Below are 144,179 nucleotides of genomic sequence, written 5' to 3'. Positions count from 1 at the left end.
TATGTAGTTTTTCCCCTCTCTTAATACTGTTACGTACCCCGTAACTGGGTCACTTACCAGCAAAGATAGAGAGGTCCATTGAAGTCTGATGGTACTATTTTTAACAGTATTTATTGATAAAAATACACAAAAATAATATCAATGCAAACATACAGATAATATACGTCGTCAATACTAAATCTAAAAGCGCAGGTATAATAATAATTAATAAGAAATAGCTCTATCGTTGTCTAGGGGATAATGTATTGTCTGATGGAAATATAAAAGTCACTTTAGTTCATTCAGGCTGCAGCCTTTGGTTGGAGTCAAGAGAGACAGATTTTTGAACTTGCCAGTGTTTCCTTTTTATGATGTCGATCCTTCCAGAGTTGTTGGTGTCCTTTTCCTTTTAGCTCAGCCGTTCTTCCGTGGTCAGTCCCGCCAATCCCAGGCAACGGGAAAGGACGCACGCGGGCCCCACCGGCTGTCGCTATTAAACGCTGTCACGGGATTTCTAGCGTTTCTCCTGGTGCGTCTAAAGGGGTTGTTCCCCAGACCCTCTTTTATCCTTACTCACGGGGTCTCAGATGTCAATCAGGTTGGGATGATGCAATCCCTCACCCAGCCCACTCTGGTCATTCCCTGAGGGCTTCAATGAATAGTACAGTACTCAATACACAATTCCGTCTCCAAGAGACAATGGCCGGTATCCATGACTTTGTCTCGCTGAGGGCAGGACTACATTCCAAACCCTTGAGGATTCTCTCTCATTTCCTGGGTCCCCAGACCTGAATTAATAGCGATCTTGCGATTCTCAAAAAGGAGGGGGCTACTTTGTACCCTTCGGCCCCTCAGAGTTGTGGCACATTCGTAACAATACCCTGAACAGAATTAGAATCCCTAAGAGCAATAGCAAGTGGTTCTAAAACCAAATTAAATAATAAAGGACTGAGAGGACAACCCTGACTGGTTCCTCTGTATAATCTAAAATAAGGAGATTTTTGATTATTAGTTATAACCTCAGTCACCGGGGCTTGATAAGTCAGCTTGATCCAAGAAATAAATCCTGGACTGAAATTAAACCTCTTCAAAACTTGAAACAAATAAGGCCATTCTACCCTATCAAAAGCTTTCTCTGCATCCAGAGACACAATACATTCAGATTCTTTAACTGGGGGGGGGGGAATAAATAATATTGAACAATCTTTGAATATGAAAATGTGAATACCTATTTTTAATAAATCCAGTTTGATCATTTGAGATAACAGTAGGCAAAATATTCTCAAGTCTATTTGCTAAAATCTTAGAGAATTTTAAATTCCACTTTCAGTAAGGAGATAGGTCTATGGGATGCACATTCAGATAGATCTTTTCCTTTTTTAGGAATCAATGAATTTAATGCCTCATAAAAAGTTTTCAGAAGATTCTCAGAGGATATAGAATCAGTGAAAATTTGACAAAGATGTGGTATAAGCATTTCAGAGGGTCTTATAAAATTCCACTGTAAATCCATCTGGTCCCGGGGCTTTCCCTAGTTGCATAGAGGATATAGCTTTAGCTATTTCCTCTTGTTTAATAGGTGCATCTGGTGTATTAATATCTTGAGTTGAAATTTTAGGTATATTTAATTTTTGTAAAAATCTATTCATAATAAAAGTATTGTCAGAGAATTCAGATTTATAAAGATTGGAATAGAAATTCATAAATATCTTATTAATTTCATAAGGGTCTAATGTTTCAGTTCTATCTGTTCTGCGGATTTTCAAAATCTGTCTTCTAACCATGCTTCCCTTTAACTGACCAGCCAAGAGTTTACCTGACTTAACCCCATGTATATAAAATAAACTTTTAGATTTAAAAATTTGCTGTTCGATGGGAAATGTCAGAAGCAAATCATATTGTGTTTGAAGTTCAACCCTTTCCATATATAGATCTTCAGCAGGTTTAACTGAATACACTTTATCTATCTTTCTAATTTTATTAGTAAGCACTAACAGTTGCGCTTTAGTTTTCTTTCTTAAAGCTGCTGAATATGAAATTATCTGTCCCCTAAGAAAGGATTCCATTGTAGCGGTGTGCTGCACACAGCACTGGAATAACGACACGCAGACGGTGAGTTGCAGTTGCGTAAAAAATGTATTCAAACTTCGCGGCCTCGCTTTTAAGCCTTCCCGTTTCCACCCTCCCCGGGCGGGAATGCATATTCACAGTCCCTTCCCGGGCGCGGGCTTTTCCCCTTGCTAGTGAAGAAGGCCTGGCGCCCTTTTTGGGGCTGGCCTCTCTGCCGGCGCGTGCCATTTTGTGAGCCGGTTCGAGTGCGCTGGAAAGTGGGTCACCACATAACCCCCCTCCAGAACCGGCGATACACCCCCCCCCCCCAATGTCCACAATCTGAGTCAGCCTCTGTTTGGGAGGTTTGCCTCTGCACCGCGGTGCCTGAACTCCGACCGGCTGCGCCAAGTCCACATGGGCCTGTTTGAGTCGGTCCACTGTGAAAACCTCTTCTTTCCCCTCGATGTCCAGCATGAATGTGGACCCGTTGTTCCTGATCACCTTAAATGGCCCTCATAGGGCCGCTGTAGCGGTGCCCAATGTCCGCCCCGTCGTACAAAAACAAACTTACAGTGCTGCAGGTCTTTGGGTACGCAGGTCGGGCTCTGTCCATGCTGTGAAGTGGGTATGGGGGTCAGGTTACCGAGCCTCTCACATAGTCTGACCAGGACTGCTGTGGGTTCTTCCTCTTGCCTTCTTGGGGCTGGTATGAACTCCCCGGGACGACCAGGGGTGCACCGTACACCAACTCGGCTGACGAGGTGTGCAGATCCTCTTTGGGCACCGTGCGGATTCCGAGCAGAACCCAGGTAAGTTCGTCCGCCCAGTTAGGTCCTCTCAGGCGGGCCATGAGAGCGCCCAGGTGACGGTGGAAACGCTCCACTAGCCCGTTCGATTGTGGGTGGTAGGCAGTTGTGTGGTGCAGCTGTGTTCCCAAAAGGCTGGCCATAGCAGACCACAGGCTGGAGGTGAACTGGGCACCTCTGTTGGAGGTAATGTGGGCCAGTACACCAAAGTGAGATACCCAGGTTGCAATCAGTGCTCGGGCGCAGGATTCGGAGGTGGTGTCGGTGAGCTGGACTGCCTCTGGCCATCTTGTGAACGATAGTTAGGAGGTGCCGGGCTCCTTGCGACATTGGCAGGGTCCCCACAATATCCACATGAATGTGGTCGAAACGCCGGCGGGTGGGGTGGAACTGCTGTGGCCGGGCTTTGGTGTGCCACTACACCTTGGCTGTTTGGCACTGCATGCACGTTTTGGCCCATTCACTGACCTGCTTGTGGAGTCCGTGCCAAACGAACCTGTTGGAGACCATCCGGACGGTTGTCCTGATGGAGGGGTGCGCTAAGTTGTGAATGGAGTCGAAAACTCGCCGCCACCAGGGTCGAGGTTGGCTGGTAGCTATGTCACACAGTAGGGTCCTCTCACCTGGGCCTACAGGGAAGTCGTGGAGCTGCAAACCAGAGACTGCAGTTCTGTAACTAGGGATCTCATCGTCTGCCTGCTGCGCCTCCGCCAGCGCTGCATAGTCCACCCCCTGGGACAGGACCTGGATGGTAGGTCTGGATAGTGCGCCTGCCACGACGTTGTCCTTTCCCGAGACATGCCGGATGTCCATCGTGTATTCAGAGATGTAGGACAGATGTCGCTGCTGGCGGGACAATCAGGGATCGGATGCCTTCGTGAACGCAAAGGTAAGTAAGTGGTTTGTGGTCCGTGAACGCGGTGAAGGGCCTACCTTCTAAGAAATAACTGAAATGCCGGATTGCCAGGTATAGTGCCAACAGCTCCCGGTCGAAAGCACTGTATTTGAGTTTGGGTGGTCGTAGGTGTTTGCTGAAGAACACCAGGGTTGGCAGCAACCCTCGATGAGTTGTTCCAGCACTCCACCGACTGCTGTGTTGGATGCATCCACTGTGAGGGCGGTAGGGACGTCCATTCTGGGGTGCACTAGCATCATGGCATTTGCCAAGGCTTCTTTGGTTTTAACAAAAGCGGCTGTGGCCTCTTCGTCCCAGGTAATGTCCTTGCCCTTACCCGACATCAGGGTGAACAGGGGGCGCATGATTTGGGCTGCTGAAGGGAGGAAGCGGTGGTAGAAATTCACCATACTCACAAATTCCTGCAGGCCTTTGAGTGTGTTGGGTCGGGGGAAGTGGTGGACCGCATCTACCTTGGCGGGCAGAGGGGTTGCCACGGCAGCTAGTGTGAAGTCCCACGTGAACCGGCTGGAGCCGAACTGTAGCCGCACCATACTGGTGCCATAGGCCTGTATTGTGCTGCATTTGCATCCCTCAGGGTAGGTCCCAGTTCTCTGTTGCGGGTGTCGTAACTCGTCGGAGGTAAGACGCTGATCTCGGTTCCGGTGTCGACCGAAAAGTGGCGTCCTGACTGTTTGTCCCAGACATACAGGAGGATATCCTGATGGCCAGCCGCTGTAGCCATCAGTGGCAGCTGGCCCTGGCGTTTCCCGGGAAGTTGCAGGGTGGGCTACAGTGGCGGGCTTCTGTGCCCCACCGCTGGTGGTAGAAGCACCATTGTTCGTTGGCCTCCACACTCCTGCCTCTGGGTTTTGTGGGCTCTGCTGCTGGGCCTGGTCTGGTCTACTGTTGGGCGCATGGCTTGGTGATCTGGGTGACGGACGCGCCACTTTCCTTCTTGGCTTTCCTCAGCACATCTACCTGGGCCGCCACCTTCTGGGGGGGTCGCTGAAATCCACGTCAGACAGCAACAGGCGTATGTCCTCGGGCAGCTGCTCTAGGAACGCCTGCTCAAACATGAGGCAGGGCTTGTGTCCTTCAGCCAGGGCCAGCATCTCATTCATTAATGCCGATGGCGGCCTATCTCCCAAACCATCCAGGTGCAGTAAGCGGGCAGCTCGCTCACACTGTGAGAGTCCAAAAGTCCTTATGAGCAGGGCTTTGAATGCCGTCCTCTGGGAGCGGCTGTATGAACTCCTCAAGCTGGGCGGCTGTCTTCTGGTCAAGGGAGCTCACCACATGTAGTAATGTGTGGAATCCGAGGTTATCTGCTGAATGTGGAATTGGGCTTCTGCTTGTTGGAACCAAAGGTGAGGTTGCAGCGTCCAGAAGCTTGGCAGTTTTAATGAAACTGCATGAACAGATGCGACGTCGTTCATCTTCGGTCCAAATATCATTTGGGCTGTGGGGGTCACCAATTGTAGCAGTGTGCTACTCACAGCGCTGGAAAAACGACACGCAGACGGTGAGTTGCAGTTGCATAAAAGATTTATTCAAACTTCACGGCCTTGCTTTTAAGCCTTACTGTCTCCGCCCTCCCTGGGTGGGAATGCTGTAGGGGGCGCATATTCACAGTCCCTTCCCGGGCGCGGGCTTTTCCCCTTGCTGGTGAAGAAGGCCTGGCGCCCTTTTTGGGGCCGGCCTCTCTGCCAGCGCGCGCCATTTTGTGAGCCGGTTTGAGTGCGCTGGAAAGTGGGTCGCCACACCATCGTATCCCATATAACCAAATGTGACATTCTTTCAGTTGTATTAAGTTTAAAAAATATAGAACTTTGTTCCTGAATAAAACAAACAAAGGCTGGATTCAATCTCCACTGTGACATTTTCAAAAAACTATCAGAGAGCTTCAGGGTTAATTTCATAGACGCGTGATCTGACTGCGCAATGACGTCATACGCACACTCAACAACAGAGTGTAGCAAGCGTGTACCTAGAAAAAAGTAATCAATTCTTGAGTATTTATGATGAACGTGTGAAAAAAAAAGAAAAATCTTTGTCATTAGGGTGTTTATGTCTCCAGATATCAACCAGGCCATATTCTAATAGAAAAAAATTAATACAGGCCGCCGCTTTATTAGGAGGCGACAGATTGGTTGATGACCTGTCAATCACCGGATTCAGACAACAGTTAAAGTCACCGCCCATGATCAACTTACATTCATTTAGATTCGGTAGCTCAGAAAAAAGCTTCTTAAAAAAATTCAGGACTGTTGAATTAGGTGCGTTATGGATACAGCTTTAAGTGCTAAACAATGGCGATTTGACTCTACCTTATTGCAAGAGCCGGACTTTATTAAATTTATGAAGGAGCAGATCGATTTCTTCTTTTCAACTAATTCCATGGAAGATATTTCTTGCGGAATATTTTGGGACACCTTTAAAGCGTATATACGTGGACAGATTATCTCTTACTCTGTTGGTCTGAGAAAACGCATTAAGAAGGAAACTCTTTTATTGGTTGATAAAATTAAAGAGATTGACAAGAAATATTCGACTACTCCTAGTAGGGAGCTTTACAAACAGAGGGTTGAACTCCAAATGGAACATAGTTTATTACTTACATCTCCGATTGAAAATCAATTAATGAAAACCAGATCTGATTTTTATATACATAGTGATAAATCGGGAAAACTGTTAGCTAGTCAGCTGAAGAATGTTTGGGTTAAACATCAAATCACTAAGGTTCGTCAGCAGAATGGGGATTTGACAGTTAACCATGATGAGATAAATAAGTCTTTTCAAGACTTTTATACCTCCCTGTATCAATCTGAATTCCCTCAGGATCATAATACCATGTGTGATTTTCTTGGGAAATTGAATTTTCCAAAATTATCATCCGATGATCTTTCAGTATTAGATACTCCGTTCATGGATGCGGAAATTAAAGGGGTTATTTCCTCAATGAATTCTGGGAAAGCACCAGGTCCAGATGGGTATACAGTAGAATTTTTTAAATGTTTTTCTGCTACTCTCTCTCCTTGGCTATGCAAGGTTTTTGAAGAAGCAATTAGATTGGGGAATTTACCACAATCTTTTTATAGAGCTTCCATTTCCTTAATACTGAAGAAAGATAAAGACCCTACTGACTGTGCATCTTATAGACCAATATCTTTATTGAATGTGGATTCTAAGATCTTCTCCAAGTTACTGGCTTCCAGGTTGGAGAAGGTATTACCCCAAATTATTTCGGAAGACCAAACCGGTTTTATTAAAAATTGCTATTCTTTTTTCAATGTTAGGAGATTACTGAATATTGTTTATACTCCTTCACATAACACTTCAGAATGTGTTATTTCATTAGATGAGGAGAAAGCATTTGATAGAGTTGAATGGCCTTACTTATTTTATGTGCTGGAGAAGTTTAATTTCAGTCCGACCTTTATTTCTTGGATTAAACTGATTTATCAAACTCCAGTAGCCTCGGTGTTTACTAATAATCAAAGATCTCCATTTTTTCGTTTATTTCAGGGCACTAGACAAGGTTGTCCTCTTAGTCCATTACTATTTAACATCGCTTTAGAACCTTTGGCAATTGCCATCAGAGAATCACAGGATATTTTGGGTATTAATCATGGAACAGATATTCATAAGGTATCTTTGTACGCAGATGATTTATTATTATTCATCTCTAACCCTGAGAAATCTATTCCAGCAGTCTTATCATTGTTGGCTCAATTTAGTGAGTTTTCTGGGTATAAGTTAAATCTTAATAAGAGTGAATTGTTTCCTTTGAATAGACAGGTCCCAAGCTATGGTATTTTACCTTTTAAATTAGTCAATGATTCTTTTACTTACTTAGGGATTAAAATCACAAAAAACCATAAAGAATTATTTGGGTTTAATTTTCTACCCTTAATTGATCAGATTAAAGGCTTGTTTACTAAGTGGTCACCATTATCTTTATCTCTGATAGGTAGGATTAATGCTATTAAGATGGTTATTTTACCTAAATTTTTATATATTTTTCAAGCGGTACCAATTTTTATTCCGAAATCCTTTTTTACTAATGTTGATTCAAAAATTTCCTCATATATATGGCAGAATAAAAATCCCAGGTTAGGTAAAACATACTTACAGAAGACAAAGAAGGAAGGTGGGTTGGCATTACCCAATTTCAGATTTTATTATTGGGCAGTTAATATTAGATATTTGTTATGTTGGTTGAAAGAATGGGATGGTCCTTTTGGCCCTCATTGGGTGAGTTTGGAAACTAAATCGGTATCAGGTTATGCTCTGGGTTCTATTTTAGGGACATCTCTCCCTTTTGCTCTTTCTAAATTGCCAAAACGAATTGACAACCCGATAGTTAAATATACCTTACGTATATGGTTTCAATTTCGGAAATTTTTCGGGTTGACTCAATTCGTTTTAAATAGTCCTATTGTAGCTAATTGTTTTTTCCATCCCTCAATTATAGATCAAGCTTTTTCGGCTTGGAAAACTAAGGGTTTATTAAGATTTTCCGACTTATTTTTGGACAATTGCTTTATGTCTTTTGAGCAATTATCTAATAAATATAATTTGCCTAGATTTCATTTTTTTAGATACTTACAGGTTAGGCATTTTTTAAGTACGGTACTTCCTACGTTTCCAAATTTTGTGTCTTCAGATATTTTGGAGAGTTTGTTTGAATTAAACCCTTTTCAAAAAGGGCTTATATCAAAACTTTATAATATAATTATGAAGATACGTTCAGTGCCCTTTGATGAGACCAAAAATGATTGGGAAAGAGAGCTCAATCTTATTATTCCTATTGAGAATTGGGATAAAATTCTTCAATTAGTTAATACATCATCTATATGTGCCAAACATTCATTAATACAATTTAAGGTTGTACATAGGGCCCATATGTCCAAGGATAAATTAGCTCATTTTTATTCTTATATAAACCCTATTTGTGACAGATGTCAATTAGAAATCGCGTCTTTAACTCATATGTTTTGGTCATGTCCGCTTTTGAAAAAATATTGGAAAGATATTTTTGATATTATCTCTGCGGTACTGAACATCGATTTACAACCCCATCCTATTACCGCAATTTTTGGTTTACCGATGATGGACTCACTCCATTTATCTCCTTCCGCCTGTCGAATGATTGCTTTTCTCACTTTGATGGCTAGAAGATCTATTTTGTTGAATTGGAAGGAAATTAATCCTCCCACGGTATTTCATTGGCTTTCTCAAACTATGTTATGTCTAAATTTAGAAAAAATTAGAAGTGCTGTATTTGATACTTCTATTAAATTTGAAAAGATATGAATACCATTTATTCAATATTTTCATATGATGTAATATGGCCCTGTGCCAAGCTTATTGGTTTTTTCAGCTTTAATTGTATGTATGTTGAGAGGATCGGAGTTGACGACATTGATGTTTATGTATTCTTGTGAGATACTATAAACAGCCCTTTTTTTTCTCTTTTTCTTTAGTTTTTTCTCTTTTTTTGCTTTCTTTTTTTTCCTTAGATATTAGCTTAGTAGGTTAGTAACTTTGCATATATATTTTTTTCTTTTTCTTTTTTTTATAGATTATATATTATGAAATATCTAGATTTACCTTGTTCATATATATACTATATGGTTCATGTTTTGGGAAAACTTATTTATACTGTATTCATTGCTTATGTATTCCTTCATGTGTAATGGGAATTTGTATGTTTGTAATCCCTTTATTAATATATTAACTGTATTTTGTTCATAATATTTTTAATACTAATAAAAAGATTGAAAAAGAAAAGAATTAGGTGCGTATACGCACACCAAAGCTATAAAAAATAGATACCACTCTAACTTTACTAGTCGATAAAGAATGATATAAAGGGCCTTTCCAGAATTTGAAAAAGCGATCTTCATCCTGTCTCCATGCATGAGTTTCTTGCACAAAAATAATATCTGCATTAAGTGTTTTTAATTTCTTAAAAATCTTTTTATGCTTAATAGGATGATTCATGCTGTTCAAACTCCAAGAGATTATATTAATTTTATTAACATCTATATTTAAGATCTAATTTAAAGTTTTATAAAGAAAACTTTTGTGCAAGAGCACATTAATCCAAAAGGAACAGATTTGACCAGAAGTGACAACAGATTTGAGAGAAAATATCCATCAATGGAACTGCCCAATCGAGGGAAAAAAAGCCTATTCTAATAACCCCCCTTCCCCAAAGCCTGAAAAAAAGCAACCAATAGAATGATTGCATGCTAAACTAATGACCTTTAACCCTGTCCTCCATTATGCAGCTATATTAAAAAAAATGAGATATTCATCCCAATGAATCTAGCCATAATAAAAGAATAAACAAATTTCAAATACTGTAATGTTATGTCTAACAATAATAAAAACATAACTGGTGATGGCCATCTTAAATTCATCTGAAGTATATTAATCACATATTCAAAAAAGAATAAATCCAAGTAGATAATATTACAACTGAAGTCCTTTCTTTCAAAAAAAACTTACAAGTCATACCAAAAATAGGTGAATATATATATATATATATATATATCAAACCAAAAGCTATCTTAATATTGAGACAAGCGAAAGGATAGAAAAAAATCATTCAAACCATGTCCTATACGGACCTCTATAATAAAATACAGGTTTCCTTCAAAACAACTATGAATATATACTAATTATCAACAAATAAAGAGAAGAATTAAATCAGCTAAGTCCCATACGGACATCCAAAAAGCATGGAATAGACTTTCCTCAAGGCATATATAAACATCTCATAGATCAGAATTACCTATTCAGGTTACAGTCGGCTTAACTTTGAAATTCTTAATAAACTTCCATCCTTCGTCAGGGGAGTAAATCCTCTGTGGCTGAGAAACAGAAGGAAAGATTATCAGCCGCGCAGGGTAACGAAGCGATGGATGGAGATTTTTCTTATACATTTCACTCATCACTTCCCAGTATTTCCTTCTTTCAGCAAGAATCTCAGGAGGGAAGTCTTTGACTATACAAATTTCAATTGAGTTAAAGATTAGCTTCCGTTTCCTTCTGGCTTCTCGAAGTATGGCTTCTTTGGTTGTATAGTAATGCAAGCAAAGTACAATTGGCCGGGGGTATAATTCAGATGTGCGCCAAAACCCTGGAATTCTGTGGACTCTGTCGAGTAAAGGGCTCGCTTCAAGAGTCTCACTAAAAAGTGAGTACAGCATATCTGAGAAGAACTTTAACAGATCACCAGTTTCAGTATTTTCAGGCAAACCTAATATACGTAAGTTTCTCCAACGTGCTCTGCTGTCTAAATTAATCATTTTTTTCTTTGTTTTTGGTAGTTCCGAGGTAATTTCATTAATTTTCTTTTCCATAGATGAGATCTTCAATTGTTGTTCATTGATTGTTTGCCTGAATTGTTCGTGTTTGTTCTCAATTCGCTGAGTAGTCTGCTTGAGTGTCTGAAATTGAAAGTCCAGATTCTTCAGAGATTCTTGGATTTTAAAGATGGATTTTTCAAGCTTCCGATTAGTATCCATGAGCTTATCAGTTTCTAGTGTTAAGCGATCCAAATTCAGACTTCTTATCTTGTATTGAAGAGAAAATTCCTGCTAAAGTAACAGGTTCCTCCGATTTCTTGATTTGTTCAGTTTGTTCCGTTTTAGGAAAGGTCTTGCCGCTTCTCAATTTAATACCAGATCGACTTCCGGCCATCGTAGTTAAATCATAAATCCTTCAGCAAAAGTAATAAATCTTCAGACCTGACAGGAATCTGTCAGTGGGATGTAAAATATATAAAAAAGTGGAGCCGCTATAAAGCGCGATTCACTCCATGCGCTGCAAAATGGAATCTGTTTATCACCTGTGCCCTGAAACATGGCGTGAAATGCGTTATTTGTGTTAAAAACCTACACAACATAAGGATGTGCTGGGGAAAGCCTGCAGGTTTCACCAACTCTCCGGTCCCAGCATGGCATGCCCGCAATCTTCAGCAGAACAGCACAACATGCCAGCCGCTTTTCCACCCTCCCACCCACTCTCACAAACAGGTCTCCAACCTCGGGTCGGCCTCCGACCGGCAGTCCTTGGCCCCGGACTCTCAGACTTGCAGATATTAGGCCTCCACAACCTCTAGTCCCTTGTGTGGACTCGCTGATGTCAGACCTCTGAATACTGGAATAGCAACCCCGGACTGATTGCTGGATTTGACCTCCAACTTTGACCTCTGGGTATTGACCCCAGGATTTCCCATTTGCAGGACTTTGACCTCTAGGCTTCAAACTCTGAGCTTGCACAGTCCGTCAACCCCCCAGGACACGCTGAACTGGTGGGTAACCCACCCTCATCCTCAGGATCGTCAACCTCAGTCATTCACTGTGGAAGTCGCTAGTCTTCACCCTTAGTGCCTGCAGAAAGACTTGTCCCAGAGTGAATCACTGGGCAGTGTGGTTGAGGCCCGGAGCATTCGCTACAGTAGGGCTCAGGTCCTCATGCAAGAAAACCCACGGAGAACGTACAAACTCCTTATAGACAGTGGCAGGGTGTTTAAGATCCAGACCAATAGGTGATATATTTCTAATAAACCATGATATACATTCATCTATTGCGGTAGCATAATTGTTAGCATAGTGCTTCACAGCGTCAATAACCTAGGTTCAATTCCCGCTGCTGCCTGTAAGGAGTTTATACATTCTCCCTGTTACAGTGTGGTTTCCCTCTGAGTGCTCTGGTTTCCTCCCACATTCCAAACATGTAGAGTTTAGGGTTAGTGAGTTGTGGGCATGCTTAGTTGGCACCAGAAACATAGTGACACTTGTGAACACGTCCAAACAAGCTGGATGAACTCAGCAGGTCGGGCAGCATCCGTTGACTGCTCATTTCAACGAATGCTGCTCGACCTGCTGAGTTCATCCAGCTTGCTTGTACATGTTAATTTGACCACAGCATCTGCAGTGTACTTCGTGACACTTGCGGGCTGCCCCAGCACATCCTAGGACTGTGTTGACCACTGACACTAACAACGTATATTTCACTGTATGGTTCGATGTATGTATGACAAATGAAGCTAATTTAATCAAAGTTCAAAGTAAATTTATTATCAAAGTACATATCTGTCACCGTATACAACCCTGAGATCCATTTTCTTGTGGGCATACTGAACAAATCTATACAATAGTAACTATCACAGAATTTGAATCAGAATCAGATTTAGTATCACCAGCATATGTTGTGAAATTTGCTAACTTTATGGCAGCAGTACGTAGCAATACGTAATAAATAAATATGGATAACAAAGCTAAGTTACATTGTTATACATCTTTATTAAATAGTTAAGGCAAAATAACAAAAATAAAAGAGGTGGTGAGATAATGTTCATGGGTCCAAGGACAATTCAGAAATTGGATGGCAGAGGGGAAGAAGCTGTTGCTGAATCACTGAGTGTGTGCCTTCAGGTTACTGTACCTCCTCCCTGATGGTAACACTGTGAAGGGGGCATGCCCTGGGTGGTGGGGATCCTCAATGATGGAAGCCGCATTCCTCTGGCACCACTCCTTCAAGATGTCTTGGCTACTACGGAGACTGGTACCCATGATGGAGCTGACTAATCTTACTGGTTTCTGCAACTTATTTCGATCTTGCGCAGAGAGCCATTGAGATTGCATCTGTTGTAGACATATTCTGGCGATAGGCAGACTGCAGTGGTTCAAGGTCCTTTCTGAGACAGGTGTTGATTCTAGTTATGACCAACCTTTCAAATCATTTCATCACCGTGGATGTGAATGCTACTTCACGATAGTCATTGAGGCAGCTCATGCTATCCCTCTTGGGCTGGTATAATTGTTGCCCTCTTGAAGCAGGTGGGAACTTCTGGCTATAACAGTGAGGGATTAAAAATGTCATTGAATACTCCCACCAGTTGGTTGGCACTGATTTTCAGAACCTTACCAGGTAGTCCATAGTGCCCTGCTGCTTTGCACCCTCTTGGAAGACAGCCTGACGTCGCCCTCTGAGACCGAGGTCGCAGGGTCATCAGATGCTGCAGGGACCCTCATAGCTATGGTTTTATTCTCCCTCTCAAAGCAGACATAAACGGTGTTGAGCTCATCTGGTAGTGAAGCATCATTGCCATTCATGATGTTGGGTTTTGCTTTGTCGGAAGTAGTGGCCTGCAAACCCTGCCAGAGTTGACATGGATCTGATTTTGCCTCAAACTTCTCTTGAATTGTTTCTTGGCTCTTGAAATAACCCTCCACAAGTTATGCCTGGTTTCCTGGTTTCCTGGATTGCCAGACCTGAATCGGGATTGTCACAAATCTAGCCCTTAGCAGAACCTGAATCTCCTTGTTCATCCACAGCTTTTGTTTTGGGAATGTACAGTAAGTTTTTGTAGGCACACACTCATCTACATGGGTTTTAATGAAGTTGGTGACAACTGTGGCATACTCATCCAGGTTTGAAAGTAGCTCCCTGAACACAGTCCAGTCTACTGATTCAAAGCAGTCCTGTAAGCACTCCTGTGCCTCTCTGGTCCATACCTTCTTGGTTGTCCCTACTGGTGCTGCAGTCTTCAGTCTTTGCCTATACTCAGGGAGTAGAAGTATAGCCAGGTGATCACACAAAGTGATCAAAGTGTAAGATTAACAAAGTGTAGTCCCAGAATCAATGAAAGACCACCATATAAGGTGTTCAACCAGAGTGCAGAATAAAAATCGAGGCATGAAATGAAGAGTCCTTGAAAGTGAATCCATATATTGTGGGGAACATTTTAATGAGGGAACAAGTGAAGTTGAGTGAAGTTATTCCCTTTGGTTCAAGAGCCTGATGGTTGAAGGTCAATAACTATTCCTGAATCTAGGGTGTCAGTCCTGAGGTTCTTGTACCTCCTTCCCGATGGCAGCAGTAAGAAGAGAGCATGTCCTAATCATTAATCATTAAAACTCAATGACAACTCAATGGGGACTAGACCTCAAGCTGCATTGTTGCCTGTTCATAGTTGCCCATGAGAGAGGCATCGGATTTGGTGTGCTCCATTGGAGGCATCCACACTGCTGTTGCTGCCCCCAGTGTTCGCTCGGCAGAAGACGAGCTGGTATCGTGTTCGATTGCAGACTGCTGCAATGTTGATGGACTCAGGGACTTGGACCATTTTTTTTGTGTGATTGTACTTCACTGATTTCCAGCAACTGCAGATTTTCCCTTGTTTGTTCTTATTATATGTGCTTGCTATTTTACATGTGCTATATGTGGCTTTGCTGTGTGTGACTGTCAGTACTGTGTTTTGCACCTTGGCCCAGAGTAATGGGGTTTCATTTAGTGATATTCATGTATGGTTGAATGACATTTGAACTTGAAACAATGCTAACAGCACCATATGTTTAATAATAATGCAACCATAATTACACCAACTCTGCCTTGGATGATCCCAAAAGGAGGAGGGTGGGTATGGTGCTCATAACCCCATCTCATAAAAATTACAGAGCTACAGAAACTCCAAAGACCGCGTCACTGAGAGAGGAAGAAGATGGGCTATACCTGGGGATAACTTGAAAGACTGGCCCAGAACAGAGAACTCTGGTGGGATACTGTTGGGGGCCTTTGTTCCAGTAGGAGTGATGGGTTCAAGATGAAGATAATAATGCCACGATATGTTTTGATGTAAATGTGACAAAGCTAATTTCTTGCCTCTACCCTGCTTCTTTTACCTCTTCTTTTTCTTCCAAATGTGTTTCTTCCACTATTGGAGCCTGTGATCTACACTACGGTGTGTGTTTTTGGGCAAATTGAGCGCTCTGGCACTTTGCATTCTTGAGGCCAAGAAGCCTGGAGATGGGACGCGAGCCCATAATTGACTCAGTTTCTAACTGATCTCGCCATTTGAGGATTCAAGGAAGATTGAAATCATCGAGGCAAGAGCAGAAGATGGGCAGGTGTTCAGTGCCATCTAGCAGCCTCTCACTCGCAGCTGCCAGAGGAAGGTGTCTGTGTGTGATGGTCTCTCTCTCTCCCCCCCTACATTTCACTTGCTGCTCCCAAAGGAAGGTCCCTTCTTTTGAAAAGACTTTCTCTCACCTTCTTAGTTGATGCTGCCGGAGGATTGTGCTGGAGTCTTGGGTCTTGGATAAGGTTTAATCAATGCAGTTTGTGGATTGGATTGAATGAATTGAAATGAACTGACTTTATTTCTTACATCCTTCACATACATTGAGGAGTAAAAATCTTTACGTTACGTCTCCATCTAAATGTGCAATCATAGTAATTTATAATAATTTATAATAAATAGAACAACCAATGTAATATGGAGTACACTCAAGTCAGCGTGAGTTCATCAGTCTGATGACCCGGTGGAAGAAGCTGTCCCGGAGCCTGTTGGTCCTGGCTTTTATGTTGCAGTACTGCTTCCCGGATGGTAGCAGCTGAAATAGACTGTGGTTGTAATGGCTGGGAGTCCAGTCATCCTACGAGCCCTTTTTATACACCTGTCCTTGTAAATGTCCTGACTCATGGGAAGTACACAACTACAGATGTGTTGGGCTGTCCGCACCACTCTCTGCAGAGTCCTGTATTAACGGAAGTACAGTTCCCATACCAGGCAGTGATGCAGTCAGTCAGGATGCTCTCAATTGTGCCCATATAGAAAGTTCTTAGGATTTGGGGGGCCCATACCAAACTTCCTCAACCATCTGAGGTGAAAGAGGCGCTGTTGTGCCTTTTTCACCACACAGCTGGTGTGTACAGACCAGGTGAGGTCCTCAGTGATGTGGATGTCGAGGAACTGGAGGCTGTTTACCATCTCAACCCCAGATCCATTGATGTCAATAGGGGTTAGTCCGTCTCCATTCCTCCTGTAATTCACAACCAGCTCCTTTATTTATGTGATATTGAGGGAGAGGCTGTTTTCTTGACACATACTGCATCCATACTTCGATAATAAATATCCTCTGAACTTTGAACTTTTTCAACTGAGCACCATGTCAGTGAAAATGATGTGTTTGTGTTTGTTTCGCAGTTGTACAACACCTTTCCGAGGATCATGGATTTCCTGCCTGGACCTCACCGAAAAGTCTCCCAAAATATCACAAACTTGAGAAGTTTTCTGGCCAAAACTATTCAAAGTCACAAACAGACTGTCCAGAAAGACTCCCCCAGGGATTACATCGACTGCTTCCTCACGAAGATGGATGAAGTAATGGCAGCAAGTTTCCCACTATCCTACCAAGTACACTGAAGATAATAACTTTTTTATTTTATCTTAGAGATATGATGTAGAACAGGCCCTTCCGGCCCAAAGAGCTGCACCAACCAGCAGCCAGTCTATTTACTCAGTTTAGTTATTTACTGCCCATTACACCGATAGTGCTTAGGGCAGCAATGAAGGTCCTCCATTTCTCTCTGTCCTTGGCCATCTTCTCTATTGTGCCCCAGATGTGGTTAAGGGTCCTCATTTCTGCATCTACAGTACGGCAACAAATTGTTTTTCCTCCACCCTTCAGGGGTGCAATGAAGTGCTGTCTTGATGATGGCGTTGTCAAATCTTCTCATCACGTGTCCAACCCATGTCCAACATTTCCTCATGATGGTGACCATGTCCTCTTGGTGACACTGAAGGAGTAGAGTGTGGTTGGAGATCTTTCTTGGCCAGAAAATACAGAGGATCTTCCAGAAGGTCATGGTGTGGAATGACGAGGTCACTCTCTCTCAAACACCATCATTTTGACCCGCACAACACAGCTCTGGTACAACTTCACCTTGGTGTGGACACTGAACTTTGTTGATCCCCATATGTTGCTAAACCGTAACCTAATCAGAGAATGATTTTTATTGACCAATTGACCTTTGGGCTGTTGGGGGAAACCAGAGCACCCGGAGGAAACCCACACAGTCACGGGGAGAACGTACAAACTCCTTGCAGGCAACATTGGAATTGAACTCCGAACTCTGGAACGTCCTAAGCTGTAATAGCATCACAGTAACCACTACGCTACCATGGCACCCGATTTTTCTTAATTGGCAAATTAGATCAGAGTTGAAAAACACAGGAACAGGCCCTTCAGCCCACTACATCAATGTTGACCATCGTGCCTGTCTATACTAATCCCATTTACCTGCATTAATTCCATATCCCTCTTTGTTCTGCTCTGTTAATTTGGCAGAGAGGTCATATTTATTAATTTACATAGAACATAGACCATAGAATAGTACAGCACAGTATAGGCCCTTTGGCCCACAATGTTGTGCCAACCCTTAAACCCTACCTCCCATATTTATTTAATTATTGATTGTTTGAAATACAGCAACAGTAGGCACCACCCAACAATCCACCAGTTTAATCCTAGCCCAATTGGGACAATTTACAATGACCAATGATTCCCCTAATCTTTGGGATGAAGGAGGTAACCTTAGCACCCAGTGTTTCCAACACGGTCACAGTGGTAACGTACAAACTCTTTCCAGGCAGCGGCTGGAATTGAACCCGGGTTGCCTGTACTCTGAAGCATTACACTACTGTGCCACCCAAAAAAAGGTTATCTTTTCGATGAAAACTATACAACTGCTTAAACTAAGAAATGAAAATGCCTTTAGATCTCAGTGCTTTTAGAAAAAGAATCTGGCATTTTGTCTCAACAGTCCTTTGCGTGGATGCTGCTGAGCCTCCTAAAAGCTTCCATGATTTTCTGTTTCTTTGGGAACTGGTATTGCAAACATTTGTCTGTTATAGAGCACGGTAGCATTAGGGTGGCACCTCGGCGTAGTGGTTAGCACCACGCTTCACAGTACAGGTTTACCCACAATCAATTCCCACCGCTACCTGTCAGGAATTTATCCCCATGACTGTGTGGGTGTCACACTGTGGGGGGCAATGGTGCTGGAGGAGGACCCAAATGCAGGACACAAACACGTTTTTGTAAGATTAACTAAAATAGAGTTTATTACTCTTTACAAGGAGAACCATGATGCAAGGATAGAACAGGGAAATCAAGGAGAGCAAAGAGGAAACGGGAATAGGCATAGTGGACGAGGAATCAGGCCCGGCACTAGGCTGGGACTCAGGGTCTGGGGGGCCAGGACTTGGAGATCGGGGATCAGAGCCAGGACTCGGAACCCAGACCTTGGACTTGGAGACTTCGAGGAACACAAACCTTGGACTTGGAGACGAGGAGCGCCACGGCCCGGACTTGGAGACGAGGAGCGCCACGGCCCGGACTTGGAGACTTCGAGGAGCGCCACGGCCCGGACTTGGAGACTTCGAGGAGCGCCACGGCCCAGACTTGGAGACATCGAGGAGCGCCACGGCCCGGACTTGGAGACGAGGAGCGCCACGGCCCGGACTTGGAGACGAGGAGCGCCACAGCCAGGACTTGATACTTTGGACTTGGAACACCAGGGCAAGGACTTGATACTCAAACACAGGACATGAAACACTGAGCTGGGATTCCGCCTTAAGACACCAGGCATGGAGCCGGGACTCTTCTTCTTCAAGGGACAGACTCAGACGCAGGACATGAAACACTGAGCCCATGCGAGTAGCGGCAAACGGCCTGCCTACTGCACTGGATACACAACGACAAAACAACAGACGGTACTATCACTGGACCCAAGTTTGTTCCAAGCTGGGGGAGCTCTTAACTCACCCCTGGTGGGTTAACCTTGCCCGGACCCACTCTGGCAAGGGAAGGCGAATTGCTGGCACTTGCTGCGGGAGGAGTCTTGGCTTGCTCCAGCAAGAAACTTAGTTGGCTCTGGCTGGATGACTTTGGCTGCCGGTAGGTACGGTGACTTCACTAATGCTCCATAACACTCTCGCCCCGAACGGCTGAAGCCTGGGGCTTATAAACTCCCGGTTCGGTCGAGAGTAAATTACCTTAATCACCAAGCTCGAGGGACATGGGAAACAAGGAATTAAAGGGGAACAAGGAGTCAACGGTCCAGATCATAACTCAACCTAGATAAATTTAAAGGGAAACTGATCCGGACCATGACAGTGCATTTCCTCTGGGTGCTCTGGTTTCCTCCCACAGTTCAAAGATGTCCTGATTTGTAGGTTCATACGCCATTGTAAATTGTCCCGTGATAAGGCATTGCAGGTCGGCGCAGCTTGAAGGACCAGAAAGACCTAATCTGTGCTGAATCTTAATAAATTAAAAAAATATGTGCCAGGAAGGCATGAATTGAATTAAAGTTGAAAATCATCTGAAGGCTGTTAAAATGTACTCCTTCCCCTCCCTCCCCCCTCTTCCTTTTCAGCCTTGATGAAGGATCTCAGGTTGAAACAATGTCAACTGCTCACTAACCCCCATCGAGTGTGAGTGTGTATGTCTGTGTGTGTGTGTGTGTGTGTGTGTGTGTGTGGCTCACAATTTCCAGCATCTGCATAATCCCTTCTGTTTAAAATGTGGATTTTTGCTTGCTTTGGGTCAGGAGAAAGATGAGCTTAACTCCGAGTTTTTTCATAAAAACTTGCTGGTGATGACGCAGGACTTATTTCTGGCTGGAACTGAAACAACCAGTACAACACTGTGCTGGGCTCTTCAAATCCTGACAAAGTATCCAGAAGTCCAAGGTAAGCTTTAATTCAATTCAAATCTATTTGTTTAATTATCACCCAACCACACATGAATACTCATGAATACAGCCAAGTGAAAGAGCATTACTCTGTGGTCAAAGTGCAAAACACAGTACCAATGGTCACACACAGCACAAAGCACTCACAAGATAGCAAGCACAAATGGTATCATAATCACACAATAAAAGAATCAAAAACTCACTCCATCAATACATAATCTAGCAGAGAGAAAAAAATAATAAAAATAATAAACAAATAAATCAATTACCATCTACGTATATTTAATAGATTTTTAAAAGAAGCCCTGAGATTCATTTTCTTGTGGGTATCTCAGCAAATTGATTGAATAGGACCTATAACAGGATCAATGAAAGATCAACCAGAGTGCAGAAGGTAACAAACTGTGGAAATGTAAATATAAATAAATAGCAATAAATACCAAGAACATGAGATGATCAGATAAAGAAACCTTAAAACGGAATCATTGGTTGTGAGAAAATCTCAATGGATGGGCAAGTGTGAGCAGTTATCCCCTTTTGTTCAAGAACCTGATGGTTGAGGGGTAGTAACTGTGCCTGAACCTGGTGGTGCAAGTCTTTTTCTTTTCTTTTCAAATCTTTTTATTAATTTTAAGAAAAACATAAGTGAAATATGAGTACAAAACATTTGAGAGTACACAATTAATAGTTTAAATAAACAATCAGATATGTATTAATCAATATATAAAGTCTCCCAAACTCATAGTATTAATGTAAAGGAATTAAGAAAAAGAGAAAAAAGAAAAAAAAACCAAAAATCTAAGAGAACTTAAAAAAAACTAATAAAAAAAAACTAACCAACATGGGCAATTGCGTAATGTTAAATACATACAGTAGTGCCGATAACTCCGAACCTCCATCCACACAATTAAGGATAGTAACAATGAGGTTCAGGATCAGACTATTTAATTCATATGAAAATGTTGAATAAATGGTCTCCAAGTTTCCTCAAATTTAACTGAAGAATCAAAAACCACACTTCTAATTTTTTCTAAACTCAAACAGGAAATAGTTTGAGAAAACCACTGAAATACAGTTGGAGGGTTAATTTCTTTCCAATTCAGTAAAATAGATCTTCTAGCCATTAATGTAACAAATGCAATCATTCATTGGGATGAAGCGGATAAACGCTTATTATCTATCATTGGTAGACCAAAAATTATGGTAAAAGGATGTGGTTGGAAATTAATATTTAAAACTCTTGAAATAATATTAAAAATATCTTTCCAATAGTTTTGTAAACAAGGACAAGACCAAAACATATGAGTCAATGAAGCAACATCAGAATGACATCTATCACAGGTTGAATTAACATAAGAATAAAATCGAGCAAGTTTATCTTTAGACATCTGAGCTCTATGTACAACCTTAAATTGTATTAGAGCATGTTTAGCACAAATAGAGGATGAGTTTACCAATGATAAAATTTTTTCCCATTGCTCAGTAGATATAGGACAATGCAATTCTTCCTGCCATTCCTTCTTAATTTTTTCTGATACATCTGGCTGTACATTCATAATCATATTGTAAAAGATAGCTACTAAACCCTTTTGATAAGGATTGAGAGCTAAAATTCTTTCTGTAATGTCCAATGGACATTCTTTCGAAAAAGACTTTAATTCATTATACAGAAAATTTCTAACTTGCAAATATCTAAAAAAATGGGTTTTAGATAAATTATATTTATTAGATAGCTGTTCAAAGGACATGATGTTATCATCCAAAAACAGATCACGAAAACATGTTATACCTTTTGTTTTCCATAAGAGAAAAGCTTGATCTATAGATGATGGTCGGAAGAAGTAGTTAGATATTATAGGACTTGACAGCATAAACTTATTCAAGCCAAAAAATTTACGAAATTGAAACCAGATTCGTAATGTATACTTGACTATGGGATTTGTTATCTGTTTATTCATTTTGAGTAACGAAAAAGGAAGTGAAGATCCTAAGATTGAGATCAATGAGAAATCTTGCACAGATTTACATTCCAAATTTACCCATTGTGGGCCAGCAACTGTAGTCGATTCTTGTGTCCAAAATATCAAATACCGTATATTAACTGCCCAATAGTAAAATCTTAAGTTTGATAGAGCCAAGCCGCCCTCCTTCTTAGGCTTCTGTAAATATTTTTTGCCTAGTCTAGGATTTTTGTTCTGCCACAAATACGAAGATATTTTAGAGTCAACCATATCAAAAAAAGATTTAGGAATAAAAATTGGTAATGCTTGAAATAAATATAGAAATTTAGGTAGTATCATCATCTTAATGGCATTAACTCTGCCTACCAAAGACAAAGATAGTGGGGACCACCTATTAACAAGTTGCTTAATTTGATCTATTAAAGGTAAAAAATTAGTTTTAAATAAATTTTTATGTTTTTTAGTAATTTTAATACCTAAATAAGTAAAATAATCTGTAACAATTCTATATGGTACATGATTATAAATTGAAACATGCATATTTAATGGAAATAGTTCACTCTTATTAAAATTCAATTTATAACCAGAAAAATTACTAAATTGAGCAAGCAAAGAAGAAATAGCAGGAATAGATCTTTCAGGGTCAGATATATATATAATAACAAGTCATCCGCTCCCCACGGGTAATACCTAAAATATTGGGTGATTCACGAATGGCTATAGCCAAGAGTTCTAAAGCAATGTCAAATAATAAAGGACTTAAAGGACAACCTTGCCTTGTACCCCAAAATAATTGAAAAAAAGGGGATCTTTGATTATTGGTAAAGACCGAAGCTAAAGGTTTATGATATATTAATTTAATCCATGATATAAATTTTGAACTAAAATTAAAATGTTGCAATGTATTAAATAAATATGACCATTCGACTCTATCAAATGCTTTTTCGGCATCTAAAGAAATAACACATTCTGGTATTTTAAATGAAGAGGTATAAATAATATTAATTAATTTTCTAATGTTAAAAGATGAATAGCGATTTTTAATAAATCCAGTCTGATCCTCAGAAATAATCTGAGGCAATATATTTTCTAATCTAATAGCCAAAATTTTACTAAAAATCTTAAAATCTGTATTCAGCAAAGATATAGGCCGATAGGATGCACATTCAGTAGGGTCTTTATCTTTTTTAAGAATTAAAGAAATAGAAGCTTCATAAAAAGGTTGTGGTAGTTTGCCTATACTTAATGCATCTTTAAAAATTTTACAAAGCCAAGGAGAAAGTATGGAAGAAAAGGATTTTAAAAAATTCTGCAGAAAAACCATCTGGACCCGAAGCTTTACCCGAATTCATTGAAAAAATAGCCTTTTCTATTTCAGACTCCGTAATAGGTGTATCCAAAAATACACTATCCTCAACAGTTACTTTTGGAATATTCAATTTCCTTAAAAATTCATTCATTATAGAAGAGTCCTTAGTACATTCTGATTGATAGAAGGAATTATAAAAATCTTGAAAGGCTTTATTAATCTCTTCATGATCAATCGTCAGAGTACCATCTTGTTTGCGAATCCTAGTATTCTGTCGCTTATCCGAAGCAATTTTCAATTGGTTAGCTAGTAATTTACCAGACTTATCTCCATATGTATAGAATTGAGCTTTCGATTTAATTAACTGACTTTCAATTGAGGAGGATAATAGTAAACTATGTTCCATTTGAAGTTCCACTCTTTCTTTATAAAGTTCTTTGCTAGGGGTCAATGAGTAGATCTTGTCAATTGCCTTAATTTTATCAACTAATGTAAATATTTTAGAATTAGTTCGTTTCCTAACTCCAGCAGAATATGAAATAATCTGTCCACGAATATATGCCTTAAAAGTATCCCACAAAATTCCACTAGAGATCTCTGCTGTAGAATTTGTTGAGAAAAACAAATCAATTTGCTGTTTAATAAAGTTGACAAAGTCAGAGTCCTGCAGTAAAACAGGATTAAACCTCCAACCTTTAGTATTAATATATGAATCCGTCATCTTAATAGATAACTTCAAAGGTGCATGATCAGATATAGTAATAGAGTCATATTTACAATCCATAACATCTGTGAGTAAATGCTGATCAATGAAAAAGTAATCAATTCTTGAGTAATTATGATACACATGGGAAAAGTATGAAAACTCTTTGTCATTAGGGTGTAAAAAACGCCAAATTTCACAAATAGCTGAATCAATCATAAAAGAATTAATAAGAGAAGCCGATTTATTCGGAAGAGTTTGAGTGGGCTTGGATCTATCCATCAAAGGGTTTAGACAACAATTAAAATCCCCACCCATTATCAATCTATATTGATTCAGATTGGGAAAGGATGTAAATAAGCATTTAAAAAATTCAGGACAATCAGTATTTGGAGCATAAACATTAACTAAAACAACTTTTTGATTAAAAAGTAAGCCAGTAATAAGCAAAAATCTACCTTGTGGATCTGAAATTGTTTCATGATGTATAAAAGCAGTTGATGAGTCTATAAAAATAGAAACACCTCTCACTTTGGCTTGCGAATTTGAGTGATACTGTTGGCCCTTCCAAAACCTAAACAACTGCTGACTATCCACCTTCCTTACATGAGTCTCTTGTACAAAAATAACATTAGCATTCATTCTATGGAATACTTTGAATGTTTTTTTCCATTTGATCGGATGATTTAAACCATTAGTATTCCAAGAAACAAAGTTAATAGTCTTATCCATATTGACAATATATATTACAGTTAACACATAAGTTTGAAAGAAAAGTGAACTCATGAACCCGGAAGAAGGAAGTAAGTTCAAGGGGAAACCGGAAGTCACAGCACTGCAGCCATTTTTGTAGTTTCATATAAGCCCATGAAATAAAACTAAGCAAAAAGCAAGCGAAAAAAAGAGAAAAAAGAAAAATCCCCCTCTCACCACCCTCAAAACCCCAGGAAAAAAGCCAAAAAGAGGCAAGCAAGCAATCTAATACTAAAATTACCCCCTTGTCTCAAGACGGCAACTCAAACGTAACAAAGTTAAAAAAAAATACAAACAACCCACATTATAAAAAAGGGTTGATATAACAAAAGTTAAAATATAAAATTAGTGTTATAAATGTATATAAACAAAAGGGTTAAACAAAGAATTAAAACAATAAATGAAAGTTTAAAACTTTCAAACACATCAAAACAGTAATGACGCTCCAAACACTAAAGTCTGTCGGGAAGAAGAAACGCCATTTTATTTTTTTTTCAAATCTTAATATTTAAATGTTAAAAGTATAAAAGAGAGCGTATATCGATTTAAAAAAGAAAAGCAAAAAGGAAAAAGAAACCCTAATAAGTTATTTTCAATGCTAATAGATTAATAATATGAAAAAATATTAAAGTCAAAATAAACCCAGCAAAAAAAAACTTTAACTGTATATAAGAAATACGTGTAAACCATACCCCAAAAAAAACCCAAACGTCAATCTATAACAGATCCAAATCTATAGGGTAGATTGCATTGGTCAGCCCAATAGAATGTCATTGTTCCAGGAAACCTTGAGCATCCGCTGGCGATTTAAACAGCCGAAAAGTTCCGTCCTGAAGAGTAACTCTCAAATGTGCTGGAAATAACAGCGCTTGCTTATAGCCTTTCTGGTGAAATTTCGACATAACCGATCTAAAAGCCAGCCTAGCCCTTAAAACCTCAGGGCTATAATCTTCCAAAATGCGAAACTTGAATCCTTGATGGCATATCATACCTTTTTTCCGAGCTGCCCAAATCAAATGTTCTTTGATATGGGGATAATGGATCCGGAACCGGGGGAATATCCAGTACCTCTGAACCCAGGACATCCATTAGAAATTTAGAGAAGAAAACGGTAAGATCACCGCTTTCAAATTTTTCTGGAATCCCAATTAGCCGAAGATTTTGTCTTCGAGAGCGATTTTCCAAATCAGTAATTTTAACTTTATAGCGATCCATCTGTTGAGACGTCGAAGTTTGCTCTTCTTGTATTTTTTCGATTATACGATCTTTCTTACGAGCGGCTTCTTCAAGAGCCAAAATACTTGCTTGTTGTTTTTGTGATTCCAATGAAAGGGTCTGGAGCCTTTCTTCAACTAATTTCAAACGTTCGTCAAACCGAAAAAACTTTACGGTTATTTTTCTCTCCAGTTCTTCAAATTTGTCTTCTATAAGCTTCACAATTGTTTCTAAAGTTATCGGTTCTTTCGTCTGTTTCGATTCTTTTGCTCTAGACATTTCAGCAAGTTGAGAATAATTCAAATAGTTAAAAAGAAAAATTCTGTATATTTAGACCCCTTTAGAATAAGTATAAGAAGATCCCTTAAGGGGTGTTTGTAGGTTAAAAAGACGTAAAAGGTTTGGAGCAAAGCCTAGAAGCGGTTTACTCCATGAGCGCCATCTTGAGACTCCGGTGCAAGTCCTGTAAGGTTTGTAGCTTCTACCTGATGGGAGTAGTGAGAAGAGATCATGTCCTGGGTGGTGGTCTCTGATAATGAATGACAGTGTTCCATATAGATGTTTATTAGAAAAAAAACATAGAATGTAGGGAAAAAAAACACAGATAAACTACAGCACAATACAGGCAATTCAGCCCACAATACTGTGCAGAACATGTACTTACTTTAGAAATTACCTAGGGTTACCCATAGCCCTCTATTTTTCTAAGCTCCATGTACCTATCCAGGAGTCTCTTAAAAGACCCTTTTGTATCCGCCTCTACCACCGTCACCGGCAGCCCATTCCACACACTCACCACCCTGTGTAAAAAAAAATTACCTGACATCTCCTCCATACCTACTTCCAAGCACCTTAAAATTGTGCCCTCTAGTGTTAGCCATTTCAGCCTGGGAAAAAGCATCTGACTATCTGTACGATCAATGCCTCTCATCATCTTATACATCTCTATCAGGCCACCTCTCATCCTCCGTCACTCCAAGGAGAAAAGGCCAAGTTCCCTCAACCTATTCTCATAAGGCATGCTCCCCAATCCAGGAAACAACTTTGTACATCTCTTCTACACCCTTTCTATATTTTCCACATCCTTCCTGTAAGTGAGGTGACCAGAACTGAGCACAGTATTCCAAGTGGGGTCTGACCAGGGTCTTATATAGCTGTAACATTATCTCTTGGCTCTTAAGCTCAATCCAACAATTGATGAAGGCCAATGCACCGTATGCCTTCTTAACCACAGAGCCAAGCTGAGCAGCAGCTTTGTGTGTCCTATGAACTCAGCCCCCAAGATCCCTCTGATCCTCTACACTGCCAAGAGTCTTACCATTAATACTATATCCTGCCATCATATTTGACCTACCAAAATGAACCACCTCACACTTATCTGGGTTGAACTCCATCTGCCACTTCTCAGGCCAGTTTGGCATCCTATTGATATCCCGTTGTAACCTCTGACAACTCTCCACACTATCCACAACACCCCCAATCTTTGTGTCATCAGCAAATTTACTAACTCATCGCTCCACTTCCTCATCCAGGTCATTTATAAAAATCATGAAGGGAAGAGGTCCCAGAACAGATCCCAAAGGCATGCCACTGGTCACTATCTCTATGCAGAATATGACCCATTTATAACCACTCTTTGCCTTCTGTGGGCAAGCTAATTTTGGATTGACAAAGCAAGGTCCCCTTGGATCCCATGCCATATTACTTTCTCAATAAGCCTTGCATAGGGTACCTTATCAAATGCCTTGCTGAAATCCATATACACTACATCTACTGCTCTACCTTCATCAATGTGTTTAGTCACATCCTCAAAAAATTCAATCAGGCTCGAAAGGCATGACCTGCCTTTGACAAAGCTATGCTGACTATTCCTAATCATATTATGCCTCTCCAAATGTTCATAAATCCTGCCTCTCAGGATCTTTTCCATCAACATACCAACTACTGAAGTAAGACTCACTGGTCTATAATTTCCTGGGCTATCTCTACTCCCTTTCTTGAATAAGGGAACAACATCTCCAACCGTCCAAACCTCTGGAACCTCCCCTGTCCCCATTGATGATGCAAAGATCATTGCCAAAGGCTCAGCAATCTCCTCCGTCGCCTGCCACAGTAACCTGGGGTACATCTCGTCTGGTCCTGGAGACTTATCCAACTTGATGCTTTCCAAAAGCTCCAGCACATCCTCTTTCTTAATGTCTATATGCTCGAGATTTTCAATCCACTGCAAGTCATCCCTACAATCTCCAAGATCCTTTTCTGTAGTGAATACTGAAGCAAAGTAGTCATTAAGTACCTCAGCTATCTCCTCCAGTTCCATACACACTTTTCCACTGTCACACTTGATTGGTCCTCTCACATCTTATCCTCTTGCTCTTCACATACTGGTAGAATGCCTTGGCGTTTTCTTTAATTCTGCTCGCCAAGGCTATCTTATGGCCCCTTCTGGCTCTCCTAATTTCATTCTTAAGCTCCTTCCTGCTAGCCCTATAATCTTCTAGATCTCTATCATTACCTAGATTTTTGAATCTTTCATAAGCTTTTCTTTACTTCTTGACTAGGTTTTCAACAGCCTTTGTACACCATGGTTCCTGCACCATGCCATTCTTTCCCTGTCTTATTGGAATGTACCTATGCAAAACTCCACGCAAATATCCCCTGAATATTTGCCACATTTCTGCCATACATTTCCCTGAGAACATATTTCCCCTTATGCCAATTAAACGCTGATTGTGATCACTATCTCCAAAATGCTCTCCTACTGAGAGACCTGACACCTGACCAGGTTCATTTCCCAATACCAGATCAAATACAGCCTCACCTCTTGTAGGCTTATCTACATAGTGTGTCAGGAAACCTTCCTGAGCAAACCTAACAAAATCCACCCCATCTAATCCCCTTGCTCTAGGGAGATGCCAATTAATACTTGGGAAATTTAAATTTCTCACCACGAAAACTCTCACTGTTACACCTTTCCAGAATCTGTCTCCCTATCTGCTCCTTGATGTCCCTGTTACTATTGGGTGGTCTATAAAAACATCCAGTAGGGTTATTGACCCCTTCCTGTTTTTAACTTCTACCCACAGAGACTCAGTAGACAATCCCTCCATGACTTCCTCCTTTTCTGCCACCTTGATCTATCTCCGGTCAGCCAAGTCCCTGACTCTTTAGCCTCCCTCCCTGTCCTTACTGAAACATCTAAAGCCTGTCACTCTAAGTAACCATTCCTACCCCTGAGCTATCCAAGTCTCTGTAATGTCCACAACATCATATCTCTAAGTACTGATCCACGCTCTAAGCTCATCTGTTTTGTTCATAATGTTTCTTGCATTAAAATGGACACATCTCAAACCATTGGTCTGAGCGTATCCCTTCTCTATCACCTGCCTATCTTCCCTCTCGCACTGTCTACAAGCTCTCTCTATATGTGAGCCAACCACCCCTCTCCCTGTCTCTTCAGATTGGTTCCCAACCCCAAAAATATTTTCCAGTTGTTTGTTATATGTATGAGTAAATCTAAAAATGTAAGTATAGTAATCACTCAAGACGAATATGATGTTCTCTCGCGGAGTTCTTTCCTTAATGGATAATGCCTGTGGGTGAATTTGTTTAACATGGAGAGAATGATGCATGAGCAGCCACAACTCAGTCCTTGTCAGATTGGGGTCAATGTCCAGTGGCATGGAATACAAGATGACTCAGGACCCTTCACTGCTGAAGCCCTGCTCCACATTCACAGCCAATATGATGTGTCATCATCTTCCACCAGCTCCACTGTTGAGGTCTTGGTTGGATCACTCTTTGTCTGGAACCTCCCACTTGACCTTACTGCCATGAGTGACCTTACTATGTAGTAAAATCCAGACGCAATCGCTCTTGGGATCTCAGGCACTCATAAGCCATCAAAACATGCAGAAAAATGCATCACGTTCGTCAAAACAAATCAGTGGGAATTATGCTGGGGGCAGTCCGCAAGTGTCACCACACTTCTAATATGGACCTCATTGAAACCTGTTGAATGTGGAAAGGCCTCGATAGAGTGGCTGTAGAGAGGAAGTTTCCTATGGTGAGAATCTAAAACCCTAGGACACAGGCTCAGAATAGAGGGACGTCCTTTTAGAATCAGAATCAGATTTAATATCACTGGAATATGTCGTGGAATTTGACAACTTTATGGCAGCAGTACAATGAATTACATGATAAATATAGAGAACAAAACTGAGTTACTTTAAGTTATATATGTCTATTAAATAGTTAAGTTAAAGTAAGTAGTGCAAAATAACCGAAATTAAAAAGTAGTGAGGTAGTGTTCATGGGGAAGAAGCTGTTCCTGAATTGTTGAGATGAGGAAGAACTTTATTAGTGGTGAATCTGTGGAATTTATTGCCATAGGCGGCTGTGGAGGCGAAGTCATTGGGCAGAATTTGATATATTCTTGATTGGTCAGGAATTAAAGGAATATTGAGGAGGTTGGGGCTGAGAGTGAAAATGGATCAGTCATGATGAAATGGCCAAATAGCTTAATTCTGCTCCTATATTTGATGGTTTCCTAGGACCTTCCGATGCCAACATGCCCACAATTTATGAACCCTTACTAATCTGTACCGTATGTCTTTGGAATGTAGGAGGGAATCAGAGGATTTGGAGGAAGCCTCAGGGGTCACAGGGAAGAATGTACAAACTCCTTACTAACAGCGGTGGGAATCAAACTCTGATCAGTGTTCACTGGTGTTGTAAGACGCGACGGTGCTAACAGCTTCATACCATGCTGCCTGTGTATGCAAGGGTGCAATGAAAACCGTACCTGCAGCAGTATCACAGGCACACATCATATAAGCTGAATGCTGAAGAAAAAACATATATGAGACAAAAATTTTACAAGAAAGGTCACAATTAGGACAAAACCATGAGGTTCATTTCAGTGACAAGTGATCAAATACTCAACTCTCAATTTCCCCAAATGTTTCTGTTATTCATTAGGAATCTCAGGACCAAAATAATAAATACTGTTATGTACCAGCAGCAATAGATCACAAACTGAGTCAGGTTTTAATGTTAAAACTGTTACGTACCCCGTAACTGGGTCACTTACCAGCAAATATAGAGAGGTCCGTTGAAGTCTGATGGTACTAATTTTAACAGTATTTATTAGTAAAGATACACAAAAATAATATCAATGCAAACATACAGATAATATACGTTGTCAATACTAAATCTAAAGGTGCGAGTATAATAATAATCAATAAGAAATAAGCTCTATCATTGTCAAGGGGATAATGAATTGTCCAATGGAAATGTACAGTTCACTGCAGTTCCACAAGCTGCCGTCTTTTGGTTGTCGCTGTGTTGCACTTTGTTGGAGAGAGAGAGAAATAGGAATAGAATGGGAACAGTTACCCTGCGGGTTTTCCAACCTTTATGAGTTCAATCCGTCGGAGTCTCGTTGGGGGTGGCCGTTCACTTGTGGCCTCTCCTTTAGCTAAAGCCGTTCTTCCGTGGTAAGGCCGCCAATCCCAGGAAAGGGAAGGACGCACACGAGCCCCCCATCGGCTGTCGCTATTATACACTGTCACAGGATTTCAAGCGTGTCTTCTGGTGCGTCTGAGGGGCTGTTCCCACAGACCCTCTTTTTATCCTGACTGACAGGGTCTCAGGTGTCAATCAGGTTGGGATGATGCAATCCCTCCACCAACCTCCTCCTTGGTTCATTGCCTGGGGCTTTGATTGCATCGTCCAGGATGCAATACACAAGTCCGTCTCCAAGAGACAATAGCCGGTATCAATGGGTCCGCCTTTCGGAGGCCAGGACACATTCTAACCCTTTTGTGGATTCGGCATGTCTTTCTCTCATTTCCTGTGTCTCCTGAATTGACTCAATAGTGATCTTGCGATTCTCACAAAGGAGGGGGCTACCCCCGCACCCTTCGGCCCCTCAGAGCTGTGGTACATTCATAACAAAACCATTATCTTTATTAGTATCTACTCATAATATAGAAAATTAAACAAAATAAACAGAAGTTAACATGTGTGTGTGTGTCCCAAACAGTCAAGCTTAGGAACAGTTCTAAAAGTCTTAAGATGGCAAACTAGAAAAGGTCCACTAATCCGCAGAATAAATGAAGGTTGAGATTTGTAAATCCATGCTAAGAATGTAGAGAGGAGGCGATTATGAAGAATTCAATAGACTCCACGCTGGGAAAACAAAGTAACAGTCGCCGAAGATATTATCCGTTGAGTCGTTCCAAAATCCACGTAGAATTATCCCCAGGTGACAGTCACGGAATATCCCTTTGCACAAGTAGTTACCACATAACACACCCGAATCCACGTAAGGGTTAACAAAAGTGGTGGCCACAGGATACTCCAACAAAATCCACATATGGAGCATCCGAAATGATAGTCACTCATCCAAAACACTGTGTGCCGTCAATCAACCCAATCCTGGGCATGGGAAAGTATCAGACTTTACCCATATCATAGCAAACTACTGCCAGCTTGCAGTCCAAACTTCCACTTACTCTCCTTCTTTCTACTGAAAAGTCCCAATGGTCTGTCCAAGCTTGTTATACTGATGTCATAGTCCCGCCTCATTCAGGCATTTTTAAAGTGACACCCATAGTACGAAACAGTGGTCACGTAACAATACCGTTAACAATACTTAGACCTCAGACAATTTTAAGAACTTTTACTCAGCTCTGTGATGAACTGAGGCTGTGCAATTGATTTCCATATTTATATTTCTTTCTATATAATCATGTATTGCATTGTACTGCTGCTGCTAAGTTAACAAAATTTCACAACAGATGCGGGTGATAAAAAACCTGACTCTGATTCTGGTGTACTCCGGCTGCAGTGATCTCTGGCTTCGTGTCTTTTGTAAACCTTCAGCTCTGAATGTTATTTGCTTACTTTTATTGTTTGCATGACTTGACCCTCTCCCCTCCTCCGTCACCTTCCCCCTCTCTACCCCATCTCTCTCATCTCTCCCACTCCCTCCTCTCTCCCCATTCCTCCTTCCCCCTCTCCATCCCTTCCTCCTTCCCCCCTCCCTCCCTCCCACACTCCTCCCCCCCACTCTCTGTCCCTCTCCCCCACTCTCCGTCCCACCCTCGCCCCCCCACTCTTTGTACCCCCTTTCCCTCGCCACCACCTTCTCCCTCCCTCCCCCGTCGCCACCACCCCCCCCTCCGCGTGCTCTCTCTTCCCCCTGGGCACCGCGCGTGCTCTCTCTCCACCCCCTCAGACCCCGCGCGCTCTCTCTCCCGGCCCCCACACGCGTTCTCTCCCCCCCTCTGTCCCTGCGCTCTCCCCACTGAGATAAAGCTACCTGAGTGAACAGCTACAGAATCTAGGCCTCTGTACTTTCCACTGCAACCGAAACACCACAATCTGTGCGGATCGGAAATAACACCTCCACCTCACTGACAATTAACACTGCCGCACCACAGTGATAGGGGCTTAGCCCACTGCTCTACTCTCTCTACACCCATGACTATGTAGCTAGAGACAGCTCAAACACCATCTATAAATTTTGCTGATGATATATAACCATTGTTGGCAGATGGAGAGAGATATATCAGCTAATTGAGTGGTGTTGTACTGAACATTAGTGTGATGGGATCTTAAGTTTCATTCATTATGGACTATGCCTTTAAGGGGGGGAGGGAGCGAGAGAGAGAGACTGAATAGTGTTATGAAAAGCAGCTGTCTTCTGCTGCTGACCGAGTTGCTATGGAGAGAGAGGAGGAGTTACATGATGGACAGCTGGTGTTCAGCATGTGTGTATTTAAACAAGGACAACTGTCTTTCTCGCAGACACACAGAGGAGACGCACAGGGGCTGGTGATGAAAGAGTCACTGGATGAACTCTTCGAGTGCCCACAAGGGTGGGTTGAGGATCAATCAAGAGAGATTGATCAGTGGCTGTCACAGTGCATGTAAAGGTGACCCTGTGGGAACTACTGGTGTCTTTAACCCCTGTCTGGGTTGGTAGTTTTACCACTTGAAGTCAGTACCCTTAGTGTAGTCACATTTGTCTAACTTGAAGGATTCAGAGGACAATGGGAAGATCGATGACACCTGTTTATTCAGATTACAAATACCTCTCTCTCTCACCTCAGTTCTGTGGATTGAACTGAACTTTCTTACATACCATCATAAGACTGTAACTCTTGCCACCTGAACTTGAATGAGTTTGGGAACTTTATTTTCACACCTATATCTGCATAACACTGCTAACTTTTGATTTATCTGGTTTAAGTTACTATATTACATAATTACTGATAAAATAGTGTTTTGTTAACAGCAAAACCAGACTCCAGGTGTGTTCTATTGCTGCTGACACTTTTACAGGATGATTCTTTCCCAGATTACACACTTAGCCTCTGCTTTGCTGATACTAATGTGCATTTCTATATTTCGTTAACACCCTCTTTGCCAACTCATCCACCCTCTCATTCCCCTTCACCCCTACATGAGCTGCAACCCATAGAAATTTTACCTGACCTCCCTGATTTGCAACTCTTGTGAGTGACTGAAGGACTTCATAAAGTACATCTTGCTGGCTGTTTGAGTGAAAAGACCTTAAACTTGCTAGAACTGAGGATGAATCTGAGCTTATCAACACTTCGACTTGTCTAGCTTTCTCCACCCATTGCAACGCAAACAACACTGCCATCATCTCCACTGTATACACCCCTTATTAGATGTTCTTCTGCTGATTTCCATTTCTTTTGCTGGTATAGCCACCCCAAACCCAGTCACTCCTGTTTCAGGTTGCTTAGCACCATCTGTATAAATCTGAGTATAACCACTATACTTTTCCATCACATGATAGTTAAATGCACTTACCAAATCAGTTTTATATTTTCCTTTTCTTTTTACCTCTAACAAATGCCAGTCTATGTCAGGCCATACAATCTTCCATGGAGCTACAACTGGATAAACTACTGAAGGACTTATCCTTAGATCAAACACTCCACATTCTTTAGCAATATCATTCCCTACCTGACTAAAGTTATCCCTCTGAAACTTCCCATTCTCCCAGCACACCTGAAGCACTCCTTTAGCGGGGTGAGAATCATTGTACCCCTGCAAAATGTGGCAAGGAAGATGGGACAGAGAGGGGAAAGGGAGGCATTTGTATCAAATACAAAAGTGTGTAACAGGTACTAGGGTAGGCAGTGCATACAGAAGAGAGGAAACTGTGTGGACTAGGTTACGGCTGGGGCACTGTGCACTAAACAAAACATTGAAAATGACAGGGAAACACCAGACAACCTTGGGTCATTGGTAGATGTTTTTTGAGGATTCTGAATTTTTTTTGTATTCTCTGTGTTTTATTAATTATAATTATCTGAATTAATGCACTTCAGGGTTTCTATGTGTTATTGTTAGGTCCTGCCCAGTTTACAGTTAAGTTGCAATTGTCCTTGGGTACTTCCAGTTACTTCTTCAAGACTTTGCAGGTGTCCTTGGACTTTTGTCTCTTATTTGAATAGTTACTGGTTAACTCTGTAATTAGTCTGGAGTTTTATCAGCTGGGCACAGATTCTTTTGTGCACTTGAATGTATTTAAAGGGGTACTGCTATCCTCTCGGGTCTCTGTTCTCTTGATCCCTGCCTAGTGGCGTTCTGGCCGAGTTATCACAAGTTATCCAAGACCTTGTAAGTTCAACTGATTTGCTTATTAATAAAATTCCTAGTTTTACTTAACCCTTCCGGTTGTCTGTGTGATCCTGCGCTTGCCTGTGAAGATACAGTGTGAGACACATGGATCTGCAGAGCACATACAAACCCCTTACAGACATTTGCAGAGTCTCAAATTGTCTCTCTCGTAATCCTAAATTTTCACTAATGAGCAGGTGTACCTAATAAAATGACCACTGAGAGTAAAATCAGTCGATATTGACCAATATGACGAGTTGGGAAATGTTGGTAAATGAAATGCGTGAAACAAAATCTTATCTTCCTCTCCCAGAGAAGATTCATAATGAGGTTGGTGATGTGATTGGATCTCATCGAAGACCTGTAATTCAGGATCGAGTGAAGATGCCGTACACTGACGCGGTCATCCACGAGGTCCAGCGATATATTGACCTCATTCCCATGAACCTTCCACACATGGCAACAAGTGATGTGAACTTCCGAGGATATTTGATACCCAAGGTCAGAGTCAAGATCAATATAATGAATGTTTTATTTGTATTATTTCTAATAACATCAAACCAAAAATTAAATAATCACATGTCAGCTATCCTGCACTTCAAGAAGTACAGTGTCCTTAACTTGCTTGTTGCTGAGGAGGAATGGTGGTGGTTGTCCATTCTGTCCGCTGATGACAGGAGACCTGTGTGGGAGAGTTTTTAAAGTGGACAAGCTGTTGCACTGGGGCAGTTCCTCTCTATCAATCTCAAAAGTCCAGCTCCAGTGATATGAACAAACAGCACAAACTGGGGTCTTCCTTGGTTGCAGTGGATGACCATGACATCTTCTGTGCCTTGTCATGCTCTTCATTCTTCAGGGAGCATTTCAGTATCGCCTTCATGGGCGTTGGATCTCCCTGTAGATCTGATCTGCCCCGTCCACTGGAGCTGACTTCACATACTAAGACAGGTCCGTCTCTCTCACTGGGATATAAGGCGGCTGGCTACCCTTGCCTGCTTTAGCCAGCCTGTTGAAGTGGTGTACTGGGATGTGGCTGCTGTCACATGAGGACAGTCATTTGGAGCCCCAGCAGACAGCAGAGTGGGGGCCAAAGGTGAATGAGCTACCTTGGAATGGACATGATAAATTTCATCACTGGAGCTGCTACCCCTCCCTGGACATCCCATACACTCCAAGAGGTGGAATAATCACCAGTAGATTGGGGTACACAGTGACTGGTAGGGCTTTAAAGTTTTAGTATATAATGCACTAAAAGAGCACAAGAAATTGGAGCAGAGTCCGGCCATTTTTTATCCCTCTCAGCTATATTCTTCTGCCTTCCCCCTGTAATCGTTGACACCTTGATTAATCAACAACCTGCCAACCTCCACTTTAAATGTACCCAATGACTTGGCCTCCACAGCCACCTGTGGCGATGAATTCCACAGATTCCCCACCCTCTGGCTAAAGAAATTCCTCCTCATCTCTGTTCTAAAGGGACATCCTTGTATTCTGAGACTGTGCCCTCTAGCCCTAATACTCTCCATGTCCACTCTATCTAGGCCAGGGGTTCCCAACCATTTTTTATGCCATGGACTCCTACCATTAAGCAAAGGGTCCGTAGACCCCAGGGTGGGAACCCCTGATCTAAGTCTTTCAATATTCAATAGGTTTCAATGAATTCCCCTCTTATTTCTTCCTCATCTCTGTTCTAAAGTGATGACCTTGTATTCTGAGGCCATGCTCTCAGCTCTTCTTCTGCCGGTCTCTTAAAGTTAAAGGAATCTCTCCCAAACAATAAATTCACAGGTGTGGTTTTTTTGAACTACGCTCCTAAATTGTAGAATTCAATACTTGAAACTATAGTGATGTAGACTCAGTTGATATTTTTAAATGCCAGCTCAAAACCTATTTATTTAACTTTGCTTTTAACTAACATCTTTTTGTCTTTTATTTTTATATTTATTTCTATTACATTCTGTGCTCCGAGGATCAATACCACATCAGCCACTGCAGTACATCATTTCTGAGGTGTATAACGTCATCAGTCATTCTTTTAATGTGTTGAGATAATTGCTGCTTTGTACATCTGACATAATTTTTGATCATAACCATGTATGAACTTGCTTCTGTGTTTAGGGCATGCATGTGATCCCTGTTCTTTCGTCTGTTCTGAAAGACAACAGCCACTGGGAGTCACCAGAATCATTTAATGCAAGCCATTTCCTTGATGAAAATGGATGTTTCAAAAAGAGTGAAAATTTCATGGCATTCTCAGCAGGTATACGTATACACTTACTTATTTTATTGCCTTTTCTCTCTGCCCACCTGCAAGAACACCACAACTTTGTAGGGTTTGGAGGCTTGCATGCCTCAATGACCCAGAGATCTATATTGGAAGGAGTATGGGCTTTATGCTTTGGTTCTTGGTAGGGTCACCCATGCCAAACAGGTCAAAGGGTAGAGGCCAGACTAACTGGACAATTGAATGGCGGAGCAGACTTGATGGGCCAATTAGCCTAATTCTGCTCCTGTGTCTTGAGGTGTTTTGGTCTAAAATGGAAATAGCAATGAAGTGCATTGGTATTCTTGAGTCTTCACCAGGGACTTGCATGACAGCAGTGAACACTCAGCCACTAACACAACAAAGGAAGCCCCAAACACCATCAGAGGTGGACGACCTTCACTGTGATCCTAAACACCAATGGCGTAACAGGCTGCTGCTGCTCTCTGCCCAATAAAACAGACTTGCTGCTTTCTGTAAACCTTCCTAAACTGAGGTGCTGACTCTGGGCACATTACTCCAACTGGAGTCAGACAGAGCCAGACATCAAAGTGTGCATGAGGAGATTCCTTTATACTGAAGCAGGAGTAGATTGTTCACTTCTGCACACACGAAAATCAAACAGCAAGGATTACCCAGTGTTGTGACTGCGAATGAAGTACTGGAGAGACACTGAAGTTGGTGGATATAGAAGTGTTTACTCTTCAAAGTACATCACAGTTTGAAATGCTGAAGATGAATGGTAACACAATACAGTTTCAGTGGTTACAATGATACCATTTACTTCAATACTTTGGGTTGACAATGCTTCACTTGGGGCAGAATGTTAGTGTAGTGGTTAGCACAATAATTTCCAGTACCAGAGGCTGGGATTTAATTCCCACTGATCTCTGTAAGGAGTTTGTATATCCTCCCCATGATGGGTTGGGTTCCCTCCAGGTAGTCCAGTGTCCTCCCACAGTCCAAAAATGTACTGGTTAGTCAGTTAATTGGACATTGTAAATGGTCCCATGATTCGGCTGCGATTAAATTGGGGGATGCTGGGCAGAGTGGCTTGAAGTCCCAACAGGGCCTATTTGATGTGGTATCTCAATGAATCAATCAATCAATAAATGAATACAATTTTTAAACACCTAAATCTTCAAACCAACATTCTTGACACCATAGATTTAATATTAATCTCCAATGTCTCTCAGTTGCATTCATGCGTATGCAGGCATCTCAAGTCAACGGGGTGTTTTCTGGATTAAAATCAACCCCAGTCTACAGCTCCTAGAAGACCATTGTTCTGAGCTGCATTTTAAATTCAATCTACTATCCACATTCAGATCTAAAGACTGGATGCTGTTGAAATTAATATTTTCTATATTTCATATCTCCAGAATACATCCAGCACGTAAGATTGCTGAGCTTTCCAATTTAAGAAACATCACATAAATATGTTTGTAGTTTCTCAAAGGCGTATTCCATGATGAATTCAAGTTCAAAGTAATCTTATTGTCAAAATGTATATATATATATATATATCACCATCTACAATTCTGACAGGCACAGACAATAAATCTATAGAATAATAACTATACAGAATCAATGAAAGACTATCTAACATGGATGTTCAACTAGAATGCAGAAGACAATAAGCTTTGCAAATACAAAAACAATTAAATTTAATAATAATAAATAAATAAGCAATAAATATTGAGAGCATGAGATGAAGGGCCCTTGAAAGTCAGTCCATCGGTTGTGGGAACATTTCAATGACGGGGCAAGTGGTTCAAGAACCTAATGGTTGAGGGGTAATAAATCTTATGGTATGAGTCCAGAAGTTCTTGTATCTTCTTCCTGGTGGCAGCAGTGAGAAGAGAGCATGATCTGGATGGTGGGGGTCCCTGATGATGGAACAAGGGCAAAATATATTGGTTATTGATTACTGTGCTGGTAGCCGGTGAGCTAGGTTATTGATTCGGAATTTGAGTTTGATCCAACCATGAGATCAGCAGAATTTAAATTTCAGTAATTCAATAAAGTGGAATTTAAGGAGTTAGTTCAATAATGCCAGCTATGAAGTGGCTAAAAAATGAACTGGTTGCTGAATTTGGGCGCCACAGTAGCGTAGCATTTTGCACAACGCCATTACAGACTGGGTGTTCTAAGGTTCAGAGTTCCGTTCTGGTGCCGTTTTGTAAGGAGTCTCTGTACATCCTCCCAGTGGAATGCACATATTTTCCCCTGGTGCTCTGGTTTCCTCTCATTGTCCAAAGATATACCAGGTAGGTTAATTGGTAATTGTAAATATTCCTGTAATTGGGGCAAGGTTAATCGGGGTTGTCACAGGTTGCTGGGATGGTGTGTCTCAAAGGGCAAGAAGGGCCTACACTGCTCCGTATCACTAAATAAATAAATGTCCTTTTTAGTGTGAGAAAAGAAATCTTGGTGTGGCCTCAATGTGATACTGACACAGCTAGGAAGCTATTTACTTCGAGTGCAATCTATTATTATTTATTGCATTGTACTGCCTGCCATAATGAAAACAAATTTCACAACATATAGCAGAGACATTAATCCTGATTCTTATACTGAAGAAACAAAATGCTGAAGGAATTCCTCCAGTGTTTATTTCATAGTCCAGATTCGAGCAACTTCCATCACTTTCATCAATAAAAAGTCATTTGGGATGAGTGATTATAATATCAAAGTTTTACATTGAGTTTGTAAAGAACAATAGAAAACAAGTCATAAATTAGAGAGCTTAAGGTAAAGGAACCCATAGGAGTCTGTGATCATAATATGATCGAATTCACCCTGCCATTTGAGGAGATGCTATAGTCAGATGTACCTGTATTACAGTGGAGGAAAGGGGATTGCAGAGGCATGAGAGAGGGGTGGCCAAAATTGACTTGTAAAGAACACTGGCAGAGATGACGGCAGAGCTGCAATGGCTGGAATTTCTGGAAGCAATTCAGAAAGTGTAGGATATGTACATCCCAAAGAGGAGGAAATATTCTAAAGGCAGGATGACACAATAGATTCTTGATTAGTCAGGGCATGAAGGGATACAGGAAGAAGACCTAGACGTGACTCGAGTATCAGCAGTACTCTCAATGTTTCAGCCTGATACAGCTAAAAAGCACAACTGCTTTCAAGGTCAGTACAGTCAACAAAGATGTCTTAATGTGTTTAAATGAACTATTGCTTCTTAAAACCAATGGAAACGATACCGATCGTGGTTGGAAATGTCCACAGAGGAAGCGCTGGTGTAGATCAGGGTTACAAATGCGTTTAAGGAAACGGGATTTTAAACTCCCTATACCAATGATCTTGCTGGTGAACATGCAGTCTCTGGTGAATAAAATCGATGATTTCAGAGCCAGGGTGCTGAATCAGAGGGACATTAGAACCGCATGTGTCCTTTGTTTCACGGAATCTTGAGTAACCCTTTCCATACAGGATGCAGCGATTCAGATTGATGGTTTACTCTACACTGTCAGGATAGATCTATAGAGTCTCTCAAAAGCAGAGGTGGAGGAGTATGCCTCATGATCAACTCTTCTTGGTGTACAAATATATCAGTGCTATCCCAATGTTGCTCACCAGACCTGGAGTATCTAGCAGTAAAGTGTTTTCCTTTTTACCTACCATGGGAGTTCTCTGGGATCATTTTGGTAGCAGTTTACATTCCACCTCAGGCCAATGTCAAGCAGGCTTTAGATGATGTGAGTAACGGGAACAACATGCACAAAACACCATCGTTTTGGGAGATATTAACCAGGCCACTCTGAAAAAAAATCACTAAGCAACTACTATCAACTGATCACTTTCAATACCAGAGGAAACAACACACTGGACCATTGCTACACCACCATCAAGAATGCCTACCGTTCTATTCCACACCCTCACTTCAGAAAGTCTGATCACCTGGCTGTACTTCTACTCCCTGAGTATAGGCAGAGACTGAAGTCTGCAGCACCAGCATTGAGGAATAAGAAGGTATGGACAAGGGAAGCACAGGAGCATCTATAAAACTGCTTTGAATCGGTGGACTGGACTGTATTCTGGGATTCATCTTTGAACCTGGCTGAGTATGCTGCAGTTGTTCTGACTTCATTAAAACCTGTGTGGATGAGTGTATGCCCACAAAGACTTGCTGTACATTCCCAAACCAAAAGCCGTGCATGAACCAAGAGGTACGTCATCTGCTGAAGGCTAGATCTGTGGCATTCAAGTCTGACAACCCAAGCCTGTACTAGAAAACCAGGTATGATTTGCGGAGGGCTATTTCAAGAGTGAAGAGACAATTTCAAACTAGGTTGGAGGCAATATTGGATGCACGGCAACTCTAGCAGGGTCTGCAAGACATTATCTCCTACAAAGTGAAACCCAATAGCATGAATGGCACGATGTTTCACTACCAAATGAACTCAACACCTTCTATGCATGCTTTGAAAGGGAGAACACAACTACAGCTGTGAAGGTCCCTGCTGCACCTGATGACCCTGTGATCTCCATCTCAGAGGCCAATACTAGGCTGTCTTTAAAGAGAGTGAACCCTCACAAGGTGGAAGGTCCTGATGGAGTACCTGGTAAGGCTCTGAAAACCTGTGCCAACCAACTAGCAGGAGTATTCAAGGACATTTTCAGCCTCTCACTGTTATGGGCAGAAGTCCCCACTTGCTTCAAAAAGGCAACAATTATACCAGTGCTGAAGAAGAATAATGTGGGCTGCCTTAATGACTGTCGCCCATTAGCACTCAGATCGACATTGATGAAATGCTTTGAGAGGTTGGTTATGAACTAGACTGAGCTCCAGCCTCAGCAAGGACCTGGACCCATTGCAATTTGCCTATTGCCACAATACGTCAATGGCAGACACAATCTGAATGGCTCTCCATATGGCTTTAGACCACCTAGGCAGCACAAACACTTATATCAGGATGCTGTTCATCATTTAATACCATCATTCCCACAACCCTGATTGAGAAGTTGCAGAACCTGGGCCTCTGCAATTCGATCCTTGACATCCTAACCAAAGACCACAGTCTGTGTGGATAGGTAATAACGATCCTTTTCGCTGATGATCAACACTGGCGTACCTCAGGTGTGTGTGCTTAGCCCACTGCTCTACTCTCGGTATTGTTACGAACTGTAATGTTTTAGAAACAAACCAGCAGCATTAGATTATACGTGGAGTCTGGTTTTGAGGTTAAAACCACTACCTTTATTAGTGGTTCGTCCATCGTCGTCGATGAAGACCTCGACACCATTAGTCACTTTGAGACTGGATGCAGCGTGTCCGAAGATGACTGGTCAGGCCAATTCGGGCATGGAATGTCCTGGCACATATTGGGCAGACACGTGTAGGCACTGCAGTTGTTGCGCTGGTGGCTCTGGACTTGCGCAGCTCGCGCTTATGTTGTGCTTCAGCAGTGCACCTTGCTTAGTAAGCTTGACAGCCCTTGTGGATGAGGCCGCGCCGGGTAGGGCGGTTTTGTGCCAGCATTTCCCAGGAGGTCGTGTCTATGTCAAATGACTTCAGGGAGGCCTTTAGTGTGTCTTTGTAATGTTTCTTCTGCCCTCCCTGTGAACGTCTTCCAGCAGAGAGTTCCCCAAAAAGAAGCTGCTTGGGTATGTGCTCGTCCGGCATGCGGATGACATGACCTGCCCACCAGGTCTGTGCTCTCATTAGCAGTGTGTGGACAGATGGTAGACTTACTACAGAGAGAATTTCAGTGTCTGGCACTTTGTCTTGCCATCTGATGCCTAATATTCTGCAAAGACAAGTCATGTGGAAATGGTTGAGCTGTCTTGCATGCCTTCGATACACAGTCCACGTTTCACAGGCATACAGGAGGGTAGTAAGTACCATGGCTCTATGGACCTTCAGTTTTGTTGCTGGGCTGATGCCTCAATGTTCCCATACCGTGGAGCACAGTCTACCAAAAGCAGAACTTGCCTTTGCTATTCTGCAGTTAACTTCTGTATCAATGGTCACTGCTCAGGAGAGGGTGCGGCCAAGGTAAGTAAACTGGTCCACTGCCTGTAGTTTCTGTCCTTTGATTGTGATTTTTGATTCTGTGTACGGTGCATGAGGTGCAGGCTGATGCATGACTTTGGTTTTTTTTTATGTTGGTGAGTCCAAAGTTGTCAGAAGCCGTGGAGAATTTGGAAAACCACTAATTTTATTAGTATCTACTTATCATATAGTAACTTAACCAAGATAAACAAAGGTTAACAGTGTTATATGTATATATGGGTGTAAATATAACTCCCAAACTATTGAGCTTGAGGGAATAAGGCTTAGTCTTGAGACTAAGTTCAGTAATCCACAGAATAAATGATGGAAGAGAGGTATTTGTAATCCACGTGGTAATGGAGAGAGATGGCAAGTATTCCACAGGTTCCACACCAGTAAAACGAGATAACAGTTGCCATAGATCTTGTCCGTCATGATGTTCCAAATTCATATACGAATTATCACTGAAAATGACCTGTCACAGAAATATCATCTTCCAGTGGTTACCACACAACATACTCAGGCAAGGGCTACAAAAGTGGTCCCACAAGATATCCCAAAAATCCACTCCTATGGATTATTACGAAGTGACCAACACACATTCATTGTGCACCGTGTGCCGATGTTTAACCCAATCATTTTCCACCAGTAAACTGGAGCATAGTCCTATCTTAACAGGTCCCGAAACCAACCCTGACTCTAAAGTTACCTTGTGCAGCGGCACAGAAACAATGCCCCCCCCCCCCGATGCCTTTAATAAGATTTACCTCACCAGTGTCAGTCTCATCACTAAACTTTACAACACTGTCCAATATAAGTGACTGAACATATAAGGATGGAACAATTAGCCATTACATGACCAGTTCTCTTACAATAATGATGAGTAAGACCAGAATGTTTCTCCTTCAACTGCTTGCCTTCATCCTTACCTTTGTCACTAGTCCCAGATTTTATTTCTGCTTTACCCTGACTATCTACACTACTCTTTTGGAAGCTCTTACTCGGGGTAAACTTAACCTTGTGGGTTAAAGCAAACTCATCTGCTAATCTAGGAGACTCCTGCAAAGTGGCAGCATCCTTTTCATCTAAATATGCCTTTATGTCATTAGGGACTCACCTCTTAAATTCTTCAATTAAAACCAACTCTTTCAAGCTGTTAAAATCATCATTCACATTTTTATATGAGCACCAGCGGTCAAAACACACAAACTTTTCAGAAGCAAATTCCACTTAAGTCTGTTTCACAGATTTCCTCAAATTTCTAAACCTTTGCCTATAGGCTTCTGGAAGAAACTCATAGGCTTTAAGTACTGCCTGTTTTACTGTCTCATAAATAGCTGCATCTTCATTTGGTAGGGCAGAATAAGCTTGTTGAGTTTTTCCTTTAATTACACTTTGTAACAAGAGAGGCCAGCTTCCTTCTGGCCACTGTAGACTCTGAGCAACTTTCTCAAAATGCTGGAAGTATTTATCAAACTCAGCCTCATCAAATGGAGGAACCAATTTAATCTCCAGACTGGCCACAAACTTATCACCAGTGTCAAACACTGGACCCCCTTGCTGCAGATTCTCTATCTTCTCTAGCTCAAACCTCCTTTGTTTTTCTGCTTCCTCAGCATCAAACTGTCTTTGTCTTTCATTTTCCTCAGCTTCATGCCTAAGTTTCTCTCGGTCAAACCTTAATTGTTCCAGCCATAACTCGAGCGCAGGATCAACTAGTTTACTTTCAGGAAATATTTCTAACATCTCCACCTCAAACTTCTTTGTAGATACATAATACTCAGCTATTCTCCTCTGAATCACTGCCTTTTTCATAGCCGGCCTTACCGCAGTAAGTTGCAGCTTTTTAGCAATAGCCAATAAGTCATCCTTTCTGGCATCTCCTAATGCTTCAGGGGTTAGCAATGCCAGACATTTACCAATATCCATTCCTGATGGTTCCCACACACAATTCAAACAAAAGGGAAGTAGCCAATGAGATCGATTATCAATCAATAAGCTCCAATTTTGTTCATGTCATGGACAAGCCCCCAATTTTGCTACTAACTGTAACGTTTCAGAAACAAACCAGCAGCAATAGGTTACACATGGAGTCTGGTTTTAATGTTAAAACCACTACCTTTATTAGTATCTACTTATCATATAGTAACTTAACCAAGATAAACAAAAGTTAACAGTGTTATGTGTAAATATAACTCCCAAACTATTGAGCTTGAGGAAATAAGGCTTAGAGTCTTGAAATGGTAAGAAAGGAAAGTTCAGTAATCCACAGAATAAATTATGGAAGAGATGGCAAGTATTCCACAGGTTCCACGCTGGTAAAACAAGATAACAGTCACCGTAGATTTTGTCTGTCATGGCATTCCAAATCCGTATACGAATTATCACCAAAAGTGACCTGTCGCAGGGATATCATCTTCCAGTGGTTACCACACAACATACTCAGGAAGGGCTATAAAAGTGGTTCCACAAGATATCCCAAAAATCCACTCCTATGGATTATTACGAAGTGATCGTCACAATTTCATTGTGCACCGTGTGCCGATGTTTAACACAATCTTTTGGGCATCGAAAAGTTCCAAACCACAGCAGTGACAAGCCAAAGTTTTGGCTTGTCTGTCCAGTCTCCTCTCTCTCCCTACTACGACTGAAGGTCTCTCTCTCTCTCTGTGATTAAGCCCAGTTAACAGGGTCAGCTGGTGACTGACATCATAGTCCTGCCTCACTCAGGCACTTAAAGCGGCAGTTCACAGTAAACGAAACCTGCGGGTTTGTAACAGTATACACATGACTGTGTGGCTAGGCATAGCTCATATACCATCCACAAATTTACTGACGATACAACCATTGTTGGTAGAATCTCAGGTGGTGACGAGAGGGCATACAGGAGCGAGATATGCCAACTAAATGATTGGTGTTGCAGCAAGAATCTGGCACTCAACGTCAGTAAGAGAGTTGATTGTGGACTTCAGGAAGGGTAAGACGAAGGAAAGCATACCAATTCTCGTAGAGGGATCAGACGAGGAGAGAGTGAGCAGCTTCAAGTTCCCAGGTGTCAAGATCTCTGAGGATGTAACCTGGTCCCAACATATCGATGTAGTTAAAGAAGGCAAGACAGCAGCTATACTTTATTAGGAGTTTGAAGAGATTTGGCATGTCAACAAATACACTCAAAACTTCTATAGTTGTACCATGGAGAGCATTCTGAAGGCTGTATCACTGACTGGTATAGAGGAGCTATTGCACAGGACCGAAAAAAGCTGCAGAAGGTTGTAAATCTTGTCAGCTCCAACTTGGGTACTAGCCCACAAAGTACTCAGGAGATCTTTAGGGAGTAGTGTCTCAGAAAGGCAGCATTCATTATTAATGACCTACAGCACCCAGAGCATGCCCTTTACTCACTGTTACCTTCAGGTAGGAGGTACAGAAGCCAGAAGGCACACACTCAGCGATTCAGGAACAGCTTCTTCCCCTCTACCATCCAATTTGTAAATGGACATTGAATCTTTGGACACTACCTCACTTTTTAAAAAATATACGGTATTTCTGTTTTTGCACGTTTTCTTAAATCTATTCAATATACGTAATTGATTTACTTGTTTACTTATTATTATTATTATTTTGTATTTATTATTTTTTCTCTCTGTTAGATTTTGTATTGCATTGAACTGCTGCTGCTAAGTTAACAAATTTCACGTCACATGCAGGTGATAATAAACCTGTTTCTTATTGGGGTTAAGTGGGAAAATTATGAAATGGCAGTAAATACTTGATGGGCCAAATAGCCCAATTCTTCTCCTATATCTTATGGTCTAACTCAGAACTTTTAAAACTTTATTCATCAGAAAATTATGTCAGAGGTATATTACTTTACTTTATTGCCACTGAACAATTGATACTAGGGTGTACAATCATCACAGCGATATTTGATTCTGCACTTCGCACTCCCTGAAGTACAAATCGAAGTAAATATAATAAAAATTTAAATTATAAATCATAATTAGAAAATAGAAAAGGGAAAGTAAGGTAGTGAAAGTCAGGTCCGGATATTTGGAATGTATGGCCCAGTTCTGGGTCAGGATCCATTCAGCAGTCTTATCACAGTTGGAAAGAAGCTGTTCCCAAATCTGGCCGTATGAATCTTCAAGCTCCTGAACCTTTTTCTGGAGGGAAGAGGGACAAAAAGTGTGTTGGCTGGGTGGGTCGTCTCCTTGATTATCCTGGCAGCACTGCTCCAACAGTATGCGGTGTAAAGTGAATCCAAGGATGGAAAATTGGTTTGTGTGATGTGCTGGGTTATGTTCATGATCTTCTGCAGCTTATTCTGGTCTTGGACAGGACAACTTCCATACCAGGTTGTGATGCGCCCTAGAAGAATGCTTTCTACAGTGCATCTATAAAAATTAGTGAGGGTTTTAGGGGACAGGCCAAATTTCTAAATATTTATTAACTATCTCTAATCTTACCAAAAAGAACCAAAGGAACAGGAAAAATGTCTCCATTTTTTTTATTAAAGTATATTTTAAGTAATTAAGTGCAGAGTGCTATAAACAACCTTTACAGATTTTTCTTCAAGAATGTCTCTGTACTTTTGTAGGCAAAAGAACGTGCCTAGGAGCATCCTTGGCTCACATGGAACTTTTCCTTTTTTTGACCACTCTCCTGCAGAACTTTATCTTCAAGGCTGTCATCGATCAAAAGGATATCGACACCTCACCAGATTTAACTGGATTTCTGTCTATACCCCGTGTGTACAAATTTTATGCTATCCCTTGCTAAATCACCTGGAGCCTCTTGAATTGTAGGAGGTGATGTTAAAAACTTATTTAGTTCCTTGTACTGTATATCTTTAACATCTCAAAATTTAGTGATTTACCATTTACTCATTCTCATTTTAGTCCAACATGTCAGTCCACAGCCACTTCATGTCAAGGTGAGACAACCACCCTCAGGGTGGAGAAACAGCTTATTTTCCCATCTGAGTAGCCTCCAACTTTCCCTTTCTCCCATGGTCCACTCTCCTCTCCTATCAGATTCCTTCCTCTCCAGGCCCTTTATCTTTTCTAACCACCTGGCTTCACCTATCACTTTCTAACTCTCCTCCTTCCCCTCCACCTACTTATTCTGGTGTCTTCCCTCTTCCTTTCTAGAGCCGAAGGAGAGCCACAGTCTAAAATGACAGCTGTTTATTCATTTCCATAACTGCTATGTGACATGCTGAGCTCCTCCAGCATGTTCTATGTATTCCTTTGGATTTCGAGCATCTACAGAATCTCTCATGTTTATTATTATCCACAATTAGTGTCTTTTTAACAGTGATTATCACTTGTAAATATATGCAACAAAAATATACAAACATTTTGGGTAGATGGGGCTCATCAGCTGTGGTTGGCAACTCATCTGGGAGAAGAAAAGCACTTGACCTCTAAACACTGCTGCCTTGCAGCTATACCCACTCATTGGGAAGCCTTTGTGAGCAAATCCCTCCCCCCACAGAAATCCTGAGCTGGAGTCCATATGCAGTCCTATGTTACTACTAGAAGCATAATGCACTTTTTAAAAAAAAACTCTTTGGTTCAATTCCTCTGATGCCTCTGCATCTTCTGTAGCTGGAAGTCAAGTTGTCATTACTTCAGAGAAGAGTGGGATTCTTTGTCACACACCTAGTGAGTGCAGTTCTAATACTGAAGAGGTTTGATCCCCATCTTCAAAACACCATTTGGTTTGGAGCTCAGCTGAATATCTGGGTGCTTGAAGCCAGAGAATATGTGCGAAAGTGGAGAGAGGATAGGGACTAAGTTTGGGAACCTGGTTGCATGTGGTGGTGAAATAGACCGTAAGCTATAGAAGTAGAATTAGGTCATTTGGCCTGTTAAGTCAGCTCCACCATTTCAACATGGCTGATCCATTCCCTTCTCAGCTCCTATCTCCTGTCTTCTCCCCATATCCCTCATGCCCTGACTAATCAACAATCTATCCATCTCTGCCTTAAATATACCTAATGGCTTGGCCTCCACAAATTTCACAGATTCACCACTGTCTGTTTGAAGAAAATCCACCTCATTTCCATTCTAAAAAGATGTCCTTCTATTTTGAGGCTGTACCCTCTGGTCTTAAACTTCCCCACCATAGGAAACGATCTCATGACATTCACTCTGTCGAGACCTTTCCACATTGATGGGCTTGCAGTATGTGTCACACACTGAGGGCCGCTTGAGATGTTTTCTTGCAGAAACTGATCAGCGATGCATACTGAGTTGGTGAGATTTCAGGCTAGTTGATAGAATTCAGGAGATAGCAAGGAGGGTGGAAGAGTGTATCTTCCTGCACCCTATGGAGAGTCTGTGGAGCCCTGCTCACCCCTTTCACTCTGGACATTGTGTGCACTTTCTTGTATGGTAACAGCTACTGTGGAGACAACTGTCCTCCTGTCTGTGATGAGACTAGATCTCTGACCTTGGTAACACAGCAGTAGCTAGATGTTGTGAGGAATCATTGAGAAGAAACACATTTGCTGCTCTTGGTGGACAGGGACATTCCCATGAGCAAATTGTGGTCCTCCAGGAGCAAAGGGACTGTGACATGTCAGTAGATACCTCTTCTGCACGGGAACAGGGATGCCCCCCGGCACCAGATGGCTCATCTGTGTGAGCAGTGATGCAGTGTATGCCCAGATCATTCACCAGCAGAATTGTTACAGGTGCAAACTTGTCTGCTGAAGCAGAGATACACTGCTCAGACATCACAGTTCTATTCAGACCATGCAGGAAGTTGAAAGTGGGAGAGCCTAGAGACCTGTGTCTCAGAGAGTGTCTACTCGTCTCAGGTTCACATCAGGAGGATGAAACAATAATGGAGATTAGATTTATATAGAAGTACAGCACAGAAACAGGCCTTTCAACCCATCTGGTCCATGCTAAAACCATTTAAACTGCCTACTCCGATCCATCTGCACCAAAACCATACTCCTCCATATCCCTACTATCCATGGACATATCCAAACATTGAAATCCAGCTCACATGCAATTGTGCTGGCAACTAATTCCAGGTTCTCATGACCCTCTAAGTGAACAGGTTTCCCCTCATTCCCCTTCAGCTTTTCACCTTTAACCCATTGACTGTATACTCCTCATAATTTTGTACATCTCTCTCAAATCTCCTCTCAATCTTTTACATTCAAAGGAATACAGTCCTTAGCTATTCAAACTTTCCTTGTATCTCAGGTCCTCCAGACCTGGCAACATAGTTGTAAATATTTTCTGTACTTCCACCTTGTTTACATCTTTCCTGTAGTTAGGTTACCAAATCTGCACACAATACTCCAAATTAGGCCTCACCAACATCTTGTACAACTTCAACATAACAGCCCAAATCTTGTACCCAATACATTGATTTATGAAGGCCAATGTGCCAAAAGCTTTCTTTACAAGATTGTTGATTATTCTATCAGTGTCCTGACATCATCTGACGTCCAAACTGATGACTTGTCTCAGAAGGGCATCAGTTCATGAGGTGACATAGTGAGTGAAGCAGCACACACAACAGTGTCCCAGAGTCAGCAATCCCAGACTGAGTGTTGAAATGGCTCTGGTCAGTAAACAGAGGTTGACATCCTCAGGAACATTAATGTGTAGCACAACAGCATAATGCTATTACTGCACCAGTGACCTGCTTCATTTCCCACCGCTGTCTGCAGGGAGTTTGGACATTCTCCCTGTCGTCACATGGCTTTCCTCCAGGTGCTCTGGTTTCCTCCCACAAATCAAAGACATGCAGGTTAGGCTTCGTGAGGTGTGGGTGTTAGCTCATCCACTGATTGCTATGGTCATTGAGGCAAATGACATATTTCACTCTGCTTCGATGTAAATGTGGCAAAAAAAACCAAATATTTAATTTGGCGGATCTACATTATATTAAAAAAATTATAACTTGTGTCAGTTATTCAGGAACCACAGGATATATTCAAACCACTGTGTTATTATTAAAATCTCACTTTATAATCAACATGTTGTGTATTTTCTGTGAATTGAATTTACCATAATATTTGTATTAAATATTCTTTAAACACATTTAACATTTAAAGTGATGATACTTCCCTATTTGGTCACACAGAAAAACATGAGATGTTCCCATGGCAACAGTGAGATGGGCGGTTGTTCTGTTTAAGCTGGAAATCCATTAATGTTTAAAAGAGTTATGGTTCAATGTTTCAATTTAATATCAGAGTGTATACAGTATACAACCTGAAATTCTTACTCTTCACAGACATCAACAAAACAGAAAAACGCAAAGAATGATTGACAGAAAACATTAGAACCCCAAAGCCTCCCTCCCCCTAACAATCAGCAGCAAAATCATCAACCCTCCCCTTCTCCCCACATGCTCCAGCAAAGGCATCAACACCGCCCCCCCCACCCACCACCACTATGCAAGCAACAGCAAATCTTGCAGAGACCATCATCGACAGTCCATCAAAACTACTGTGCATTCCAACACTTCAGCATCTCAGACAAGGTGATGGAAAACCACATTAAATTTTAACAAGTCAAGACGTGTATTTACTGATTACACTAAATAAATAAAACCTAACTTGTCAATATTCATGACCACAAGCATTTATATTAAAGTCAGTACATATGATAAGCAATTTCTTACAATAATTTATTAAATCTTGCCAGACTAGTTGGTGTGTATTTCAGGAGAGCCTATTGTACACAGTAACATTACTTACTTACTTATTTCCGCCCATTACACCGCCAGCATTTAGAGCAGCAATGAAGCTCCTCCATCTCTGGTGGTGTTCGGGGCTTCCTTCATCATGTCAGTGGCTTCCTCTGGTTTCCACTAGTGTCAGTCACGAAAGCCCTGGTGGAGACTCGGGTATTCTGTCACACTCACATGCAGAAGGATTCTTCATTGCTGTTTCCATAACAATTTTGTTTGATCAGTCAGGGTTGAGAGTATGTGGGAGTGGGAAAATCATCCCTGTAGTGCTCCTTGAGGCCCAATGACTGAAGCCTTGGGTCTGCGAGTGTTTGCAAGATTGCTGGGGAAGTCAAAGATCCGATGTCTGATAGTTATTGTCTACCAGAATACCACATTAAATTTCACATAACCCTGCCACTTTCATCTGGCCCACACCTTCATTAACCACATTCAACACTTGTCTTTATTGGATCTTCCTCCTCCTCACACATCATTGGGTTCGTAAGGGTGTGGCCATGGTTAGATGGGGTGCACCTAGGGTTAGTAGTGGTGTGTGCCCCCTTGGTACTGAGGATTAGGTTTGAGGGTAGGGCTGGTGGATGTACATGTGTGGCTGGGAGATATAAAGTTGTGGAGTTTAGTGTGTGAGGTATGTGGGGCTGTGGCAGATAGGGTAGTGGAGCCACTTTAATCTGGGCCGGGCCTTTCCTGAACGTGGTCCAACACTACTTGGCTTAATGAACCGGGTGTGCACTGGGACAGATCATCAGTAATGCAACCTGGAGTCACTGCAAGCAGTTTGTTCGTTCTCCCCATGACTGCGTGGGTTTCCTCCAGGTGCTCCAGTTTCCACTCACATTCCAGATACATGGGTTAGTAGGTTAATTGGTCATATGTGTATAGTTGGGTGGCACGGCCTGTTAGGCTGGAAGGGCCTATTACCGAGTGGTATCTCTAAATAAATAAATGTGTGGAATTTACTTACATAGTTCCTGAGGTTGAATGTCAGTCTGGCAGACCAGAAAGGACAAAGGATGGTGGTCCCCACCCTAAGGTAAATGAGAATAGATCAGCAGCATTTTCTGGCATTGGAGTTCTGTGCAGACAGGAGGCACGAGGGCCAATGACTTTCCAGGCACACAAGGCAGTGAGACCTGAGTTTGAGGCCCAGAATTTGGGGATTTCATTTCATTGTCATTGGCAAGTGCAGGGTAGATTGAAAGTCCAAAGGTTGAGGCCCAATGACTGAAGCCTTGGGTCTGCGAGTGTTTGAAAGATTGCTGGGGAAGTCAAGGATCCAATGTCTGATAGTTAGAGTTATTGGAACACTAACTAGATTGTTAAAAGTTCAAAGTAAATCTTCTTATCAAAATACATATTTGTCACCATATAGAACCCAGAGATTCATTTTCCTGTGGGCATACTCAGCAAATCTATAGAATAGTAATTATAACAGGATCAATTTTTAGAACTGTCCACACTTGTACAATACAGTGTAAGTCTTTATTTAGTTATGAAATTGACAATTAAGGGCTAGATTGATTATGATAATTTATGTAGAGATACAGCATGGTAACAGCCCTTCCAGCCCAATGATACCAATTACACAGCCATGTGTCCAATCAACCTACTGACCTGTTTATCTTTGGAATGTGGGAGGAAACTAGAGCACTCAGAGGAAATCCACGCAGTCACAGGAAGGATATACAAACTCCTGGCGGTCAGCAGTTGGGTGTCTGAAGTTCTAATAGCATTACACTAACATGCTGCCTCAATTTTTGATGCCATTCTACTTGTACTTTTGTAGCACAACTCAACAGTTACCATGGCAGGGAAGAGAGGAAGGATTCTAACCAGTACCTCTAGTGATGCATTTAAGACCATAAGACAATAAGACATAGGAGCAGAATTAGGCTGTCTGGCCCATCGAGTCTGCTTCACCACTCAATCCTTCTCTTCCCCTCTTCAACCCCAGTTCCTGGGCCTTCTCCCTGTAACCTTTGATGCCATGTCCAATCAAGAACCTATCAATCTCTGCCTTAAATACACCCAACGACCTAGTCTCTGCAGCATCATGTGGCAACAAACTCCACAAATTCACCACCCTTTGGCTAAACAAATTTCTCCGCATCTGTTTTGAAAGGGCACTCCTTTTAACCTGAGGCTGTGCCCTCTTGTCCTAGACTCTCCCACCATGTGATACGCCCTTTCCACATCTACTCTGTCTAGGCCTTTCAACATTCGAAAGGTTTCAATGCAATCCCCCCCTCGTGCTTCTGAATTCCAGCGAGTACAGACGCTGAGCCATCAAATGTTCCTCGTATGATAACCCTTTCATTCCAGGAATCACCCTTGTGAAACTCCTCTGGACCCTCTCCAATGCCAGCACATCTTTTCTAAGATAAGGGCCCAAAACTGTTCATAATACAGAAGGCGAGGCCTCACCAGTGCCTTATAAAGCCTCAGCATCACATCCTTGCTCTCGTATTCTAGATCTCTTGAAATGAATGCTAACATGGCATTTGCCTTCCTCACCACCGACTCAACCTGCAAGTTAACCTTCAGGGTGTTCTGCACAAAGTCTCCCAAGTCCCTCTGCACATCAGATGTCTAGATTTTCTCCCCATTTAGAAAATAGGCTGCACATTTATTTCTACTACCAAAGTGCATGACCATGCATTTTCCAACATTGTATTTCATCTGCCACTTTCTTGCCCATTCTCCTAATCTGCCCAAGATCTTCTGCATCCTACCTGTTCCTTAACACTAAATGCCCCTCCACCAATCTTCGTATCATCTACAAACTTGGCAACAAAGCCATCTATTCCATCATCTAAATCATTTATATACAGCTTAAAAAGAAGCGGTCCCAACACCATCCCCTGCGGAATACCACTAGTCACTGGCAGCCAACCAGGGAAGGATCCTTTTATTCCCACTTGCTGCCTCCTACAAACCAGCCAATGCTCTAATCATGTTAGTAACTTTCCTGTAATACTATAGGCTCTAACTTAGTAAGCAACATCATGTGTGGCACATTGTTAAAGGCCTTCTGAAAGTCCAAAAATATAACATCCACTGTATCCCCTTTATCTATCCTACTTGTAATCTCCTCAAAGAATTCCAACAGGTTTGTCGGGCAGGGTTTCCTCTGAAGGAAACCATGCTGATTTTTTACTATCTTGTCCTGTGTCACCAAGTACTCAACAATTGATACCAACATTTTCCCAACCACTGAGGTCAGGCTAACTGATTTACAATTTCCTTTCTGCTGCCTTCCTCCTTTCTTAAAGACTGGAGTAACATTTACAATTTTCCAGTCCTCTGGCACCATAGCAGATTCCAATGATTTTTGAAAGATCATTTCTAATGCCACCACAATCTCTACTGCTACCTCTTTCAGAACCCTAGGGTGCAGTTCGTCCAGTCTAGGTGACTTATGTACCTTTAGGTCTTTCAGCTTTCTGAGCACCTTCTCCCTTGTAACAGTAACTGCACCCACTTCTCTTCCTCCACACACTACAACATCAGGCATACTGCTAGTGTCATCCAGTGAAGACTGATGCAAAAATACTCACTTAGTACATCAGCCATCTCCTTGTCCCCCATTATTATTTCTCCTGCCTTACTTTCTAGTGGTCCTATATCTACTCTCATCTTTTATTTTTAACATACTTGAAAAAAAATTTACTATCCACTTTGATATGATTTGCTTTCATACTTCATCTTTTCCCTTCTAATGATTTTTAGTTGTTCTTTGTAGGTCTTTAAAAACTTCCCAATCATCTATCTTCCCAATTTTTGCTTTGTTGTATTTAATGATGCATCATTGACCAACCTGGCTTTAAAAGGGCCACTCCTTGGTGCCTGCAACAGGCAACGCTCTGTTGTGTATTTATTTATTTATCTCGATAAGGAGTTCCCAACCTGGGGTCCACTGACCCCTTGCTTAATGGCATAAAAAGGGTTGGGAATCCCTGATTTAGAGGTAGAGTACAGTGCAGAACAGGCCCAACAAGCTGCACTACCCAGCTATCTTTCTATATACCAACCTGGCTGCCAACCAGCTAACTAACCATTGACCTCACTACAGTGCTGTCCCATGTGCGCATGGAAAAGACATAAAACTGAGGGTGTCAGAAATGAGCCCCAATTCAGACACCATGAGCTGTAATAGTGTTGCGCTGATTACTACACCTCCTAGCATTTCTAGTGTTAGTTTGGACACTGTTTGATGCTGACAAGAATAAGATGTGCCTGAAAACTTTATGGGTAAAGTGAACTCATGGCATCATTTGCACTGTTGAAAGTGGCACCCACAGCTCTTCACATCATCCTTACACATTTGGAGAAGGATGCTTATGTGAGAATGCTGTTTTTGGACTACAATATCATAATTCCCTCCAGGCTTGAGAAGAAGCTGAGAGACCTTGGCCTTCACCCTGCCTTGTGTAGTTGGATCCTGGACTTCCTGTAAGGTTGCTTCCTTCCTAGTGTGTTGCACCAGACATCAGCCTTCTTGTCTGGCACGTAGAGTCATGATTTGTCTCCTTTCGGATTAACCGGGTCACAATATGAACGTTCCTGACTCGACCCTTGTTTTTTTTTTTAATGAGGCCGAGTGTCTAGCTCGATGCTCAACCCGCCATGGATTGAAAGTGTGCTCGGGGGTGGCCCAACTTGGATTCAAACTTGGGAGCCTTCGCTCTGAAGCCTGGCGCTGATGCCACTGCGCCACCAGCCGGCCAGTAAAATTGCTGGCAGGTGGTAAGAGTGGGCTCCCTCAACTCTGACCCTCAACACTGGTGCCCCTCAGGACTGTGTACTAATCCCCATCCTTTACTCGCTGTACACCCATGACTGTATCACCACCCACAGCTCCAATCTGCTAATTAAAATTTACAGGGCTTGAAATGGTGAATGCAACTTTATAAAACTCTGGTTAGGACACTTCTGGTGTATTGCTTACAGTCTGGTCACCCCACTATAGGAAAAATGTTGAAGCTTTGGAGAGAGTGCTGCCTGATTTAGAGGGCAGGTGCCATCATGAGAGGCTGGGTAAACTTGGGTTGTATTTCTCTGGAACATTGGAGGCTGAGGGGAGATCTGATAGAGGTTTATAGGATTATGAGGCACATAGAGTGGACAGAGGGTATCTATTACCCAGGATTGAAACATCTAGTTCTAGAGGACATACACTGAAGGTGAGAGGCGCTGGATGTCAGGAGGAGCCGGTTGCGGTAGGACTCAAGTGCAGACCAATAAATGTTCTTTTACCAGGATTTTATTAGCGGCCACAGGGGCAACAGTCTTTCAACACCAGGAGGCAGGCACGAAGCCGGAATGGCAAGCGGAGGTCTTATCCAGGAAAGGCTGTCCAGCAAGGGCAGATGATTACTGGTGCTTCAGGCAAGAATCAGGTTCCAAACAGGCAGAATCCGGAAACACAGAATTCAACAATTTCCATTGGCAGTAATCACTATAGCAGGCTGGAGCAACTCAGTTCAGGACTGGGACAAACAGGCAGAGAGTGTGAATCGAGGCAGGGTTTAAATGGACCAGGTAATGAGCGAGAACAGAAACAGGTGGGTGCTATTGAGGAGATAAGTGGGTAATTGGCGAGAGTCCAATTAGGGAAGGGGCTGGTTCAAAGACCACATGGCCAGGTGAAAGAAGGTAGAATTTAAGGGCTGTCGTGGTCCAGAGCTATCAGCAGAGCCCCTTTGACCCAGTGTTCAGGCTGGATCCTTAACACTGGGAGGTTCAAGGAGGATGTGAAGGTTAAGTTTTTTACTCAGAGAGTGGTAGATGCCTGCAATGTGCTACCTGGTATGGTGGTAAAGGCAAATACATTAGAGTCTTTTATTAGAGGTTTGAATAGGCACATGGAGTGAGGAAGATGGAACGAAATAGACATTGTGTAGGTTGTAGGGATTAGTGTTCAGGTGGTTTTGATTTGCTTTTCAGCTGGTTTGGTACAACATTGTGGACTGAATGGCCTGTTCTGGTGCTGTACTGTTCTATAATCTTGACATTGTGTCAAATTCAGGTGAGATGAAATATTGAAAATGTTTCCATCATATAAACATGACATAGCAAAAGTAACGATGAAGATAAATGTTACTAACCTCTCCCTTTTCATTGTCTTTTGTAATGGGATGATAGAAATCTAGTAGAGTTTGAGAGCCAAGGCTTATAGTGGTCACGGTTGGAAAGTACAAAGGACCATCCTTGTGAGGCTACAAGGACAAAAACAAAAACTGATTTAACACAACAGCGCCAGCAATTCCTGCTGTTCTCTGTAAGGAGTTTCTACGTAGACCACGTGGGTTTCCTCCCACATTTCAACGACGTCCATGTCGGGGTTAGTGAGCTGAGGGTGTTAGTGTGTATTCTCCAGTTAGGATATATAGCAAATATTAATTTCTCTCGCAACCAATCTTCAGTCTTGAATGTGGATTGCAGATTGAATTTAATACACAGCTCAGAACAATGGGCTTCCTGGAGTGGCAGGTTGGGCTCAATCACAAACAAAGGAACATTCCACTTGGACCTCAGATACCTGCATATGCATGAATGCAGCCCAGAGTCATTTTGGGTGTCTGGAGTGACGGTGCAAAGAAGGTGTTTGAAAACTGTATGTAATTGAAAGGAAGCACTGTAGACACATAGGAACTGTAGAATTGTTCTGCTGTTACCTTTGCTCTTTAGCATATAAAAATGCAATGTAATATTGTGTCAAAGAGGTCTCTTTCAAGAGCTTCTCAAATATGATGCCTACATACTCATTTTGCAAGAATAAAGGCTTCCATATCCACCAGCTTCAGTGTCTTTTCCAGTGACTTTGTTCACAGTTACAACAGTGGGCATCAATGCCACCAAGCACATGGAGTTTGTATCTTGACCACATGGGTTTCCTCCCACATTTCAAAGCTGTACAGGTTTTGAGTTAGTAAGATGTCAGTATGCTATATTGGCGCTAGGAGTGGTGACACTTGTGGGCTGCCCCCAGCACATATCTGGACTGTGTTGGTCATCGACAATAAACATATTTCAGTGTATGTCTCAATATACATTTAACAAATAGAAATAATCTTCCCTCTTCAATTTTATATGAATTTAAATATAAACAAATATATAAATTATGTATAAAATACATTGCTGTAATAGGAACTGCTTATTAGAAATCCATGCCACGGCACTTACAAGTGATATAATTTAGGTGAAACTTAGCTCATATTTGAGCATTTAATATTGCTTCATTTTGGTGGGTTTTATGGGATATCCAGGGATGGATAGCACCTCTGGTGAAGGGGTTGATCCTGTCCAATCTGGGTTAGCTCACTCACTTGTGGTCCCCAACACACACTCTGCTCTCACCTGTGGCTCCATGTTGCTGTTTGCATGTGACAGCGGCTGCACCTGGTACTCCGCGCTTCAACAGACGGGCTAAAGTAGGAGAGGGTAGCCGGTGGGACTCATACCCCGATGGAATAGGGATGTGCCTGTCCGTGCATGTGAAACCAGCTCAAGCAGACTGGGTGGATGCGATCTACAGTGAGATTCAACAACCAGGAAGGCCGTTCTGCAATGGTCTGTGCAGAGCAAAAGGCATGACAAGGCACAGAAGGCATCATTATCGTCCACTGCAACCAAAGAAGACCCCAGTTTATGACGATTGTTTGTACCACTGGACCCCGACTTCCAATGATTGCATACCCATTCTTGTTGTGCAGGGAAGGGGGAAGTCGCTTTTTCTCTTTGAATGACATCCACGGTCCCCAACCTCGAACACTCATCTTTGTCCACCATTGTCAACTACTCCTCTCAGTCCCCCAACCCCCACCACACATCTCAGTCCCCGGCCCTCCTCACTGTCCTCTAACCCCAACGACTCCTCTCTGTCTCCCACCTCAAACCACTCTTCTCCGTTCCCCAATCCCATCCACTCTTCTCTGTAACTCATCCCCAACTACTCCTCTCTGGCCCCATCCTTAACCACTCCTTTCTGTCTCTAACCTTCCTCTCCATCCCCAACCTCAACCCCAATAACTCCTCTCTGTCCCCAACCACTCTTCTCTGTCCCCAAGTACTCCTCTCTGTCTCCATTAAGATATTCCTGTAACCAAAGATCTCAGTTTAAGGACTCTTTATTTCACTATCTGATGTTCTTGTTATTTATTGCTATTTACATATATTTACATTTGCACTGTTTGTTGTCTTCTACTTTCTACTTTATCTTTCATTGATCCTCTTTACAATTACCATTCTATAGATTTGCTGAGCATGCCTACAGGAAAAAGAATCTCAGGGCTCTAATTTACTTTAGACTTTGAACTTTATCTGAGCAATATGAATTTACAGCTCTGCGATAATTAAAATGAAAAGCATGAGAAACAATTAATGGATATTTTGATAATACCATGATTCCTTCACCAGGGTTGTATTCATTAACCAAAACGTGATTAGCAACTTTCCCTGTGAAAAGCTGCATGGATGATATTCTCTTTGTGTACTTCTCCAGCCAATCAGGCAGCTTCTCAATGAGCATTCCCTTTGGGTGAGGTAAACCACCTGCAGGAGATTGGGAAAGTTAGTTGATGAGAACAACAACTGTGCCAACTTCAAATTCTACTTGCTTATTTACCTCCTCCTGACATCTCAACACCTCCCAGTGGAACTGTGGGATCTGTTGGACCATTACCTTCAACTCAGGGTGCAAGTGAAGGGAGGGAAATCTGGAAAAGCATAACAATGCACCCTAACAGGTTGATTGTATGGCGAGAAAGGCAAATGCGGCGTCGGCATTCACGTCGGGAGGACTAGAATATAAAAGCAAGAATGTAATGTTGAGGCTTTATAAGGCACTAATGGGGCCTCACTTAGAATATTATGAGCAATTTTGGGGCCTCTGAAGAAAGGAAGTGCTGACATTGGTGAGGGTTCAAAAAAGTACAATGTGTATATACTTATCAATCAGTTGACAGGACCTTATTTCGGTTCAAAGGAGGTTCAGGGAAATGATTCTGGGATTGAAAGGTTTGTCGTACAAGGAGCGTTTGATGGCTCTGGGCCTGTACTCACTCAAATTCAGAAGAATGAGGGGGTGATCTAAATGTATTGAATGTTGAAAAAGCTCAATACAGTGGATGTAGAGAGGATGTTTCCTATGGTGGGGGAGTCCAAGACCAGAGGATATAGCCTCAATAGAGGGACATCCATTTAGAATGGAAATAAGAAGGTATTTCTTTAGCCAGAGAGAGGCAGAACTGTGGAATATGTCGCCACAGGTGGTGATGCTGGCCAAATCATTGGGTATACTTATGGTGGAGATTGGTAGATTCTTGATTAGTCACAGCATGAAGGGATATGGGAAGAAAGTAGATTGGGGCTGAGAGGGAAATGGAGCAGCCATGATGAAATGGTGGAGCAGACTTGACAGGCTAAATGGCCTAATACTAAGTCTGTTCCTATATCTTATGACCCCTGTGAAGCACCACTAGTCACTGCCAGCCAATGAGAAAAAGCTCCCTCATTTCCACTCTTTGCCTCCAGCAAACCAGCCACTGCTTTATTCATGATTCTTTCCTGTAATACCATGAGCTCATAGCTTGTTAAGCACCCTCATGTGTGGCACCTTGTCAAATGCCTTCTGAAAATCCAAGTACACAACATCAACCAATTCTCCTTTGTCTATCTTGCTTGTTATTTCTTTAAAAAATTCCAACAGATTTATCAGGCAAGATTTTCCCTTGAGGAAACCATGTTGACTATGGTCTATTTTATCATGTGCTTCCAAGTACCCTCAGACCCCATCCTTAATGATTGAGTGCAACATCTTCCCAACCACTGAGGTCAGACTAACTGGCTTATAGTTTCCTTTCTTCTGACTCTTCTTTCTTGAAGAGTGGAGAGACCTTTACCAATCTTCTGGAACCATTCCAGAATCTAGTGATTCTTGAAAGATCATTAGTAATGCCTCCACGATTCCTTTGGGCACCTCCTTCAGAACCCTGGGGTATCTACCATCTGACTTAGGTGACTTATCTACCTTAAGACTTTTCAGTTTCCCAAGAACCTTCTCTCTAGTTATGGCAACTTCACACACTTCTGACACTTAGAACTTCCACCATACAGTTTTGTCTCTTCCACAGTGAAGGTTGATGCAAAATACATATTCAATCCGTCCTCCATTTCCTTGTCTCCCATCACTACCTCTCCAGCATCGTTTTCCAGCCGTCTATTATCCACTCTCACTTCTTTTTTACACTTTATGTATATATCTGAAGAAAGTTTTGGTATTCTCTTTAATGTTACTGGCTTGCTTACTTTTGTATTCCATCTTTACCTTCTTATTGAATTTTTCAGTTGCTTTCTGTTGGTTTTTAAGATTCCCAATCCTCTAACATCCCACTAAATTTTGCTCTATTATAAGCCCTCTTTTTAGCTTTTATGTTGACTTTGACTTCTCTTATTAGCCACGGTTATGTCATCTTTCCAATAGAATACTTCTTCCTTCCTGGGATGTATACATCCTGTGCCTTTTGAACTGCTTCCAGAAATTCCAGCCATTGCTGCTCTGCTGTCACTCCTGTCAGTGTTTTTTCCAATCAATTCTGGCCAACTCCTCTCTCATGTCTCTGTAATTCCCTTTACTCCACTGTAATACTGATACATCTGACTTTAACTCCTCCTTCTCAAATTTCAGGGTGCATTCAATCATATTATGATCACTTGGCCCTTAGGGTTCTTTTACCTTAAGCTCTACCTAATTAATGCTGGTTTATTGCACAACAGTCAATCGAGAATAGTTGATCCCCTAGAGGGCTCAGCCACGAGCTGCTCAAAAAGGCCATCTTGTAGGCACTCTCAAAATTACCCCTCCTGGAATCCAGCACCAACCTGATTTTCCAAATCTACCTGTATATTGAAATCCCCTGTGACTAATGTAACATTGCCTTTATCTCCCGCTGTTATTTGTAGACCACATACTTACTACTATTTGGGGTACTGTATACAAGTCCCATCAGGGTCTTTTTACCCTTGCAGTTCCACAGCTCTATCCACAATTTTTCAACACTTTCAGAACCTTTGTCACCTATTTCTAATGATTTTATTTTATTTTTTACCAACAGAGCAACGTCACCCCCTCTTCCTTTCTACCTGTCCTTTCAATACAATGTGTATCCATGGACTTGAAGCTCCTAGCTATAATCTTCTTTCAGCTATGATTCAATGATGCCTACATCATACATGCCAATCTGCAACTGTGCTGCAAGTTTATTGACCTTATTCTGTATACAGTTTGCATTCAAATATAACACCTTCAGTCCTGTATTCACCCACCTTTTACGTTGCAACTCATCCTGCTGACTGCAGTTTTGCCCCATCAACAGAATGCCCTCACGACACTTTGCCTCTAATTGTAAATCAGCTACCTTATCTTCAGCACTATCATCCACCTTTCCTAAGAAATTTCTTGCTTTGAAATATACGCAGCTCAGAGTATCAGTCACACCATGCTCAACCTTTTGATTCCTAAATTTGTCTGAGGTCTTACCAAAATCTGCCTCCAGAACCTCTCCACTAACTGTTCTGCACACTGGTTCCCATTCTCCTGCAACTCTGGTTTAAACCCACTTTGTAGCATTAACAAACCTTTCCGTTATATTAGTCCCCCTCCAGTTCAGGTGTAAACTGTCCCATCTATACACGTCCTACCTTTACAAATATCTTATGCCCTCCCTCCTACACCAACTCATCCATGTATTAGACTAGTATCTTCGCAATTCTGGCCTCACTAACATGTGGTATGGGTAGCAATCCTGAGATCACAACCCTGGAGGTCTTGCCCTTTAACTTAGCACCTAACTCCCTAAACTCCCCATGGAGTTGGGCAGACATGGCCCAAGTGCGGAGTGAGAGTCACTGAAGCAGGTAGATAGTTCATAGACTTTAATGCAAACAGTGTTAAAAGGAAAAGAAAACAATAAATGCTAGGCCAAACATGGCTCTTAACTAAAACCCTCAAATGGAAAATGAAGCCTATACTGCAGCTGAAAAGAACAACTAAGAATAAAACGAATACCGCTAGTCTTCAGAGTCAGTTGACTCGACAGTCCAATTTCTCAGACAAGGTGGAATGCAAGCAGGCAGCAAAGCATTGCTGTGTCCAAGCCTCGGCAAATACTACTACAAAATTAATTGAGTGTCATGGGAAAACCTAGTTTGAAATGGGGTCCAGAACAGACCCTATGAACTGTGCTGCTATTAAGAGAGAGAGAGTGGGACAGAAACTGCTCAAAAGATTGATGTTATGGTTTCTCTGCCAGCTTGTTTACCTTTTTCCCAAGGTCACTTGCCTGCTTGTTAAAGTTCCTGCAGGGAGAGCAGGGCGGAGCAGGTTGATGGACAGCTGGTGTCCAACATGGGGAGATAAAAGCCAGGTCCGCTGTTACAGAGAGAGACACACCACGAGACACACAGTTCAGACACTGAACAAGCTTTGTTGCACCCGCAAGAAGTTGGGGGTTTTTGGAGGATCGACTCGGGGAAATAAATCAGGGGCTCACAGTGTGAAAAGGTGCGACTGGTGGGGAAATATTTGTGTGTCCATCCTTGCCTGGGTGATATTTCCACCACTGAAGAATGGTTGTACGTACCATGGTCACAGTTGGTGACCACAACAGGACTCCGGAGGACAACGGGAAGATCGACGGCATCACCTCTCGCCTCTCTCTCTCAACTAGCTCAAACTGAACTGAACTCTCTTCATCACATCGTAAGACTGTACGCATTTACCCCTAGATTTGAAAGAGCCTAGTTTTGTTTCTATTTCCATACATATATGTATATATATCCTTGCTAACCTATTCATTATAATTGCATTTATATTACTGTATTGCTTAGTTACTAATAAACACTATTAGTTTATAGCAATACCAGACCAATGTGTTCTCCATTTCTGCTGGTTCTTTAACCTGGTCATGGGGTACGTGACAAAAGTTAAATACTATCACAATGAAATAATAATTAGCTGACACATGCATATTCACAAGTGCAATTGCTGAATTTGCTGCACTGCCGAATCCATGAATGTGATAGGGACCCCCTCTAGCTGCAGCACCTGAGGCGCCACAGAACTGTGTCTGCTGGAAATCCCAAAAGAAGGTCTTGTCCAAGATGTTCTTCAGTGATGCTGGTAGATAAGTGCCATGGTGTGTGTTGCCAATATTGGAGCCAAAGACTTCCACGTAGAGACAGAAACAAGAGCTTTTAATCGGGCCTGTTTCAACAATAAAACTAACACAGAATCCCTGAGCCTATCAAAGTAAACTTAACAAACTTAAACAGAAAGCACCAGTAAACCGCATTACAAAGAACGAGTCACTCGGGAAAAATACAAGGAACTCTTAAACCATTAATAACTGTTGTTAAGATATAATTAACAAATTCAGGTGCTCTGAAATCCTCAGAGCCCAATGCTCTCTGAACCCCTGAACAGACCTGAAGAAGTCACTACAGGACTCCCCTCCCTATAGTCGGCAGCTGATGGCCCAGTGAGACCTGAAAACTCGAGATCCAGGGATAACTCGAGGGACCTGGGGAACTTGAGAGGGAGGTATGGGGAACTCGAGAGGCAAGGAGACTTGGGGATCCAGAGAGACTGAGAGACCTGGTATCCCCAACAGACTAAGATCAAGAAACCTCAGTTGGGGCTGAGAGGCAGGCTTGGGAGTCCTCGACATGGGGAGGACAATGAAAGACCCTAAACACGTTGAATAAGCCTTTGAAACAATCAGAAAAAAAAATCTTGGGAACATAGAGAAAAGTCCTTGGGAAACCTTGAAAACATGAAACTTGAAACCTAGAGAAGGAACCTTTCCAAATCTTGTTCACAATGTTTTATCTTTCATAATTTTTCCAGAAGCAATGAGGATATACTCTCAATTTTACAGATCAAGGCAGCATAGACAGGATTCTTTCATCACTAAGCTAGCAGGTTCTCTGTAGACCTGTTTAATTTGCTACATGAAAGTTAAATCTTCCTAGTCTGTACCATGACTTTCATCAAGAGGTTAAAAATACTCCTGATAGGGTTACTTTACTTGCGTATTTGCACACTCCAACCAGGAATCAGCTTTTAGAGTAGGGCTCTTCCAGAATTTACACTATTGACTTGAATGATGATTTCATAAATCAATTGATAAGCTTGCTTGAAGTGTTCATTTGTTATGCAGAACACAAAGCTGGGAACTGGAAATTTGTGACTTAAAGCTTGGAACGGATACTGGAGAATCTCAATGTAGACTAGAGAAGCTCGGTTTGTAGATGACTCGGGACTCTCGGAATGTAGAGTCAGGACAAGTACTGAGAATAGAAGGCACCCTCTCCTCAAGCCAGCAATGTCAAAACGTCACTGTTCAAACTTCGCTGGGTCCATTACTTGGCAAGATCCTTCTGTAACGATGGAGACAGAAATGACAGTTTATACATAAGAATTCCAACGGAACATTGTTGCCTCAACGAATCACTCTGACCAATGAATCTCATGGCCAAGGTCAGCAGCTCTCTCTCTGCTTGGTCCATCTTTGTATGGGTTGAGACATGGGTCCTGGTTCGGACATGGCCCAAGTGCGGAGTGAGAGGCACTGAAGCAGGTTGACAGTTCACAGATTTTAATGCGAACAGTCTTTAAAGGAAAAAGAAAACAATAAACGCAAGGCCAAACGGGGCCCTTGACTAAAACCCTCAACTGGAAAACAAAGCCTACACTGCGGCTGAAAAGAACAACTAAGAATAAAACAAACACGAGGAAATCTGCAGATACTGGAAATTCAAGCATCACACACAAAATGCTGGTGGAACACAGCAGGCCAGGAAGAATCTATAGGAAAAAGCACTGTCGACGTTTCGGGCCGAGACCCTTCATCAGGACTACCTGAAAGAAAAGATAGTAAGAGATTTGCAAGTAGGAGGGTGAGGGGGAAATGTGAAATGATAGGAGAAGACCTGAGGGGGTGGGGTGAAGCTGAGAGCTGGAAAGGTGATTGGAAAAAGGGATACAGAGCTGGAGAAGGGAAAGGATCATGGGATGGGAGGCCCAGGGAGAAAGAAAGTGGGAGGGGAGCACCAGAGGGAGATGGAGAACAGGCAGAGTAATGGGCAGAGAAAGAAAAAAAGGAGGGAGGGGTGAAAAATATAAAAATAAATCAGAAATGGAGTAAGAAGGGGAGGAGGGGCATTAACGGAAGTTAGAGAAGTCAATGTTCATGCCATCAGGTTGGAGGCTACCTAGATGGTATATAAGGTGTTGTTCCTCCAACCTGAGAGTGGCTTCATCTTCACAGTAGAGGAGGCCATGGATAGACATAGCAGAATGGGAATGGGACGTGGAATTGAAATGTGTGGCCACTGGGATATCCTGCTTTCTCTGGCGGACAGAGCGTAGATGTTCAGCGAAACGGTCTCCCAGTCTGCGTCGGGTCTCACCAATGTATAAAAGGCCACACCGGGAGCACCGGACACAGTATACCACACCAGACGACTCACAGGTAAAGTGTCGCCTCACCTGGAAGGACTGTCTGGGGCCCTGAATGGTGGTGAGGGAGGAAATGTAAGGGCAGGTGTAGCACTTGTTCTGCTTACAAGGATAAGTGCCAGGAGGAAGATCGGTGGGAAGGGATGGGGGGGTTGAATGGACAAGTGAGTCATGTAGGGAGTGATCCCTGCAGAAAGCAGAAAGGGGGGGGAGGGAAAGATGTGCTTGGTAGTGGGATCCCATCGGAGGTGGCAGAAGCTGCGGAGAATTATACGTTGGGTGGTAGGTGAGGACAAGGGGAACCCTATCCCGAGTGGGGTGGCGGGCAGATGGGGTGAGGGCAGATGTGTGGGAAATGGGAGGGATGCGTTTGAGAGCAGAACTGATGGTAGAGGAAGGGAAGCCCCTTTGTTTAAAATAGGAAGACATCTTCTTCATCTTGGAATGAAACGCCTGATCCTGAGAACAGATGCGGCGGAGACAGAGGAATTGCAAAAATGGGATGGCATTTTTGCAAAAGACAGGGTGGGAAGAGGAATAGTCCAGGTAGCTGTCAGTAGGCTGTCAGCAGGTAGAGTCAGTAGGCTTACAGTAGATATCAGTAGATAAGCCGTCTCCAGAGATGGAGACCAGAAAGATCAGGAAAGGGGAGGGAGGTGTCAGAAATGGACCAGGTAAATTTAAGGGCAGGGTGAAAATTGAAGGCAAAGTTAATGAAGTCAACGAGCTCAGCATGCGTGCAGGAGGCAGCGCCAATGCAGTCGTCGATGTAGCGAAGGAAAAGAGGGGGATGGATACCTGTCTGGGCTTGGATCACGGACTGTTCCACAAAGCCAACAAAAAGGCAGGCATAGCTGGGACCCATAAAACAAATACCACTAGTCTTCAGTCAGTTGACTCGACAGTCCAATTTCACAGGCAGGGCGGAATGCAAGCAGTTAGCTGTGTCAAAGTCTCAACCAATACTACAACGGAATGAATGGAGTTAAATACTATCACAATGAAATAATAATTAGCTGACACGTGCATATTCACGAGCGCAATTGCTGAATCTGCTGCGCTGCCGAATCCATGGTTGTGACATTTAAGGTTTTTGATTCAGAGTCAGGTTTAATATCACCAGTATATGGCATGAAATGTGATGATTTTTGCTGCAGCAGTACAATGCAATACAAAATAATACAGAAAAAACTGAATTACTGTGAGTGTTTGTATGTGTATATATCTCTATATATAATAAGTAAATAGTTAAATGTACGGCAAAAATAAAAATTAAATAAGTAGTGAGGTAGTGTTCTCAATGTCCATTCAGAAATCTGACAGCAGAGGGGAAAAGGCTGTTACTGAATCGTTGAGTGCGCACCTTCAGCTTCTGTACTTCCATTTCTATGGCAGCAATGAGAAAAGCTCATGTCCTGGGTGATGGGTGTCCTTAATAATGGACGTCATCTTTTGAGACATCACTCCCTGAAGATGTCCTGGATACCATCAAGGGCAGTGTCCAAGATAGATTTGATTGTGTTTACAACTCTCTGCAGCTTACTTCAATCCTGTGCAATAACCTCCCCTAAGCTTGCTTTGTTGCTGGTTGTGTTCTAAGGTGAGAGTGGCAGCCAAGCGGGTGTTCAGCATTGTCTACCACCAATGGAAGGTCTGCGTGTGATGGTCTCTCTCTCCCTCTTGCTCAATGTGTCGGAGTTTCGGGGACTTGGGCAAGGTTTAACTGATGAGGTTTGTGGATTGGACTCTGTATGATGTGTTTCTGATTTTGGTCGCTGCTTTTTTTTTGTATCTGTTGTGTGTGATTTTGATGGAAGCAGACTCAGCTAATGAACAACACAGTGCTAGATGGAACTAGACTGAGCTGAACCAAGTATGCCTGGACTAGTTGGATGATTTATGCTTTGGTGATTTACATTCTGTGCTCTTCATTTGTTTTTCTTTTTGCCATTTGTGCAATTTGTTCTTTTGTGCTTTGGATGTTTCATGTTTCCTTTGAATGGGCTCCATGGTTTTTCTTTCTTTGTTTCGTGGCTGCTGTGAGAAGATGAATCTCAGGGTTGTATACTACATACATACTTTGATAAGAAATGTACTTTGAATCTTTGTTGTGTTCTGTGTTGTACTGCCCAGCATTCTGGATATGCTATGTTGGCACTGGAATGTGTGACAACACGTGCGGGCTGCCCCCAGCACGTCCTTGGGCATGTTGGTTGTTTTGCAAATGGCACATTTTAGTGTTTGTTTTGAAGTACATTTGATGTATTAATCAGCAGCACCTCCACTTCCTGAGGAGACTGAGGCTCCCCCACTATCTCCAACTGAATTTTACAGGAGCACCATTGAGAGCATCCTGACAAGTTGCATTTCCATCTGGTATGGGAGCAGCAGAGCGTTAGACCGGAAACAGGACACTTAGTATTATTAAGGATCTCGCCCATCCATCCAGTATCGTCCTCGATTCTCTACCATCAGGCAGGAGGCTCTGATGCATAAAGACAAGATTCGGAGCAAGAAGGCTGCGAGTGGAACAGCTAAGGATTTCCAGAGCGAAGGCATTTTACTATTCGGGGTAAAAGAGAGGCAAGACTGTGCAGGCGGGTGACGTCAGCCAGTGGAGTGGGAAAAGTTTAAAAAGACTGCCATATCCAGCAGGCAGCAGAGTGATGGGGCTTTGGCTCAATGGGCTTTGGCGGTAACAAGGAGAGTCTGTGTTAATTGCAGACAGGAAGTATCTGTGTGAGGCTGGTTTTCTGTGCTCGGTGTCAGATGTGGGAGGTCCTGGTGTCTCCCAGCTTCCTGGACAGCCATATCTGCACCCGGTGTGTCGAGCTGCAGCTCCTAAGGGACCACGTTAGGGAACTGGAGATGCAGCTCATTGACCTTTGCCTGGTCAGGGAAAGCGAGGAGGTGATAGAAAGGAGTTATAGGCAGTTGGTCACACCATGGCATCGGGAGACAGCCAAGTGGGTAACAGTCAGGAGAGGGAAGGGGAAGTCAGGTACTAGAGAGTACCCCTGTGGCTGTACCCCTTGACAATAAGTACGCCTGTTTGAGTACTGTTGAGGGGGACAGCCTACCTGGGAGAAGCAACAGTGGTCGTGCTTCTGACACAGAGTCCGGCCCCGTGGCTCAGAAGGGTAGGGAAAGGAAGAGGAAGGCAGTAGTAATAGGGAACTCCATAGTTAGGGGGTCAGACAGGCAATTCTGTGGATGCAGGAAAGAAACTCAGATGGTAGTTTGCCTCCCAGGTGCCAGGGTCCAAGATGTTTCAGGTTGCATTCACGATATCCTGACATGGGAAGGGGAACAGCCAGAGGTCGTGGTACATATTGGTACCAATGACATAGGCAGGAAAAGGGAAGAGGTCCTGAAAACAGACGACAGGAGTTAGGAAGGAAGTTGAGAAGTAATCTCAGGCCTGTGCCACGTGACAGTGAGAATACGAATTGAATGAGGTGGTGGATAAATGCGTGGATCAGGGATTGGAGCAAGGGGCAGGGATTCAGATTTCTGGATCATTGGGACCTCTTTTGGGCAGGTGTGACCTGTACAAAAAGGGCGGATTGCACTTGAATCCCAAGGGGGACCAATATCCTGGCAGAGAGGTTTGCTAAGGCTGCTGGGGAGAGTTTAAACTAGAATTGTTGTGGGGTGGGAACCGAACTGGAGAGACTGGAGAAGAAGCAGTTGGCTCACAAATAGAGAAAGCCTCTAGACAGTGTGAGAGGGAGGATAGGTAGGTGACAGAGAAGGGTCATGCTCAGACTGAAGGCTTGAGAAGTGTCTACTTTAACGCAAGGAGTACTGTGAACAAATCGAATGAGCTTAGAGCGTGGATCAGTACTTGGAGCAATGATGTGGTGACCATTACAGAGACTTGGTTGGCTCAGGGACAGGAATGGTTACTTCAAATGCCAGGTTTTAGATGTTTCAGAAAGGACAGGGAGGAGGCAAAAGAGGTGGGGGCGTGGCACTGTTGATCAGAGATAGTGTCACAGCTGCAGAAAAGGTGGACATCATGGAGAGATTGTCTATAGAGTCTCTGTGGGTGGAGGTTAGGAACAGCAAGGGGTCAATAATTTTACTGGGCATTTCTTATAAGCCGCCCAATAGTAACAGGGATATCAAGGAGCAGATACGGAAACTGATCCTGGAAAGGTGTAATAATAAGTTGTCGTGATGGAAAATTTTAATTTCCCAAATATTGATTGGCATCTCCCTAGAGCAAGGGGTTTAAATGGGGTAGAGTTTGTTAGGTGTGTTCAGGAAGGTTTCTTGACACAATATATAGATAAGCCTACTAGAGGAGAGACTGTACTTGATTTGGTATTGGGAAATGAACCTGGTCAGGTGTTGGATCTTTCAGTGGGAGAGCATTTTGGAGATAATGTTCATAACGCTATCTCCTTTACAAGGTTCAGACAGCTAGGTAACATTAGAGATCTAGAAGATTATAAGGCTAACAGGAAGGAGTTTAAAAAGGAAATTAGTAGAGCCAGAGGGGGTCATGAGAAGGCCTTGGCGGGCAGGATTAAAGAAAATCCCAAGGCATTCTATAAGTATGTGAAGAGCAAGAGGATAAGACGTAAAAGAATTGGACCTATCAAGTGTGACAGTGGGAAAGTGAACTGAAGGAAATAGCAGAGGTACTTAATGAATACTTTACTTCAGTATTCACTACGGAAACTGATCTTGGTGATTGTAGTGATGATTCCAGCGGATTGAAAAGCTGGAGCACCTAAATATTAAGAAAGAGGATGTGTTGGAGCTTTTTGGATAGCATCAAGTTGGATAAGTTGCCAGGGCAGGATGAGATGTACCCTAGCCTACTGTGGGAGGCGAGGGAGCAGATTGTTGAGGCTCTGGCAATGATCTTGGCATCATCAATGAGGACAGAAGAGGTTCCAGAGGATTGGAGGGTTGCGGATGTCGTTCCTTTATTCAGTAAAGGGAGTAGAGATAGCCCAGGAAATTATAGACCAGTGAGTGTTACTTCAGTAGTTGGTAAGTTGATGGAGAAGATCCTGAGAGGCAGGATTTATGAACATTTGGAGAGGTATAATATGATTAGGAATAGTCAGCATGGCTTTGTCAAGGGCAGGTCGTGCTTTATGAGCCCGATTGAATTTTTTGACGATGTGACTAAACAAATTGATGAAGGAAGGGCAGTAGATGTAGTGTATATGGGTTTCAGCAAGGCATTTGACAAGGTACCCCATGCAAGGCTTATTGAGAAAGTAAGGCGGCGCGGGATCCAAGGGGACATTGCTTTGTGGATCCAGAACTGTCTTGCCCACAGAAGGCAAAGAGTGGTTGTAGACAGGTCATATTATGCATGGAGGCCAGTGACCAGTGGCTTGCCTCAGGGTTCTGATCTGGGAACTTAATTCTTCGTGATTTTTATAAATGACCTGGATGAGGAAGTGAAGGGATGGGTTAGTAAGTTTGCTGATGACACCACAAAGGTTGGAGGTGTTGTGGACAGTGTGGAGGACTGTCAGAGGTTACAGCAGGACATTGATAGGATGCAAAACTGGGCTGAGAAGTGGCAGATGGAGTTAAACCCAGATAAGTGTGAAGTGGTTCATTTTGGTAGGTCAAATATGATGGCAGAATATAGTATTAATGTTAAGACTCTTGGCAGTGTGGGGGATCAGAGGGATCTTGGGCTCCGAGTCCATAGGATGCTCAAAACAGCTGCACAGGCTGACTCTGTGGTTAAGAAGGCATACGGTGTATTGGCCTTCATTAATCGTGGAATTGACTTTAGGAGCCCAGAGGTAATGTTGCAGCTATATAGGACCCTGGTCAGACCCCACTTGGAGTACTGTGCTCAGTTCTGGTCGCCTCACTACAGGAAGGATCTGGAAGCCATAGAAAGGGTGCAGAGGAGATTTACAAGGATGTTGCCTGGATTAAAGAGCATGTCTTAAGAAAACAGTTTGAGTGAACTCGGCCTTTTCTCCTTGGAGCGATGGAGGATGAGAGGTGACCTGATAGAGGTGTATAAGAAGATGAGGGGCATTGATCGTGTGGATAGTCAGAGGCTTTTGCCCAGGGCTGAAATGGTTGCTGCAAGAGGACACAGGTTTAAGGTGCTGGGGAGTAGGTACAGAGGAGATGTCACGTTAAGTTTTTTTACGCAGATTGGTGAGTGTATGGAATGGGCTGCCAGCAATGGTGGTGGAGGCGGACACGATGGGATCTTTTAAGAGACTTTTGGATAGGTACATGGAGCTTAGAAAAATATAGGGCTATGGGTAAGCCTATTAATTACTAAGGTAGGGATATGATCGGCACAACTTTGTGGACCGAAGGGCCTGTATTGTGTTGTTGGTTTTCTATGTTTCTATGTTGAAAAACGATCAGGATGGGAAAACAGCTTTCCCCTGCCACATCACGTTCAAAATGTCACTGGATTATTTGTACTATATTCTACAGTATTTAATTTATGCCATTTACTTTGATTCTGTGTGTTATGTGTACTGTGGTTTATACCCTGGTTTGGAGAAACATTGCTTTGTTTGACTTGTTATGTACCCCTAGGGTTCATGTTTTCTGTGGACTTCTGCTTTAAAATGTCGGGAGAATGAGACTGGCTTTTGGACACTGTATGAGCTGTTATTGAGAGAGGCAAAGAATGCTCGAAAGATTGATGTTATGGTTTCTCTACAAGCTTGTTTACCTTTCTACAAGGACACTTGCCTGCTTGTAAAACTCTTGCAGAGAGAGGAGGGTGGAGCAGGTTGATGGACAGCTGGTGTCCAACATGTGGAGATAAATACCACGTCAGCTGCTGGACACAGAAAGACACACAGTTTCGGACACTGGATGAGCTTGTTGTGCCCACAGAAAGGTGGAGTTTTGGAGGATCGATTCGGGGGAAATCGATCAGTGGCTCTCGCAGTGCAGAAAAGGTGTGACCAGTGGGGAGTTATTTGTGTGTCCAACCCTGGCCTGGGTTGATAATTCCACCATGGAAGAATGGTCGCCTTTGTTTTGTGGTCACATTTGGTGACTTTAACGGAAGAGAAGAGGGGAGAGGAAGGTTTGAAACAGAAGAAACCTAGTGACAAAAAGGTCACTGTTTGGACTCTTCTCCTCTGTAGCCCATAAGGGTGAGTTTGAGTTCCATTTGAATACGAAGGTGTGACTGTCACGTAGTTAATCCACAGGAGTCGGTTCTCTGGTGAGGGGGAAACCTTTGTGATTACCTTGTGTGTTACCCTTGTTTGGGTGTGGTAGTTCACTGAAGAAAGGCAACCCTGTGGCAAATCACTGTAGGAGTTATTTCATATGTTGTGAAACTGGATAAGTGGCTATCACAGTTGTGTGTTTGGGGTAACCTTGTGTAGAAACTACCTGTGTGATAATCCTGGACTGGGTTGGTAGTTTCTACCATTTGAAGATGGTACCTCAGTGATGGCTACTGTTGGTGATAATCCATAGGTGGATGCTGTTTGAGTTTCCTGTGGCCACCACTTTGGAATGATCCGTAGCTGAATTTGGGTGTGGTACCACTTGCATTGAAAAGATATTTGTTGAAGATAACTGTCAGTGATGTCAGTGTGTGGAGTGGAACAACTTCGGAAGATAAAACCTACTGTTATTATTTTGGAATATGGACATAATTGCCTTCTCACAACATACACCCTTGGATTACAAATCTCTCTCTCCCCCTCTCTACCTCAAACCGAACTGAACTCTCTTCATCATCGTAAGACTATATCCATCCACCCCTGGGTCCTACATATATATATATTTATACTAACCTATTTATAGTACTGTATTGCATAGTTACTAATAAACACTTAGTTATTAGCAATACCAATGTGTTTTCCATTTCTGCTGGTTCTTTTACCCGTCACGGGGTACGTGACAGACTGTATACATGTATATAGGGTAGTTAAATGCCCATAAATTTGACTTGAAAAGACTTCCTCCACGTATTTTTTTAAGTTGGGGAATAAAGCCCCAGCCTTTCAGTTTTCTCTAATACTTTGTTGGATTTGGTATCGGCTGTATAGACAGCCCAGTAGCATAGTGGTTAGCTCAAATCTTTCCAGTACCAGCCATCCGGGTTTCAAGTCCCATCACTGCCTGGATTATATTTGTATATCCTCCCTTTGACTGCAAGAGTTTCCTCCATGTGCTCCAGTTTCCTCCCACAGTCCAAGGATGGAGGTTAATTGGCCTTTGTAAATTGTCCCATGATTAGGTTAGGATTCAATTAGGGGTGGGGGGTGGAGCTCAAAGGGTCTATTCTGCATTGTATTTCATTAAATAAATATAACAATTGTTTACCCAGAGACTCTACAGTACATTCATTCGTTTTTTTTTACCAAACTCTGATGTTATGGTGTATAAATGAATTAATTTCGGCCATTTGGCACATTCAGGTGTAATTGCAGCTTGCTCGTCATACGGGATAGGGGGCGCCACAGCTCCTGAAATTACACCCTTGTTATCGCTTGCACCGTCTACTTGTTAGTCATTGGGACCCAAATCCCGCCTACCGTTCGTCACTCGATTGGATATAGCGGGTCGCAATCACGAAGTTGATTGGACAGAGCAATTGACAATCAATCTCCATCGGACGGAGTCACTTTCAGTTGAGTACGGCCTCTTGGTTTTAATGTCTTGTGGTTTGTAAATGGATAACTTTTGGTTACAAATTTGAAAACTCATGTTCGCTCTGTGACTATAAGGTTGGTGGCAATTACGGTTTCACCTAACCTATTACCGAAAGCTCGGCAATTTAGTCCTTAATAGCTGGGGTTCGGCTCGTGCTCGGTATCAACCAGAGCTTCTCCTTCACGCCTCAATCCTACAACCAGAGCCTCTCTCCCCCCGCCTCAATCCTACAATCACACTGCTCGCTGCTTTATTTGACTGATTTCCATTCAACCTTGCCCAACCATTCTGTCGTCGCAGCTTCCCCTTTGTTTGGGTTTGGCTCCATAACACCCGTTGCTGCCGACTCACCGGTCGCTCGTTCCTTCAGCAGCATTCAACGTGACTTGCACTCTCAGTATAGCCTCCAATCAGAACACGCAGCTCCGCCTCGTGCTCGCAGTTCCTCCAATCAAAGCTCGCCATTCCACATTGCGCTCTTGATTTCTCCGATCGGAGCTCGCCTCTTCGCATCGCGCTCTTGATCCACTAATCAAAGCTTCGCGGTCTTGTTCCACCAATCAGAGGTCGCCGCTCCGCAATGTGCTCCAATCAGAGTACGCTTGATCCCGCGCGCGTCGGCTCGTGCTCTTGCTCCTTGGGCTTCAAGTTGACAGCTTTTGTTCTTCCAATACGGTCCGCATCGTGATAATGGCGGGCCGCCGAGTCACGCAACTTCACACAGAAAAAGCTGCAGGACCTCGGGGTCGGGCAGCATCTGTGAACAGTAGACGTTTCAGCAGGACAGTTCATCTACCTCCATAGATGTTCCCTAACCTGCTGAGTTCTTCCAGCATTTTGTGTGTAGCAACGGCTTTACTACATCTGCAGAATTTTCTGTCCATAGAATCAAAATCAGATTTAATATCACCGGCATGTGTTCAGAAATTTGTTGTTATGCAGCAATAATACAACACCATACATAATACCTTAACCTAATTTACAGTTTTCAGTGTGTGTGTGCTGACTGAGTTCACAACTTTCTGCAGCTTATTTCAATCCTTTGCAGCAGTTACCCCCACACCCGCATACCAGACAGTGATGCAGCCACTTGGAATATCTGTAGAAAATTGCGAATCATTCAGCAAAGAAACTGGATATTTGGCCAACCAGTCCATTCCAATCAAGATTCCCACTGAAACCATTTCCATCTGACCTCTTTTGACCAATACATCTTCACTTTTCAAGTCACTTTTATTGTCATTTTGACCATAACTACTGGTACAATACATAGTAAAAATGAGACAATGTTTATCAGGACCATGGTGTTACATGACACAGTACAAAAACTAGACTGAACTATGTAAAAATAAACCACAGAGAAAGCTACACTAGACTACAGACCTACACAGGACTGCATAAAGTGCACAAAAACAGTGCAGGCATTACAATAAATAATAAACAGGACAATGGGGCAGTAAGGTGTAAGTCCAGGCTCTGGGTATTGAGGAGTCTGCTAGCTTGGGGGAAGAAACTGTTACATAGTCTGGTCGTGAGAGCCCGGATGCTTCGAAGCCTTTCCCCAGACAGCAGAGGGAGAAGAGATTGTATGAGGGGTGCGTGGAGTCCTTCATAATGCTGTTTCCTTTGTGGATGCAGAGTGCAGTGTAAATGTCCGTGATGGCGGGAAGAGAGACCCCGATGATCTTCTCAGCTGACCTCACTGTCCACTGAAGGGTCTTGCGATCCGAGATGGTGCAATTTCCGAACCAGGCAGTGATGCATCTGCTCAGGATGCTCTCAATACAACCCCTGTAGAATGTGATGAAGATGGGGGGTGGGAGATGGACTTTCCTGAGCCTTCGCAGAAAATAGAGACGCTGCTGGGCTTTCTTTGCTATGGAGCTGGTGTTGAGGGACCAGGTGAGATTCTCCGTCAGGTGAACACCAAGAAATTTGCAAGAAATACCAAGAAATCCATTTAAACCTTTCCTATCCATATATCTGTCCCAATAGTTTTTAAATAGTATTACTAAACCTGCCTCAACCATCTCTCCTGGCAGCTTATTGTATACAGTATACAGACCACTCTCTGGCTGAGGAATTGCCCCCCTCCCCCAGGTTCATACTAAATCTCTCCTTCGCACCTTAAACCTATACCCTCTAGTTCTCAGATGAAAGGTCTCAACCTGAAGCATTGTGAGTCCATTTCTCTCCATATTTGATGCCTAGTGTGTAGAGTTCCTCAGTACTATGAGTGTTGCTCCAGGTTCCAGCAACTTCTGCCACTGGATTCTCCACCCTACCAAATAAAACTGGGTGCATCCATCATAACTTTGCCCCTTGTGATCTTGTTTAGATATAGAGCACGGAACAGTCCCTTCCAACACAAGGTGCCATGCTACCCAGCAACCCAGCTGGATAACAGCCTCTCCCCCCCAGGCTGTGAGACCTCTGAACCCCCTGCTACCTCCCAGTACACATTACTTATGACAGTGCCAGCAGCAGTCATACTGTTGTGCATTTTACTGCATGTTGTATTTGTACTTTATGGCCACTTGTAAATCTACAGAATACTTTTTTGTCAGTTGAAAGTTCAGAGTAAATGGGATTATCAAAGTACATAGATATCACCACAGACAGCCTAAGTTTCATTTAATTGTGGGCATAATCAATAAATCTCTAGAATAGTAACTCTAACAGGATCAATGAAAGATCAACCAGACTGCATATGCAACTATAAATAAATAGCAATAAATATCGAGATCATGAGGTAATGAGATAAAGAGTCCTTAAAATGAGATCATTGGTTGTGGGAACATTTCAGTGATGGGGCAAGTGTGTGAAGTTATCCCCTTTTATTCAAGAGCCTGATGATTAACTGTTCTTGAACCTGGTGGTGTGAGTCCTGAGGCTCTTGTACCTTCTACTTGATGGCAGCAGTGAGAAGAGATCATGGCCTGGGTGGTGGGGTCCTTGATGATGGACATTGCTTTCCTATGACAGTTTGATTTATCGTTAATATTATTATATTTAGTATGCGATATATGTTCTCTGTTTTTGCACCTTTTTCCTGATGAATGTTGTTTAGCTGTAAGTATGTGTACAATTGTATGACAATGAACTTGAATTTGAACTGGACAAGAGAGGGAATAGAAGAAGGTCCAGTAGGAACATTAACTGAATAAGGAGTTCTTGAGCAATTGCTATCTGAAATCTAAAATCATGATGAAATATAAACATCTCGTGACAATGGCATTTTCAGGAGTGCCTTCAATCGGCACCAACCCAAATGCATTGCCCCGTCAGTTTCGTAATACTGCCCCTAATCTTGTACAGGCCCTCCTTGTATTAGATGGCTACTACACCTCCTGAAATCAAATCAAGTTTAATTATCATTCACCCATACGTGGATACAACCAAATGTAACAGTGTTCCTCTGGGCCAAGGTGCAAAACATACACAGCACATTCAAAACAGCGAGAAAAAAAAACAGTCACGCAAAAATGTTGTCCAAGACATTGAGTGACATGTCCTGCCAATTGATGGTATAGTTCCCGGCAATCCAGCCTGTCATTCCACAGATCAAACACTGGAGGGCCCCACTGACGGGATGTTGGGCCAAGATGCAGGGCTGGTCTCTTCACCCTGAATGGGAAACTTCCAGTCACAAATCTCTGAACTTCCTTTCCCTGAGCGGAGTGCCCTAGATATCTCCTCTTTGGCTTGTAAACACCCAAATTGTGCACAAACCAATGTTTAGGAGACCAGCGGGATGGACATGCAGGGCAGCAGGCATCTTCTGCTGGGTGGGAGCTTGGTCTGTGGCCACGTTAGCAACTTGCAGTCGGTTAACTTCCAGTTACAAACAGTTCTCAGGAATGGAGCCCTAACATTAACCTGTAAAGGACCTGTATGCAAACGCATTATCAAGAGTAGTCCTGCTTGTTGACCAAGGATCTTTAACCTGTTATGTGTGATGAGAAAACCAGATGGAGATGGGGTCCAGAGTTGACCCCCTTGTGAACTATGCTGCTAACGAGAGAGATGAAGAGGGGGTGGAGGCATCCTGTTGCAGATGGGAGAGAGAGAGAGAGACAAGGTCGGTCTCTCTCTCTCTCTCTCTCTCTCTCCTCCTCCCTCTCCCTCTCCCTCTCTTCACAACAGCAACTACCTTGACTTACACTGAACTGAACTCTGCATTATCTTAAGACTATTCATTAACCCCTAGACTATGATACAGCTTGGTTTTGATTCTTATTCCTACACTTCTGTATTTATCATTGCTAACCTGTTTTATATCTATATTTGCATTTTTGATACTGTATCACTTAGTTTACTAATAAACACCTTTAGTTACAGTATCACTGGACTCCAACATATCATTCCATTTCTGCTGGTTTGGTAACCCGGTCACGGGGTACATGACAAGCCTTTTATTAGAGATATTTTGGTGAATTAATCAAACATTAGAATTGAAGTTAAATGTTTAAATCAGGTTGCCATTAGAGGTCCTCATCCCTGGATCCCTCAGAGTTGTCACACAATTTGAGAGAGTGGTTAAGAAGGCAGATGGCGTGTTAGCCTTTATTAGTCAAGGGACTGAGTTGAAGAGTCCATAGGAGCGGAATTAGTCCATTTGGTCCATCGAGTTTGCTCCTCCATTTCATCATGGCTGATCCATTTCCCTCGCTGCCCCAATCTTCTGCCTTCTTCCCGTTTCCCTTCATGTCCTGACTAATCAAGAATCTATCAATCTCTGTCTTAAATATACATAATGACTTGATCTCCACAGCCGCTTCTGGCAATGAATTCCACAGATTTACCACTCTCTGGCTGAAGAAATTCCTCCTCATCTCCATTCTAAAGTCATGAGGTAATGTTGCAGCTCTATGAAGCTCTTGTTTGACCACCTTTGGAGTATTGTGTTCAGTTCTGGTCACCTCATTACAGGAAGGATGTGGATGCTTTAGAGAGGGTGCAGAGGAGATTTACCAGGGTGCTGTCCAGATTAGAGAGCGTCATTTATGAGCAAGCTAGTGTCTTTTTCTTTGGAGCAGGGGTTCCCTTTCCCAACCTCTTTTATGCCATGAACCCCTACGATTAATTGAGGGGTCCATGGACTCCAGGTTGGGAACCCCTGAGTGAAGGGTGATAGGAGGTGACTTGATAGATGTGAATTACATTATAAGAGGCATCAATAGTGTGTACAGCTGGCATCACTTTCTTCAGGCGGAAATAGATATTACGGGAGGGTATAATTTTGAAGTGATTGGACTAAAGTATGGGGGGGTAGGCAAACATCAGAGACAGGCTTTTTACACAGAGAATGGTGGGTGTGGAATGCTCTGCCGGCGTGGTGGTAGAGGGAGGTACATTTGGGAGATTTATGAGACTTTTAGATGGCCCTCCATTTTTCTTTCATTCCTGTGCCTATGTGGGAGGGAAGGGTTAGATTGATCTTGGAGTAGGCTAAAAGGTTGGCACAACAACATGAGCTGAAGGACCTGTACTGTGCTGTACCATGCTTCATAAAGTCAAGAAGCAATATTGCAAATAGATTTAATTGTTTCTTATGAATTTATAGGTTCACTTCAGTGACTGATGAACGGCCCTACCTATTTTGAAAGGCATATGTTACATTCTTCAGTTTGAGTTTGCTATGGCTGCTCCGAATGATGGTCCTTGTGATCTGGAGCCCTTCCGTGTGGTTCAGGTTCGTCTGTACCTCATATTCGATGAAGAATACGGGAGTTACTCTCCTGCTGGTCTAAGTAGATATGTTAAATTCTAAAAGAGGAATTTCTTTAGCCAGAGGGTGGTGAAACTGTGGAAGTCATTACCACAGGTGGCTGTGGAGACCAAGTCATTGGATATATTTAAGGCAGATAGATTCTTGGTTGGTCAGGGCATGAAGGGATACAGGGAGAAGGCAGAAGATGGGAGATGGGAGCTGAGAGGGGAATTGATCAGCCACGATGAAGTGACAGAACAGATTCAATGGGCTAATTCTGCCCCTGTGTCTTATGTTCTTGTGGTTTAGCTTGTATTTGGTGTCACTCACATTGTTTGCTGGTGAAATGACTGCACTTGGGTTCACTATTGTTCCTTTGTTGTTTCTTACATACTAGAGCACTGCAGGATGCGTAAACTCATTCCCTCTCCATCTTCTGATTGAGTGAATCCTGTGGGAATTGAGTCACGGCTTCATGCTTTGAGTTGTTGAGGGTTACAGCATGGGTGGCAGGGTGCAGATACGTATCTACCAAAGGAGGTGTAAAGCATTTCATTCCTCCGCTATTCAGCAGGTCACCCTTGAGCAGGTGCTGCACCTACTTAACCCTCCCCATCCCCCCCCCCCCCCCCCCACTGGGTATCAGGGTCATGTGAAGCCATGGCAGCAGGTGCATATCACAAGTCCTGGCATTGCGACCATTGATGGTAGGCAGACAAACTCTGAAGAGTATTGATTATGACTGGGGTGGGGGAGGGATGGTTACTGTCTTGTAAAGATACTGCCGAGAAGAAGACAATGGCAAACCACTTATGTAGTAAATTTGCCAAGACCAATCACTGTCATGGAAAGACCAGATCATCCACGTCATACAACACGGCATATAACGAACGAACAGCATAGTGGATAGGCCCTTCATTCCGAAGTCTGCACCAATTATTAATAACTGATTTACGTTAATCCAGTATTAATCCCATTTTTCAGTGTCCTCACTTTTGAAGTTTTTTTTTGTAGCAGCAGTAGTGCAATACATAAAATTACTACAAAATTGTGCCAAGTTTTAGACACCTTAGCTACATCTATGTGCTTTATGTACATGTGACAAATAAAAATAATTTTTTTCAGAATATAAAGATAAATGTAAAAGATAAAGATAAGCAGATGGAGTACTGTATCTGGAATTGTGTGGTCTTGCACCTTGGTGGAAGAAATAAAAGCACAGACTATTTTCTAAACGGGGAGAAAATTCAGAAATCTGAGGTGCAAGGAATCTTGGGAGGCTTATGCAGGATTCTCTAAGGTTAACTTACAGGCTGAGTTGGTGGTGAGGAAGGCGAATGCCATGTTAGCATTCATTGTGAGAGGATTTAAAAGCAAAGGTATGATGTTGAGATTTTATAAGACACTCGAGACAGTTCGAATATCGTGACTAGTTTTGGCCCCTTATCTAAGAAATGATCTGCTGACATTAGAGAGTTCACTTGGAGGAGATTCATGAAAATGATTCTGGGATTGAAAGGCTTATCACATGAGGAGCGTTTGGTGGCTCTAGGCCTATACTTTCTTCAATTTAGAAGAATGAGGAGGTGAATCGCATTTAAGCCCATGGAATGTTGAAAGGCCTAGAGGGAGTGGATGTGGAGAGGATGTTTTCTATGGTGGGGGTGTCTAGGACCAAAGGACACAGCCTCAGGATAGAGGGACATAATTTAGAGTGGAGGTGAGGAATTTCTTTAGCCAGATTGTGGTGAATCTGGAATTCATTGTCACAGGTGGCTGAGGTGGCCAAGTCATTGGGTGTATTTAAGGCACAGGCTGATAGACTCTTCATTAGTCAGGGAATAAAGTGTTACAGGGAGAAGACAAGATATTGGAGCTGAGATGGAAAATGAAGCAGTCACGATAAAATGGCAGAGCAGACTTGATGGGCTGACTGGCCTAATTCTGCTCCTTTGTCTTATGGTCTACATCAAAACATATAGTGAAATGCATCATTTGCATCAATGACCAACATGGTTCCAGGATGTGCTTGGGACAGCCCGTAAGTGTCACTGTGCTTTCAACACCAACATAGCATTCACACAACTCACTAACACTAACCTGTACGTCTTTGGAAGCAGCTTGACTTGACTATTACATTCCCAACTTTATCACCATGGCTGAAGAAAACCCCTCACCCGAGACCCTACCCCTCCCTGAACATCCCATACACCCTAACGTAAGTACTAATATCACAGTAACAATTGACTAGAGAGAATCTTGCTTACAGTGTCTGTCCTAAACTATGTAGAAATTATTTTCTTTTCGTTTCTGGCTGTAGTGCTAACTCTTGCCTACACTCAGAAATGTGAACCAAGGATGTCCTGTAGTTCCTCAGACTAGGGGCTGTTCTTCAGGTGTTTGCCAGTTGAATTTGGGTGCTGGTCTGCAGTTGATGGCCACCCATCTGCTTTCTAAACTAAACGTTCAGCTTAGTTCAATTCAGTTCAGTTCAATTTAGTGCTCTGTCATTCAATCTCACAGAGGCAGTCTCTTCCGATCAAAATTGCACAAAATAGCAATTTTTAAATAAGAGCCAGAGATCAGAAACACATCATACTGTTGGGGGAGATGTCTCATTAGGGGAAGGCAGCAGCAGCCGAGTTCATTGCACCATGGGTGGCTCTGTGGCACAGGAGGGAAGGGAAAGGAGTGGAAGAGCTATAGTGATAGGGGATTCGATTGTAAAGGGAATAAATAGGCGTTTCTGCGGCCGCAAATGAGACTCCAGGATGGTATGTTGCCTCCCTGGTGCAAGGGTCAAGGATGTCTCTGAGCGGCTGCAGGACATTCTGGAATGGGAGGGTGAACAGCCAGAGGTCGTGGTGCACATAGGTACCAACGATATAGGTAAAAAAATGGGATGAGGTCCTACAAGGTGAATTTAGGGAGTTAGGAGATAAACTAAAAAGTAGGACCACAAAGGTAATAATCTCTGGATTACTACCAGTGCCACGTGCTAGTCAGAGTAGAAATAGGAGGATATTTCAGATGAATACGTGGCTTGAAAAATGGTGCAAGGGGGAGGGATTCAAATTTCTGGGGCATTGGAACCAGTTCTGGGGGAGGTGGGACTGGTATAAACAGGACGGTCTGCACCTGGGCTGGACTGGAACCAATGTCCTAGGGGGAGCGTTTGCTACTGCTGTTCAGGAGGATTTAAACTAATGTGGCAGGGGGATGGGAACAAGTGCAGAGAGACAGAGGGGCGTAAAATGAGGGTAGAAGCAAAAAGTAGTAAGGTGAAAAGTAAAAGTGGCAGACAGGCAAATCCAGGGCAAAAAGCAAAAAGAGCCACTTTTCAACATAATTGTATAAGGGCTAAGAGTGTTGTAAAAACAAGCCTGAAGGCTTTGTGTGTCAATGCGAGGAGCATTCATAACAAGGTGGATGAATTGAATGTGCAGATAGTTATTAATGAATATGATATAGTTGGGATCACAGAGACATGGCTCCAGGGTGACCAAGGATGGGAGCTCAACATCCAGAGATATTCAATATTCAGGATGGATAGACAGGAAAGAAAAGGAGGTGGGGTAGCATTGCTGGTTAGAGAGGAGATTAACGCAATAGAAAGGAAGGACATTAGTCTGGAGGATGTGGAATCGATATGGGTAGAGCTGCATAACACTAAGGGGCAGAAAACGCTGATGGGAATTGTGTACAGGCCACCTATCAATAGTAGTGAGGTTGGGGATGGCATTAAACAGGAAATTAGAAATGCGCGCAATAAAGGAACAATAGTTATATTGGGTGACTTCAATCTACATATAGATTGGGTGAACCAAATTGGTAAGGGTGCTGAGGAAGAGGATTTCTTGGAATGTATGCAGGATGGTTTTCTGAACCAACATGTCGAGGAACCAACTAGAGAGCAGGCCATTCTAGATTGGGTATTGAGCAATGAGGAAGGGTTAGTTAGCAATCTTGTCCTGTGAGGCCCCTTGGGTAAGAGTGACCATAATATGGTGGAATTCTTCATTAAGATGGAGAATGACATAGTTAATTCAGAAACAAAGGTTCTGAACTTAAAGAAGGGTAACTTTGAAGGTATGAGACGTGAATTAGCTAAGATAGACTGGCAAATGATACTTAAAGGGTTGACGGTGGATATGCAATGGCAAGCATTTAAAGATCGCATGGATGAACTACAACAATTGTTCATCCCAGTTTGGCAAAAGAATAAACCAGGGAAGGTAGTGCACCCGTGGCTGACAAGGGAAATTAGGGATAGTATCAAGTCCAAAGAAGAAACATATAAATTAGCAAAAAAAAGCGGCACACCTGAGGACTGAGAGAAATTCAGAGACCAGCAGAGGAGGACAAAGGGCTTAATTAGGAAAGGGATAAAAGATTATGAGAGAAAAGCTGGCAGGGAACATAAAAAATGACTGTAAAAGCTTTTATAGATATGTGAAAAGAAAAAGATTGGTCAAGACGAATGTAGGTCCTTTACAGTCAGAAACAGGTGAATTGATCATAGGGAACAAAGACATGGCAGACCAATTGAATAACTACTTTGGTTCTGTCTTCACTAAGGAGGACATAAATAATCTTCCGGAAATAGTAAGGGACCGAGGGTCTAGTGATATGGAGGAACTGAGGGAAATACATGTTAGTAGGGAAGTGGTGTTAGGTAAATTGAAGGGATTAAAGGCAGATAAATCCCAAGGGTCAGATGGTCTGCATCCCAGAGTGCTTAAGGAAGTAGCCCAAGAAATAGTGGATGCATTAGTGATAATTTTTCAAAACTCCTTAGATTCTGGATTAGTTCCTGAGGATTGGAGGGTGGCTAATGTAACCTCACTTTTTAAAAAAAGCAGGGAGAGAGAAACCGGGGAATTATAGACCAGTTAGTCTGACATCGGTGGTGGGGAAAATGCTAGAGTCGGTTATCAAAGATGTGATAACAGCACATTTGGAAAGAGGTGAAATCATCGGACAAAGTCAGCATGGATTTGTGAAAGGAAAATCATGTCTGATGAATCTTATAGAGTTTTTTAAAGATGTAACTAGTAGAGTGGATAGGGGAGAGCCAGTGGATGTGGTATATTTAGATTTTCAAAAGGCTTTTGACAAGGTCCCACACAGGAGATTAGTGTGCAAACTTAAAGCACATGGTATTGAGGGTATGGTATTGATGTGGATAGAGAATTGGTTGATAGACAGGAAGCAAAGTGTGGGAGTAAATGGGACCTTTTCAGAATGGCAGGCAGTGACTAGTGGGGTACCGCAAGTCTCAGTGCTGGGACCCCAGTTGTTTACAATATATATTAATGATTTAGACGAGGAAATTAAATGCAGCATCTCCAAGTTTGCAGATGACACGAAGCTGGGCAGCAGTGTTAGCTGTGAGGAGGATGCTAAGAGGATGCAGGGTGACTTGGATAGGTTAGGTGAATGGGCAATTTCATGGCAGATGCAATTTAATGTGGATAAATGTGAGGTTATCCATTTTGGTTGCAAGAACAGGAAAACAGATTATTATCTGAACGGTGGCCGATTAGGAAAAGGGGAGGTGCAACGAGACCTGGGTGTCATTGTACACCAGTCATTGAAGGTGGGCATGCAGGTACAGCAGGCGGTGAAAAAGGCAAATGGTATGTTGGCATTCATAGCAAAAGGATTTGAGTACAGGAGCAGGGAGGTTCTACTGCAGTTGTACAAGGCCTTGGTGAGACCACACCTAGAACATTGTGTGCAGTTTTGGTCCCCTAATCTGAGGAAAGACATTCTTGCCTTAGAGGGAGTACAGAGAAGGTTCACCAGATTGATTCCTGGGATGGCAGGACTTTCATATGAAGAAAGACTGGATCAACTAGGCTTATACTCACTGGAATTTAGAAGATTGAGGGGGGATCTTATTGAAACATATAAAATTCTAAAGGGATTGGACAGGCTAGATGCAGGAAGGTTGTTTCTGATGTTGGGGAAGTCCAGAACGAGGGGTCACAGTTTAAGGGTAAAGGGGAAGCCTTTTAGGACCGAGATGAGGAAAAACTTCTTCACACAGAGAGTGGTGAATCTGTGGAATTCTCTGCCACAGTAAACAGTTGAGGCCGGTTCATTGGCTATATTTAAGAAGAAGTTAGATATGGCCCTTGTGGCTAAAGGGATCGGGGGTATGGAGAGAAAGCAGGTACAGGGTTCTGAGTTGGATGATCAGCCATGATCATACTGAATGGCGGTGCAGTCTCGAAGGGCCGAATAGCCTACTCCTACACCTATTTTCTATGTTTCTATAACATGAACTACAGAGTCCAATCCACAAACTGTGTTGATTAAACCTCTTCATTGTTGCATTTTTTTTACTATTGCTTCTTGTCTTCACAGATTGTGTCTTTAATTTACTGAGAAAGACATTGTTCGAATAAAGTTGAATGAATTATTCCATATCAAGGCTGACAACCTAAAGGAAAAGCTTCCATTCATATTGGCGCTTTTCAAGACTTCCAGATGTCCCAAACCAAGCATATCAAGACTACAGTTGCGAGAAGTATATCCAGCTGCAGCTTCCAACAATCCACCTTAAAGAGTTGGAGCTAGAATTGGATGAACTCTGAATCATTCGGCAGGCTGATGGGCTGAGAGATAAGACGTATAGAGAGGTAGTGTTATGTACCCCTAGGGTTCATATTGTCTGTGGACAATCACTAAAATGTCGGGAGAATGAGACTGACTTTTGGACACTGTTTGAGCTGTTACTAAGAGAGAGAGAGAGAGAGAGAGAGAGAGAGAGAGAGAGAGAGAGAGAGAGAGAGAGAGAGAGAGAGAGGCAAAGAATGCTTGGAAGATTGATGTTATGGTTTCTCTACAAGTTGTTTACCTTTCCCCAAGGACACTTGCCTGCTTGCAAAGTTCTTGCAGAGAGAGGAGGGCGGAGCAGGTTGATGGACAGCTGGTGTCCAACATGTGGGGATAAAAACCAGGTCCACTGTTACACAGGGACACCATTAGACACACAGTTTTGGACACTGAACGAGCTTTGGTGCACCCATATGAAGGTGGGTTCTTGGAGGATCGATTTGGAGAAACTGATCAGTGGCTCACAGTGTGTAAAGGTGCGACTGGTGGGGAATTATTTGTGTGTCCATCCTTGCCTAGGTGATAATTCCATCACTGAAGAACGGTCGTATGTGTTATGGTCATAATCGGTGACTACAACAGGATTTCGGAAGACAACAGGAAGATCGATGGCATCAGCTCAACTCTCTCTCTCTCTCTCTCTCTCACTGCGCTGGACGCCTCCCTCTCTGTCTCTTATTAGCAGCACAGTTCATAGGGTCTACTCTGGACCCCTTTACAAACTTGGGTTTGACCAAAGGTTGAGCGTGGTGTGACTAGTGTCCTGAGCTGTGTATATTTCAATGCAAGAGGTATTGTAAGAAAGGTGGGTGATAGTGCTGAAGATGAGATAGTTGGTTTACGAACAGAGGCAAAGTGTAGTAAGGACCGGCTGTTGATAGGGTAAAATCACATTCAACAGTATGAGTTGCAATGTAAAAGGTGGACAAAAATTGAATAGATGACTGAAGGTGTTATATTTGAATGCATGCTTTATATGGAATAAGGTCGATGAACTTGTAGCAGAGTTGCAGATTGGCATCTATGATGTTGCTGGCATCATTAAATCATAGCTGAAAGAAGATTATAGCTGGGAGCTTCAAGTCCAAGGATACACATTGTATTGAAAGGAGCGGTAGAAAGGCAGAGGGGATGGTGTGGCACTGTTGGTATAAATATAATGAAATCATTAGAAAAAGGTGACAAAGGGTTGGAAAGTGTTGAAAAATTGTGGATAGAGCTAAGGAACTGCAAGGGTAAAAAGACCCTGATGGGACTTGTATACAGTACCCCAAACAGTAGTAAGTATGTGGTCTACAAATAACAGCGGGAGATAGGGGCATTAGTCATAGGGGATTTCAATATACAGGTAGATTTGGAAAATCAGGTTGGTGCTGGAGGGGGAATTTCGAGAGTGCCTACAAGATGGCCTTTTTGAGCAGCTGATAGTTGAGCCCACTAGGGAATCAGCTATTCTAGATTGACTGTTGTGCAATGAACTAGAATTAATTAGGTAGAGCTTAAGGTAAAAGAACTGGAAGGGTCAAGTGATCATAATATGATCTAATTCACCCTGATCTTTGAGAAGAAGTTAAAGTCAGATGTATCAGTATTACAGTGGAGTAAATGGAATTACAAAGACATGAGTGGAGTTGGCCAGAATTGATTCGAAAACAACACTGGAAGGAATGACAGCAGAGCAGCAATGGCTGGATTTCTGGAAGCAATTCAAAAGGCACAGTTTGTATACATCCCAGGAAGGAAGTATTGTATTGGAAAGATGACATAACTGTGGCTAACAAGAGAAGTCAAAGCTAACATAAAAGCTAAAAAGGGGGCATCTAACAGAGCAAAAATTAGTGGGAAGTTAGAGGATTGGGAATCTTAAAAACCAACTTAAGGCAATTTAAAAGGTCATTAAGAAGGTAAAGATGGAATACAAAAGTAAGCTAGCCAGTAATATTAAAGAGGATACCAAAAGTTTCTTCAGATACATAAAGTGTAAAAGAGAAGTGAGAGTGGATAATAGACCATTCAAAAACGATGCTGGGGAGGTAGTGATGGGAGACAAGAAAACGGAGGATGAACTGAGTAAGTATTTTGCATCAGTCTTCACTGTGGAAGACACTAGCAGTTTGGTGGAAGTTCCTTATGTCAGGGATCATGGAGTGTGTGAAGTTACCATAACTAGAGAGAAGGTTCTTGGGAAACTGAAAAGTCTGAAGGTAGATAAGTCACCTGAAGCAGATAGTGGACACCCCAGGGTTCTGAAAGAAGTGGCTATAGAGATCATGAAGGCATTAGTAATGATCTTTTAAGAATCACTAGATTCTGGAATGATTCCAGAAAATAGGAAAATGTCACTGCGCCCTTTAAGAAAGGAGAGAGTCAGAAGAAAGGAAACTATAGTCTGACCTCATTGGTTGGGAAGATGTTGGAGTCGATTCTTAAGGATGAGGACTGAGGGTACTTGGAAGTACATGATAAAATAGGCCATAGTCAACATGGTTTCCTCAAGGGAAAATCTTCCTTGACAAATCATTAAGGACCCCCATCACCCAGGACATGCCTTGTTCTCATTGCTACCATTAGGGAGGAGGTGCTCAACAATTCAGGAACAGCTTTGTTCCCTCTGCCATCCAGTTTTAGAGTAGTCATTGTACCCATGAACGCTACCTCACTGCACTTTTCTCTCTTTGCACTGATTTCATTTAACATTTTACATATTATACTTGCTGTAATTTACAGTTTTTATTCTTATGTATTGCATTGTACTGCTAATGCATAACAAAAAATTTAATGACATGCACCAGTGATATTAATTCTGATTCTGGTTTAAACAGAAAGCTAGCATCTATTCATTTCCATTTCCATGCTCTTGTGTTTAATTAGCATTACCTTTATGTTTCTCCATTAGTTTCTGCTGTGCTTTCTTTCCTCTGCACTTTCTGGTCTCTCGTTTGTATCACTCATGTTCATTGGTTTATTCTCTGTTTCAGTTTTATGTTTCCTCTTCACAATTCTCCCCTTCAATGTACATGTGAGAAATAAAGTTGATCTCGATTGTTTAGTTATGGTTAAAGCAGAGGTTAACAGGTTATTGATTAGTCAGGGCATGAAAAGTTATGGGAGAAGGCTGGGAAAGTGGTTGAGAGGGATAATAAATCCGTCGTGATGTAATGCTGGAGAAAACTTGATGGGCTGAATGGCCTTATTCTGCACTTATGTTCAAATCCTGTTTTATTTCAGCTTCCTCTCCCTTAGCTTAATTGTAGTCAATGGGATATTAAGAGGTGATGCAAATATAACTTACTGCTGTATTTCTTTTACAGCACTTTTTTTCCTCTTGTCTTCTTTTTACTGCTCTTTCTCCTTTATATTCAAAGATTCATTTATATTCAAAGTATATATGCAGTATACAACTCTGAAATTCTTCTCTGGATAGCCACGAAACAAAGTAAACCTTGGAAGTCATTCAAAGAGAAACAGCACCCCCCCATCCCCTCCACAACCAGCACAGCAACACAATCATTAACCCTCAAAGCCCCCTTCACCGCACAAAATGTGACAAGTACACTGGACCCCAAATATCCCTCTCCTCGATGATAAAATGAACACAATCTCAACAAGGACATTTTGCCTTAAATCCCCTCTCTCTGCACACAAAAAATAAGAAAGAACTGGCAGAAACACAGAGTATAAAATCTGTAAGATTGAAAAAAGTCCATAGGCCAAATTCATATCTATAGCCATGTCAATAAATGCAAAAAGCCTGACTGACTTCCTCTGGGCACAGTGACATTGATACATTTTACCACTGCCACCCCTTTCTCCTACTCACTACTATCCTCTGGGTTAGTGCTGAGTGATGGTTGTCCATTGATAACAGGAGATCTGTATGAGAGAGGTCTTTAAAATGGAAAAGCTGGGGCAATTCTACTCTCAACTTTGGAAGTCCGGGTCCAGTGGTACAAACAAGCATCATAAACTGGGGTCTTCCTTGGTTGCAGTGGATGACCATGACGTATTCTGTGCCTTGTCATGCCTTTTGCTCTGCACAGACCATTGCAGAACGGCCTTCCTGGCTGTTGAATCTCACTGTAGATCTCATCCACCCAGTCTGCTTAAGCTGTCTTCACATGCGAGGACAGGCACATCCCTATTCCATCGGGGTATGAGTCCCGCCGGCTACCTTCACCTGCTTTAGCCCGTCTGTTGAAGTGGTGTACCAGGTGCAGCCGCTGTCACATGCAAACAACAACATGGAGCCACAGGTGAGAGCAGAGTGTGCAGTGGGGACCACGAGAGAGTGAGCTGCCCCAGATTGGACAGGATAAGCCCCTTCACCAGAGGTGCTATCCATCCCTGGATATCCCATACAACCCACCAAAATGAAGCAATATTAAATGCTCAAATATGAGCTAAGTTTCACCTTAATTCTTTCACTTGTCAGTGCCGTGGCATGGTTTTCTAATAAGCAGTTCCTATTACATGAATATATTTTATGTATTATCTATATATTTGAAAGGGAAAGATTATCGTTATTTGTCCCGATGTTGGGGGAGTCCAGAACCAGAGGCCACAGTTTAAGAATAAGGGGTAGGCTATTTAGAACAGAGTTCAGGAAAAACTTTTTCATGCAGAGAGTTGTGGATCTATGGAATGCTCTGCCTCATAAGGCAGTGGAGGCCAGTTCTCTGGATGCTTTCAAGAAAGCGTTAGATAGAGCTCTTAAAGATAGCAGAGTCAAGGGGTATGGGGAGAAGGCAGGAACGGGGTACTGATTGTGGATGATCAGCCATGATCACATTGAATAGCAGTGCTGGCTCGAAGGACTGAATGGCCTACTCCTGCACCTATTGTCTATTGACATTGCATGCCCACTATTGTAACTGTGAACAAAGTCACTGGAAAAGACTCTGAAGCTGGTGGATATGGAAGCCTTTATTCTAACACACTGAGTATGCAAGCATCATATTTGAGAAGCACTTGGAAGAAGAGACCTCTTTGACCCAATATTACAGAACATGCTTTATGCTAAAGAGCAAAAGTAACAGCACAGCAATTTTATAGTTAGTGTGTTTACAGTGCTTCCTTTTGATTACATACAGTTTTCAAACACCACCTTCGCACCCTCACTCTAGACACCCAAAATGACTCTGGGCTGCATTCATGCATATGCAGGTATCTGAGGCCCAAGTGGAATGTTCCTTTGTTTGTGATTGAGCCCAACCTGCAGCTCCAGGAAGCCCATTGTTCTGAGCTGTGTATTAAATTCAATCTGTGATCCACATTCAAAACTGAAGATTAGTTGCTAGTGAAATTAATATTTGCTATATATCCTAACTGCAGAATACACTCTAACACCCACAACTCACTAATCCTGACCTGGACGTTGTTGAAATGTGGGAGGAAACCCATGTGGTCAACGTAGAAACTGCTTACAGACAGCAGCAGGAATTGCTGACGCTGTGAAGCATTACACTAGCTGTGCCAAATATCCTAGTTTTTATTATTGAGTTGTTGTGTGAGATCAGTTTTTGTTTTTCTCCTTGAAGCCTCACGAGGATGGACCTCTGTACTTTCCAACTGTGACCACTATAAGCCTTGGCTCTCAAACTCTACTAGATTTCTATCATCCCATTACAACAGAGACTGAAAAAGGAGAGGTTAGTATCATTTATCTTGATTATTACTTTTTGCTACTTCATGTTTATATGATGGAAACGTTTTGAATATTTCATCTCACCTGAATTTGACACAATGTCAAGATTATAGAACAGTACAGCACCGGAACAGGCCATTCAGTCCACAATGTTGTACCAAACCAGCTAAAAAACAAATCAAAAACACCTGAACACTAATCCCTACAACCTGCACAATGTCCATTTCGCTCCATCTTCTTCACTCCATGTGCCTATTCAAACCTCTCTTAAAAGACTCTAATGTATTTGCCTCTACCACCATACCAGGCAGCACGTTCCAGGCATCCACCACTCTCTCTGAGTAAAAACTTAACCCTCACATCCTCCTTGAACCTCGCAGCCTCTCTCACCTTCAATGCATGTCCTCTAGTACTAGATATTTCAATCCTGGGAAATAGATACCCTCTGTCCACTCTATCTATGCACCTCATAATCCTATAAACCTCTATCAGATCTCCCCTCAGCCTCCCGACCGCATCGCATTCAAAATGGCTTGATAATATGTACTGTACCCTACAATACTTAATTTATGCACTTTACTTTGTTTATTATTATATAATTCATTTGTAGATTTAATGATTACTTTCCTAAGTTATTGTGTGTTATGAGTGCTTTACACCCTGGTCTGGAGAGATGTCTTGTTTGGCGGTATACATGTATACAATTAAATAACTAAAAACTTGATTTGACAAGAACAACAACAGCAAAACAAGCCCTTTCTTTCTACCCCACCCCCCAGGACAGGCCTCCACATTTCTGAGCCTTCAGATTCTGATGGACTCTAACTATCAAACATTGGATCTTTGACTTCCCCTGCAATCTTGCAAAGGGTCACCGACCCAAGGTTTCAGCCATCGGGCCTTGACTTTTGGACTTTCAATCTACCCCAGAACTAGCCAATGACAATGAAATGAAGACCCCCAAATTCTGGGCCTCAAACTCAGGTCTCACCGACTTGCGTACCTGGGAGGTTATTGGCCCTTGTGCCTCCTGTCCGCACAGAACTCCAATGCCAGAAAATGCTACCAATTCATTCTCATTTACCTTAGGGTGGGGGCCACCAGCCTTTGTCCTAACTAGTCTGCAAGACCGACATTCAACCTCAGGAACTATGTAAGTAAATTCCACACATTTATTTATTTAGAGATACAGCTCGGTAATAGGCCCTTCCAGCCCAACAAGGCCGTGCCACTCAACTACACGCATGTGACCAATTAACCTACTAACCCATATATCTGGAATGTGAGTGGAAACTGGAGCACCTGGAGGAAACCCACGCAGTCATGGGGAGAACGTACAAACTGCTTACAGTGTCAGGAATTGAACCCAGATCGCTAGCGCAGTAATAGTGTTGTGCTCACCACAAATGCTACCATTAAACATGCATGTACCTTGCCTGTTACATAGTCGTAGTCTCCTGAGTTTTACAAATTACAGGATAAATTTAAATACCCGGTCCTTAAATATTACTCTCCTCGAAGAGGGCCATGACCTTGTTGTGGTTTGAGGCTTGCGTGCCTCGATGACCCGGAGAGCTATGTTGGCTGGACTCAGGGCTTTATGATTTGGCTGTTGGTTGGGTCACCCGTGTCAAAGAATAGAGGCCAGATTCAGAGTGGTCCACCAGTCCTCCAGGTTCAGGGAGTTCAGCTCAGGGTGAACAACTCTGACTGGTCAAACAAAATTATTATGGAAACAGCATGAAGAATCCCTCTGCATGTGAGTGTGACAGAATACCCGAGTCTCCATCTGGACTTGCGTGACTGTCACTAGTGGAAACCAGAGGGAGCCACTGACATGATGAAGGAAGCCCCGAACACCACCGGAGATGGAGGAGCTTCATTGCTGCTCTAAATGCTGGCGGTGTAATGGGCAGTCAGTCAGTCAGTAAGTAATGTTACTGTGTACAATAGGCTGTCCTGAAATACACACCAACTAGCCTGGCATGGTTTAATAAATTATTGTAAGAAATTGCTTATCATTTGTACTGACTGTAATATAAATGCTTGTGGTCATGAGTATTGACAAGTTAGCTTTTATTTATTTACTGTAGTGAATACATGTCTCAAATTTATTAAAATCTAACATTTGTTTACCATCACCATGTCTGTGATGTTGAAGTGTTGGAATGGACAGTAGTTTTGATGGACTGTCGATGATGGTCTCTGCAAGATTTGCTGTTGCTTGCATGGTGGTGGGGAGGGGTTGATGCCTTTGCTGGAGCAAGTGGGGAGAAGGGGAGGGTTGATGATTTTGCTGCTGATTGTTAGGGGGAGGGAGGCTTTGGGGTTCTAATGTTTTCTGTCATTCATTCTTTGCGTTTTTCTGTTTTGTTGATGTGTGAGAAGAATAAGAATTTCAGGTTATATACTGTATACACTCTGATATTAAATTGAAACATTGAACCATAACTCTTTTAAACATTAATGGATTTCCAGCTTAAACAGAACAACCGCCCATCTCACTGTTGCCATGGGAACAGCTGATGTTTTTCTGTGTGACCAAACAGGGAAGTTTAATATTTTTAAGTGTTAAAATGTGTTTAAAGAATATTTAATAAAGAATTTTATAATGGCAAATTCAAATGCTGATAATAAACAACTTGTTGATTACAATGTGAGACTTTAATAATAACACAGTGGTTTGAACATATCCTGTGGTTCCTGAATAACTGACACAAGATATAAATTTTTTTAAATATCAGGGCCACATCAGCAGATGAAAGATTTGTGTTTTTTTGCCACGTTTACATCGAAGCAGAGTGAAATATGTCGTTTGCCTCAATGACCATAGCAATCAGTGGATGAGCTAACACCCACACCTCACGAAGCCTAACCTGTATGTCTTTGGTTTGTGGGAGGAAACCAGAGCACCTGGAGGAAAGCCATGTGACGACAGGGAGAATGTCCAAACTCCCTGCAGCCAGCAGTGGGAAATGAAGCAGGTCACTGGTGCAGTAATAGCTTTATGCTGTTGTGCTACACATTAATGTTCCTGAGGATGTCAACCTCTGTTTACTGACCAGAGCCATTTCAACACTCAGTCTGGGATTGCTGACTCTGGGACACTGTTGTGTGTGCTGCTTCACTGGCTCTGTCGCCTAGTGAACTGATGTGTGTTGAAGCTGGATGTCACGTGATGTCAGGACACTGATACAATAATCAACAATCTTGTAAAGAAAGCTTTTGGCATATTGGCCTTCATAAATCAATGTATTGGGTACAAGAGATGGACTGTCATGTTGAAGCTGTACAAGATGTTGGTGAGGCCTAATTTGGAGTAATGTGTGCAGTTTTGGTCACCTACCTACAGGTAAGATGTAACCAAATTTGAAAGAGTACAGAGAAGATTTACAAGGATTTTACCAGGTCTGGAGGACCTGAGATGCAAGAAAAGATTGAAGAGGTTAGGACTGCATTCTTTAGAACATAAAAGACTGAGTGGAGATTTGTCAGAAGTATACAAACTTATGGGGGGTATAATTAGTCTTTTTCCACTGAGATTGGGTGGGACAACAACCAGAGGCTATGGGTTAAAATTGAAAGGTGTAAAATCTAGGGGAACATCAGGCAAAACCTCTTTACTCAGAGGGCCATGAGAGACTGGAATGAGTTGCCAGCACAAGTGATGCATGCGAGCTGGGTCTCGGCCCAAAACGTCAACAGTGCTTCTCCCTATAGATGCGGCCTGGCCTGCTGTGTTCCACCAGCATTTTTTGTGTGTTGCTTGAATTTCCAGCATCTGCAGATTTCCTCGTGTTTGCCTGGATTTCAACGTTTGGATATGTTCATGGATAGTAGGGATATGGAGGAGTATGGTTTTGGTGCAGATCGATTGTAGTAGGCAGTTTAAATGGTTTTGGCATGGACCAGATGGGTTGAATGGTCTGTTTCTGTGCTGTACTTCTGTATAAATTTAATCTCCATTATTTTTTCATCCTCCTGATGGGAACCTGAGACAAGCTGACACTCTCTGAGACGTGGGTCTCTAGGCTGTCCCATTTTCAACTTCCTGCATGGTCTGAATAGAAATGCGATGTCTGAGCAATGTATCTGCTTCAGCAGACAAGTTTGCACCTGTAACAATTCTGCTGGTGAGTGATCTGGGTATACACTGCATCACTGCTCACACAGATGAGCCATCTTGTGCCGGGGGGCATCCGTATTCTCGTGCAGAAGAGGTATCTACTGACATGTCACAGTCCCTTTGCTCCTGGAGGACCACAATTTGCTCATGGGAGCATCCCTGTCCACCAAGAGAAGCAAATGCCTTTCTGCTCAATGATTCCTCACAACATCTAGCTACTGCTGTGTGACCAAGGTCAGAGATCTAGTCTCATCACAGACAGGAGGACAGTTGTCTCCACAGTAGCTGTTACCATACAAGAAAGTGCACACAATGTCCAGAGTGAAAGGGGTGAGCAGGGCTCCACAGACTCTCCATAGGGTGCAGGAAGATACAGTCTTCCACCCTCCTTGCTATCTCCTGAATTCTATCAACTAGCCTGATGGAGATCTCACCAACTCAGTATGCATCGTTAATCAGTTTCTGTATGAAAACATCTCAAGTGGCCCTCAGTGTTTAAGAGCAGAGAGTACAGCCTCAGAATAGAAGGACATCGTTTTAGAATGGAAATGAGGTGGAATTTCTTCAAACAGACAGTGGTGAATCTGTGAAATTTGTTGTACGGACGACTGTGGAGGGCAAGTCATTAGGTATATTTAAGGCAGAGATTGATAGATTCTTGATTAGTCAGGGCATGAAGGATACAGGGAAAAGACAGGAGATAGGAGCTGAGAAGGGATGGATCAGCCATGTTGAAATGGTGGAGCAGACTTAACAGGTCAAATGGCTTAATTCTACTCCTATATCTCATGATCTGTTTCACCACCACATGCACCACATCCTCTCTCCAGTTCTGAACATATTCTCTGGCTTCAAGCACCCAGATGTTCAGCTGAGCTGCAAGCCAAATGGTCTTCTGAAGATGGGGATCAAACTTCTTCAGTATTAGAGCTGCACTCACTAGGTGTGTGACAAAGAATCCCACTCTTCTCTGAAGTAATGACAACTTGACTTCCAGCTACAGAGGATGCAGAGGCATCAGAGGAATTGAACCAAAGGGTTAAAACATGTGAATTCTGCTTCCAGTAGTAACATAGGACTGCCTGTGGACTCCAGCTCAGGATTTTCAGAGGTAGGGCTGGGGTTGCTCACAAAGGCTTCCCCATGAGTGGGTATAGCTGCCAGGCAGCAGGGGTTAGAGGTCAAGTGTTTTTCTTCTCCCTGTTGAGGTGCCAACCACAGCTGATGAGCCCTACCGAAATGTTTGTATATTTTTGTTGTGTATATTTACAAACAATAATCACTGTTAAAAACGCACTAGTTGTAGATAATAATAAATCTGAGTGATTCTGTTGATGCTCAACATCCAAAGGAATACATAGAACATGCTGAAGGAGCTCAACATGTCACATAGCAGTACAGCTGTCATTTCAGACTGTGGCCCTCCTTCGGCTCTGGAAAGGAAGAGGGAAATCACCAGAATAAGTAGGTGGAGGGGAAGGAGGAGAGCTAGAAAGTGATAGGTGAAACCAGGTGGTAGAAAAGACAAAGGGCCTGGAGAGGAAGGAATCTGATAGAAGAGGAGAGTGGACCATGGGAGAAAGGGAAGGTTGGAGGCTACTCAGATGGAAAATAAGCTGTTTTGCCACTCTGAGGGCTGTCTCACCTTGACATGAAGTGGCCGTGGACTGACATGTTGGACTACAGTGAGAATGAGTAAATGGGAAATAACCAAATTTTGTGACGTTAAATATATGCAAGTAACTAAATAATTTTTAACATCAACTGCTAAAATTCAAGGTGATTTAGCGAGGGACAGCATAGAATTCATACACATGGGGTACAACCAGAATTCCAGTTGCTTCTGGTGAGATGTCGATGTCCTTGCGATCGATGACAGCCTTGAAGACAAAGTTCTGCAAGAGAGTGGTCAAAAAAAGGAAGAGTTCCATGCGAGCCAAAGATTCTCCCAGGCACATTCTTTTCCCTGCAAGAGTACAGAAATGTTCTTGGAAAACAAATCTGTAAAAGGTTGTTTACAACATTCAGCACTAATTACTTAAAATATATTTCATAATTGGAGACACTTTTCCTGTTCCCTTGACTGTTTTTGGTAAGATTAGAGATAGATAATAAATATAGCAGTGACATAATTACCTCATGAATAAACTAAACAAAAGATCTGAGTTGGACTATAAGATATAGAAGCAGAATTAGGACATTTGGTCCATCGAATAGTCAATGCAATTTTATCATGGCTGATCCATTTTCCCTCTCAGCCCCAATCTCCTGCCTTCTCAATGTATCCCTTTGTGCACTGACTGATCAAGAATCTATCCACCTCTGCCTTAAACATACACAATGACTTGGCCTCCACACCATTCTTTTATATTCTAGTCATCCAGAAATGAATGTTAACCGCGTCTTTCACTTCCTCAGCACTGACTCAATCTGAAAATTAACCTTTAGGCAATCCTGGACAAACACTCCAAAGTCCCTTTGCACCTCAGATTTTTGAATTTGCTCTCCATTTAGAAAATAGTCTACGCTTTATTTCTTTTATCAAAGTGCTTGACCATACACTTTCAGACACTGTATTCCATCTGTCACTTCTTTGCCCATTCTGCTAATCTGTCTAAGACTTTCTGTAGCCTGTCTGCTTCCACTAAACAACCTGCCTCTCTACTTACGAGGGGTGATTGATAAGTTTGTGGCCTAAGGTAGAAGGAGATGATTTATTCATCTTCAAACTTCCTGCATTTTCACTCAAAGAGATGAACTGCATGTGCATGTAATGAGAGCTGTATAAAGAACTTATCAATCACCCCTGCTATGGATCACCTGGAGGTCCAAGACGCTCTTGTTACATGCACGTGCAGTTCAACTCTTTGAGTGATACTGCAGAAAGTTTGAAGTTAATAACTCATCTCCTTCTACCCCAGGCCACGAACTTACCAATCACCCCTGCTGTGGACCACTTCTACAAAGAAGGGATCCATATGCTCCGTATGCTGGACTAAGTGTGTACGTGTAGGAGGGGATTATATTGAAGGAGGCCATGAACTTATCAATCATCCCTGCTATGGATCACCTGGAGGTCCAAGACGCTCTTGTTACATGCACGTGCAGTTCAACTCTTTGAGTGATACTGCAGAAAGTTTGAAGTTAATAACTCGTCTCCTTCTACCCCAGGCCACGAACTTACCAATCACCCCTGCTGTGGACCACTTCTACAAAGAAGGGATCCATATGCTCCGTATGCTGGACTAAGTGTGTACGTGTAGGAGGGGATTATATTGAAGGAGGCCATGAACTTATCAATCATCCCTCGTATGTTCATATTGTCCACAAACTTTGCCACAAAGCCATTAATTCCATCATCTAAGTTATTAACACATAACGTAAAAAGTAGACCTAAAACAGTCCCCTGTGGGACACCAATAGTCACCAGCAGTCAACTAGAAAAGGCCTCCTTTATTCTCACTCTTTGCAGCCTGCCAATCAGCCAATGCTCTATCCATTTTAGTATCTTTCCTGTAAAACCTTGGGCTCTTAACTTGTTAAGCAGCCTTGTGTGCAGCACCTTCTTAAAGGCCTGAAGATCTGAGTACACAACATCCACTGATTCTCTTTTGTCTATCCTGCTTGTCATTTCTTCGAAGAATTCTAACAGATTTGTCAGGCAAGATTTTTCTTAATGAAACCATGCTGACTACAGCCTATTTTATCATGCGACTCCAAGACCTCAAAAACACATCCTTGACAATTGACACCAACATCTTTTGAAACATTGAGATAAAACTGGCCTGTTGTTTCCTTTCTTCTGTACTTCTCCCTTCTCGAAGAGTTGAGTGATTTTACAATTTTCCATTCTAATGGAACCATGCCTGAATCAATTGATTCTTGAAAGATCATTAGTAATGCCTCCACAATGTCTTCAGATATCCTTTCCAGAACCTATTTAACCTATTCTACTGTCAGACCTATCTGTTCTCAAAGAACCTCTCTCAAGTAATGGTAACTTCAAACACTTCATGACCATCGACACCTGGAACTCACACCATATTGCCAGTGACTTCCACAGTGAAGACAGATGCAAAATACATTTCCCTGTCCCACATTACTACCTTTCCAGCAGTCCGATACCTACTCTCACCTCTCTTTTACACTTTATATATCTGAAGAAACTTTTGGTATCCTCTTTAACATTATTGGCCAGTTTAACTTCATATTCCATTTTCTTCTTAATGATGTTTTTAGTTGCCTTCTGTTGGTTTTTAAAAGCTTCTCAAACCTCTAACTTCCCAGTAATTTTTGTTCTATTATATGCCCTCTCTTTGGCTTTTATACTGGCTTTGACTTCTCTTGTCTGCCACTGTTGTGTCGTCCTGCCTTTAGAACACTTCTTCCTCTTTAGGATGTATATATCCTTCCCCTTCTGATTTACTCCCAGAAATTTCAGCCATTGCTACTCTGCTGTCATTCTGCCAGTGTTCTTTACATGTCGATTTCGGCCAGCCCCTCTCACATTTCTCTGGGTTTCCCTTTACTCCACTGTAATACGGGTACATCTGACTTCATCTTCTCTTCAAATTTCTGGGCCAATTCTATCATATTATGAACACTGAATCCTATGGGTTCCTTTACCTTAAGCTCTCTAATTTATGACTTGTTTTGTATTGTTCTTTACAAACTCAATGTATAATCACTCTTAATAATGGATGCCAACTTCCTGAGATATTGCTCCTTGAAGATATCCTGGATACTATGGAAGCTAGTGACCATGATAAAGCTGACTGAGTTTACAATTCTCAGCAGCTTACATCGATCCTGTACAACCTCCCATACCAGAAGGTAATGCAGCCAGTTAGAATGCTCTCCACAGTAGAAACTAGATATTTGAGAATATTTTTGGTGCCTGACAAGTAGGGCCTGATAAAGTGTGAGGTGGTTCATTTTGGTAGGTCAAATATGATGGTAGAATATAGTATTCATGGTAAGACTCTTGGCAGTGTGGAGGATCAGCGGGATCTTGGAGTCTGAGTCCATAGGACACTCAAAGCTGCTGTGCAGGTTACTCTGTGGTTAAGAAGACACATGGTGCACTGGCCTTCATCAATCATGGGATTGAGTTTAGGAGCTGAGAGGTAATGTTGCAGCTATATAGGACTCTGGTCAGACCCCACTTGGAGTACTGTGCTCAGTTCTGGTCGCCTCACTATAGGAAGGGTGTGGAAACGATAGGAAGGGTGCAGAGGTGATTTACAAGGATGTTGCCTGATTTGGGGAGCATGCCTTATGAGAATAGGTTGAATGAATTCGGCCTTTCTCCCTGGAGCGACAGAAGATGAAAGGTGACCTGACAGAGGTGTATAAGATGATCATGTGGAATGGGCTGAAATGGCTGACATGAGACAGCACAGTTTTAAGGTGCTTGGAAGTAGGTACAGAGGAAATGTCAGGGGTAAGTGCGTGGAATGGGCTGCTGGCAGCGGTGGTGGAGGCGGATACGATAGGGTCTTTTAAGAGAATCCTGGATAGGTAGATGGAGCTTAGAAAAATAGGGGGCTATGGGTAAAGCCTAGGTAATTTGTATAGTCAGGACACATTCAGTGCAGCTTTGTGGGCTGAATGGCCTGTATTGTGCTGTAGGCTTTCTATGTTTCTCTTACTGAGATACCACACAGTATAGGGCCTTTCAATCCTTTGAGCTGCTCCACCCAGCAATCTTCCAACTTATTCCCAGCCTAATCACAGGACCATTTACAAAGACCAATTAACCTACCAACCAGTATATCTTTTGACTGTGGGAGGAAACCCACGTTGTCATGGGGAGAACGTAGAATCTCCTTACAGACAGCAGTGGGGATTGAACCTGAGTCACTGGCACAGTAAAGCACTATGCTACCATTCCACCCTAAAATGAAACATTGTCAACCCAAAGTATTGAAGTAAACAATGTCATTGTAAACATTGAAACTGTATTGAGTTACCATCGATCTTAAGGGTATAAAACTGTGATGTACTTTGAGTTTAGAGGCCTATTTTTCTTTTTGTAATTTATTTTCTTTAATCGAAGTTCATCATCAAATAAACATTTCCATAAGATGTATTTCAGACATTGTACATATATATCATATAACTATATATGTCACAAATCTCCAGATAGTATTTATCTGAGGTAACACTTATAGAAAAGAGTGGAAAGAAAAAAACAAGCAAAAGGAAATAACTGTATACAAGTAGGGAGTTATCTTTTTTTTTACAAGATATTCATTGATTTATGAGAATAAAGTCAGGCCTATGAGGCATTATGTAGTTAAACCATTTTTCCCCAGTATGAATCAAATTGTTCTAGCTTATGATTAACAGATGCTGTTATCTTCTCCATTTTGTAAATGTCCATTGTAATTTCCATCCATGCATTTAAAGTTGGGCTCTCTTGTGATAACCATTTCCTGGTAAGAGTCTTTTTACCAGCCACTAACAGTATATTCATTAAATATTTATCTCTTTTCAACCATTCTTGAGGTATATACCCAAAGCATATGGTCTTACTCTCTAAGGGTATTTTACATTTAAAGATGTCTTGTAGGGCATTGTGTATCCCATTCCAATAGTCTTTGATAACAGGGCAGTCCCAGAAATATGATAATGATTTGCATTTTGATTTCCACAATTTCTCCAGCAAACAGGGAGGTTACTATCATAACGGGATTTCTGAGAGGGTGTAATAAAATATCTTATCAAGTTTTTCCATCCAAACTTCCTCCATTTCTGTGAACTGGTACACTTCCATTGATACCCCCATATTATTGTCCATTCTTCCTCAGATATAATTATCCCTCCTTCCTTCTCCCATTTTGTTTTAATGTATGAAGTCGAATGTGTTTTAAGATTTGACAAACCCTTATACATGCTTGAAATGATTCTACTACCATTATCTGAATTATGTGCTTTTCTGAAGAGCTCTATCAAGCATATACTTGCCTTGGTTACATTTTTAAGCGTCCTATTAACATATTGTTGCATCTGTAAATACCGATTAAAAATCTTGTTTTTCTACAAAGTAATAAGTGTTTCTCTTTAAGTATTTCAAAACTGAACAGTGTTCCTTCTTTCATTATGTTGCAAAGAACTGTTATTCCTTTAGCTATCCAGACCTTAAATCTAGCATCCAGTTTATTCGGCGTAAAATCCAAGTCATATGCACACCATTTAAGAATTGCAATATCTCCCTCTAGATTATATTCTTTTATAGTAGTTTTCCATATTTTAAGAGTCAATTTCACCCATGGGTTATCAATAGTATTTATGTACCTTTGCAGGTTGTTATCAGCCAAAATTGCTTGGAGGCCTGTTTTCCTAAGAGTGTCTCCAGTGTAAAGACCTGCTGCTTGCTTTGGAGTAAAGTCTTCTATATCCACCAAATTCAGTGTCTCTCCAGTACTTCATTCACAGTCACAACACTGGGTAATCCTCACTGTGTGATTTTCGTGTGTGCAGAAGTGAACAATCTACTCCTGCTTCAGTATAAAGGAATCTCTTCACGCACACTTCGATGTTTGGTTCTGTCTGACTCCAGTTGGAGTAATGTGCCCAGAGTCAGCACCTCAGTTTAGGAAGGTCTACAGAAAGCAGCAAATCTGATGATTGGGATCATTTTGGGTTTCAGCAAAGAATTGTGACATATATATATATATATATATATATATATACATTTTGACAATAAAAGTTACTTCGAACTTTGTCCAAGATGGCGGCGTGACGCAGTTTGCAGCGGCCACTCCGGAGTTGATATCTGTTATTTGTTAAGCGGGGTGCCGTGCACAGTCCTAATCTGATGAAGAACAGATGTGGGAGCACGGAGGAACATCTGGAAATCTCCAGGAAGGCCTTCTTCATTGCTGCTGCTGTTGTGAGGTCCGAGTCTCTGCTGAGAAGAACAGGACCCCAGTCCTTGGAGTCGCGTTGCCGGTAGCCATTGGCGGGGGCACCGTAGTGTGCTCGGCAGAGGATGGTGCTCAGAGAGGCTGTGCCGGAGGGGATGGTCAGAGGCTCGGAGGTTCGACGGACTTGGAGTCCACTGCGGTTGGGGCGCTTTCACTGTGTGCTGCATCTGCGAGGCTGGGTCCGACGGAGCTTTCATTGTGTGCTGCGTCTGCGAGGCTGAGTCCGACGGAGCTTTCATTCTGTGCTGCGTCTGCGAGGCTGAGTCCGACGGAGCTTTCATTGTGTGCTGCATCTGCGAGGCTGAGTAGGGCAGAGCCGTGGAAGTCCATAGCGGGGGTATTCCCTTCTGCCGCTGGCGTGGGATGACGAGTCTATTGGGACCCTGAGGACTTGTGGAAATTGTGTGGTGATTTCTTTTGAACTTACAGTCTTTTAACTTCTTTGGACTATTTTTACTGTGCCCATGGTCTTTTTGATCAATTATGGTATTGTCTGCATGTTGTAACTATATGTTAACTATAACTATATGTAACTGTGTGGTTTTGTGTAGGTCTTGTAGCTTTAGTTTTTAGTGGCAGAGTTGGTCTCTTGACTTGGTGTGTCTGGGTAGTCTTGTTTTGTGTGGTGGATTTGGAGCTCCTTTCTGGGGAATGCGCTAAGATGCTAGCACGATATATGCAGCAGCCTCTCCGGACTCTGGATTTGGGGATTACCAAACATTAAGTGGATTTCTGGTGTAGTCTGTTTTGTCATGTGCTTTTGTGATATCATTCTGGAGAACGTTATCTCATTTTTTAAACTACATTGCATTTGTGGTTTCTAAATGACAATAAACTGAAACTGAACTAAACTGAACTGAACTGAATCTGCGATCAGCCTTTTCTTGGGCGAAGACCAGCAGCAGCACGTTACGCCGTTGGCGTTTAAGATCACAAAGAAGGTCCTCCACCTTTGATGGTGTTCAGGACTTCCTTCATCATGTCAGTGGCTGTTTTCACTACTGTCATGCAAGTCCCTGGTGAATACTCAGGAATACTGACGCACTCAGATGTAGAAGGATTCTTCATTGCTATTTCTGTTTTAGATCATAAGACCTTAAGACATAGGAGCAGAATTAGGCTAATTGGCCTATCAAGTATGCTGTGCCATTCAATCATGGCTGATTGTCCATCACAGTTTTGAATTACTAGTCAGGGTTGTTCGCCCTGAGCTGAACCCCAGAACCTGATGGTCTGGTGGACCACTGTTATTCTGGCCTCTGCCCTTTAACCTGTTTGGCATGGGTGACCCTACCCAGAGGCAAAGCATAAAGCCCTTACTCCAGCCAATATAGATCTCCGGGTCATTGAGGCATGAAAACCTCCAAACGCTATGAGGAGGTTGTGCTCCTCTTGCAGGTGGGCAGAGAGAAAAGGCAATAAAATAAATAAGTGTGTATGTATACCTGCTGAGAATGCCACAAAATTTTCACTCTTTTTGAAACATCCATTTTCATCAAGGAAATGGTTTGCATTAAATGATTCCGGTGACTCCCAGAGGCTGTTGTCTTTCAGAACAGACGAAAGGACAGGCATCACAAGCATACCCTAAACACAGAAGCAAGTTCAGACATGGTTATGGTCAAAAGTTATGTCAGATGCACAAAGCAGCAAGTATCTCAACACATTAAAAGAATGACTGATGATGTTAAACATCCCAAGAGCGATGTACTGCAGTGGCTGATGTGGATTTGATCCTCGGAGCACAGAATGTAATACATTTGTGGTCTGAATCCTGATCTTGTTGGATTATTAATAATAATATTATTGTTATAATATAATATCAATATAGTAATATTATTATTATTATTGTTTAAAAATATTTTTTTCTCAGCTCAAGCTGATAATGCCTGACATACAGGCATAGACAAGCACACTCATTTCTCAATTGCTAGGAGCTTTCGGACTATTTTGGTGGTGTTTAGTATTGTGGCTGTCTGGAGATTTACATGAATATTGCTGAGAAGGACTAATTGATTTATGTGTAGAAACTTTTGGGTTTCTTACCAGTTGTAGATATTACCATTGGGGCAATGTATACCCTGTCCATGTTCCATCCTCTTTCAATTTCCTTTTTTAAATTCAGGATATTTCTAGTGTATTTCAGTTATTGATTCTGTATATCTTGTGTGTTTGGAATGGCTGAATTTACCAAGTAAATTGTGCTTGCTTGTTTATTATATTATTATTATTGTTTGTTTATCCTGTATTATCATATTATTATTTATAGAGCACGTTTCATACAAGCGATGTAGCTCAGAGTGCTTTACAATGAGTTAAAGTGGAGACCATAATATATAGGAGCAGAATTAGGCCATTTGGCCCATCGAGTCTGCTCTGCCATTTTATCATGACTGATCCATTTTCCCTCTCAGCCCCAATCTCCTGCCTTCTCCCCATATCCCTTTGTGCCCTGACTAATCAACAATCTATCAACCTCTGCCTTAAATATACCCTTTGACTTGGCCTCCACAGCTGCCTATGGCAACAAATTCCACAGATTTATGATTCTCTAGCTAAAGAAAGTCATCCTCATCTCCATTCTCCATTCAAAATAGATCTTCCTCTATGCTGGGGCTGTGTCCTCTGGTTCCAGACTCCCCCTCCCATAGGAAACATTTTCTCCACATCCATTCTGTCAAGGACTTTCAACACGCAAATAAAATAAAGAATAAAAATAAAAGACAAGACGATGTTAGTAGATGTTAGTTAAAAGCAAGGTTAAATAAATAGGTGTTGAGATGGCGTTTAAAAATGACAACATCACTATAGTTTTATGTATTGAATTCCACAGTTTAGGAGCGTAGTTCTAAAAAACAGACCCGTCAATTATCTTTTGAGACAAAGTTGCTTAAGTTTAAGAGACCAGCAGAAGAAAACCTGAGAACACGGCTTCAGAATATAATGTCATCCCTTTGGAAAAAAGATGAGGAAGAAATGAGGGGGACGTCATTGAAACCTATTGAATATTGAAAGACCTAGACCTCAGTTAATGTTAGGGGTCCATGGCATTAAAACTGCTAGGCCTCCTGGAGTGTATGGGATGTCCAGGGAGGGATAGCACTCTAGTGAAGGGATTTGTCATGTCCATTCCAAGGCAGCTCACTCATCTTTGGCCCCTACTGGACACTCTGCTCCCACCTGTAGCTCCAAATAACTGTCTTCATGTGACAGCAGCCACATCCCGGTACACCACTTCAACAGGATGGCTAAAGCAGGCAAGGGTGCTCAGTCCACTGCTGTTCACCCTGCTGACCCATGACTGTGCTGCAGCACAGAATTTGAACCACATCATCAAGTTCACCGATGACACGACCGTGGTGGGTCTCATCAGCAAGAACGATGAGTCAGCATACAGAGAGGAGGTGCAGCGGCTAACAGACTGCTGCAAAGCCAACAACCTGTCTCTGAATGTGAACAAAACAAAGGAGATGGTTGTTGACTTCAGGAGGGCACAGAGCGACCTCTCCCAGCTGAACATCGATGGCTGCTTGGTAGAGATCGTTAAGAGCACCAAATTTCTTGGTGTTCAACTGGCGGAGAATCTCACCTGGTCCCTTAACACCAGCTCCATAGCAAAGAAATCCCAGCAGTGTCTCTACTTTCTGAGAAGGCTGAGGAAAGTCCATCTCCCACCCCCCATCCTCATCACATTCTACAGGGGTTGTATTGAGAGCATCCTGAGCAACTGCATCACTGCCTGGTTCGGAAATTGCACCATCTCGGATCGCAAGACCCTGCAGCGGATAGTGAAGTCAGCCGAGAAGATCATCAGAGTGTCTCTTCCTGCCATCATGGACATTTACACTACAAGCTGCATCTGCAAAGCAAACAGCATTATGAAGGACCACACACACCCCTCATACAAACACTTCTCCCTCCTACCATCTGGGAAAAGGCACGAAAGCATTCAGGCTCTCACAACCAGAAAATGTAACAGTTTCTTCCCCCAAGCTATCAGACTCCTTAACACCCAGAGCCTGGACTGATACCAATTTATTGCCCTCTACTGTGCCTGTTGTCTTGTTTATTATTTATTGTAATGCCTGCACAGTTTTGTGCACTTTATGCAGTCCTGGGTAGGTCTGTAGTCCAATGTGGTGTTTTTCTGTGTTGTTTTCACGTAGTTCAGTGTAGTTTTTGTACTGTTTCATGTAGCACCATGATTCTGAAAAACACTGTCTCATTTGTACTGTGTACTGTACCAGCAGTTATGGTCAAAATAACAATAAAAAGTGACTTGACTTGACTTGGGTAGCCAGCAGCCTCATATCCCGGTAAGAGAGGCAGGCCTGTCTTAGTATGTGAAGTCAGTTCCAGTGGACTGGGCAGATCAGATCTACAGTGAGATCCAACGCCCAGGAAGGTGATACTGTGCTGAAGAATGAAGAGCATAACGAGGCACAGAAGATGTCATGGTCATCCACTGCAACCAAGGAAGACCCCAATTTGTGCTGTTTGTTCATATCACTGGAGCCGGTCTTTTGAGATTGATAGAGAGGAACTGCCCCAGTGCAACAGCTTGTCCACTTTAAAAACTCTCCCACACAGGTCTCCTGTCATCATCAGACAGGATGGACAACCACCACCATTCCTCCTCAGCAACAAGCAAGTTAAGAACACTCTACTTTCTGAAGTACAGAATAGCTGACATGTGATTATTTAACTTTTGGTTCAATGTTATTAGAAGTTATACAAATAAAACATTCATTACATTGATCTTGACTCTGACCTTTGGTATCAGATATCCTCGGAAGTTCACATCACTTGTTGCCATGTGTGGAAGGCTCATGGGAATGATGTCGATGTATCGCTGGACCTCATGGATGACTGCGTCAGTGTACGGCATCTTCGCCCGATCCTCAATTGCAGGTCTTCGATGAGATCCAATCACAACATCAATCTCATTATAAATCTTCTCTAGGAAAGGAAGATAAGATTTTGTTCCACACATTTCATTTACCAACATTTCCCAACTCGTCAAATTGGTCAATATCGTCTGATTTTACACTCAGTGGTCACTTTATTAGCTACACCTGCTCATTAGTGAAAATTTAGGATTACAAGAGAGACAATTTGAGACTCTGCAAATGTCTGTAAGGGGTTTGTATGTGCTCTGCAAGTCCATGTGTCTCACGCTGTATCTTCACAGGCAAGCGCAGGATCACACAGACAACCAGAAGGGTTAAGTAAAACTAGGAATTTTATTAGTAAACAAATCAGTTGAACTTACAAGGTTTTGGATAACTCGTGATAACTCGGCCAGAACTCCACTAGGCAGGGATCAAGACAACAGAGGCCCAAGAGGATAGCGCTACCCCTTTAAATACATTCCAGTGCACAAATGAATCTGTGCCCAGCTGATAAAACACCAGACTAGTTACAGGGTTAACCAGTAACTATTCTAATAAGAGACAAATTCCAATCAATTGGACACCTGCAAAATCTTGAAGAAGTAAATGGAAGTATCCAAGGACAATTGCAACTTAACTGTAAATTGGGGAAGATCTAACAATAACACATAAAAACCCCGAAACGCATTAGTACAGATAATTATAATTAATAAAACACAGAGAATACAAAAAAAAACTCGGACCCCTCAAAGAACTCTACCACGAGTTGTGACAGTGTTGATTTCCTCAGGGTGCTCTTCTCCCACATCCCAGAGCCGTATGAGGTAGAAGGATAATTGGTCACATGTAACAGTAGTGTGGATTAGTTGGACCAGAAGAGCCTGTTACCGTGTTGTATCTCTAAATAAACGACGACCGTGTGGCTCAGCACAACTCCACTGCTGTATTCAAGTTTGCTGATGTGGATTCAGTCAAAGGCGGTGATGAATCAGCAGTCAGGAGGGAGATTGAAAATTTAGCTGAGTGCTGTCATAACAACAACCTCTCACTCAATGTCAGTATGACCAAGGAAATTATTATAGACTTCAGGAGAGGGAAACCAAATGTCCATGAGCCAATCTTCACTGGAGAATCAGAGGTGGAGAGGGTTAGAAACTCTGAATTCCTGGCTGTTACTATTTCAGAGGACCTGACCTGGACAGGAAAGTGCAATTGCAAAGAAAGCACGGCAGTGCCTCTACTTCCTTTGGAGTCTGCGGGGATTCAGGATGACATCTAAAACTTTGATAGACTTCTTTAGATGTGCAGTGGAGATGTATTGACTGAGTGTATGGAAACACCAATACCTTTGAATGGAAAAACAAACAAAACATAATGGATTTGGCCTAGTATATCACGGGTAAAGCCCTCGCAACCACTGAGCACATCGACATGAAACACTGCTGTAGGTGAACAGCATCCATCATCAGAGATCCCCAACACCCAGGCCATGCTCTCTTTTCTATTCTGCCACCAAGTAGAAGGTGCAAGAGTCTCAGGACTTGCACCACCAGGTTCAAGAACAGTTACTAGCCCTCAACCATCAGGCTCTTGAACAAAAGGGGATAACTGCTCACACTTGCCCATCCATTGAGATTTTCTCACAACCAATGATCCTGTTTCAAAGACTTGTTATCTGATTATCTCATGTTCTCGTTATTTATTGCTATGTATTTGCATTTACACAGTTTGTTGTCTTCTGCACCCTGGTTGATCTTTCATTGATCCTGTTAGAGTTACTATTCAGTAGACTTGCTGAGGATGACCACAAGAAACTGTACCTCAGGGCTCTATACGGTGACATTTATGTACTCTGACAATAAAATTTACTTTGAACTTTGATTTTGACACTGTTGTGTAATTGATACACAACTTGCAATTTCCACAACTGTACCATGAAGACCATTCTAACGGGCTATTTTGCCACCTTGTACGGGGTGTGGGCACTGCACAGCTGCAGAGAGCTGTAAACTTAGTCAGCTTCACATGGGCACTAGTCTCCATAGTATCCAAGATATTTTCAAACATCAGTGCCTTAGAAGGGCGGCATCCATCATTAAGGACCCCTATTACCCAGGGCATGCCCTTTTCTCATTGCTACCATCAGAGAGGATGTACAGGAGCCTAAAGGCACACACTCAATGTTTCAGGAACAGCTATTTCCCCTCTGCCATCTGATTTCTGAATGGACACTGAACTCATGAACATTACCTACTTTTTTTTGCACAACTTATTTAATTTAATATTTAATTACTTACTGTAATTCAGTCTTTTCTCTATTATCATGTATTGCATTGTACTGCTACTGCAAAGTTAACAGATTTCACAACAAATGCTGGCGATATTAAACCTGATTCTGAATTGAAGATAAGCTCTTTTATGGTCAGCTGATGATTTCAATGGACTGAATGTCTAGGCTATAGTTTGTTCAGTTGTATTTTTACTGATATTCTATATGAGCTTGTTGTCTTTTATATGTGAGGACAGGGCCTCAAGCTGCAGTTTCACCTGGGGACGGGGGTGGTTGCTTTGGGGCCAGTGCACTCCTCCAGGGGCGGTGTGGTGCGGTGTCCAGGCTGGAGCCGGCTCCCCCCACCGTGTTTGCTCACAGGAGATGGGCTCCATTGAAATCAACTGGAGATTGATGGAGTGAGTTTTTGATTCTTTTATTGTGTGATTATGATACCATTTGTGCTTGCTATCTTGTGAGTGCTTTGTGCTGTGTGTGACCATTGGTACTGTGTTTTGCACTTTGACCCTGGAGTAATGCTGTTTCATTTGGCTGTTTTCTTGAGTATTCATGTATGGTGGGTGTTAATTAAACTTGAATTGATTTGAATTGAATTAAAGCGTACCTTGAACTTCTGGATACTTTGCCAGGATTTGAAGAGCCCAGCATAGTGTTGTACTGGTTGTTTCAGTTCCAGCCAGAAATAAGTTCAGCATCGTCACCAGCAAGTTTTCTTGAAAGAATTCGGAGTTAAGCACATCTTTGTCCTGACTCAAGGCAAACAAAAATCCATGTTTTAAACAGAAGGGATTATGCAGATGCTAGAAATGGTGAACAACACACACACACAGAGTGCTGGAGGGAACTCAGCAAGTCAGTCAGCATCTATGGGGGTTAATGAGCAGTTGACATTATTTCAACCCGAGATCCTTCATCAAGGCTGAAACGGAAAAGGGCAGAAGCCAGAAAATGATGGGGGGGAGGGGGAGGGGGGAGGGAAGGGAAGGGGTACATTTTAACAACCTTTAGTTGATTTTCAACTTTAATTCAACTTCCTGGATCCTTATATTATTTTTATTTTTTAATTTTATTGCAGTTCAGCACAGAATAGGCCCATCTGGCCCTTCAAGCTGCACTGCCCAGCAATAACCCAATTTAACCGTAGGCTAATTATGGGACAATTTACAATGACACATTATCCTACAAACTGGTACTGTGGGAGGAAACCAGAGCACCCAGAGGAAACCCATGCAGTCATGAAGAGAATGTATAAATTCCTTACAGGAGATGGTGGGAATTGAACCTGGGTCACCTGTACTGTAAAGCTTTGCGCTAAGCACTATGCCACCCTGAAGCTACCGTACTCTAAAATAGGCAAATGTTTGCAATAGCAGTTCCCCAAAAGAAAACCCAGAAAATCATGGAAGCTTTTAGGAGGATCTGTAACAGAGGACTGTTGACACAAAATGCCAGATTCCTTTTCTATATGCACTGCCTGACCTGCCGAGAATTTTTGGCATTTCCTTTACTTAGTTTAGATTTTTAGCAGTTGTATATTTTTCATCGAAAAAGATAACCTTCTTTTGGGTGGCACAGTAGTGTAATGCTTTAGAGTACAGGCAACCCGGGTTCAATTCCAGCACTGCCTAGAAAGTGTTTTTACGTTCTCCCTGTGACTGTGTTGGTTTCCTTCAGGTGCGCCAGTTTCCACACACAGTCAAAGGATGTACCAATTAATAGGTCAATTGGTCATTATAAATTGTTCTCTAGTTAGGTTAGGGTTGAGCAACATTAGGGATCATCAAGTCGAGCATCAACTCCAAGGTGAATTTGTACCGGAGCTGTGTTCTGTCCACACTCTTGTACGGGTCAGAATGCTGGCAAGCGACAGAGAGCAATCTTGCCAAACTGTCGTCATTCCACACCATGAACCTCTGGAAGATCCTCTGTATTTTCTGGCCAAGAAAGATCTCCAACCACACCCTACTCCTTCAGTGTCACCAAGAGGACATGGTCACCATCATCATGAGGAAATGTTGGAGATGAGTTGGACACGTGATGAGGAGGGAGGCCGACTACATCATCAAGACAGCACTTCATTGCACCCCTGAAGGGCGGAGGAATGTGGGAGGCCAAAGACAATTTGGCACCATACCACAGAGGCAGAAATGAAGACCCTCAACCACACATGGGGCACAATAGAGAAGATGGCCAAGGACAGACAGAGATGGAGGACCTTCATTGCAGCCCTAAGCACTAACGGTGTAATGGGCATTAAGTAACTAAACTGAATAAATAGATGGGCTGCTGGTTGGTGCAACTCTTTGGGCTGGAAGGACCTGTTCTGCGTCATGTCTCTAAAATAAAATAAGAAGTGAAAAGTTATTGTCTTCAGTGTACTTGGTAGCACAGTGGGAAATGAATGAATGCAAGAAGAAACTTATGCCATTACCTCAGCCATCTTTGTGAGGAAGCAGTCGATGTAATCCCTGGGGGAGTCTTTCTGGACAGTCTGTTTGTGACTTTGAATAGTCTTGGCCAGAAAACTTTTCAAGTTTTCTATATTTTGGAACATCTTCTGGTGAGGTCCGGGCAGGAAATCCATGATCCTTGGGAAGTTGTTGTACAACTGCAAAACAAACACACCATATTCACCGACAATGTGCTGTACTGGATACCTAATGCTCAGTTCAAAAAGTTCAAAGTTCAGAGGATATTTATTATCAAAGTATGTATGCAGTATTCTACCCTGAGATTCCTTTTCCCACAGACAGCCACAAAACAAAGACAAACATGAAAATGTTCAAAGAAAAACATCAAAACCAACCCCCACATCCAAAAAAAGGAAAAACACACAAATGGCAAAAGAGTGAAAAATACAGAATATAAAACACAAAATCTACAGAGTTCAGGCATTTTCAGTTCAACGTAGTTCAATTTAGCTCTGTGTCGTTCGTTATCTGCAGGCTGCCCTGATCAAAGGCACAGAAAATAGCAACAAAAATCAAGAATTGACCAGAAACACATCATTAGGTGAAATAGAGTTTAATCCACAAATTGCATTGATTAAACCTTGCATAAGACCCAGGTCTACACCACAATCCTCCAGTTGCATCGAGTGAGAAGGAGAGGGAAAGACCATTCGATAAAAGGGACCTTCCTTCGGAAGCAGTGAGCGAGAAGTAGAGAGAGAGGGGGAGAGGTAGAGGTGGAGGTGGAGAGAGAAACCATCACACTCAGACATCTTCCTCTGGCACAGTGAGTGAGAGGTTGACAGATGGCACTTATGTTCCGCTCTCACCTCGATGATTTCAATCTTCCTTGACTCCTCAAATGGCAAGATCGGTGAGAAATAGAGTCAAATATGGGCTCGCATCCCATCTCCAGGCTTCTTGGCCTTGAGGCTAGAAACTTCTCTCGAAACCTCACCAGACATCCTTAGACAGCGAAGCGCCAGATCACTCAATTAGCCCCAAAACACACCATCAAAATGTAGATCACAGACTCCCAACAGTAGAAGAACCACATTTGGAAGAAAAAGAAGAGGTAAAAGCATCAGGTTAGAGGTAAGAAATTAGCTTTGTCTATTATACATTGAAACATATCATGGTATTATTATCTTCGTCTTGAGCCCATCATTCCTACCGGAGTAGAGGTCCCTGACAGCATCTCACCAAGCTCTCTATCCTGGACCAGTCTTTCAAGCTGTCCCCAGGCATAGCCCATCTTCTTCTTCTCCCAGGGATGAAGTCTTTGGAGTTCCTGCTGGTGTTTCTGTAGCTCTGTGATTTTTATGGGATGGAGTTACTAGTGCCAAGCCCAACACTCATCCTTTTGCAGCAGGCTTGAGACCATCCAAGGCAGAGTTGGTGTAATTATGGTGGTGTTATTATTAAATTGATTTCCACGCTCCACTGAGAGTGGAATACCTGACCTCTTTCCTGGATTCATCAATGTTGTTGATGGCATGTCTGATGTTGAATGACTTCCACCATTCCCTCACCATTGGTAAACTCCTGGGATTTTCAAAATCATCTGTTGCGTGCAGCGTCTGAGAGATAGTTCGCTGTAAAAAATACACCTTACGTGTGGATATCACACCTTGGTCGAGTGGTTGAATCAGCGATGTTGTGTTAGGCGGCAGGAAATGCACTGTTACGTTAGGATGAATGCTGTCCAAATGTTTAGGATGGGCTGGCGCATTGTCAAGCAACAGAAGAACTTTAAAGGCAAGATTCTGTTCCTGGCAGTAGCGTTCAGCCTCAACAGCAAAATGATTAGCAAACCAATCTTCAAAGTGACCCATGCTTTCTTGTTAGCTGCCAAGTGGACAGGAAGCATATTCTTACTCAAACCCTTAACAGCACGGGGGTTTAGTGAATGGTAAACTAAGAGAGGCTTCATCTTACAGTCTCCTTCGGCATTGGAACACATAAGCAAAATCAATCTATCCTTTGCTGCCTTGAAACCTGATGCAGTTTTTTCATCCTTACTTATGTAAGTGCGTTTCGGCATACGCTTCCAAAAAAGCCTGGTCTCGTCTGCATTAAACACCAGCTTTGTTGTGATGCCTAACTCAGCTATCATAGCCTGCAACTGCACAGGGTGGCGTTCAGCAGGTTCACGGTCAGCACTAGCCTGCTCACCACACAGAGCTAAGTTGCGAAGCCTGTGACGATTAACAAACTTAGAAAAACGTCCCCTACGTGCATTAAAGCTAACAATATCATGTGACACTTCCCCACTAGCCTCTGAACAAAGATGACCATAAGTTTCCAAAGCTTTCACAGGAAGATGATCGGAACTGAGTGTTGTTTTTTTCTGTTTCATCCTCAATGTACAAATTCAACATTTTCTCCATATTTGTCATAGTCGGGTTACACACTTTGGTAACAATCTTTGAAGACACTTGTGATGAATCAATCTCTGCACTTTTAATTTTCTCAGCATTTTTCTTTATGTTTCTGATCGTGGACTCACCCAGGCTGAAGTAGTGTCCCAGAGCTGTGTTACCCTCACCTGATGCCGCCCTGTTTATAATTTCCAACTTTTTTTTCCAAGTGTTAAAGCGGTTCTCTGCCGCTTGGCTGATGGCCCAGGACTTGACATTGGACGCTTAGCAGGCATAGTTAAATATTTCAAGCACAATATCATTTCATCATAGGTAAAAACAACAAAAGTTTAAGAGCACAAGATCGCACATCCACACGTTGCCAAAACCAATGTGAGACTGGCAGGAGTGAGACTGTGAGGCGTGCGCACATGACTTGCATTGGCGGGAAAGCAGTGCTCCTCGCATAACTGTGAATTTTGGATGTATATAAGGAGAATTTGGTAGAAATAGGTTCCTCGCATAACTGTGAATCCGCATTGTCTGAAGACGCATATAATGACGATAGGGTGTAAGCACATGTAAGACAGCAAGCACATAAGATATCAGCAAAATATAGGCATCTGTTAGTCTTGAGAGACCATGTATTTGCGCCTTGGAAAGTTTCCAGGGCGCAGGCCTGGGCAGGGTTGTATGGGAGACCAGTAGTTGCCCATACTGCAAGTCTCCCCTCTCCATGCCACTGATGTTGTCCAAGGGAAGGGCACTAGGGCCGATACAGCTTGGCATCAGTGTTGTCGCAGAGCAATGTGTGGTTAAGTACCTTGCTTAAGGACACAACACGCTACCTTAGATGAGGCTCAAACTAGTGACCTTCAGATCACTAGACCAACGCCTTAACCACTTGGCCATGCGCCAACACAGTAAAATACAGTCACACAAAAAAATATGGTTCAGGTCCCTGAGTCCATGAATGTTGTAGCAGTCTGCAGTTAAACACAATACCAGCTTGTCTTCTGCCAAGCGAACACTGGGGTTCAGCGATGCCAGCTTGGACACCGTGCCACACCACCTCCAATGGAGCTCACCAACTCCGACGCCTCTCTCATGGGGACTGTTGACAGGCAACAACACAGCTTGAGGTCTAATCCTCATGTGAGTTGTTATTGAGGTTAATGATTAAGGTTTAGGACATGCCCTCTCCTCACTGCTGCCATCAGGAAGAAGGTACAAGAGTCTAAGGACTCACACCACCAGATTCAAGAATAAGTATTGCCCCTCAACATCAGGCTCTTGAACCAAAGGGGATAACTTCACTTGTCCCATCATTGAACTGTTCCCACAATCTAAGAATTCCCTTCCAAGGACTCTTCATCTCATGTTTCGTTAATTATTGCTTCTTTCTTTATTATTATTGTTTCTATTTTTGTATTTCCACTGTCTGTTGTCTTCTGCACTCTGGTTAAATGCCGCGGTCTTTCATTGATTCTGGGACTACACTTCGGGAAGCCTGATCACCTGGCTGTACTTCTACTCTCTGAGTATAGGCAGAGACTGAAGACTGCAGCACCAGTAGGGACAACCAAGAAGGTATGGACCAGGGGGGCACAGGAGTGCTTACAGGACTGCTTTGAATCAGTGGACTGCACTGTGTTCTGGCAGTCACCTTCGAACCTGAGTGAGTGTGCCACAGTTGTCACCAACTTCATTAAAACCGGTGTAGATGAGCCTATGAAAACTTGCTGTACATTTCCAAACCAGAAGCCATGGATGACAAGGGAACACAACTAATCCTCATAGAGGGATCAGAAGTGAAGAGTGAGCAATTTCACCTTCCTGGGTGTCAATATCTCTGAGGACCGAACTTGGACACAACATCATATTGATGTAGCTATAAAGAAGGCAGGACAGTGGCTATATTTCATTAGGAGATTGTGGAGATTTGGTTTTGTCAACTAAAACACTCGAAAACTTCTAAAGTGTACCATGAAGAGCATTCTGAAGGCTGCATCACCATCTGGTATTGGGGTGGGGGGTGGGGGTGGCGGTATTGCTACTGCACAAGATCAAAATAAGTTGCAGAAGCTAGTAGAGTTAGTCAGCTCCATCATGAGCAACAGCCTCCGCAGTATCCAAGGTATCTTCAAGGAGTGGTGCCATTGAAAGACACTGTTCATCAGTAAGGACCCCCTCCATCCAGGACATGCACTTTTCACACTGTTACCATCAGGAAGGAGGTACAGAAGCCTGAGGGCACACAATCAGCGATTCAGGAACAGCTTCTTCCTCTCTGCCATCAGATTTCTGAATGGTCATTGGACCCACGAACACTACCTCAGATCTGTTTTTATTTTTGTTATTTTGCAGTAATTTTAATTTAACTATTTTATACACACACACACGTATTTAATGTAACTCAATTTTTTCTCTGTATTTACCATGTATTACAATGTACTTCTGTTATAAAGTTAACAGATTTCACAACATATGCAGGTGATAGTAAATCTGATTCTGATTCAGATTCTACGATAGCTATTACTGTATAGATTTGTTAAGTATGCCCACAAGAAAATGGATCTCAGGGTTGTACATGGTGACAGATATGTACTTTGATAATAAATTTACTTTGAAGTTTGATTAAATTAGCTTCACTTGTCACAAGTACATCAAGCCATACAGTGGCTCAAACAACATTGACACAAACAATCAATATACATTGTTTGTGTCAATGGTCAACACAGTCCTAGGATGTGCTGGGGCAGCCCACAAATGTCACTATGTTTCTGTGCCAACTAAGCATGCCCACAACTCACTAATCCTAAACTCTCCACCTTTGGAATGTGGGAGGAAACCGGAGCACTCAGAAGGAAACCACACAGTAACAGGGAGATCGTACAAACTCCTGACAGGCAGCAGCAGGAATTGAACCCAGGTTGCTGGCACTGTTAAGCACTATGCTAACGATTACGCTACCGCAATAGATTAAAGTACATCATGATAGAAATATATCACCAACAGTCTGGAGGCAGAACGGAGTGATGATGGCGCTAAACGGCGACTCCTTTGCCTGCATCTTTGGAAACAGCTCTATTTCCATCTTTAATATCTTTATTTTTCCCTTTCAGGGTTCTTTTGGAAACCCTGACCAGGAGTTACACACTGATTACGGTTCTTTGTGGGAATGGGACCTACCCTCGGGGTTTCATGGCTGGCAGTTGTTCGGCACACCAAGGGCTCAGCCTAAGAGACTGGCTCGGCTTTGGAAATCCGGGATCTCGGGGCTCTGGAGATGGGTGGATCGAGGACCAGTATCACAGCAGGAGACTCGTGAGTCGTTGGGGGAGTTGGAATATCTGCGGCTGTGTGCCCAGAGACTCGTGATCTTTGGGCATAGAGCTAAAAAAAAGCGACATGGCAGATTTTTAACATCGTAAACCAGCGAGTTGTTTGTTATGTCTCCCTGCCCGCTGTGAAAATGGATAAAAAGTCCCTTATTAGGGAGAGAGAGACAGCATGTGGTATGTCAAATACCAGGTAAACTGCAAAGTCTTTGGGGTAAATGCAAGTTGGTGTTGTTGCTGTTGCTTTGCTCATGCTTGAGTGCTCGATGGCGGGTGCTGATGCTTTTTTTGCCGGTGGGGGGAGGGGGAATTGTTGCTTGCTGCCAGTTACACGTGGGAGGAGGGAGCTGGTGGGGACTTTAGGTTCTAACATTTAACTGTCATTCATTCTTTGGGGCACTCCTCTGCTTTTGTGGATGGTTGTGAAGAAAAAGCATTTCAGTATGTATACTGTATACATTTTTCTGACTTTAAATGTACCTTTCAAACCTATTGATTTGGATCTTAAACATCGCACCACTCTCTATAAGGAGTGCATATGTTCAACCCGTGACCATGTGGTTTCCTCCACGTGTTCCAGTTTCCTCCCAGAGTCCAAAGACCTACTGGTTAATTGGCCACTATGAATTGTCCTTTGATTAACTAGGGTTAAATCGGGGGATTGCTGGGTGGCGTGGCTGGAATTCTGTACTGTATCTCAAATAAAATTATCTTGGCACATTCAGTTGAATTTTCAGGTTATTTTAAACCATTAGCCAACAGACATTATGATTGAATGAAATTTGGTTTGAAATGTTGATACAGTGGTCCAAGTAGTATTCTAATTTCAGAATTTTGTGAGGTAGGACACAGTCACCAGGGTTATGGATGACCCTGGGTTAGTGGACATTGGAAAGTAGGAGGCTGACCAGGAATGTGTTGTAATGTTCAAGTTCAGATATAATAAAGGGAGGGACAGGGATTCAAAAATTCAAAGTACATTTATCAACAAAAAATGTAGAAATTGTACAACCTTGAGATTTATCTGCTTACAGGCAGCCACAAAGCAAGGAAGACCAACACCCAATGTACAGAAAAAGAGAAAAAAATGCAAATCACCCAAACAATGGAAGCAAGCAACGACATTTCGAATCAAACCGAGTCCTCAGATCAGAATCCCCAGAGTAGCCTGTGGTAGGCCGAAGCCTCGGTCTCAGTTCATCATATTAGTGGGGCAAATTGCTGTGAAGCTCGCAGACACCAAGCACGGCAGCTGGAGCAGTTTCACAGCTTCAGGATTGCAGAGAGAGGAGTGAACATCGCGGGAGAGTGAGGCTCTCGCCTCCAGTCCTGACACATTTCCTTTCTAGTCTATCTGAGCCTGTGTTTAATTTGTCCAAACAGCAGGTCATACCTTGCATTAGGACCTGAGCCTTACTGTAGCGAATGCTCTGGGCTTCGACCACACTGCCCAGTGATTCACTCTGGGACAAGTCTTTCCGCAGGCACTAAGGATGAAGACTAGCGACTTCCACAGTGAATGACTGAGGTTGACGATCCTGAGGATGAGGGTGGGTTACCCACCAGTTCAGCGTGTCCTGGGGGGTTGACGGTCTATGGAAGCTCAGAGTTTCAGGCCTAGAGGTCAAAGTCCTGCAAATGGCAAGTCCTGGGGTCAATACCCAGAGGTCAAAGTTGGAGGTCAAATCCAGCAATGTGTCCCTGGGTCAGTATGTCCGGTAGTCAGAGGTCTGACATCAGTGAGTCCACACAAGGGACTAGAGGTTGTGGAGGACTAATATCTGCAAGTCCGAGAGTCCGGGGCCAAGGACTGCCGGTCGGAGGCCGACCCGAGGTTGGAGACCTGTTTGTGAGAGTGGGTGGGAGGGTGGAAAAGCGGCTGGCATGTTGTGCTGTTCTGCTGAAGCCTGCAGGCATGATATGCTGGGACCGGAGAGTTGGTGAAACCTGCAGGCTTTCCCCAGCACAGCCTTACGTTGTGTAGGTTTTTAAACACAAATGATGCATTGCACTGAATGTTTCAGTGTACAGGTGATAAATGAATCTGAATCTTCAATGAGCATTTTCACAGTCAGCAGACTGAGAGACAGGTAGACTTGTACATTGTTACAAGTATTAAAATAGTCTGGGAACAACAATATGGAAATAGCCATCCAAAATTAGATCTGATGTCACAACTGCAAAAATACTGTATTACATTACAAAGTATATTGCAAAAATATTACATTGGTGAGACCCATTGTAAATTGGGGGATTGCTTCACTGAGCACCTCCGCTCCAACTGCCAAAAGCGAAACTTCCTGATGGCCAAATATTGAAATTCCTGTTCATTCTGACACATTGGTTCATGGTGACCTCTTGTGCCAAGAAGAGGCCATCTCAAGGTGGAGGAGCAACACCTGATGTTCTGTCTGGGTAGCCTCCAAACTGATGGCATGAATATCAATTTCTCATTCCGATAAGAAGTTTTTTCTCTCCATTGCCCCATCCCCTCTTCTATTCTCCACCCTGGCCTCTTACTTCTCCTCACCTGCCCATCACCCCCCTGGTTCCCCTCCCCCTTCCCTTTCTCCTATGGTTCACTTTCCAGCCCTGAAGAAGGGTCTTGGCCCAAAGCATCAACTCTTTATTCATTTCCATAGATGCTGCCTGACCTACTGTGTTCCTCCAGCATTTTGTGTGTGTTGTTTAAATTAGCATTTGTTAATATTAAATGTGCTCTAACTATCATGCTGATAAATAATTAATGTTGATCCTGAATCTCTCAGTTTCACTGACACATTGACCACCTGAGTCTCAGATGAAAATATGTTCGCTCTTAACTTCAGTAACTCTCACAATCCACTGTAAAGAGACATACCTGTATCCAAGGGCTAGTCAAACTGCGGGCATCTTCTGCAACCAGCTCCGTCAGCCAGAGAAGTTGTTTATCTTCGTAATCAAATCGTTTTCCAAAGGTGATGGAACAGATGATGTTTGACGCTGCACCTCGCAGGAGAAAGTTTGGGTTGAAAGGTTCACCTGGTTCAATTAAAGAGGCCATTTAGAAAATCATAGGACGTTAAAATGAAATTTTGGGGCAGTCCTAAATGTTTTTGGCACATTAAACACAAGAGATTCTCCAGATCAACACACACAAGGAGGCCACAGTGGGGAATAACCTTTTCTCACCTTATTCTGGCATCTTCCCCCTTCCTTTCCAATCATGATGAGCGGTCTCAGCCAGAAACACCGACTGTTTATTCCTCTCCATAGATGTTGCCTCACCTGCTGAGGTCCTCCAGCATTTTGTGTGTGGTGTTATAGGTATTAAATACATCTCCGTTCAAAAGGTATCAGTTAGTTACTTGATACAGAACCAGTGAGGCCTCAATACTTGGTGTATTGTGAGCAGTTTTGGGCCCCTTATCTAAGGAAGCATATGCTGACATTGGAGGGGGTCCAGAGGAGGTTCACAAAAATGATTCTGGATTGAAAGGCTTGTCATATCAGGAACATTTGCTGCCTCTGGGACTGTATTCACTAGAATTCAGAAGAATGAGGGGTGACCTCATTGAAACCGATCGAATGTTGAAAATTCTCGATAGAGTGGATGTGAAGAGGATGTTTCCTACGGTGGGGGAAACTGGGACCAGAGGGCACAACCTCAGAATAGTGGGATGTCCTTTTAGAACAGAGGTGAGGAGGAATTTCTTTAGCCAGAGAATGGTGAGTCTGTGGAATTTATTACCACAGGCGGCTGTGGAGGCCAAGTCTTTCAATATATTTAAGGCAAATGTGGATAGATTCATGATTAGTCAGGACATGAATGGATACGGGGAGAAAGCAGGTCCTCGAATGCAGTAGTGACAAACCTTTCTTATCCCTGAAGCTTGTTACCAGGAACTGGGCTTCCTCCTGAATCCTCTCCTCAGCGCTCTTTTTCCCCATTCCAAAATTCCTCAAGGTGCTGAGAGTGAATCTCCGAAGCTGCTTCCATCTCTCACCACTGCTGAAACCAACTCCTGCAAAAGAGATCTCAGGTTAACGTCCCTTTGGAAGGGGTTGTCTATTGTCTGAGGGCAAATATTCTTAACCAGTTTCCCAATTTATTCTTTACCCTTCCTTACAACTGCCGAGATACCTAAGTGTAACGCTAAGGACTATCAGCTTTTGTTTGTTTAGGGGAAAATACGTCTACCCGCCAAACCGTGTCTCCTGTTTGCATAGGCGCTGTGTAATGCACACTGGTACAAACTCTCACATACAATATCAGAGAGCACACAATGTACGTTTTACAGATTACACTTTATAAATCTTACTGGAACTAGTTAATTAATAGTGATACAATATAAAAAGAAAGAAAAGGGTGCCAAAACTTATCAGAGTTCAATCAATTCGTGCACAATCGTTGGAGCTCAATTATCAAAGCCTTCTGTCCACTATTCAACCCCCTCCGACCTCTTTGACCCACCATCTGGGACCAACCTCGGTGGTCGACCAGAGTGCGTCCAGCACGTCCTTCCTCTCCAGTTTTCCTCCCGAAAATCCCGCCACTGACTCCAGGTTCCCACACATACAGATAGAATAACTTCGCTTCCATTGATTAGTTCCTTCGTTATCAATAATTATAACCCAAACATCTCAGCTAAACAGAGCATTACCTCATCAGTTACCTACAAAGAAGCCATTTCCTTATAATGCTACAGAGAAGCCATTTTATATATGCAGTTAACATTACAGTTAATAATCTGAGAACCCTGCATAAGTTCCTCATCCCAGAGCCCATTCTTCTAGCTAGGAATTGCTACTATAGAATTCCACAGTTAAATCAGCTGGTGTTCCTGGTCACCAAACACAGTCCAAGGTTTCCCTGATTAGATGTTACAAGACGAACAGAAAGGAACCGTAAAAGAATTGGAGAGGTTCATAAGAATCATCTCAGAAATTATAGGGTTAATGGACGAGGAGCATTTGATAACTCTAGCACTGTACTTCCTGGATGATTTCAGGAATCGTAGGGCTAATATTGGAAGTGCATTTGATAACTCTGGGCCTGTACTTGTTGGAGTTTAGAACAAAGGGGGGGTGGGAGCGGAGGTTCTTATTGAAACCTATCAAATATGGAGAGGCCTAGAAGGGACATGGAGAAGATTTATCTATATAACCCTCGCCTAATCACGGGGCAATTTACAACGACCAATTAACCTACCCACTCAAGACCATCTTTGGACTGTGTGAGAAAACCAAAACACCTGGAGAAAACCTACGCAGTCATGGGGAGAACGTACAAACTCCTTCCTGTTGGTGACGTGAATTGAAGCCGGATCACTGGTGCTGTGAAGCATTGTGCTAACAACTACACTACCATGCCGCCCATGGTAATGATGTTGCCTATATTGGGGAAGTCTAGGACCAGAGCCTCAGAATTGAAGGACGTCTCTTAGAACAGAGATGATGAGCAATTTCTTTAGCCAGAGAGGGGTGAATCTGTGGAATTTGTTGCCACAGACAATTATATATTTAAAGGTACCAGTCCAGGTAAACTGAAGCAGATAAGATTTAATGTGTGGCTCAAATCATGGTGTAGGTTAGAGGCTTCAAAAATATAAAAATGGGTTGGAATAGGATGAAAAACTTTAGTAATAGACTGGGGATGGCCTGTATAAATGCAAGAACTATTAAGAATAAATGAGCTGGAATTACATGCTAGTGTGTATAAATATGATACAACAGCAATAACTGAACCTGGCTGACCTCAAAGGATGGTGATGAATATAGTATTAAAGAATATACTTTGTTTAGTAAAGATACGCAAGATGGTAAAGGTGGTGGAGTAGCCACATACATAGGGAGAATTTAAACATGAGGCTCCTTGTGATCGGAGATGAATCAAGACTTAGCGAAGATATCTCGGTGAGAATTGAAAGCTATAAGGATAAAGGAATAACATTGACTATGTTATAGACCCTCTCATGCATATAGAGACTTTAATAAACAACTATCAGAATATTAGAAAAGCAAGTTCTGAGGTGATAATATAGTTATGGGTGACTTTAATTTCCCAAGTGTTGAATGGGAGAACCAAGTGACTCAAGAATTAGAGGAATGTGAATTCATTGAGTTATAATGATTGTTTTTGACCCAATACGTAACTGCACTAACAAGGAGGAAGGCCTGTCTAGACTTGATATTCTGCAACAATCATGATAGAATTTTGGACACGGAAGTCATTGAGCTTTTAGGATCAAGCAATCATAATATTATTAGTGTTGATGCTTTGTGTAAATATATATATCAGTAAAATCCAAAACCATTAAATTGAATTTCAGAAAGGCAAAGTTTGTGCAGATGCGACAAAGACTTCAGAAAGTAAACTGGAAGGAATGGCTTGACATTGAGTCAGTTGAGAAACAATGGGGTTGATTTAAAGAGGTAATACACACAGTGAAGGAAATGTTCCTACCGAAGCAATAAAAACAATAGATCAAATACATGGATAATTAAAGATATACATAAAATTATTGAAGAAAAGACAGCTAGAGAAAGAATACAGAAAAAATAGTAATGAAGTTAACCAAAGGGGATTTGAAAATTTGAGAGCTATGGTCAAGAGGGCAATTCGAATTGCCAAAAGGCAGGTTGAGAAGGATATTGCTGGTAATGCTACAATTGACCCCAAGGGATTTTTTCAATACTTTAATAGTAAAAGAAAAGTCAAGGAGGACATTAAGTGTATTAGGAATAATAATAAGGTGATAAATTATGCAGAGAAGGACATAGTGGATACTCTTTGCACACGTTTTGCTAAAGTACTCACCCACAAAGATGTTAGCAACATGCCAGTAAGTACAGAGAAAAATAAGCTTGTTTTAAGTGACTTAGAGATCTTAGAAAATGAGGTCATGCTTCAGCTGAAAAGACTGAAAGTTAATAATTCTCCAGGGCCAGCCAACATATATCCAATGGAACTTAAAGAGGTCTGTGATTCTATATACAAACCCCTAACATGTATTTTTCAAAAGTCAGTGAAGACTGGTGAAATGCCCAAGGACTGGAAATGGGTTAACGTTGTCCCAGTATACAAGAAGGGTGACCATACAGACCCTAGTAACTATAGACCTATGGACCCTAGTAAACTTAATGTGCATCACAGGTAAGATAATGGAAACATTAATAATGAATGAGGTGGAAAAGTAGCTGATAAGAACAAGCATGTTAGCAGACAACCAGCATGGGTTGAGAAAACTGAAATCATGTTTTACTAATATGCTGAAGTTTTATGAGTGTCAGGGTCCAGTCCGGTCCGGAATCCGCGTTCCGGGTCTCGATCCGGTCCAAGGGCTCCGGACAATAACATTAAGGGGAATTTAATGTTCATTCTGGTCACATCAGACTGTACTACCTTTCTCTTAGAATTGAAAGCTATAAGGATAAAGGAATAACATTGGGTGTATGACGAAGGGTCTCAGCCCGAAACGTCGACAGCGCTTCTCCCTATAGATGCTGCCTGGCCTGCTGTGTTCCACCAGCATTTTGTGTATGTTGTTGTTTGAATTTCCAGCAACTGCAGATTTCCTCATGTTTGGACTTCCAGAATGCTTTTGACAAGGTACCCCATGAGAGGTTAATAATCAAATTACAAGAAATAGGGATTCAGGGTAAGGTGTGTGAATGGGCGCAAAATTGGCTGTAAAACAGAAAACAGTGAGTTAAGGTGAGAGAACAACAACACACACAAAATGCTGGTGGAACACAGCAGATCAGGCAGCATCTATAGGGAGAAGCGCTGTCGACGTTTCGGGCCGAGACCCTTCATCAGGACTACCCGAAAGGAAAGATAGTAAGAGATTAAGATATAGTAAGAGTTAAGGTGAGAGGATCATTTTCACACCTAGAAGATGTTAATAGTGGGGTTCAGCAGGGAGCAGTTTTGGGGGCTGCTGCTAATTTACTTTGCATTAATGATATGGATAAGCACATAAGAAATAAACTGACAAAGTTTGCAAATGACATGAAATTAAGGAGATGGACTGAAACATTCAGGAAGCAGAATCAATACAGTTAGATCTCAACAAAATCCAGATTTAGGCAGATAAATAGCAGATGAAGTTTAATGTAAGTAAATGTAAAATATTACATATAGGAAGTAGAAATACTAGATATAAATATACAACGGGGATTCTTGAGTTAAAAAGTGCACTGTATGAGAAGGTTTTGGACGTCCTGGAAGACTCATCACGATCAACATCTGGACAATGCATAGAAGCGATTAGGAAGGCTAATAGATTGTTGGGTAATACAATGCACTCAGTGGAGTTTGCGTCTAGAGAGGTTCTTATTAAGCTGTATAATGTGTTTGTGAGGCCGCACCTTGAGTGCTGTACACAGTTTTGGTCTCCATATTTTGTGAGGGACGTAAAGTCACTGGAGATAGATCAGAGAAGGACAACGAGACTCTTTCCAGCTCTGCAGGGTATGAGCTATTCAGGAAGATTGAAAGAATTAAATCTTTTTTGTCTTAGCAGACATAGAATGAGAGGACACATGACAGAAGTGTTCATTATCTTTCAGGGTATAAGTAAGGTGGACAGCAGCCCCGCTGCCACTTCAAAATTAATCCATCAATGAGGACACAGGGTAGTAGGTGGAGACTGGTTAAAGGGAGATTTCAGGCTAACATCAGGAAGCACTTATTCACACAGCAAGTTCTGGGCACATGGAACAAACTACCTAGTAGTAGTTGAGAGTCGTACCTCAGAGACTTATAAATCTAAGCTCGATAGTTATTTGAGCACACTGTGTGAATAGGAACTTGGCAAGCTTTGTTGGGCCAAATGGCCTGTTTTTCTCAAAAACATTCATATGTTCTAAAGCAGAGTTTAATACATTCTTGATTAGTCAGGGCACCAAAGGCAGGAGAATAGGGTTCAGAGGGATAATAAATCCATCATGACAGAATAACAGAGCAGACTCGATGGGCTGAACAGCCTTATTCTGCTCCTATGTCTTATGGTCTCATTGAAACTTACCGAATATTGAAAGGCCTAGACAGTGTTGTCATGGAGAGGATGTTACCTATACTGGGAGAGTTTCGAATATGATACAGTTGCTTCATCAAATAGATGCCAGTTTGGTAGAATGCATAATGTGATTTCTGGGTCACTGGAGGAAATGTCATGAGCAAGTTTAAGGTCAGTTTCATAATTGCCCGCACTGTGACTCCTGCTGTCACAAAACAACAAATTTCACAGCGTCCATCAGTGAGATTAAACCTGATCCTGATAGAATTGTTAATGGGAATGGAGATTGTATCAAGGCTTTAATGCTGTGATAGTTTTGTTTTGCAAAGTGATCCAACTCCACTGAGTGAATTGGAGCTGATTTCCCCATTCTAAATCCTGGGATTATCCTAGGGTTATACAGATTGGAAGCCCATTTTATCCGTGCTGACTCAGCAAGTTGCCTACCCAAGGAAGCAGGAATGAAAGGGTTTGAGGAGCATTTGAAGGCTCTGGGCCTGTACTCATTAGAGTTTAGAAGAATGAAGGGGGAATCTCATTGAAACCTGTCAAATATTGAAAGGCCAAGTCAGTGTGGATATGGAGAGGATGTTTCCTATGGTTGGAGAGTCTAGGACCAGAGATGGAGCCTCAGAATAGAGAGTCATCCGTTTAGAACTGAGATGAGGAGAATTTTCTTTAGCCAGAGAGTGGTGAGTCTGTGGAATTTATTGCCACTGGTGGCTGAGGATGCCAGGTTCTTGGGTATATTTAAAGTGGAGGCTGATTAGTCAAAGGCCATGGAGAGAAGGCAGGAGAATGTAGTTGAGAGGGATAATAAATCAGCCATAATGGAATGGTGGAGCAGACTTGTTGAGCCAAATGGCCCAATTCTGCTCCCATGCCTCATGGTCTAATTATGGGACAGCACAGTAGCATAATGGTTAACACAACGATTTACAATAGAGGCAACCAGGATTGAATTCCTGCCACTGCCTGTAAGGAGCTTGTACATCCTCTCTGTGACCGTGTGGGTTTCCTCTGGGTTCTCCGGTTTCCTTCTTCAGTCCAAAGATGTACCTGTAGATAGGTAAATTGGTCAGTGTAAATTGTCCCGTGATTAACTTAGGGATTGCTGGTGGCTCAGCTCAAAGTCTGGAAGGGCCCATTCCACAGTGTAACCTCAATAATGATTACAGAAAAATGGGATCGAACACTGGCGGGCACCACTGACCCAGCCTAGTAACCGCTCCAAACTGCCCCACCTGCTCAACGCCTCTCTGCGAGCAGCTGTAAAGCAGGTGATGCCGCGGCTTGAGGCCTAGTCCTCACTATGACCGAGGCCGTGCAGCTGTTCTGCCGTCTGACCCTGCTGTCTCCCAGTAAATCAGTGAATCGGACTTGCAGCATTTCACATTAACAGTGTCCAAAAGGGTCTTGTGATCACTGCACACCTCCTTCACTCACCAACTCCTCCAAAGCCTCTCTGATGCAAGCAGCGTCACAATCTGCAGCAAGTCCAGCTCCTTCAGTTTCTCCACCAACCAGCAACTCACTGATGGGGCAGACCTGCACCACTTCAAGTTCTTAAAGTACAGCAGGATCTTGCAGTTATAAACAACACATTTAAAATGGACAGTAGCTGAAGATTGAACATTGTCACAGCTTCAACGGTCATTTCTTCGGCAGTTTGAATGGGGCACAACCGCGCAAGCATGTGAAGGTCTGCCTCTGAGATCAGTGGGAAAGTTTAAAAAGTGAGCAGATTAATGGAGCGGGCATTGGAGGAGCTGGCGACGGAGTAGTGGGAGACAGAGTAGGAAGGCTTTGGCAAGCAGAGGCTGAGAACGAGCTTGCTCCCAGTCAGGTAAGGCTGGGTATGTTCTTTTAATTAATCTAGTTAGCTTAGAAAGTAGGTAATGGAGGCAGTAGTTAGGGCAGTCGAGTGCTCCGTTTGCAGTATGTGGGAGGTCAGGACGAGCACAATTGTCCCTGATGATTACACCTGCAAAAGGTGCATCCAGATGTAGCTCCTGACAAACCGAGTTAGGGAACTGGAGCTGGAGCTGGACGAACTTTGCATCATTCGGGAGGCAGAGGCAGAAATAGACAGGAGTTTCAGGGAGATAGTCACCCCTAAGAGTCAGGAGACAGGTAGCTGGCTGACTGTCAGGAGAGGGAAGGGGAATAGACAGGAAGAGCAGAGCACCCCGCTGGCCATTCCTATCAACAATAAGTACACTGTTTTGGATACTGTCGGTGGGGATGACCTACCAGGAACAAGTTGTAGTGGTCACATCTCTGGCACCGAGACTGAACCCTCAGCTCAGAAGGGAAGGAGGGAAAAGAGGAGAGCAGTGGTGATAGGGGACAGATAAGAGGTTCTGTGGGAGGGATCGAGAATCCCGGATGGTCTGTTGCCTCCCTGGTGCCAGGGTCCGCGATATCTCGGATCGAGTTCTCAGTATTCTCAAGAGGGAGGGTGAGCAGCCAGATGTTGTGGTCCTTGTGATCAATGTCATGGATAGGAAGAAAGAGGAGGTCTTGCAAAGAGAGTTTAGGGAGTTAGGTGCAAAGTTGAAGGACAGGACCTCCAGGGTTGCAATTTCAGGATTGCTACCCATACCGCGTGCTAGTGAGGCTAGAAGTAGGAAAATAATGCAGCTAAATACGTGGCTAAGGAGTTGGTGCAGGAGGGAGGGCTTCATGTTTCTGGATAATTGGGCCTTGTTCAAGGGAAGATGGGACCTGTTCCGATGGTACGGGTTGCACCTGAACTGGAGGGGGACTAATATCCTTGTGGGAAGGTTGGCTAGTGCTGCTCTAGGGGGGTTAAAAGTAGATTTACATGGGGAGGGGAACCAGAGTGTTAGAGCAGATAGTGAGGTGGAGGAGGATAAAGTTTATGCGAGAACTGCAAGTATAGTGCATGGAGTAATGCCAAATCTAACATATAAAGAGGCTTTGAGGAAAGAGAAACAGAATAAAGGGTGTAAAGGTAGTAAGGTAGAAGGGCTAAAGTGTGTGTACCTCAATGCAAGAAGCATCAGGAACAAAGGTGATGAACTGAGAGCTTGGATACATACATGGAATTATGATGTAGTGGCCATTACAGAGACTTGGCTGGCACCAGGACAGGAATAGATTCTCAATATTTCTGGATTTCAGGTGCTTAAAACGGATAGAGAGGGGGGAAAAGGGGAGGAGGAGTGGCATTGCTGGTCAGGGATACTATTACAGCTACAGAAAGAGTGGGTAATGTAGCAGGATCCTCTTTTGAGTCAGTATGGGTGGAAGACAGGAACAGGAAGGAAGCAGTTACTCTATTGGGAGTATTCTATAGGTCCCTCTGGTAGCAGCAGAGATACCGAGGAGCAGATTGGGAGGCAGATTTTGGAAAGGTGCAAAAATAACAGGGTTATTATCATGGGTGACTTTAACTTTCTAATATTGATTGGCACCTGATTAGTTCCAATGGTTTAGATGGGGCAGAGTTTGTTAAGTGCGTCCAGGACAGATTCCTGTCACAGTATGTTGACAGGTCGACTAGGGGGAATGCCATACTGGATCTAGTATTAGGTAACAAACTGGGTCAGGTCACAGATCTTTCAGTGCGTGACCATCTGGGGGACAGTGACCACCACTCCCTGACCTTTAACATTATCATGGAAAAGGATAAAATCAGAGAGGACAGGAAAATTTTTCATTGGGGAAGGGCAAATTATGAGGCTATAAGGCTAGAACTTGCGGGTGTAAATTGGGATGATGTTTTTGCAGCGAAATGTACTATGGACATATGGTCGATATTTAGGGATCTCTTGCAGGATGTTGGGGATAGATTTGCCCCGGTGAGGAAGATTAAGAATGGTAGGGTGAAGGAACCATGGGTGACAAGTGAGGTGGAAAATCTAGTCAGGTGGAAGAAGGCAGCATACATGAGGTTTAGGAAGCAAGGATCAGATGGGGCTATTGAGGAATATAGGGTAGCAAGAAAGGAGCTTGAGAAGTGGCTGAGGAGAGCAAGAAGCAGGCATGAGAAGACCTTGGCGAGTAGGGTAAAGGAAAACCCCAAGGCATTCTTCAATTGTGTGAAGAACAAAAGGATGACAGGAGTGAAGTTAGGACCAATTAGAGATAAAGGTGGAAAGATGTGCCTGGAGGCTGTGGAAGTGAGCGAGGTCCTCAATGAATAATCCTCTTCAGTATTCACCAATGAGAAGAAATGAGGACAATATGAGTGAGGTTGATGTTCTGGAGCATGTTGATATTAAGGGAGAGGAGGTGTTGGAGTTGTTAAAGTACATTAGGTCAGAAAAGTCCCCGGGGCCTGACGGAATATTCCCCACGCTGCTCCATGAGATGAGGGAAGAGATCACTGAGCCTCTGGCTAGGATATTTATGTCCTCATTGTCCATGGGAATGGAACCGGTGGATTGGAGGGAGGGGAATGTTGTCCCCTTGTTCAAAAAAGGTAGTAGGGATAGTCCAGGTAATTATAGACCAGTGAGCCTTACGTCTGTAGTGGGAAAACTGTTGGAAAAGATTCTTAGAGATAGGATCTATGGGCATTTAGAGAATCATGGTCTGATCAGGAACAGTCAGCATGGCTTTGTGAAGGGCAGATTGTGTCTAACAAGCCTGTTAGAATTCTTTGAGGAGGTGACCAGGCATATAGATGAGGGTAATGCAGTGGATGTGATCTACATGGATTTTAGTAAGGCATTTGATAAGGTTCCACATGATAAGCTTATTCAGAAAGTCAGAAGGCATGGAATCCAGGGATGTTTGGCCAGGTGGATTCAGAATTGGTTTGCCTGCAGAAAGCAGAGGGTTGTGGTGGAGGGAGTACATTCGGACTGGAGGGTTGTGACTAGTGGTGTCCCACAAGGATCGGTTCTGGGACCTCTACTTTTTCTGATTTTTATTAACGACCTGGTTGTGGGGGTAGAAGGGTGGGTTGGCAAGTTTGCAGACGACACAAAGGATGGTGGTGTTGTAGATAGTGTAGAGGATTGTCAAAGATTGCGGAGAGACATTGATAAGATGCAGGAATGGGCTGAAAAGTGGCAAATGGAGATCAACTCAGTGAAGTGTGAGGTGGTACACTTTGGAAGGTCAAACTCCAAGACAGAGTACAAAGTAAATGGCAGGATACTTGGTAGTGTGGAGGAGCAGAGGGATCTGGAGGTACATGTCCACAGATCCCTGAAGGTTGCCTCACAGGTAGATAGGGTAGTTAAGAAAACTTATGGGGTGTTAGCTTTCATAAGTCGAGGGGTAGAGTTTAAGAGTCGCGAGGTAATGACGCAGCTCTATAAAACCCTGGTTAGGCCACACTTGGAGTACTGTGTCCATTTCTGGTCACCTCACTGTAGGAAGGATGTGGAAGCATTGGAAAGGGTACAGAGGAGATTTACCAGGATGCTGCCTGGTTTAGACAGTATGCATTATGATCAGAGATTAAAGGAGCTAGGGCTTTACTCTTTGGAGAGAAGGATGAGAGGAGACATGATAGAGGTGTACAAGATATTAAGAGTCATAGATAGAGTGGACAACCAGCACCTCTTCTGCAGGGCACCACTGCTCAATACAAGAGGACATGGCTTTAAGGTAAGGGGTGGGAAGTTCAAGGGAATATTAGAGGAAGGTGTTTTTACTCAGAGTGTTGTTAGTGCATAAAATGCACTGCCTGGGTCAGTGGTGGAGGCAGATACACTAGTGAAATTTAAGAGACTACTAGACAGGTATATGGAGGAATTCAAGGTAGAGGAGATATATGGGAGGCAGGGTTTAAGGGTTGGCACAACATTGTGGGCTGAAGGGCCTGTACTGTGCTGTACTATTCTATGTTCTGTGTTCCACAAGCTAAAGCCTATTGCTGGCAAGGTGAGTGGTGTGGGTTTGATACTTTTGCTGAAGCAAGTGAGGGAAGGGGGGCTTTGAGATTTTAGTGTTTTTCAGTCATTCATCCTTTGGGATTTTTTTCTGTTTTGTGGGTGTCTATGAAGAGAAAGAGTTTCAGGTTGTACACTGTATACATTCTCTGATATTAAATTGAAACTTAGAACCACTGAAGTCATACACTGCCTTCACTTAAGTGTTGTAGAGCATTACAGTATGGATACAGGCCATTTGGCCCAAACAGTCCATGCTGTCCACATTGTACACACAGCTAATCCCAATTCCTTGCATTTGACCCATGTCCCCCTGGCCCCAATGTCCGTGTATCTATCCAAGTGTTTCTTAGATGAGGGCTGAAGGGCCTGTTTTGTGCTGTACATTTCTACAACCCTATTAATTGGTCATCGTAAATTGTCCCGTGATTTTCCCAGTATCTGGGCGGTGCAGCTCCTTGAGCCCAAAGTCCCTGTTTATTTCTAAATAATAAATTAAAATTATAACTAAGAACGAACAACAAGCGCCATTTCCTTCAGCAGCATTAACAGCCCCGAAATGTATAAATAACAAAGTATTCAGATTTCAAGAGAGCGGAGGCAGCAACAAAATAACTCGAGTTAAATTAAAAATTCTCTTACCATAGCCGTCTGAGATTTTTTTGATGACGGGTATGAGATATCGGCCGCTGAAGTCATACCCGTGGCCAATCAGGGCCTCTCTCATCGCTTCGGCACCACACACCACCACTGCAGGGAAGCTGCTGAACCAGAAGGTGAACACGGAGCCATACTGCTCACTCAGCTGTGGTGATACAAGAGATATATATTGTTTTTTATTATCTTGTACTCCATACGATGTTTGTCAATCAACTTAGCTGGAGGAGAGATAAGACCCATGCTGTATTCCTTTAGGGGAACAAGCAGCCGAGGCACAATACTGTATTTGTCAACGTGGAGTGGAGAGAGAGTTTGTATATCTGGCAGGAGCAAATGATGTTGATCATGGTGAGGTGGAGTGCCCTTGGGACAGGTGGCACAGAAGGAGTGCCAGGGGCAAAGGGTGGCATGAAATTTCTTCTCTTTTTGCGGCAGCAGTGCAGTGCAATACATAAAATCACTACAGTACTGTGCAGAAGTCTTAGGGACCCTAGCCATTCATACAGTTTGTGTCTAAAGCTTTTGCACTGTATTGTACATTGAAACATCAAAACAGCAAAATGTGTTGCTTGTGACAATGTCCAACCCTAATTGATGTGTGGTGACACACGTGGGATGTCTTCAACAAATCCATAGATTGTGATGATTGTTAATGTAAACGATACATTTCACTTAATGTTTTGACGTACATCTGTTGAATAAATTCATATGAAATCTGACCAACACAGTACAAGGATGTGCTGGGGGCAAATCACAACTGTTACCATGCTTCTGGCACCAACATAGCATGTCCACAACTTACTAACCCGTACGCCTTTGGAATGTGTGTGGGAGGGAAATGGAGCACCCTGAGGAAACTCACACATTCTTGGAGAGAATGAACAAATGCTGGAGGAAATCAGTGGGTCAGGTAGTATCTGTGAAGGAAATGGACAGTCCACATGAAGGTTCTCGATTTGAAACATTCATTGTCCATTTCCCTCTGCAGACACTCTGTGATCCACTGAGATCCTCTAGATACAAGCATCTGTAGGCTTTTGTATCTCAAAGTGATGCAGAGCCACCCACTGAACTACTGGAACTATTAGAACTGATGACCAAAGTTCTGTGCCACTTGGAGCAGACATTAACATCCTCAAAAATTGATATCTCAGGAAGGCAGCATCCGTCATTAAGGACCCTCACAATATTGGACATACCCTCTTCTCATAACTATCATGATGGGTACTGGCCTTCCCACCTGGAAGGAAATCTTCAACAGTTCATACCTCAGGAAGGCAGTGTCTATCATTAAGGACTCTTCCCCATCTGGGATATGCCCCCTTCTCATTACTACCATCAGGGATGAGGTACAAGAGCCTGAAATTCCACACTCAGTGATTTTGGAATCCATCAGATTTCCGTACTGTCCAAGAACACCATCCCACTATTCCGCTTTGCCACTATTTTTTGTTGTAACCTATAGTAATTTTTGGGTGGCGGTGTGCAGATATGCAGGTGTAAGACACTCCTTCCAACCGCTAGCCTGCAGGTCACCCTTGGGCAAATTGTAGCACCTGCTTGGCCGCCACCCACCCCCCCCACATCAGGGTCAAATGAAGCCATGTGAGCAAGTGGTGGATGGTCGTATGAGCAGCTGGTGCACATCACAAGTCCTGGTTATGTGACACCAGGCAGACAATCTCTGAAGAGTATTGATAATGGCTGGGGGGGCGGGCGGTGGGATCACAGTCTTGTAAAAACACTGCCCAGAACAAGGCAATGGCAAACAACTTCTGTAGAAAAATTGCCAACAACAATCATGGTCATTGAGAAGAATATGATCATCCATGTCATAGGACAGGGCACATAACGAATGAGTGAGCGATTTTTATTTTGTGCACTGTACTGCTGCAATTTCACAGCATACTCAGTGATAATAAAACCTCGTACTGATGGTCAGTTCCAGAGTTTATAGCCCGAACTTCTGAAAACAAGTCTTGATTACTTCCTGATGGGCACAGGCTAACAATAAGTATAAAAATCATAGTGCAATATAGTGCAGACAGAGGCCTTTCAGCCCATTTTCTGGGCATCCATCCATGGTGCCCACCCTGATGGTCTCAATTTCCTGCATTTGGCACAAGCTCCACCCCTCCATGTATCTATCCAAATGCTTCTCAAATTGTACCTGTTTCAACCACTTCCTCTGGCAGCTCGTTCCCTTCACTCACCACTATCTGTGTGGAAACTTTGCTCCTTCAATTGAGTGCTTAAAGTAATGGGCTAGAAATTCATTGGGGTTTCCAAAGTTCGAAGGACTATTATCAAAGTATATAGACATTATACAACTTTGAGATTTGTCTCCTTACAGGCAGCCACAGAACAAGAAACCCAAAAGAACCCACTTTTAAAAATCCAACATACACATGCAGAGAGGGAAAAAGAAAATCAAATTGTGCGAACAAGAAACGCAAGCAAACAGCACTCAGAACTAAAGTGAGTCCATGGACACGAAACCTGAACTTTGAAGTCTTCTGCACCTCAAAAACAAGTTTATTATCACTGACATGTCATGAAATTTGTTGTTTGACGACTGTAGTCTAGTACATTAAATTTACTATGTTACAGAAAGACATAAATATATTATTATAATAATATAGATTATATATAAATATTATATGTAATGTTGAATCTATCGGGTAGCAGAGTGGTCAGAGCAATGATCTACAGTACAGGTGATCTGTGCTCAATTCCTGCTGCTACTGCCTGTAAGGAGTTTGTACGTTCTCCCTGTGACCATGTCAGTTTTCTCCGGGTGCTCCAGTTTCCTCCCACAGTCCAAAGACGTACCAGTTGGTGGGTTAATTATCCCATGATTAGGCTAGCGTTAAGTTGGGGGATTGCTGGGCTATGCCGGCTCAAAGGGCTGTGGTGGCCTATTCCACACTTTATTTTAATCAATAAAGAAATAACATATATAATATTAGATATAAATTATATATATATATGGTCGAGTGGGGTGGGTAGCTCACCCCCGGCTTTCCTGGTGGCCAGCACTATTTATTCTTCTTGTTTCAAAATGCTTTCATGGCATTACGGTAGGGGGTCACACTGACTATAACCGGGGTGTGTAATAATTACCTCCCCCGTTTGTATATGACTGAGGTTTTCTGCCCGGGTCATAGCGCCCACTCGGTGTTTCTTTCTCTGCTTGTCACAATAGAAACGGCTGTTGAGTTAAAGGAGCTTTTCTCGTCTGTCATGGAACGAATGCTCGCCGTGATATTACACTAAAATATCTAAATAAATAAATCAATAGTGCAGAAAGACAGCTGATAGTGAGGAACCATTCGGAAATCTGATGGCGGAGGGGGAAGAAACTTCCTAATACATTCCGGCTGTCTTTTCGGACCTAATGTCAGTAATGAGAAGAGAACAGGAATCCCGCCTGTAAACTGTCCCCAGCAGTTTTGAACGTTGCGATGTCAGAATCAGGATCAGGTGTATCATCGTGGACATAATGCCACGAAATTTGTTGGTTTGCGGAAGCAGTGCAGTGCAAAATTACTGTTACAAAATATTAATAAATGGTTGCAAAAGAGGGATAATAGCGAGGTTCTAGTAATTTGATACCATGATTTACAGAAAAAAAATCAGCCCTTACGCAACTTTAGTATGGCTGCTTCGGCGATTTCGTCAAAGAAAGCTGCCTCAAGTGGGGGAAGTTTTTTTTTACAATTTTATCTCTGTGTAATTTAAATATGTTACGAATGTGCCGCAACTCTGAGGGGCCGAAGGGGTACAAAGTCGCCCCCTCCTTTTTGAGAATCGCAAGATCGCTATTAATTCGGGTCTGGGACCCAGGATATGAGAGAGAATCCACAAGGTTTGGAATGTGTCCTGGCCTCAGCGAAACAAAACCATTGATAACGGCTATTGTCTCTTGGAGACGGAATTGTGTATTGAGTACTGTACTGTTCATTGAAGCCCCTCAGGGAATGACCAGAGTGGGCTGGTTGAGGGATTGCATCATCCCAACCTGATTGACATCTGAGACCCCGTGAGTAAGGATAAAAGAGGGTCTGGGGAACAACCCCTTTAGATGCACCAGGCTAGAAATCCCGTGACAGTGTTTAATAGCGACAGCCGGTGGGGGGCTCGTGTGCGTCCTTCCCTTGCCTGGGATTGGCGGGCTCACCACGGAAGAACGGCTTAGCTAAAGAAGAGGCCACAAGTGAACGGCCACCCCAACGAGACTCCGACGGATTGAAACCATAAAAGGAAAGCCGGCAAGTTTTTCTCCCAAAAATCTCTCTCTCTCTCCAACCATTGCCAACCCAGCGGTCCCCAAAGGCTGCAGCCTGCATGAACTGAGTGACTTTTATATTTCCATCGGACAATCATTATCCCCTAGACAACGATAGAGCTTATTTCTGATTTATTATTATTATACCCGCAGTTTTAGATTTAGTATTGACGACGTATATTATCTGTATATTTGCATTGATATTATTTTTGTGTATTTTTACTAATAAATACTGTTAAAAATAGTATCATCAGACTTCAACGGACCTCTCTATCTTTGCTGGTAAGTGACCCAGTTACGGGGTTCGTAACAAATAATACAGACGTAGTTCCTACCTTGATAAGGGATTTGTGGGGTGCTTTGAAATCCAGTTGGAATAGGTTGCCGATGATCGGGAGGGCAGGAGGACCCGGGGGAAGCCTGCCTTTCTGCCGCTGGTTGTTTTGAAAGAATCTCACCAGAAGCAGGACACTCAATAAAACAACCAACGAAGTTGTCAGCGGCTCCCCAAAACTCATGGTGACAGAGTACGCAGATTCTGGAGAAGAAGCGAGAGAGGCTGTATCTCAAAATCCACAGTTGTACCACTTTCACCAGATTCAAACAGTAAACTACCCTTAAATTAAGTGCAATTAAAATCCCGATTGAAGTTCACACTGCCGTCCTCACTGACGACTTTAATAAATTTGGGTAAGTCTCATTATCGACCGCCCTTTGGAGTTCTTACGAATGCTTTATGTCAGTGGGCGTGAGTTATGTTCTCAACAAATAAAACTATCCAGAATTGAAATGGCCTTCAAAAGGATTACAGTTTCGAATCACCTGCTTTGTAAGGTAAAAGTTTGGTAAACCAGACCCAAGCTGCTGAGAATTCCTCCGGCCATCGGTAGAATATATTGATTCTGTGCAATTCGTCTGATTTAAGCTCCTTTTTACAGTTGAAAGTTCAAAGTAAAATTTATTATCAAAGCTCATATATGTCACAACCTGAGACTCGTTTTCCTGTGGGGATAGTCAGTAAATCTACAGGATAGTAACTATAACAGGATCAATGAAAGATCAACCAGAGTGCAGAAGACAACAAACTGCAAATGCAAATATGAGTAAATAGCAATAAATAACTAGAAAATGGGATTATGAGATAAAGAGTCCTTAACGTGAGATTGTTGATGAGGCAAATGAGTGTAATTATCTCCTTTCATTCAAGAACCTGATGATTGAGGGACAGTAACTGTTTTTGAACATGGTGGTGTGAGTCCTGAGGGTCTTGTACTTTCTACTTGATGGCAGCAGTGAGAAGAGATCATGTCCTGGGTGGTGGGGATCTGTGTTGATGGATGCTGCTTTCCTACAACAGCATTGCAAGTCGATGTACTCAATAGTTGGGGGGAGGCTTTACCCGTGATGGACTGGGCTGAATCCACTACCTTTTGCATGACTTTTCCATTCAAAGGCATTGGTGTCTCTTGCCAGGATATGAGGCATGTTTTGCACGTTCACCAGCAGCAGCAGCAGAGAGGCAGGCTTCTCCTGGGTTCCTCCACCCTCTGATTGCTGTCAAGTGTTATGAAGGATGAACAACTCTGATGGGCAGAAGGGTACAGAGTTGCCCATATTCTCCCCCCCCCCCCCCCCCCCCGGGAGAATCACAAACTGTTACTGTTACCACGCTGCTAATGAGAGAGAAAGAGAGACAAAGGGAAAACATACTGGGACTGGAACATTTGCTTCAGACAAGGGAGAGATAACACCGGGGGAGAGAGACTTGTTGACCCACTATATTATGACTCCTGAAAGACTTATGGCTCCAGAGAGGGACGTTTACTTGGTACCATTCTGTTCATTAAAATTCCTCAGTGGACAGCCGGAGTGGGCTGGTTTGATGGACTAAGCCATTCAAAACTGATTGACACCTGAGACCCTGTG

The 144,179-nt window shown here is 42.7% G+C and overlaps 2 protein-coding genes and 1 long non-coding RNA gene across 6 annotated transcripts in view; 2 read left to right on the top strand and 1 right to left on the bottom strand.

Moving 5' to 3' along the window:
• Positions 1 to 52,179, top strand: part of LOC140737358 (cytochrome P450 2C19-like) — a 78,477-nt gene extending 26,298 nt beyond the window's left edge. For 2 of the 3 annotated variants that reach the window (XM_073063814.1, XM_073063816.1), the window contains exons 5-9: positions 16,742 to 16,951; positions 20,152 to 20,293; positions 36,216 to 36,403; positions 38,021 to 38,162; positions 48,773 to 52,179. In XM_073063814.1, the coding sequence (XP_072919915.1) occupies positions 16,742 to 16,951; positions 20,152 to 20,293; positions 36,216 to 36,403; positions 38,021 to 38,162; positions 48,773 to 48,954 (864 nt within the window). In that variant the 3' untranslated portion in view covers positions 48,955 to 52,179. The remainder of the gene's footprint in view (positions 1 to 16,741; positions 16,952 to 20,151; positions 20,294 to 36,215; positions 36,404 to 38,020; positions 38,163 to 48,772) is intronic. The other variant, XM_073063815.1, reaches the window with a different exon arrangement.
• Positions 52,180 to 76,930: 24,751 nt separating this feature from the next.
• LOC140737368 (uncharacterized) lies at positions 76,931 to 123,113 on the top strand. 2 transcript variants are annotated; one of them, XR_012101120.1, is made up of 4 exons: positions 76,931 to 77,036; positions 94,934 to 95,044; positions 96,130 to 96,193; positions 122,215 to 123,113. It is a non-coding gene; the product is annotated as an uncharacterized lncRNA (long non-coding RNA). The 2 variants fall into 2 exon arrangements; XR_012101121.1 differs by having other exon boundaries at positions 76,965 to 77,041.
• Positions 97,102 to 142,905, bottom strand: LOC140737367 (cytochrome P450 2C23-like). The gene is made up of 9 exons (XM_073063828.1): positions 142,589 to 142,905; positions 137,948 to 138,110; positions 126,285 to 126,434; positions 125,291 to 125,451; positions 116,711 to 116,887; positions 114,884 to 115,025; positions 111,869 to 112,056; positions 108,543 to 108,684; positions 97,102 to 101,132 (listed from the first exon to the last, which is right to left on the bottom strand). Exons 1-9 carry the CDS (start codon positions 142,769 to 142,771, stop codon positions 100,951 to 100,953), a joined length of 1,488 nt encoding a protein of 495 aa, XP_072919929.1. The 5' UTR covers positions 142,772 to 142,905; the 3' UTR covers positions 97,102 to 100,950.
• Positions 142,906 to 144,179: the final 1,274 nt, after the last annotated feature.

The sequence above is a fragment of the Hemitrygon akajei genome, chromosome 12, assembly GCF_048418815.1.
Source record: "Hemitrygon akajei chromosome 12, sHemAka1.3, whole genome shotgun sequence".
In the NCBI taxonomy this organism is placed as follows: domain Eukaryota; kingdom Metazoa; phylum Chordata; class Chondrichthyes; order Myliobatiformes; family Dasyatidae; genus Hemitrygon; species Hemitrygon akajei.
This window is presented reverse-complemented; position numbering and strand designations above follow the sequence as displayed.

Bases quoted from the DNA above. Each gene is read 5' to 3' on its own strand.
- LOC140737367 (XM_073063828.1), bottom strand. From the start codon at position 142,771: ATGAGTTTTGGGGAGCCGCTGACAACTTCGTTGGTTGTTTTATTGAGT. The intron at 138,111-142,588 runs GTAGGAACTACG...GTATCACCACAG, and splicing joins CCCACAAATCCCTTATCAAG to CTGAGTGAGCAGTATGGCTC. The intron at 126,435-137,947 runs GTAAGAGAATTT...TCTCTTTTGCAG, and splicing joins AAAAATCTCAGACGGCTATG to GAGTTGGTTTCAGCAGTGGT.